Source organism: Camelus dromedarius, chromosome 11 (assembly GCF_036321535.1).
Source record: "Camelus dromedarius isolate mCamDro1 chromosome 11, mCamDro1.pat, whole genome shotgun sequence".
In the NCBI taxonomy this organism is placed as follows: Eukaryota; Metazoa; Chordata; class Mammalia; order Artiodactyla; family Camelidae; genus Camelus; species Camelus dromedarius.
The window spans coordinates 52,432,437-52,554,332 of record NC_087446.1 but is presented as its reverse complement, the minus strand read 5'-3'; the positions used below and the strand labels follow the sequence as shown (position 1 = coordinate 52,554,332).

The 121,896-nt window shown below is 43.1% G+C and overlaps 3 protein-coding genes across 8 annotated transcripts; 2 read left to right on the top strand and 1 right to left on the bottom strand.

Annotated features, from left to right (window-relative positions):
- The first annotated feature begins 3,840 nt into the window (after positions 1 to 3,840).
- On the top strand, positions 3,841 to 31,130 carry ASB8 (ankyrin repeat and SOCS box containing 8). Its single transcript, XM_031462682.2, has 6 exons — positions 3,841 to 3,978; positions 8,135 to 8,239; positions 10,282 to 16,069; positions 25,898 to 25,980; positions 27,028 to 27,151; positions 30,331 to 31,130. The coding sequence occupies exons 2-3, from the start codon at positions 8,189 to 8,191 to the stop codon at positions 10,912 to 10,914; spliced, it is 684 nt and encodes a 227-aa protein (XP_031318542.1). The 5' UTR covers positions 3,841 to 3,978; positions 8,135 to 8,188; the 3' UTR covers positions 10,915 to 16,069; positions 25,898 to 25,980; positions 27,028 to 27,151; positions 30,331 to 31,130.
- On the bottom strand, positions 11,110 to 52,627 carry PFKM (phosphofructokinase, muscle). Of its 3 annotated transcripts, none has more exons than XM_064490920.1 (23): positions 52,529 to 52,627; positions 33,822 to 33,914; positions 27,225 to 27,298; positions 26,305 to 26,382; positions 24,843 to 25,032; positions 24,453 to 24,618; positions 23,675 to 23,719; positions 23,130 to 23,238; positions 22,920 to 23,015; positions 22,586 to 22,678; positions 21,849 to 21,974; positions 20,680 to 20,744; positions 20,153 to 20,216; positions 19,259 to 19,408; positions 18,218 to 18,288; positions 17,775 to 17,862; positions 17,537 to 17,689; positions 16,900 to 17,064; positions 15,845 to 15,906; positions 15,508 to 15,619; positions 14,091 to 14,190; positions 13,909 to 14,014; positions 11,110 to 13,667 (listed from the first exon to the last, which is right to left on the bottom strand). In XM_064490920.1, exons 2-23 carry the CDS (start codon positions 33,904 to 33,906, stop codon positions 13,523 to 13,525), a joined length of 2,343 nt encoding a protein of 780 aa, XP_064346990.1. In that variant the 5' UTR covers positions 33,907 to 33,914; positions 52,529 to 52,627; the 3' UTR covers positions 11,110 to 13,522. The 3 variants fall into 3 exon arrangements, with proteins under 3 accessions (XP_064346990.1, XP_010995758.2, XP_064346991.1); XM_010997456.3 differs by lacking the exon at positions 52,529 to 52,627 and adding an exon at positions 37,045 to 37,112; XM_064490921.1 differs by lacking the exon at positions 52,529 to 52,627 and adding an exon at positions 36,931 to 36,949.
- SENP1 (SUMO specific peptidase 1) lies at positions 51,775 to 98,247 on the top strand. 4 transcript variants are annotated; one of them, XM_031462680.2, is made up of 19 exons: positions 51,775 to 51,921; positions 55,868 to 55,915; positions 57,345 to 57,475; positions 58,560 to 58,644; positions 59,489 to 59,530; positions 63,777 to 63,936; positions 67,682 to 67,853; positions 73,801 to 73,904; positions 73,986 to 74,272; positions 75,786 to 75,840; positions 79,664 to 79,702; positions 81,109 to 81,193; positions 81,421 to 81,576; positions 82,461 to 82,592; positions 92,360 to 92,563; positions 93,446 to 93,525; positions 94,461 to 94,545; positions 95,067 to 95,162; positions 96,098 to 98,247. In XM_031462680.2, exons 2-19 carry the CDS (start codon positions 55,912 to 55,914, stop codon positions 96,158 to 96,160), a joined length of 1,980 nt encoding a protein of 659 aa, XP_031318540.1. In that variant the 5' UTR covers positions 51,775 to 51,921; positions 55,868 to 55,911; the 3' UTR covers positions 96,161 to 98,247. The 4 variants fall into 4 exon arrangements, with proteins under 4 accessions (XP_031318540.1, XP_031318539.1, XP_031318537.1 ...); XM_031462677.2 differs by lacking the exon at positions 51,775 to 51,921 and adding an exon at positions 51,945 to 52,546; XM_031462679.2 differs by lacking the exons at positions 51,775 to 51,921; positions 55,868 to 55,915 and adding an exon at positions 51,944 to 52,546.
- The last annotated feature ends 23,649 nt before the right edge of the window (positions 98,248 to 121,896 follow it).

Here is a 121,896-nt window from a genome sequence, read left to right as displayed (position 1 = left end):
TCTTCTCAACTTACCTCTTCTTCCACTAGCTAGCTGCTAATTGATCTGCTGTGTAAAAGTGGGAGGAGGCAGGACAACTAAGGAGATAGGGCAGTTCTGTTTTGTTAGAACGGGTCGGTACTACCTGGGCCTGGCAGATGGTTAAAGCCGACACTTTTCTTGTAGGTGCTTTTAAAGATTCTTTAGAGATTCCCATCATCAGAGACCTCTCACTTGAATCCCTGACCTAGACAGACACAAGTGGTTGCCTGCAACAACCTCTGTAGGTGCTAGGGTGCCTGCATCCATCTCTAGTTTCTGGTCACTAGGTCCCTCTACATCTCAAGACAAGCCTTTTGAATAGCAACCCCCTGCTGACTGTTCTTTACCCCACATCAGGTCCAGGGAAACATTTGCACATTTGTCATTCTTACCGAATCTGGGTGTGCTGGTGGATCCCAAAGCAGCCACCTCTGTTTTGTAGCCACTGCCCTCTTTAATTTATAGGCAAAAGTCGGTGCAATTGTCTGTGTTTTACAACTATGGCAAACAATTTCTAAGCTCCCTGGTCCCACAAAGCCCCTCTTCAGGCCTGAGGAGAAGGATGTAGGACCAGCACTGCCTCTCCCTCAGGGTGGGAAGGGAGTGGGAACTCAACAACACAAGCACATTTTTCCACAAGAAACCTCTTCACAGACCCATCCTCTCTACACTCTCTTGATCTCACCATGAAGTAGAACTGTTCTTTAACACTGACTTTGCACATAAAAAAATTTGTTGAAATGATGATCTTTAACTGCAATTGACTGTTTGCAAATCTGTCTCCCCACCCCTGATAATAAGGAAATGTGTCTCTCCATCTCTGTCTTCCCTGCACTGCTGAACACAGAGCCTGGAATAAAGTAGGTTCCCAATAAATGTTTGATGAATTTATGAATTAATGGACCTGAAACCTCCTTTGGTTGTGTGGTGGATTCTCAGAGGTGCTACAAAATAATCTGTGTGGATGGGCTATTTAATCACTCCTTGGGAGACTAATCGTAAGATGCTAGGATTTTCCCAGAATTTATATACCTTAGTATTTAGCTACAAAGAAATTTTGAGGGATGAGACAACACAGGAAAAAATTATCTTTTTTAAGGAAGAAATGGATAAATAAACATGAGACAGTTCAAGTTTTTAGAAAACTAATGGGGTGTCAAATCAAACTTCAGAAAAATTCCCCATACCCAAAAAATTCCCCCAAAGCTGTGGGAACTATAAATGTTTGAGTGGTTTGTTTCAAAACCCTAAAGTAGGATGAAACAACAAAGAGACAAAAAATTAAATTTAAAATATTTGGCAAAATGTTAATGTGTTAAGTATAGGTAATAAGTAGTTCATCATGCTATTCTGTCTAGTTTTTTGGTATGCTTGAACATTTTTATAATATAAACAACAAAAAAATTGAAGCTGGAAATCAGCAGTGTCTTTGCTTTGGAAAGGAGGTGCCAGAAAAAGCAAAAATGGGACATAAACTATGTAGACTTTACCATCTTTTCAGTAAGCCTTCATGGGTTCCATTAATATTGTAGTTATTATGATAGCCATAAAGCTGTTCTTATTTGGACTAGGGAGTAAAAATTTTGGAAGCAGGATTTTTTGCTTAGGAATTAGGTAGATTCAGAATTTACAGAAATAAAGGGAAATTCAGAGGTTATTTCAGCCAGTGCTCTCACTTTACAAATAAGAAAACTGATCCCCAAAGAAATGGAATGAAATAACTATCAGTCTTAGAGCTGGGACAAAAACCTAGGTCTTCTGTGCTCTGGTTTCTCCTTCTACTAACCTGCTTGTCACCTGACATTGAACAAGAGCTGCCAAGACATAGAACCTCAGAAAAGGAATGGATGCTACCCTTCAAGTGCAGTATTTTCATTTGCTGGGTCTTTGACTCCATAGTTTCTGCTGTGGACAGGTGGGAACTTCCTTCTTTTGTGCAGTGGATTCTCTGAGACAGAACAGTGGACCCACTGGGGTAGACTTACTAAGATGAAGGCCAGAGAGGCAGTCACCAACCCCTCAGTAGGTCAGCTGTGTGAAGCTTGTGCTCTACTTTGAGAAAACTATGGCTGGTACCAAGCAGAGCAAGACCTTATTGGCTCTAAAGAGAGAGACATAGCAAGACTAGGCCCACAACATCATAGAACAGAATGTATTACCTCTCTGTCTCTTACCGCATTAATTCCCCAGCCAAGTAGGATCCAAGGGGCCAAAGGAGTTCAGGGGAGAATATACCATTGGGCTATTCATGTGAGTCAAACAGTTCTGGACACAGGGATGGGAGTTTGAGAGGTACTGACTGAAATGAAGTTAAAAAACACATGTAAGTGGCTTGATTTTTTTCTATGATCTTTCCTGCTGGTGGCCAAGAAGGATTTAGGTTCACAGAAAGAACTCCCTCCATTTTTGGATCAGTACCAACACAGGTATCTCTTGTCCCTGTGTTTGTAGGTTTAATGTTCTTAGAGTCCTAATACAGATTTCTGCTTTAGAAGCAATGGGCACAGAATCAAGCTGTCTCCATTGACTAAATTTGATCAAATGCCTTAGAGTAGCTTGGGGGTAAGGTGGGGAATTCTAGTTTCCATACAATCTCATTCACATTCCTTCAAACTTACCCAAGTAAATATATGAATTTAAAACAATGTAGTTAATATGTAGCTACAGCTTCAAATCAACTCCCCAGACTCCCTCCCAATCAGAGGCCTGCCTCTAAGCCCCTTTTCCAGAGCTGCCAATGACCAAAACAGCCTTTAATCCAGAGGCTGGAATTGGTGGTTTGCAAGTTGAATGTCGCCATTTTAAAATGTCATTTAAAAAATGATCCTTAAAAACAGATATGGCCAACATTTGTAATTTGTGAGAATTCACTTTTTTGAAATCTGGTTTTCAGCTGCTTTTGAAAAACTGAACAATCTCACCACAGCAGAGTGGTGATAGACTGGGGACACACTCCTGCATGGCAAAAATTCTTGAGTTTGGAACTCACAGGAGGTCCACTGAGCTTTGCCAGTTTGCCACCTCCTCATTGATATGAACTGTCTGGGCCCTGCTTTACTCTCAAACTGGTTAGATTTTGTTGCTTAGATCAAGCTTTGGGCAGTGGACGCTGGGGCACTCTTGGTTAAACTGGCTGCGGGGTAGATCACAGCACTTAACAGCCTGCCGGTGTAGGCGGCTTCACTCTACCTGCACCGCCACATGCTGGCTTCAAAATGTCTACGCTTTGCATGGAAAATTCATTACTCAGAGGCGTCAGCATCTTCCTGGATGAGAAGGGTTAATGTCAGCACGTGCATCTTTTTCAGTCCTCAACATTTGGGCTAGTGTTCCTCTTCAGTATTTCTCTTGGTATAGTTTCCTTTGGGGGAGCGTGAACAAGTTCAGGAGGATTCCGAGGAGCACAGATGCGTTCCAATGTTACGAATAATGCTGTAAGTCTCTTTTATTTGCCAAAGACACTTCTTACTCACAGTTTAGTCTCCTAAACAGCAGAATCAGTGTCGCCAGTTTGGGACTAATGAGGGAATTAGGTGCGCGGGTCCGATTTCAGATGGAGACAGTGGGAGGCAGCGGAAGTACCGCGTGAACTCACTGCACGCCTGGTCCACGCAGGCGCGGCCCCTCGGAGGCAGTCCAGCCGCCCTGACAGGTGAGCTCTGCCCACAGCTGCAGACCCGAGCCCCCGGACTGCGGCCGGAGAGCGCCACATTGCGCCTGCGCACAAAGCCTCCGGCCGCGGCAAGACAGTAACCCGGTAACTAGGTCTGGGTTGGATGGAGGCGGCTTCACAAGCTTGCGCAGGCGCGTCCCGCGTTCGGACACTGGTCGGTGCGCCGGCGCCCATCCTACTCGTTCCTCACATCCTGTAAACAGAGCGGCCCGCCCGAGACAACTTCTGCTTCCGGGTCACGCCTTGACAGCGGCTTTCACCACCCAGGTCAGCCCCGCGGTTCGGTGAGTGTCGCCCCGCTGCAGGAATGTCAGCAGCCAGGTTCCCTGACCCGGGGCACCACGCCCAGTAGCCCTTCCTCCACTCCCCGCTCAGGGTTTGCCAGCCCTCCAGGCTGGGACCTTGTTCCGGGCCTTGGGGAGACTGGGGCGGGGGCTGGTCCATTTCTGGGCCTCCCCGGGCACAGATTACGCGGCGCCGTTTCAATACCGGCCTCGGGAGACCTGCCGGGATTGCTGCGGTCTTTGCAGAGCCCTTGCGGAAAGTGACACCATACGTCCTCGCTTTTCATGCAGTTGCCCTCCGCCCCTTAGACTCGGCAAGATCAAGCTGCTGCGAGCCGTCTCCGCAGGTGGACTGGGCCAGGGTCTCCCCGCCCGAGGGGGCCGAAGCAGGGCCTTAAGCAGCAGGGCTGTTGAATCTCACCTCTCCTACTTGGCTTCTCGCTTCGAAATAAAAAAAAAAACCCTTGGTGTTTTCTCTGGATCCAAAGTGAAAGAAAACGGGAGACGGGGCTTTCTGCTCCAGCAGTGGAAAGGGGCCCCTTGGGGGGTCAAACCATGCACGAGCTGCAGTCCGGAGATAGGTTTCCTTCCTGACAGTGTTGTCAGTGTGCCCCTAAGTTTCACTCTTCAGCAGGAGCTTCAAGAGAGTGGCAGAGGACCACTGGTCATATTAAGAATTAGGAGTTCTTAGCCTAGAGTCCAAGAGCACTCCGAAAGTGATTGCAGGGTTTATTTCTTCAGATTGTCATGGCCGAGAAATGGTTAACGGAACCACTGGTTAACTTCAGTCCACGCCTTCCACTTCGGATGCTCTGTTTTCTGCCCCCGCTGATTCAAATGCATCTATGCCCTTTTTTATATTTTTCCTTGCAACAAAGAAGTATAAGATACAGACCATTGTCTCTGAGGAGTTTCGTGTCTGCTGGAGAGATTAAAACACATGCCAAGGCTAAATTATCTAGGAAAATTCAGAGAGGCATATAAACAAGTGTGTAAGCTTATTCATTCATAATAAAGTAGGGGAGAAGAATATCCAGTTTGAATCATTGATACTTATGAATTGAATATTTTTAATTTGCCGTCTATTAATTAATACTGTATATATTTTAAATAGATAAATTGCTACCGATTAGCAAAATGGAAACTATTAGAGTTTATAGTATATTATATAATGTATAATGAGATTATCCTTCACAAACAGCAAAAACTACATAGTATGAAATGACCAAAATAATTTTAGGATTTTTTCCTTAGTAATCATCATATGCATAACATGTTTAATTACTGCAAATTTTGAATTTTTTTAGGATTCAAAGTAATAGGCTTTACATTGGTTCAACAAATACTCATTGAGAACTTGCCATGTGCCAGGCATTATTAAAAATAACACTATATTTACCCCTGAGGAACTTAAAGTTTCATAAGATCATGAATTCCTAAACAGTTACACCTAGGGAGCTGATGTGGCATACCATATTTTCTCTACAGTTTTTGATATGTACTTTTTCATAGAAATGCTCCACCTTCTTTGCTATAATCTTATATGTTCCCCAGCTGGTATATGGCTCTTATACAGCCAGAGCTTTTATCATAGTTGAATTAAAGTATATTACATATTTTCTTCTTCCAACCCAGAGCTCTCTGTCATGTTGTAGTTTCAGCATATATTTGACCAAGTCTACTTCTCAGTTGTCACAAATGGCCAGTTATTAAAAACTTTAATTCATTTTGCACTCTTAAATCTGCCCATTTTCTCTAACTGCAAGCATACGCCATTGGTGTGAACTTTGAAATTCTTTTCTAATTTTATATAGATGACCCCAGAGAAATTACACTTTGGCATTCCTTCCTTATTTTGGAATATTACCTCAAAAACTTCCCATCTTTTTCTTTGCTGAAGACATTTTGAACTATCTCACAGATGCCTCGTCATTATTAACATAGATGCATTTGTTACATAGCCTTTTCCCTCTCTTCTTACAGGTTAACAATCACTTCCATACCCTTTAGTCAGTCAATCAACAGCCAGTACTTATTAGGTACCTATTTTTTTTAGAGACTCTGTGGTTGGCCTATATGGACAAAATAGTAGAAGACAAGGAGCTTGCCTTCCAAATGATCACAACTTAGATGGAAAAACATAGCTGTGCTGCAAGGCCAAATGTAACAACTAACCTAAAGATAATAAAGATTACATACTTCACAGGAGGTAAAGAATGTTTTGTGGCATCTTTAGCCTTCAGAAATCCCCTTCCTTGCCTAGTCTTTTTTAAACCACACAGAGCTCCATGGGGATCACAGAGCCTCTTGGGGAAATCTTGTGCTAGACTAGGTCAAAAAGAACTGAGGTCCTGAGGGTCAGAACATTTGCATCCAGGTTCACCCATCTCTCTCAGCAGCTATTCTATTTCCTGTGATTAAGAAAAAATGATATTAATGAATCATCGATCTCTTTGAAATCTTGTTTTAGTATTGGGAAGGCCTCAGAGAACTCCTAACCCTAAGGACAGGTATGCTCAGTGATAATTGTGTATGCCTAAAACGTCTTTGTTTCAGGCAGTTTGGAGCATGTGAACGTACTCTGAGCCTTGATGAGTTCCAGTATGTGGTATATTATGCAGAGCATTCAGAGCAAATACTCTCTCTCAGAGCGCTTAATCCGAACAATCGCTGCCATTCGCTCCTTCCCACATGACAATGTAGAGGACCTCATCAGAGGGGTGAGTGTGCTGTGTTGATGTGAGAGTCCTTTGGGAGGTGAAGGGGGAAAGTTCCTGGGGAATCCTAATGGATTACAGATTTGCAGCTCTGGCTCAGCACAAGGTCACAAGGAGTTTTTACCATCTTCTAAAATGTACTAAACCATTAAAATATATTTTCCCTATGTTTTGCTCCTCTTCCTTTCTGCCTTTCACAGTGTGCATATGATATTTTTTTCTTCAAGAAATAGTCCTAGATAACCCTAGTCTCATGTTCTTTGTGAAATCTCTGGATATGGTGCATATGGGATCCAGCAAGCTGGAAGTCTCCTACACAGGTTGTACTAAGGGAGGAAGGAGGCAAGCAAAGCATGAGTGGTTTTCAAATCCTTGTGGTTTATAATAATTACATGGAGTGATAGCATTTGCCTTCTATCTTAGTTTGTAGTTCTGTAGAGAATATCAGCCCCTAAAATGCATGGTAATTTTTGGCTTAAGATAACACCTTAACTGTCTGATATCTAATCACTGCTCTTCCGTAATTCTGTTAAATGACTAGTATCCTAGAAATCTTTGATACCTTTTTCTGTATATTATTCCTGTTGAAGAGAAGTTACAGGGTAGTTTTTTTGATCACTAGAGGATACATTCAGGTAGTTACTTCTGTGCATTCTTTTTAACAATTTTAGAACCCTTGTTATAGCCTGGAGCTCTGTGGTTGCTTCAGTCGTGTGACATAGCTGTGAGAAGAAAAAGTCCTACCGTGTTAGTTTGTTCTCAGCAAAAGTGACTGCTGATCAGAAGACTCAGCAGTAGAAAGTTTGTCACGTTCTAATTCTAGCTCTGCTGCTGAGTCATTCAGTGACTTTGGTCTGACTGTGGTATCTCCATCTCCTTTATCAGATTTGAAATAGAAGCACCAGTGGGAGCTAGGTGGCAGAGAACGCTGATATTAAGAGGCTACTTTGAAGATGTTTATAAACAAAGAGATAACGTTCAGATGACCTTACTTTTAGTGATGGTCATCTGGCAAATGGCAAAAAGAGCATGCCAGTTCTCCTGGCTTCAGTCTGAAGGACTCACTTTCCTGATCTTTTCAGTGCATGGTGGCCAGAGAACAGAGGTTGCTTTTCTGGCTCTCCTGCCTGATGATAGGGTTCCACTGCTCTTATACATGAGGTTGTGTCCAAATGACCATCTGGCAGGCTAGCTTGTGGAGAAACATAATGACTTGATCTAAGGGAATCGAAAGTTCCTTTCACTCATCTTCAGTGTATTCTTTTGGTTTGGATATTGACATTATAATATTATTTAATTCATAGGAATAGAAACTAGGACTGGTAGTATCTTACAGTACACTCAGAGTTAGACCCTTTTCCCCCAGACCTGGTTCTGAGTCTTGCCCTGCATGGTGAGCCAGAGCTGAGCACACTGACTGAAGTTTCCTTCCGCCATAGGGAGCAGATGTGAACTGCACCCACGGCACACTGAAGCCCCTGCACTGCGCCTGCATGGTGTCAGATGCTGACTGCGTGGAGTTACTCCTGGAGAAGGGAGCTGAGGTAATGTTTTTAACACTGTCACATCAACGATTCATTAAAACCTGAGCTTCACATTTTCTTAAAATTTCTTGCCTCTTCTCTCATTTCTTCCCAGCTTCTGGCTCATGGTAACATTGGCATAGCCAATATTAAAGCAAAATGTGATGGTAAGTGTATAAAATCAGCCAAGGGATTTCATTCTTTTTCCTTCCTTTCTTATGCTGTCCATGGCTCCAGGAAGAGGGAGCCCCTTTCTGACTCAGTCCAAACCATTTACGACCTGCTACCAGATGTGCACATCTCTTACCACTGAAACTGGAAAATAGTCATTAGGCACTCTCTTCCTCAGGATTAAGCTACTTGTGCTATTTCTGCCCACTATTTTTTTTCTCTTTTAGCTTATCTTGTTCCTATTTCCTTTCTAATGTATCTTTAACGTAAAAAACAGATTAATTTTTATGGACATGAGCAGGAAGCAACATAGTATAATGAATGATTAAAAGAATGGACTATGGAGCCAGACTTCATGGATTGAATTCCAGTTGTTACTCCCAGCTGTGTGACATTGAACAAGTTGCTTAACCTTTCTTTGCTTCATTTTCCCCTTCTCTAAAATGGGGGTGATACGGTATCTTCTTCCTAAGGTTGTAGAGTGTTTAGAACACTGGCATGTGATAATTACTGAGTGCCTGTTAGATAAATAGATTCTCAGTTTTAACAGTTTTGTTTTGAATCTTCAAGGCGCCTATGCTGAGGCACATGTTTGAGTCAGGCACGCCATGAAGCTGGTGTGCAAGCCCCAAATACACTGGTCAGTAAGCCTGCTCCAGCCCCCAGCATCCTCACCTCCACACAGCCATGCTGTTCTCTACTTGTCAGTATCTATCCCATAATTTTTCGCCCTGAAGTGAAAGCCAGTGATTAGTGTCAGTGAGGACAGTGAAAATATCCTGGGCAAAAAGAAAAAAGAAAAAAGACAGGTTTTAGCTAAATAGAAGGTTGAACTCAGTTTAACATTTTATGAGGGAATATAATATACTATGTATAAACTTGGAATTTGAAGTCTTTGTAGCCTTCAGAAATTAGAGGTGATGCTGATGTTTTTCTTTATAATTTTTTAACATTTTATTTTTATTTATTTATTATTATATTATTATTTTGGTAAGGGGGGAGGTAATTAGGTTTGTTTATTTTTAGAGGAAGTACTGGGGATTGAACCCAGGACCTCATGCATGCTAAGCATGCACTCTACCACATGAGCTAAACCCTCTCCTCTCTTTTTTCTTTTTTAAATTTTATTTTATTTTATAATTTTTTTGGGGGGAGGGTTTACTTATTTATTTGTTTTTAGAGGAAGTACTGGGGATTGAACCCAGGACCTTGTGTATACTAAGTATGCACTCTACCATTTGAGCTATATCCTCCCCTGAGGTGATGCTGATTTTTCCAGCATGGGAGGATCTGTGCTCTTTCTGCCACATGCTTTCCTCTAGGTTCTCCTGTGACACCACAGCGCATGTTTGCAAGGGGTTGACTTGGATTAACAATTTGAGCTTCTCTGTATGGTTAAAGAACTTAGCAGAGCTACCTGGGCAGAACCTTGGCCTCATTATTTTTCAGTCTGGTTGCCATTAGCCACGGGATACAGAGTGAGTCAGGATAAGTAAAATAATCCAAAACTTTTACTCTGGCCAGTGTATTCAAGCTGCTTTCCAATAAATGTCTTTCAAAGTAGTTACAAGGACTTAACTATCTTCTCTTTCTTCTTACTCTGTAGTAGAGATTCTAGTAAATAGCAAATAAGAACATGGATGCAAAAACATCCATTATTCAGGCCAGCTAATCCACGCACATAACATTTGGGGATGGTCCTTTTCCTATTTGCTCCTCAGCTCCTATCATATCTCCATGCTCGTCACCACGACTCCCTGGGAGTTGCTTGTTGACCCTCGTGTTCAGAATGTTAACGTAGCAAAGACAGTGGATAAACACATGCAAGCTTCTTGGCCGGCCTGTCCTCTCAGTTGTTTGTAGACTGTAATGTAGTCCCTCCCTCTTTACAGGTGAATGCCCTGGATGGTTATAACCGGACAGCCCTCCACTATGCAGCTGAGAAGGATGAGGCTTGTGTGGAGGTCCTGTTGGAATACGGTGCAAACCCCAATGCACTGGATGGCAACCGAGACACCCCACTTCACTGGGCAGCCTTCAAGAACAATGCTGAGTGTGTGCGGGCCCTCCTGGAGAGCGGGGCCTCAGTCAATGCCCTGGATTACAACAATGATACCCCACTCAGCTGGGCTGCCATGAAGGGAAATCTTGAGAGCGTCAGCATCCTTCTTGATTATGGTGCAGAAGTCAGAGTCATCAACCTAAAAGGCCAGACACCCATCTCCCGCCTGGTGGCTCTACTAGTCAGGGGACTTGGAACGGAGAAAGAGGACTCTTGCTTTGAGCTCCTCCACAGGGCTGTTGGACACTTTGAATTAAGGAAAAATGGCACCATGCCACGAGAAGTGGCCAAAGACCAGCAGCTGTGTGAAAAACTGACTGTTCTGTGCTCAGCCCCAGGGACTCTAAAAACACTCTCTCGCTATGCAGTGCGCCGGAGCCTGGGACTCCAGTATCTGCCGGATGCAGTGAAGGGCCTGCCACTGCCAGCTTCTCTGAAGGAATACCTGTTACTTGTAGAATAGCCTGGAGGAGACGTTTGCACCATTACATGGGCAACTCTGGGTGAGGTTTTGCCCTGTGAAACTGTCTCTCTTGGAAAACAAGAAAAGCAGTTGTTCCTGTTGTGTGGTTTATATTTCAAGGCAACATGTCACAACAGTAACCTCCACATCACCTCCCTTCCCCAAACCAAGCAACCAAACAAACAAAAAAACCTCTCACTTTTGTTTCTGTTTATTGCTTACTTGGCTTTTTAGATTACACCCTCTAAAAGAAGAGGTCTCCCCAACCCTCCCCTTTAGGGAAAAAGTCAACAGTGCAACTGAATTACTCTAGGAAGACAAAGAATACTTATAGAATGTGTGTTTGGTTTTCCTTTGGGGACATGATTAACATTTCCAAAGACTCCTTCTAGGAACATTTTAGTTGATCTGTGAAGAAGTTTAAGAAAACTCCAGCTAACAACTGAGGCCCAAAGATGAAGAGGCAACAAGCTCAAATGGTGTGCAGGTTCAGAATTGGGCTGGATGATGTCCCTAGAATGCCACATCACGGGGCATTCAGAAGGGACTGGCGCCCTTCCTCACCACTGAAGGGAACGGCAGTCTTTGCCCCTTTTCCATGAGTGTGCTCGAGGTCATAGTAGTTCAGCAGGTTTATTTTAGAAAGATTGTCTTGCTGCTCTCCACGAAGTAGAAGACATAGAAGGTTCTAAGCAGTCCTAAAAACTAGAAGTCCTAAGAACTTTTCTTCTAGTGCAGTTCTTTCTCTTCCTGGAAGCCAGTTTGCTCTACTGGGCTTCGCAGGCATTTCCTGCACTGCAGACAAAGGTGTTCACTCTCGCAGGGGAAGAAAGAGCTGGGCTGGGCTGCCTTTTCTCATGGGTCTTCTTCATTCCCTAGAGGAAGCTCACTCCCTAAGAGCTTGGAGGTTTTTTTTTTTTAGTTGTTTTGGAAACTTTGCTTTTTACTGCTCTCTACAAGATACTGGTGGAGGGGGTGGAGCTGGGGAGTAGGAGAGCACCATAGCCCTTCCTCTGAGAGGCCCACCTACCCAAAAAAGACCTGTTTTAGTGAACAGTACTTAGTCTACAATCTCTTCCTTTTCACGTTGCTAAACTCAATCAAGTTGTTATTGATCTTAGATGACCTTACGCAAATTTGAAAAACTTTTTTTTAACTGATTGGGAACTATGAATAAAAATTAACAGAATCGGCTGACACAGCTAATTTGAAAAAGTATGACGCTTTTGTCCTTTTGCTGTTGGCATTTTTTGCTCACTAAAAAAAAAAGAAATAAACAGTTCTAAAAGCAAGTTTGGCAATTTCTACTCTTCCTACTTTTCTCTAAGTTATTTAATTATCTTGAGCCCCAGTGTCCTCATCTCTGAAATGGGGCTGTAACCACCACCCACATGGGCTGTTTTTTAGAACTTTTTTCAGGGTATAACAGTAATACTTTGCTAGTATTAGGGAACTACTAGAGATAATCCTTTCCTCCACCCCTTGTAAAACCCTGAACCTCCTTCCTGCTTCAGCAAGCAAGTGTGGAAACTGTGTAGGTTGGGAGGAATATGTATGCCTGTGCTGACAGCCAAGGTCAGGTAGCATCCTGTCAATTGGGGACACAGTCTACAGTCCCAATCCTGAAGACCAACTGCATTGCTTGGATACTTGGCTGATGAGGAGGAAGAAGCCGGTGAGACAGAATAGCAAACAAACTGAGCTGAATGAGAACTGACAATTTTCCAAAGCAGTATTTCAATCAACCCACCAAACTAGGTCCAGGACTGGTTGTCTGTTTCCAGGCTTTCAAAATGTACATGTCTCCAAAAAATGGAGTCTGGTTTTCATCCAGAAAGGAGTACAGAGGAAAAGCTGAGAAGGAAGAATCCTGTGTTGTCAGAGGAGAGGAGCAGAGACTGTAGGATGGCTGGGAAAAAGCAACCCTGAATAATGGTTAATGATCAAGAAATGAAACGCAACTTTATGCTTAAGGGAGACTGGAGCGTCCCGCTGATTGCAGAGGATGCAGGAGGGACTAGCTGTGGGATGAGGGTAAGGACCAGTCCACTGTGTTCTCAGACCTTGTGTACAGAGTCAAGAGATGTCCAAGATGAGCGAGAAGTACATGGGCTTGTCACATGGGCTGCATTTTCCCAGGTGTCTGGGCAGAGTCTGGCTTGGGGCTGACAGGAGTGCACTTGTGGAGGTGATAACAGGAGAACCGAAAGCACAGTGACCAATTGGCATTTATTAGTGTAGTTATTGTCACTGTAGTAAAAGTAGTAGAGGAACCAAGACTTTGTTATCACAAAGAAATAAATAAAGCTTATTTTTAGGAAAATTCTAACCGAGTAACTGAAATCTAGCAGTAGCACTAGGGGAGGAGCCCAGCCTTGTGTGACAGATGAAGCTGGGGTAGAAGTCATGATAAATTCTACCTAAAAGGAGCTTCTACTCATTGCCCCCTGCCCCAGCTTCCCGGCCAGAGCTGACCACGGCTGCAGTTACAGAATAAAAGGAAACCTAACGAAAAATGAGCTGAAGCACTTGAGACGATGTGAACTTGGATCTATCGGGGGTGAGCTGACCATGATCAGACCATCTGTTCCCCTCACTGCAAAGAGGTTTAGACGGCAGCTTCTCCAGACCGCTTCCGGCTGATGTGCTCCAGGTGGGCGTGCTCTGAGGTGTCCAAGTCAATCTCATACTTGGCTAGGATTTTGAGGATGGGCCTCAGCTTCAGCCACCATTGTTCCTTGGGGATGCGATGCCTACAGAGGAATGAGGTAAGTGATGATTTAATCTTTAGCACCCCAATCAACATCTGTGAAAGGCTATGGGAAGAAGTTGAACAGAACAGGCTGGATTTGGGGCATGGGCATCAGATCTAAAGTAGGTACAACTATAGGTGTTACTCCTAAGAGAAGAGGACTGAAGACAGTGAACAGGTTGGGAAGAGTAGATCTTGAAACTACCAGGGAAGGAACCACCCCAGGAAGTAGATGTACTCACTCAAAATCTGTCTGTTCCTTCAGCTCAGCCACTGGTTGAAAGATCAGTGCTCTCTTGCGCATCCCCAGAACACAACCTGAGTCTGGAGTATTAGCAAAGATCCGCCCTGCAATAGGGATGGTCAGTCAGCTTCTAAACTGGGAACCAGCTTCTAGGAAGGGGGCCCCTCTCACCCCACCTACCATTACGGTAACTCTCTTTGATCTTCCCAGACATCCAGTTCATAGCCTTTGCACCCATCTTAGTGGCAAAATTCCTGTCAAATGGAGTTGGGCTCCCACCCTGGAAAAAGAATCATAAAAATTATAGAGGTAAGGGCTCCAATGAAGTGGCAAAGACATTGGAATACATGGAGAAAAAGGAAAGAATAGGTCCAGGTTTACAGCCAGAAGCAGGAATCCATAAACCTAACCATGAAAGGAAATCCTGAAACAGGGCCGGGAACCAGGGTGAGCTTTTGGCCATTAATCAGATGTCAGAGTAACTCATTAGTACAAGGGGATGACTGGTCTCGCAGTTGCTTCTTCCAGCCCCACAGCTGCATGATCCTGTTCATTTCCTTCCAGGCTTACTGGCCACTCTATTCCCTGCCCCTCTACAACCTAGCAGCTTTTGTCAGTCACCATCATTGATGACACAAAGCATTCCTTGTGACCCCATCTGGATGCCCTTGGTAGCACCTCATAATATTATAAAACACCTTGCAGATTTTCTTTGAACAAAGCAAAGTAAGTGGGAAAACGGAAAGGGAGGAAAAACAGAAAACAGGTCTTCATACTTTATGCAATAGGACCTCAATCCTGCAGAGGCTGATAAGCTCATTCAAACTGAGATAATGTGAGTTCATTTGTGGGTACAGAAAGGTCAAAAGTAAGTGCTTAAGAGGCATCAGCGGGGAACATTTGGGATAGAGGAGGCCTCAGACCACTAGTATCATCTGTGAGAGAGGCCTACCTAGGGTGGGGACTGAATGTAGGTGGAGAAAGAGATTCCTTCCCCCTTGGAACCCCAGTTAGTGGGGATGGAGCCCAACCCCAGCAAGGTGCCTGTACTCACCCACCACATTCCCTGCGGAAGGCAGCACGGTGTGGCGGGGAAAGCACTGGACTAGGCTTATTCTGGCTTCACTCAAGCTTGATGAGTGGCCCTGAAAAAATTATTTCTCCTCTCTCAGCCTCATTTTCTTCATCTGAAGCAGTAGTTCTCAACTGGAGATGATGTTGCCCCCTGGGGGACATTTGGTAACATCTAGAGACATTTTTTTTTAGTTGTACAACAGGGGAGGGAATGCCATTGGCTTCTAGTGAGTAGAGTCCAAGAATGCTGCTAAGCCATCCTAAAACACACAGAACCACCACAGAGAATTTTCCAGCCCCAAATGGCAATATGCCAAGGTTGAAAAACCCTGCCCTAAAGAAAGAGGATGAAGCTAAGGCCATTTCCAGGGTATAGATGTCTGATTCTGTGACTGTAGAAGACCGCAGGCCCATGCTCTGTGGCGGCACTGATACCCTCAGCAGGCTGGAGGCCAGAGGGACACTCAGTGGCTATTGGGGGTTACGGCTGTCTTGTGATGGGCGTGATGTGTGTACTCCCTACCTGCTGCATGTGGCCAAGCACGTTCTTCCTGCTGTCGAAGATGCCCTTCCCCTCCTCGGAGTACAGGTTGAAGATGAAGTCAGTGGTATAGTTGTCATTGCACTTCTCGTTCCTGCAGGAGAGACCGATGCCTGTGCCGCATGTGTCCCCCTCCCTCCCCCAGCCCTCTGCGGTGGTCAGCTTTGTCCCTCTGGGTTCCGTCTCTTCTCGCAGTCCAGGTTCTCTCCCTTTGTATCCACAGATGCCTCAGGGTGTCCCAACCATGGCTGCAGTCTGACTAGGGCCAAAGCCTGACTATCTCTTCTCTTTACTTGGGAGCAAACCAGGGATGAGGTACCTTAACACCAAGCCCCTCTTCACAGTTGTTTTCATCTTTTGCACCAGATGTTCAACATTTGCCTGAAAATGAAGCAGAAAATCCTAAGCCCAGCTGAGAGTGGATAAGGCTGGGCAGGCACATGGATCCCTTCTTCCCTGCCAGGCCTCTCCAGGAGGGCAGAGGGACGTGGAAGGGGGCTGTTTACAGCCCAGGGCCTGAACTGTGCCTCATCCCTTTAAGAAGGTCAGTGCAGACTGAAATTAAGGGAAGACTCCAGATAAGATGGGAAATGGGAAGAAGGAAGTTTGAGACAGCATGGTACTGTCAGTTTTCAGCCCCTTTCCACCCCCTCCCAATCTCCCTTTCCAGGGGTTTCCAGTTCTCCTCTCAGAGGGCTGATTCTGCTCTCGGTCTTGGTCTCTGAATGGGCTGCTTCTGCATACAGCAGTGATTCACCTGGGAAGAAGCACTCCCTTCATTTGGGCTTTGAGTTGGGGGTGAAGGAGGAAGAGGGTCACCCTCCACTGCGGGCAGGGGTTGGCTGGGTCCTTGGGTTAGGAAGTTCCCTCAGCCTGCAGCCCTCCACGCTGTGGCTCTTTTTTTCTCCAGTGAATGGGGATCTTGGAAAATAAGGATCATAAGGGTATCCCCCTCAAAATTGGAATGAGAAGGGTCTGGTTTGGTAGCTAGGGAAATCTGGAGGGGTGGCGTGACCTCCTCAGTCAATTAAACCACCCACTAAAAGTTTAGAAAGGCTTCATAACCTCTCTGAACCTCTCTCATCTGTAATACAGAGATATCTCCCTTGAATGTCTGTTATGAAAATAAAACACAAAATTGCACATGAAGGGCTTTGCAGCCTGCTGCCCTTCAAACAGGAGCTCCAGTGACAGGAGCTGTGGGCACGTGCAAGAGGTCACACTGGAGAATGCCTGCCCAGTGCTCGTTTTAGGACTCCACAGTCCATTGGCTCCATCCACGTCGTGAGCTCTCACAGCTCAGCTCACTGTGAGGACAGTGGGGCCAGACCAGGGCGGGGAGAGCTCCCTGGCAAGCTCTGGGTGGCTGTCTACCTGCAGGTCTCTAATGGTGAAGGGATCCTCAAAAATATAGGCAGCATCGGCCCCAGCTGCCAGTCCAGCCATGGTGGCCAGGTAGCCACAGTAGCCGCCCATGGTCTCGATGATAAACACCCGGCGCTTGGTGCCTGCTGCTGACTGCTTGATGCGGTCACAGGTCTGCAAAGACAATGGGTCACAGAAGGATAGGGTCAGGGATGTGATTCTTGTCACTGCTCTGGTCCCTAACATCACCCAGCTCTGGAGCGGGGCCCCTGCGCCTCATCAAGCTCTTGCCTTCAGGGATGGCCGGCACCTCCGCCAGCCACAGCAGAACTCCTCTCCTGGGAAGGGGGTTGTCCCTACCCTTTCTGTTGCTTAGAGTAGGAGAATTAGGCTGAATGACCTCAGGAAAAAACATATTTGGCATGCAGAGCACAGATGCATTTCTAGGTTAGAGGACTCACAAGGTGGGGAGAATGGACACTACACGTACAGTTCAGTACAGCCTGTGTAAATGGCAGGGCATGAAGAGGCATTTTTCAAACGCTGCCATTTGGCTGGTACAAAACAAGTGGCTCACTTTCGAGGCCCAGACGCAGTCCAGGGATTATACCCCCAGCCAGAGACTGGGAAGTGGGGTGGCTCTCACCATGCAGATGGTGTTGAGGGCTGTGTCGGCCCCCACGCTGAAGTCTGAGCCAGGCACGTTGTTGGAGACCGTAGCAGGAATGACCACGAATGGGATGCAGAGCTCGTCGTACAGCTTCCTGCCCTCCATCAGCTCCAGGCCCCCCGTGTAAGCCTGCGAAGAAGGGAGCAGAAGGGCAGGAATGAAGACGGGAGAAGGTGCAGGGGGAACGGAAGAAACGGTTGGGAAGGGCACCCACCTCAAAGCCCCCAATGATGACAAGGCCCTGGATGTTAAACTTGGTGATGTTGGCACTGATCTGTTCGAAGCTCTTCTTGGGTAAAGTCCTAGTTGATTGGGGCAGGGAGGGGGTGGGAGGACAGAATTTGGGGAAGAGACAGCAAAATTGAGGGAGAGAAAAGCTAGAGTTAGAAGCCCTTTATTTATAATTTCTTAACTTGCGCCCCCTTCCCTGTTTGACCTCTCACGCCTGCCCAAGGATACACCCTGGGGCTCTAAATTGCCAGAATTGTGTGGATGGGCACATCTGCCCTCACTAAAGCAACTGTGAGCTCAGGGTAGAGGACCCAGATAATAGCACTGGTCCAAGCAGACCTGACTGAGTGAACTGACACCACATTCCAAGGGACACCTTTAGGGGTAGGGGTGACTAGGAGGAGGTGCTCCTGTAATACCACTTACCTTTTAGTCCCAAGTTTAGAACCACCTTGGCCAGTCCAGCCTCCAACGTAGCTCCAGCCAGCTTCCTCGATCTGCAGAGAAAGGTCACACAGGTGGCCCAACACCACTTCTTAAGTCCTGACCTCACTCCGACACCCACCTGCCCCTGGGGGAGGAACACCGGGCATCCGCCGCCCCCCGACCCCTCAACCCTTACTGCTTCCACCCTTACTGCTCATTCACAGATATTAAGCACCTGCTTATGCCAGGCATCGTGCTTAACTTGGGGACAGAGAATTAAATCAGACACATTGTTTGCAAAGGGTTCATTTCAGTGGCTTCTGCCTGTTCCTACTGCCTTGAAGTTAAATACAGTAGCTCCCTTTTATCTGCGATTTCACTTTCTGAGCTTCCAGTTGCCTGTGGTGAACCTCAGTCCAAAAATATTAAATGGAAAATTCCAGAAATAATTCATAAGTTTTAACTGGTGTGCTGTTCTGAGTAGCAAGATGAAATCTTGCACTGTCCTGCTTCATCCCACCCAAGACCTGAATCATCCCTTTGTCCAGCATGTCCACACTGTCCATGCTACCTGCCCGTTAGTATAGAGAAATCACACAGCATACAGCTGACCCTTGAACAACAAGGGGGTGAGGGGCGCCGACTCTCCACACAGTGGAAAATATGCGTGTAACTTTACAGTCAGCTCTCATAGCCACCGTTCCACATCCATGGATTCAACCAACCCAGGTCATATAGTACTGCGGTATGTGCTATTGAAAAAATCTGCATATAAGTGGGCCCATGCAGTTCAAACGCACGTTGTTCAAGGATCAGCTATATATCGGGTTCAGTACTGTCATGGTTTCAGGCATCCACTGGGGATGTGTCCCCCTCAGATCAAGGGGAACTACTGAATCTACTTCTGTTTGAACCCCAACCAGAGAAAAAGATGGGGAGGGGGAAGGCAAGAGAACAGACAGGTCACCCTGATATACTCATCCTCCCCACGACTGCTCCTCAGCCCCAGAGTAAGTGCCCTCTTTCCTTTCATCCCCGTACCTGACCCTTGGCCAGGCCCTCGAAGCCATCATGCACAACCAGCACTCGGTTGCCCTGGATCAGGCCAATTCTCACGGTGGAGCGGACGGCGGCATTCATGCCTGCAGCCGGGGCCCCCACGTTCATCACAGCCACTGTGTGTGAGCCACTCTGGAGAAGGAAGCAGAGGGGGAAAGGGGGAAAGGGGCCGGCAGGGGGAGGGGGACAGGTTAGTGAAGGGAGCTGAGCTCTGAGTTCCTTATGGTCCTGACAGCATACACCCCTCCCCCCCTGCTTGTTCCCTCCCTCACACTAGGAATCAGAAGTCTTTATCACAGATGAATAAATCAAACTGTGGTCCCTGATTCCAGCTATCACTGCACAATGAATAAGAGAACTTCCAGAGCAATGTTTCCCAAAGTGCGATCCTTGGACCGCCTGCATCAGATCCACTCAGGGAGCTTGTTAAACCTGCATATTCCTGGCCCTACCCCAGATCTGGATCCCCTCTGCGGGAGGGGAATATGCATGTTTAATAAGTAGCCCAGATAATTCTAGTATATAATAAATATTAACAACTACGCCAATGGAAGACACTGCCTAAATACATTTAGATGTGATTATTCCAGATTGGCCCAGAGGCAATAATACATAAGCCTTCTTTTCCATTCCTTGCATCTTGTCAGCCCTGAATTGGATGTAGGCCTTTGGTTAGAGACATCCAGGGCACACTAGGAACACGGGGCTTGTATCTGGGGTAGCTGAGAGAAAATTATCTTAGTGGGGACTCAGCACTGAGGATTACAGTGGGCAAAGAAGTTGGCAAGGTATCAGCTGTGTGGGTTGAGGGTAGCACTTCGTAATGGGAGAATGGGAGAGGAAGAGGGACAAGGGGAGAGAGCAACTTGCCAGTACCTTGGACATTGGGGGTCTGACATGAGCCAGAAGCTTGTATACCTCCCAGTTGTTCATGAAGCTCCTATAAAAAGTACCGAGAGAGAAAAAGAGGGAGAGAAGTGTCTTCAGGCCACTCCCCAAGGCCAGCAGCCAAGGGGATCTGGTCTGAAGTTTTGCTCCCAGCGTGAAGTTCCAGAGGGCAAACCTCTAAGGGCGTAACTAGGGCAGAGCAGGGGTCAGGCAGGGCTACAAAGAGGCCACTGACTCACCAAACACTCCCTGAGCATACTTCCCCCCTCGCCTAGAGACACTTAAGATCTAGCTGGGTCCGCACGTAGAGATAACAGACTGTAAAAGAGAGTCCCTGGGATGAACTGAGCCTCCTGGTCACCTCACAACTAATTCTCTTGGGGAAGAAACTATTGCAGAGACGATAAAAGGAGGGAAAAGCAGAGGCTCCTCTTTGGGGTCTGGAGCTACATCAGTTTTTGGCTTTATTGCAGGATCTGATTCTGTAGCTAGCGAGCTCCCAGTCATTTTCTCACCGGCCTCTCAGCTTCATGGCTTCATCGAATCGCCTCTCATTCATGGCCTTGGTCACATCTTTGGTCTGAGGGAGGAGACAGCCAGTCACAACTCCAGGGCAGGGCTCCGTATAGCTGGACTCCCCCCCCACGCTGAGACTCTGCCGTCTCTGGGCTTGTGACTGGATCCTGCCCACCCCATACCCCACCTTTTCTATGCCCCTCAACTTTCATGGAAGGAGAAGTATCTTTGTTTTTCCTTAATTTTCTGAGTAATGAGCAGCAAAAGAAAAGGGCTGATTCAAGCCCTTTTCTATTTATGAGAAGATGGGCAGAGAAGAGGAGCTCACACAGATAAAATAGCACCTTCCTCCATTCCACACCCAGGGCCCAGCCTCAGTGGAGCCTCTAAACTAACGGAAAAATGAAGAGGATCCTGCAGATCACCTGGTTAGAGAGAAAGGCTGATCCCCGCCATGTGCTTCCTGACTACTGAGCCAGTGCTTCAGCTTGGGGCCTCTCAGAGGTACAGTTCCAGGCAAGGCTGGAGTTTGTCTGGGCTCATTAGGGCTCCCGAGTCTGAGAGAGAAGCCACCAGGAGACGGGGATCCAGCCCTAAGGATCAGGCCAGACACTTAGCTCCCAGCCGCAGTGTTTGCTCTGTGGTATCAAAGGAGTGATGCTTCTATAATAAGGGCCACCATTTCCTGAGCACTCAAGCTCTTCCAGGTCCTACATCAGACCACTTACATGGTCAGTCCTTCCAATCACCCTCAAGGTGAGTATTAGTAACCTCATGTTGGTTCAGAGAAATGTGTTCAAGGGACAAATCAGAGTGATATAAACTACCTAGCCAGACCTTACTAATATTCCCCGGCTTTTAATGAGGTTTGGAGAAATACTGCATTTCTCTTGAGGTTGGATATTATGGGATATTGGGTCTTATTACCAAGTAGGATGTAGAGTCTCCCATCTTTAGGAACATTTGACAGGCGGGGAAACTGAGGCTTAGCTAGAGAAGTCACAGCTCCCGTGCAGGGCCCACTTCCCCCCGTGTCTCTTGTTGCACCCCACTGCCTCTCCACCGGCTCACATCCCAGCAGCCTCAGAAGCCACTCTCTTCCCCATCAGCTCAAGCTCAGAGACAGGGCCTTGGGGCTGGTAGGAAGGGGCTTGGGGTCAGTACTCACCACCTGGACACACTCCATGAGGGGCAGGCGCACAGCCTGGTTACCAGAGAGGCTCACCACACAGGCTGGGGTGTCCGGGGTCCCCTCCAAAAGTGCCATCACTGCTTCCACACCCATCCTGCTGCCCTGCGGGGAGCAAAGGCAGTCTGGTTCAAGCCTCTCCATCTAGGCTTGGTCTGGAGAACCTGGACACTCAAGACCCTTTCCAAATCATGAGTTGATTTCCACATTTAAGGACTGCAGCCAAGAACTCACTGGGCTTTACCTCCCTACCCAGATTTCACCTAAAGCTGGATGATTCTTTATCATTTTTCCATCAGAACCCCAAGGATTCTGCCTGGTTCCAGAGAAACACAGCCACTGTAGTAATGAAGGGAATATAACATTCCCTTCTTGAACTGATTAAACAAGGAGGGACGCTGCCTCTCTCTTCCAATGAAAGTAGGATAAGAGGGCACAAATTGAGTGTGTGAGGTTAGATCTTAATAATTTCACTAATGGTCAAAGTTCTAAGATGTTAGACCTTAGAGGAGTATATAGTTTCCTGTCATTTTTTGGAACAAAAGAAAACTCTTGAGAGTATAGGAATGGGTCAAGGGCCACTGGCGTCCAGAGGCTGGTTGGGGGACGGCACAACCAACGGTTTAAACCCCTGTGCTGGGGAAGTGCAGTCCTGCTGGGAAAGGACAGCAAGTTGAGGGTTCTACGGTGTGAGGGCCGCAGAGCCCCTGACCTACCAGGATTCTGTCAAAGGCTGACGGTGTCCCACCTCGCTGCACATGTCCCAAGACAGTGACCCGGGTGTCATATCCCAGACGCTTTACCACCAGCTGAAGGGACCAAGAGAAGGACAGAGAGAGAGAGATACGGAGTCAAGGAGAGGAAACAAGCAGGGACCTAGATAAACCAAGGATAACTTAGCATCTTATCTTGTAATGCCCCCTGGGTGGGAGGAACTCGGAGGCAGGGGAGAGACATGCAGAAGAACCAAAGGGAGACTCAGAATCCCTGGGGAACGGGGCCAGGAGAGGGGTAAGGTGTCAGGGCCTCTCTGGCTCCGTTCATACTAACGTTTTTTATTTCTTCTGACGTGATTGGTTTGCCATTTTTGTCGATCGCACCCTCAGCCACAATGATGATGTTGAGACGAGAACCACGGTTCCTTGTCTGGTGAATAACAAAGTAAAAAATCGTCAGTGTTATAAAATTGATGGACAGGAAAGGGATCATCAATGGGACAGAGTGAGGGATTTTTCAAAGGGCAAAATAAAGAGCCAGTACCTCGCTGAGCCGGCGACAAAGGTGTTCCTCCCAGTCATCATCTGGTGGACACTCGGGAATAAAAACCCAGTCGGCCCCACAGGAGAGAGAGGTGACAAGGGCCAGGTATCTGAGATGAGAGCCAGAAGTATCATGCCAGGAGCTCCACTCCACAAAGAGCCTCACCCATCCCAACAAGCCCACCAGTCCCAGAGCTAGTGAGAGGTCTGAGGCCCCTCCATTTCATTTTTTGTATGAGGGCAAGAGCTCCACTGAGACAGCTTCTCAATGAGATTCTGTTCCCAAAGAGCCCCTTCTATTCATGGCCCCCAACCTCAGAGCCTGCTCTCTCACACTGCATGTGTGCCTGTGCAGGACACTCATGCGCATGTGCATGTGCAGGTGAGTGAGGGAGGTGGGTGGAGACAGGGAAAGGCAGCAACACCGAGATGAGTGCGTACACCTCCAGATCTGCCACCACTGGGAGGCCTCTCTGGACTCTTCAGGAAAGAGGAAAGGGCTATTTCAAGGCCCACAGGATAAATGAGTCAAGACGGGGACCTTACCCACAGTGCCGGCCCATCACTTCTAGCACAAACGTCCTCTGGTGGCTGCAAGAGACAGACAGGTCTTACACAGTTCAAGGGTCCCTATGGCCAGGATCAAGCCCCCACCCACATCTAGACCACGTAACCTCTCTGCGAGATACATTTATGCTGTGGGCCTTCCAGCGGGTTTCCTGGGAGACCAGGAAGACCCAGGGGAAACTTCAGCCACAAGGTGTCCTTCCTAGGCCTGAGCGAACACAGCAGAGAAAGGTATCAGTACTGAAGCTCTGTCCCTGGGAAGGAGGGAGCCCAGGAAAGGAAGGATAGAAGGGAAAAGGAGTGAGGAGAGGCCTTGACTAACCTGGAATCCTCCAGGATCACCCTGCAGGAGACTCACCCTCCCATCCCCCCTTCTCCTGCACTGCCTCCTCTAGCCCCCTCACTCCTGAGCAGTGACGCAACGGCCTCTACAATCTCTGTGACACAGCTGGAAAGATGTGGGGCTCCCTGGGTTTGTCTCAGTCTGGACACTAATCATTTAGGAGACCCCACAGGTATTAAAGACCTTAGAACCACTTGTTTGGACAGTGCGCTGGACAGTGGCAAGAGGCAGATCTTACAGCATTTACAGAGCAGTGCAACGCCAGTGCTCTAGGGGTAATTCTTAAAAAGTGGCCTGGCCCCAGAATTGGTCATTATAGTCACCATGGCTCAAACACTTTAGTCTTTTCCAGTCCCCAGCCCGTTGGCCTGTCCCAGCTGCCATCCTCCTTCGCTGCTCCCTGCAGGCCCTTACCTCTGAGCGGTAGTAGTGATGGCGTCTACGATCTCTATGATCCGGTGCAGGGCAGAGTCAGTGCCAATGGTCATATCGGTGCCACAGAAGTCGTTGTCAATTGAGCCAACCAAGCCCACAATGTTCAGGTAGCTGGATTTCGCAGCCTCCTCTGCTGTGATCTTACCTGACAACGGGAAGCAAAGCAGGAGCCAGTGGGTGAGGCAGCAGGCCTGCCCAAAGAGCAGGAGACGGGAGAGGGAGGGGGCTGCAGCCACTGGTGACTGTAAACAGTGGAAGAAAACGGAGGGCAAAGACTGCCAATTTGTGTCTGGGTGAGTTTTCTACAATGAGGGGAAGGGGTGTGTGTGTGCACATACCCACAAACCACACTGACAAGAAATGTCTCACCTGCTTTCTGGAGGTCATTCAACAAGTCGCTCCACTCAGAGCGGAAGGTGTCGGCCCCAGTGAGGCTACCGTCACCCCCGATGACACACAGGTTGGTAATCCCACGCTTCACCAGGTTGTGGGCAGCTCGGAGCCGTCCCTCTCGCTCCCGAAAGTCCTTGCACCGGGCGCTTCCAATCACTGTGCCTCCCTTTGGGGAAGAGGTGGGAGTCAGCTTCCCAGACGACACAGCCAAATTTGGGCTCAACATGCTAAGATTTCCCCTATTCCAACACTGTCAGGGGCTGACACCACCATGTGGCTCCCTAGGGAGTTCCCAGACATCCTGAGGGGTTGTTGGCCTCTTCTAAAGGAAAAGGGAGATGGTGCTGGCTGAGGTAGCACAGGGTCCTTCCTATATTCTGCTGCACCTCTTAGCAGATGGCTAAGATGGACCCATTTCATTGGAGGCTTTGTCATCAAACTGATTATCCTAAAGAGAACTAGGGAATTCACACATATCTGTAGGCTTTTGAAATAACCTCCATCTTCCCCATCTTAGACGTATAAGAAGAAGTGGCAGTGACTTCAGCAGGGACCAGGCACCGCCAATCCTTTTCTCTTTGCGCCTGGGGAGCTGTGTGCTAGTGGGAGAAGCCACAAGACTCAGGCAGTGACAAGAAAACCAGCTCTGCATATGGAAAGCCTTACATTCCCAGGGGCTTATAGATCCCCAGGAGAGGAAAGTATACCTAGCGTTTTCACAAATCACGTAAACTCCTGGCATCTATGACTTTGGGGTATTGATGGAAAATTCTGGCTCACTGTCAGACCACTTTATAGCAGGCACCATTGCCTGTATAGAGCCTCTGTGAAGCATTGCTCATTAAATTTCTTCCCATGGATATTTTTAGGGGATTGAGGTAAAGAATGCGGATACAAATGTAATGTGTAGGTTTTTCAGTAAATCAGAAAATGGGTATATATTGACTTAGAAAAAGCAAAAACGGCTGTGGAGACAATTGGGATAATCTTAGGTTTTTTTTTAAACTCTCCATTCCTTCCTCCCTTAAAAGGTCTGGTTTCAGGTCACCTCATCGCCATCACATGAGGACTGGCAGACTTCAGCTCTGCTTCTGGCTCTGGCTCCCATCCTCGGGTAAGGTTATTTTCAGGACCTGACCTTCTCCGTGACCTTAGAGCAGGACCTGCTTATGTGCCAGTTCCTCAAGTGCTGCCTATGACCTTTCTCTATAAAGAGCATGCCGTCCTGTGATCATGTCCCCTCCCTCTATCCCGCCCCAGGAAACCAGGGTGATGTTTTCAAATGCAAAGAGTAAAGGGCAAACATGTCTCCTCTCTTGTCACAGAATCTCTTCACATCACACCACATGGCAGCGAATTCGGGAAACTGTGAGCCCAACCCAGAGCAGGGTGAGACAAGGACAGGACAAACATGGGGCAGGAGCCCTCTGGAACATACCAGCTGAAGCATCATTGAAACGCTCTCCCAGGTGGCTTCCCTGATGTTATCTCCACCATCCACCAGGCCTTGATAACCCTGTGGGGTACATTACACTCATTCAGCCTCTGCTAAGCTTCCCCCAAACTCCCAGATTAAGACAGGATCCCTGGAAAGAGGTTCTCTGAGAATCAAGTCACCCATCCAGCCTCCTATGACAGATGCCTGGGTTCTCCTGAGAATAACACAGTCCAAGGAAAGAGATGTCAGCTTTTTTACTCTCTTCTAGATTCTCTCATTCTTGAAATATCAGGAAGCCCTTCCTAATATTTAATCTTAATTCCTCTTATTTTTGGCTCATCCCATTCCCTCCCGGGGGAACAAGATAATAGGTGGTTTTAATAACTAACAATAGAGGAGAAAGAGAAAGGGATGTTAGAGGGAGAAAGGGAAAGAAATGTGACTTGAAAAGAGACTATAAAATTTGAGAGATGATAGGCAGATAGACCTTACAGAAAGAAGAGTGGACAAAGGATGAGAAGAAAAGGAGAGAAGGGAACCAGAGAGGAGTTAGAACCTCAGAAAGTTAAGCAACCTGCAGAAACATGGTGAGACTCTTCCCTCCTAAGGCTCTGTCCCTGGATATACTGAATTTGCTATGAAATACTAACTCATTTCAGCTTCTCCCTCTGTTTTGGGGAAGTGAAGGGAAGACAGAGTTAACTCTTGCTTTAAATTGAACAGGCAACACGAGGAGCCAGTCTGCAGACACCTGGGTCCCACCATCATTATTGGAGCCAGAGTTGGGAGGAGTGACTCATGGAGACAAGAAACCCAGACAAATTAGACACAGCAACGTAACTGGGAGGTAAGGAAAGAGAAAGTGGGGAGCAGGAGCAGAAAACAAGAAAGAATCATGGGGAGCAAAGTAGAGAACCAACCTCATGGACAAAGAAGACACGGGCACCAGTATAGATTCCAACTCGAACCACAGCCCTGACAGCAGCATTCATACCTGCACGGAGGAAAGAGAGAGGTTACTCCTAAGAAAAGTGGACCTGGACTCTAAGATATAAGACAGCTTTCTCTGAATCTAGAATACTCCCCCCATTCAAGTCTTCTGGCCTCCCAGCTAACATTGACATACTGCAAAATTTTGTCTTTCTAAGACCTTTCTTTGCCAGGGCAATCTGGGCAATAATAATCTTGAATGCTTATGAGGGGGTTAGACACTGCCTGACGCTTGTCAAATACCAATGCATTTATTTAAGCCTATCCATATCCTGGAGTTGCCCCCATTTTACATATTTGGAAACTGAGGTTCAAAGAGGTCAAAGTCACAGAGCTAGGACAAGCCCAGCTTTTAATCCAAGTCCTAAAATGTCTAAATCAACACTGCTGACCTCCATGCTAATCCCAATGACTGTACTAGGCTTTTCCCTGCCTTCTGCACTGACTCTAGGCATCCAGCTTGAGTAGGCTTTTCAGGACACAGACGTGACTCTTGGAGGCTCAGGGACCTGGTCAATTGCAATCTGTTCGTAAGAATGTCCATTATTGGCTGGTGCATTCTCCCAGTCTCTGCACACACACAGCTTTTTGTGTCATTGAGTTGGTGTATATTCCAATGTGGCTCACACAGGAGAGATTCTCTGGCTCCCACACCACCAGAAGAGGTTGTGACCAAGTGTACAGGCAGAATTAGTGGAGGCTCTATGCTCTCCTTCTCCTGTGCTGATCTCTGCCTGTGACCCTGTATGTAAGATGTGTAGGAGAACTTAAAAATTATGCTGTCAATTGTTCTGTTTCCACTGGGAGAAACGATCAGGGCTAAAACAGAAGCAGAGCCTTTCCGCCTTCTCCCAAATGAGTACTATCCCTCACCTTGTAGCTACTCAATGATGAGAACTCTCTCCCCAGAATAGGGGGAGGAGCTGACCTGACACAACACACAACACGTGGCGGGGGCTGTGAATGCCTCCACATTAGAAGCAATGCCGCTGAGACTGAGCTCAGCGTAGCTTCATTGGTGAGACTCTCCTGGGTCTTGATCCTGGTAACGCTGTCCTACCTCATAATGTGAGGAGGCGCTCATCGTGTTGCTGAGATGCATCAACTTGTGAACCATTTTAATCACCCTCCCTCGGGTACCCCAGTACACATTTTTGTTTCAGTTTAAAATCTATTCATATGGTCCTTAACCCTGCCTGGAGAAATATCACATACCAGTGAGCACTAGAGAAGCCAGTAATTGGAAAAATCTGCAGTAGCAGACTAAAATCCATCATGAACTACTGCAAAATCCAAAGCTATCTGGAATGCAACAGAATGAAAAAGACCAGAATGTCTGGTTTTGGATTTTGTTGGGATCATAAGGCTAAAAGCTCCAAATGAAATTGAAGGTCCATTCACTTGCTAAACAAATATTTATTGAATACCTATCATGTCCCTGGCACTGGGGATACATCAGGGAATGATGCAGAGACTGGGGATACAAAGATAAAGGACTTGGGAATGGTCCTCTAGACTTGTGAAGAATTATAGGGTGATTCCAGCGTGGGTCCGTGTGGAGGAGATTTGTAAAAGTGCAGTGGGAGTGAGGAGAAGCAGCATCTCGCCATCAGGAGGGGCTCAGGGAAGGTGGTGCAGCATGTGTGCTGAGACCTAAAGGATCATTTCTTTTTGAATCTTTCTGTGAGGTGGATGAATTTGAGGAGAGTGTTGTAGGCAGGAGGAACAGCACAAATAAAGGTGAAGGTCAAGAAATAGCCTTAGGAAATTCAGTGTTGTTGAGAATAAAGTGTACCATGATAGAGAGATGAAGCCTCCAGTGGGCAGGCACCTGTGTGCCCGATGAGGAGGTCTGGTTTTTACTCTGGAGACCAGGGTTTGATTGGGGATCCATGGGTGATGGTTCCAGGAAATCCATGAACCCCATGAACCTGTATGAAAAGCTTTGTGGGCATGGGCAGTTCTTTTGGAAGAAGAGTCACAGCTTTCATTTGATTCTGAAAGGGGTCTGTAAGCTAGGGAAAACAAAAGTTGTAGGCAATGGAGAATCTTGGAAGAATTTTGAGAACAGAGGGATGTGATGAGATCTACGTACCAGAAAGATCACTCTGGCAGCAGCGTGGGAGACAGATGAAAAGAAGTGACAGTAGGGTTAGATGGCTGTCTGGCAGCCTAGACAACAAATGATGAGGGCCTAGACTGGGAGAGTGACATTTGGCACAAAACAGAGATATTGGATAGGAGACACCAAGGAAACAGAAGCAACAGGACTCGCATCTAATTGGCAACATGAGTAGATTTCAAGGTGGTGGAGAGGAGGAAGGAGACACCCTGTGACGGACTTAGGCCACGGGAAAAACTGTGGTGCAGTTAACTGAGCAGAGGCAGGTTTTGATTTGAGAAGGTACAGGTGGGGATGATATATTCATACTCGGATATGCTGAGTTTGAAGTTCTTGTGGGACATCCATGTGGACTTGGAAGAGACTGTCTCAAGAAAATATGTAAAATTAGAAGGGTAAAGGGCAATGAATGGAACGCTGAGGAAAATCAACACTGGAAAAATGGGCAGGGAGAGAGGAGTTCCATGAAGAAAGCTCATACAGAGCAGAAGAAAGGCAAGAGGAGAACTGGGACTTAGCAATGTCTTGGAAGCCAAAGGAGACAGTTTCAAGAAGTGGGAACAGTGCCAAATGCTCCTGATGATTGATCTCAGATGAGGACTGAAAGGTTGGGCTTGTCCACAAGAGGTCACTCGTGAGCACTGATGTCAAGCTTACTCATGACATCACTAAGGCAAAGCCCCATGAAGTCTGGAAGTCTAATTGGAGGAACTGAAGGAATAAAATTTGAAAAATCTGTGAAGGGAGGGGGCTTCTCAGAAGCTTTAGGAAAAGCTTGAATGCATGCGCGCGCGCACACACACACACACCAAAGTCAGAGTCAGCACAAAGCCATCAGTCTAAAAGAAAGATGAATAAAGTCAACTTAATAAGATCAGAACAGATAATGAAACTATTGTTTGTTTATTTTCTAGACTTTCTCAAGGCCTATGGGAGTCTCTTTTGGACACCTGCAGTCCTGGAGTATAAATCTTCAATCTTAAGAAATAAAAAAAATTCTTCTGAAATGTAGAGGTTGGAATGCTGTCTCCTGCTCCTGAGGTAAGTAAGTGTAGGGGAGAAAAGATTTAAGGAAAACAAATGACTTCAAAGATTTTAAGTGTAAAGCAAACAACAGACAGTGGGCAGGGAAAATCCAAATCCATGGGGCAGAAGAAAAACCCCATGACAAAAGAAGATTTTTTTTCTCTTTCCTCCTTCTTACCTTAGCCCTGCCAACCTCCAGAGGTCATCCTTCCTGCCTCTGAACTGGATACCTGAGTGTTTTCCCAGAAATCAAGTTTTAAGACCCCTTCTGTAAGCCTGTACCTGTGTCTCAAACCCCTAGTTCCCTAGAAATCACAGACTGGGCTGTATAGACAGCTTACACTAGAAAGTCCCAGTAATTCTTTGGGCTCTCCTACTTAACATCACTGGCCTATTCTGGCCCCAGGCCAGTCCTGGCCAGGCTCTCCTTGGCTGTTCCATGTTGCCCTAAATAACCCTCTATGAGCAGCTGTCTGACTTATTAGAAGCAAAAAGAAGGATAAGATTACAGGCACCATCCCAGGGGTACTCTGGGTACAGCCAGGAGGAGGGCTCTGGAGAACATCAGAAACACGTACTTTGGAGTCTCCAATTACAGCCTGCTGGGAAGAGGCTTTAAGGAGAACTACAGGTGATGGGTCTCTATAATGTGAGGTAGAAAAAAACTAATAAATGACTTGGTCACTACCTTTTTGCTAAAAAGTTTCTTTCTACCTTAACTGAACTTCAAAGAAAAAAAGGACGCGAGGAGCAAATGTTTGTTAGATGTGAATTACACTTTCTGATGGATAGGTAATTAAAAATTGTAAATCCTAGAACAGCAATCCAGAGAGGGCATAGAATCCTGTTCCTATGAACCTTTAAAAATAGGCTAAACATGCATTGGAATGGACTGCCTGTCTGAAGACAGAGGGATAGAGCAGATAACTGAGGTCTTTTCCAGCAGAATATGCTGATTGCATTAGGCCAAACGCAGCATGGTTGTAAGAGGACTGGGACCGCTTCTGGGCTGGAAAGGGAGTTAGGATTTAGTATCTAGCTCAGGATGTCTGCTTCCTGGTCATTCTCCTACTTCAGGAGGTTATTAGCCTTGCTAAGCCCAGGGAATGACGGAGCTGAGGCCCCTCTGGATTTTATAGAACCCAGGAAGCCCACAGCCTCCAGGGAAACACATTTCTGTGCCCTCTCCCTGGGAGAACTAGGCCCATTAAACCTCTCTGTGCAGGCCACTTCTGTATTTGAGATGCTCTTTCAGCTGGGACCTCTCAGCTCTACTTTGAGTTTTCTGTTTTGCTTCCTTGCCTCCCTAGAATCCCATCCTCTACCACTCCCATCCCCATTGGCATGCCCCTGTGACGTTATGTGCATTTGCAGTGGGATGTTTCCCTGGACACACTGTGCCTGTCTCAGAATCCCATAGGCCTTAGTCCAGTTGGGCCCTCAGAAATGAGCTTATCAATAGCCCCTGCTCCACAGATGACCTTTCCCTTAAAGCAGGTGATGGTCATCTCCGGAATAAGAGGGTCTCTCTGCTCAAGATCAGGAGCTGGAAGGGCTTGGCCACTCTTACACCCAAGTTAAACCCTAGGCCTGTTTTTTCCCACCTCTTTCCCTCTGCAGAAAGCTCTGCTCCTTCATAACTTCAAAACTCTGTGTGCCTCACCTGGACTTTTTTAGCAGGTTCTCACTTCCCCTAATCTGACAACCTAATTCCACAGGCCATCCTACCACGGTTTTAGGCTCAATAGTCAGAGTTCATGTTGAAGAACTCAGTACTGGCGTGGGATTCTTTCCAGGAGAGAAGAGAGAAGCAACAGAAACCAAGTCAGCAGTCTCTATGGCCTCAAGGACGGCTCTGCATTCCTAATCCAGCTACTATTTCTAAACGCAGGTCTCTGCCCTCCTTCCTCAGTTTCCACATTCTAGCATTCTCCTGTTTGTAATGTATCACAATTATAACTCAATAAACATTAGTTTATTTAATATACTTAAATATATTAGTCTAAAATATAAAGTCTAGCTTTACTAATATACTAATAAGGATCACAAGAGCATCTCAACATGTGACTCTTCCACTGATACATCCTTCGTGCCGACCATCCTGCTTGGCACACAACAGATGCTCAACAGTTCATTCTTTATTTAATTAGTAACGCATTTATTGCACCAGGCGCTGTTCTAAGCACTTCACTTGAATGAAGAGTTCAGTTTCTTGAAATCTATCTTCTCCATGAAGTTCTCCCTGGTTAATACAACTAAGGCCTATCATTTCATTATATAAGTGGATTCTACTTGGTTAAGACACACACTTAGTTATTGTTATTTATGTGACTTACATAAGAATTCTAGTAATGTATGACATCCTTCCTCATTAAACTAAAGTTCCCAAAAGAAATCAACCTCTTCACCACACACAAGACAGGGCTCTATATAAAGTGGGTGCTTAACACAAAGTCTAGGAAAGCCTTTAGGGAGAGTGGTGCAGAGAGAAGGGGAGACCAGCTGAAATCCCCTTCTTTCTCTCCTTTTCTCATCACAGTCCCCCTGTCCTAGTATCCCTTTCAAAGAGATTCTGCTTCTCTTCAACATATTACAAATTAGAATATACATCACAGAGGGAAAAAAGTTTAAAAAAAATCCCCTGTCCCCTATCTCCCTCTTCTTCTTCCCATACACCTGGTATTTCTGACTCCCAGATTTCTAGGATTCAACCCAGAGATGGGTTCTCTCTGGCTTTGCTTTCTGCTCCCCGCCCCACCCCTCCGCATGTATATATACTAATTAATGCTGCCATTGCTGTTTGTTCAAGGGATAAAGGAATGGATGGGGAGGAGAGGCCAGAGAAAACAGAGAATGACCCAGAAGAGTGCCTAACAGGAGGAAATATGCTGTGAGAGTGAGGTACCTGACCCTGGTCAGTGCAGGAACTCTGGAGACATCAGAGTTGGCACCTGAAGCCCAGCTAGGGCCCATCAAACACCAATTCCAAATCTCCTTTTCCCATCATTTCCAATGGACTTGAAGTGAATCCACCTACTGCCTTTTCAACAATTTTTAGTCTCTTTCCTTCCAAATGTGCTTGAGAAAACACCAGTCTTCTAGGTACCAAAGTACCAAAATAGTCCCAAATCTTCAGAGAAACTTGGAAAAAAGTTTTAGGAAGATTTGAGTAAATAAAAGTGGAGCAAATGAAATCCAAAAGCATTTGGGGACTTAGACCTAACAGAGATTTTTGGGAAGTCCAAGATTCCAGTGTGACTCTACAGCAGGAAGCTCTTAAGGAGGATAGTTCTGTTGTATAGACTAAGAGAGTCAAGAAATTTAAGGGGGCCGCCCAGCCAGGTTTTTATCTCTCCCCAAGCAGGGCCCTCCTCCTTACCTTGGGCATCACCACCAGAGGTTAACACGGCGATGGCTTTGCCGACCCCCAGGGTTTTGGCTGCATGGTGCTCCTCATGGGTCATGATCCACTCTAGAATTCAAGAGAATGATCAGTTAAGACACAGCTGAATCAAGACGCCACGAGCTCGGGAAATGGCTGTGTTAGACTCGCTAAAGCCACCTCAGTCAGTCTCTCCCACTATACTGAGTCTGGGCTTTCCAGCCTGGGATCTTTGGACTTCTTCCAAAAGAGAGCCACACCCCTGCAAAGGGACAAGCTGAAATGTCACAGTAATCAAGCCCAAGACTGCAAAAGCCCTGGCTAATCCCTTGCACCCCAATTGGAGCCGATTTGGAGAATAAGCTAAGGTTACAGAGAAGGGCGGGTGACTGGTCAGAAATGAGAAAGGAAGGAGAAAAGTTAAAATAGCCTCAAAGATTCCTCCCTTTTAATGAAGGGAAGGGCTGCTGCAGAGGATAGGAATCAGATAAGGTTTGGGGCACTGAGAAGCAGCAAAGTAGAAGCAGAAAAGCAAGGGTAGGTTGGTCTACAGTTAAGATTGGGGTTGGGGGTCATGGAATTGGGCTAAGTTGGAACTGAAGTTGGAGGTTACAAAGGCACGTTGGAGTTTGGGCAAAATAATGGTTCAGGCTCAGGAATGGTTAGGGACTTCTTGTGGCTTTTTCCATCCCTCTCAGGGCCCTGCCTCCTGACATCTCTTGATCCTTTACCTTCAGGCCTTGCCCCTCACACTAAACACTATCGAATGGGAAGAGGAACACAAAAGCACTGCCACACATACACAGATATGCACAGATGACAGGTGAACACCTTCATATTTTTGTCTTTAGGGCTTATCTCTCTCAAAGGAAAACACAAGACATAGTTTTGTATCGATAAAATGCCAGTGGAATCATCAGTCTCCCAGTTATCCACGCTAACCTCTGTTATTTTTAGAATTTATCTCCTTACTCTCAGGATCAAAAAACAGTTACCAAACCCTATTATTCTCCCTTCTTATGATCTTCCCTTATCATTCTCCACTTTCCTGCCCTCACTGCCTCTTTCCACCTGATTTGCTTACTACAATAGCTCGTCTCCCTCTGCTTGTGCATCCCTTCTCCACTCTATTTGAGACACAAAATAAGCCTCCATGGGAAGGTTATGGGCCCCTACGGCCTCAGTGGAGAGAGGATTCATTCACATCCACAGGGGCTGATGACCTTAGAGCACAGCTTTCACGTTTTTGCTGTGAATCCAGGGAAATCAAGATAGCTGCTGATAGAGACATTGGTCATATCAACACACAGATCCACACACATGCCAATAAAACATGTGCAATGACACACTCATGAAGAAAAACATATACAAACACACATGCTATTATTAAGAAACACAGATTCACAGACATACTACATATAATTAGTGCTGACAGACGAAGCCCAAACGTCTTGGGTTGGCATTCAAAACTTCCATGATCTGGTTCTTGCCTAGAGCTTCAACCCTTGCTCCCATAAATTCTCTGCTCCATCATCACCTGAACATTACTTTGCTCCCCACGACTTCTATGCCTGCGCATACTGCATTGCTGGGCCAGAAAGCCATCGTGGCTCTTTCCACAGATCAATATCCTACTCCATCATTTAAGACCAGTCCTAGTCACATCCCTATTAAACCTATTAAGCCTTTACTGATTACCAGAGGTCAAGGAGGGCTTCTTTCTGGACCTCCTCTAATCACATATTGTCTGGAACTGGATCACTCATTTGGCACTTAATTACTACTTTATGTGATATTTTAATTGCTTCTTATATATTGAAAAGAAGGTTGGACTAGATCAGGGGTCAACAAACTACAGCCCATGGGCCAAATCCAACCCTTCTAGTTAATGTTTTTGTATGGCAGCAAACTAAGAAAGATTCTTACATTTTAAATGTCTGAAAAACAGTTTCATGACATGTGAAAACTATATGAAATCCAAATTTCAGTGTCCATAGCACTCACGTTCGTTTGCATATTACCTATGGCTGCTTTTGCGGTGTGACAGCAGAGTAGATTACTGAGACACAGGCTTGATAGCCTGCAAAGCCTGAAATATTTACTGTCTGGCCTTTAACAGAAAAAGTTTGCAGACACCTGGACTAGATGATTGCTAAGGTCATTTCCCGTAACTAGACTGAAACTCCTCCAGGGAGGAAGCATATTCATTTTTTAAACCAAAAAAACTCACGAAGTCTATGCACGTAACAACAGGAGTTCATTAAATTCTCATCGAGAGCATTTGTGAACTGACAACACGAGAGGCACACAAATATAGGAGCACTTTAAATACGCTTGGATACAGATATACCCCCATCTTCCCTCTGCTTCTAACAAATTCAGATACAAATAGGTATTAAGATGCAGATAGTGACAAACAGAATATAAACACACATGGATAGAGATACTCTCTTATTTAACCAGAATGTTCATGGCCAAATATCTGCAGTTCTCAGAAAAGAAAGACTAAATGGTGCAAATAAGAAGGCAAAAATTGGGGAAGGAAAGAACAAAACATATGAGTACTATTGCTGACCCCCTTTCCCCCTGAGTATTTCCTTCTCATTCACTCGGGGAGCTCATCACTGATAGAAATCCATACAGGCATCTTCCACCCCCGGAGGCTTCAGTGAATTCGTCATAACAGGGGGAAGGCTCAGAGTGCTGACCTGCAAAAAACAGCTCAAATTCTTCTGCATCTCTAAAATTGTTATAGAGGCACAGGACACGGCTATGCACGCAGATTTATAAATAAACAGATCCACAGCGACACACACATAGACACAGACATGTTAAACCTATATATAAAATCACGTGTGTGTAGACAAGCACGCGGGAGGGAGAAATACAGGACAGGCAGCATCATAGGTGCACTGATTTGAACTGGATGAGTGCCAGGGTAGGAGTCGGGCAGCCGAGAACGAGGTCCGAGCACCACCCACCCACCCCGGATTCCCAGGGAAAGGGGCAATGCGTGCAAGCCGGGGGAGGCCAGCCAAGGGGCTAGGATTCTTCCCGACTGCCCTACCCATCCCCCCTCTCAGCTCCTGCTCTGATGCTACATCACCTCTTCTTTTCCCTTCTGCTCGTTTCAGTTCTCCCCACCGCCTCCTGCCAGCACGTTTATTCCCACCTCGCTCTCAGCTTTCCCCCTCGCTCTTTACCCAAGGGCCCCTCTTGCCTTTTAGTCTCAGCTCTCCTCCGCCCGGGCTTCCTTGCAGATTGTCCTTGGGGAAAGGGGGAGGGGAGCTTGGCGAACACGGGGAGGAGCCAGGTGGAGGCAACAGGGGAGGGGAAAGAGGAGAGGCTTTCCAACCTCCACTAGCTGATGCTGACCAGGAGGCTCCGCCTCCTCCTGCTGGCTTTTCTCCTCCCCTTCCTCCTCCCCCTAAGAACACAGCTCAAATATGACATCGCCTTAGTTTCTTCACTCCCCAGAAGGTTCTGGGGTTCCCCGCATCTATCTCGGGAGTCGTCAGCTCCTGTATGCAGTGGGAATCAGAAATCCTTCTTGTCTGCAGAGACATTTTTTTCCTAGCCTGGACTGCCTGAGACCCCTTTGCATTCAAACATCCTCAGCAACTAATAAACCTACCCGTCCGGCCCTATCACTCTATGAACATGTATTGGTAGTCTGTGTGCCAGGTTTTGTATTAGGTGCTGAGAGGTGAAAAGATACATGCAACAGAATCCTGTCCTTGAGGAACATTGATCACTGATATTTTCTATAGAGGGACCTCAAAAACTCCTTTTACATTTACATACCTTCCTCAGAGAAAATACAGAAAAGCTAACTAGGAATGAGAGTACCAAGAGGCAATACCCCTGCTGTGATAGCCCCATTCTCAAGCCTGCAGTAGAAGGGGTGCAGGATTCTGATAGTGAAGCAAGCATATCTGGTGGGCCACAAAGCAAACAGAATCCATCCTGGGAACAGTACTGCCAATGCCAAGAGGTGCATCCTTTCCTCAGATCCTCTTAACTCTGCACTGCTCCACCTACGTCTTTGTTTCAGTGCCTCTCCACGGTCATCTCTCATCTCCCTGCTGTTTCTACTGCCCTTCCGCTTGCTTACTTTTGTATCTGTACCTGCACATTCTGCAAACAATAAGAATGCAAGTGACTAGAAGATAAAACCATTGGACTACACAAAATTAACTTCTGTGCTGCAAAACTTGCCATCCAAAAAGTGAAAAGACAACCCATAAAATGGGAGAAAATATTTGCAAATCATATATCTGATAAGGGACCAGGTATCAAGAATACATAAATAACTCTTGCAACTCAATAATAAAAAGATAATAACCCAATTTTAAAAATAGGTGAAAGATATCAATAGATACCTCACCAAAGAAGATATATGGATGCAAATAAGCATATGAAATGATGCTCAACATCATATGTCATTAGGAACTGCAGATTAAAGCAGAGACACCACTACAATCTATTAGAATGAAAAAGAAAAAAAAAAAACTGACACTACCAAATACTGACTGGAATGTGGAGCAACAAGAGCTCCCATTCTTTGTGCAAATGCAAAACAGTACAGTCACTTTAAAAGATAGTTTGGCAGTTTGTTACAAAGCTAAGTATAATATTCCCATATGATCCAGCAACCACACTCCTAAATATCTACCCAAATGAGTTGGAAACTACATCTATACAAAAATCTAAACATGGACGTTTACAGCAGCTTTATTCATAATTGCCAGAAACTGGAAGCAACCAAAATGCCCCTGAAAAGGTGAATGGATAAATAAACTGTGGTACATTCATACAATGGAATATTTCCTCGTTATTCAACAATAGAAATAACCTATCAAGACAAGAAAAGACATGGAGGAACCTTAAATATATATTGCTTAGTGAAGGAAGCCAGTCTGAAAAAACTACATACTGTATGATTCGAACTATATGACATTCTGGAAAAGGTGAAACTATAAAGACAGTGAAAAGATCAGCGGTTGCCAAGGGCTTGGGGTAGAGATGTAGCAATAAATAGGTGGAGCACAAGGGATTTTCAGGGCAATGGAACTATTCTGTATAATACTGAAATGGGGGATATATGATATTATGCATTTGTCAAAAGTTACAGAACTGTACAACACAAAGAGTAAACCCCAATGTAAACTATGGACTTTAGTCAATAATAACATATCAATATTGGTTCATCAATTGTAACAAATGTACCACACAAATGCAAGATGTGAATAATAGGGACACTGAGCAGAAGACAGAGAGTATGTATGGAAACTCTCTGTGCAATCTACTCAATTTGCCTAAAACGTCTCTAGCAAATAAAGTCTACTAATTTCAAAAATACATTCTGTGCAATGAAATACCAAATAAAATTATGATATTATAAAAGAAAAAAAAATGGGCAAGGGTTTGAATAGATATTTATCTAAAGAAAAGATACAAATAAACAATAAGCACATGAAATGATGCTCAACATCACTAACCATTAGAAATATTCCAATCAAAGCCACAATGAGATTCCATTTCACACCTATTAGGGTGGCTAATATCATAAAAGGTGGGGAGGGGAATAACAAGTGTTGGAGAGGATGTGGAGGAACTGGAACCATTGTGTATTGCTGGTGGGAATGTAAAATTGGTGGTCGCCATGTAAACAGTTTGGCAGTTCCTCAAAATGTTAAACATAGAGCTACCATATGACTCAGCAATTCTGTTCCTACATATATACCCAAGGAAAATGAAAACATATGTACACACACACACACAAAAGTACACCAATGTTCATAGCAGCATTATTCATAATAGGCAAAAAGTGGAAACAGGCCAAATGTCCATTAACTGATGAACGGATAAATAAAATGTGGCTTATCCATTCAATAGAGTATTACTTGGCAATAAAAAGATTGAAGTACTGATACATAATTTTATTGATTTCTGCTCTAATCTTATTCTTAACTGATTACTTTAGATTTAATTTGCTCTTCTCTTATAGTTTCCTAAGGTGGAAATTTAGATGATTGATTTAGATCATCTCCTTTCCTAATATATGCATTCAATGCTATTAATTTCCCTCGAAGCACTGCTTTCACTGTACCTGACAAATTTTAACAAGTTATGTTTTTCATTTCATTGAGTTCAAAATATTTTTAAATTTCTCTTGAGAGTCCTTCTTTGACTTAGTGTTATTTAGAAGTATGATGTTTAATCTCCAAGTATTTGGGGATTTTCCAATTATCTTTCTGTTATTGACTTCTAATTCAATTCCATTGTGGTCTTAGAGAGGCCATGGTATGTTTTCTGTTCTTTTAAATTAGTTAAGATGTTTTTTATAGCCTAGAATGTGGCCTATCTTGGTGCCTATGTTATCATGTACGAATGTATGAATGTTTATGTATGTGTGAATCATGTGGTTTTAAATGAGCATTTTATGTGATTCCATTTTCTCTCACTTCTTAGCATATCAGTAAAACTTTGTAACTTTTTTTAGTGGTTGCCCTAGAGTTTGCAATATATATTTGCAAATAATCCAAGTCCCCTTTCAAATAACACTATACCACTTCTCAGGTGGTATGAATATCTATAATAGCAAAATAATCCTAATTCCTTCCTTCCGTCCCTTGTATCATTGCTGGCTTTTATTTCACTTACATATAAACATACATAAGCATATATATACACACATGATATATACATAAGCATACATAATTGAATACATTGTTGCTATTATTTTGAACAAACTGTTATCTGTTCGACCCACTAAGAATAAGAAAAATAAAAGTATTTATTTTATCTTGACTTATTCCTTCTTTGATGCTCTTCTTTACATAGAAGTTTCTGACCTATATTATTTTCCTTCTCTCTAAAGAACTTTTTAACATTTCTTGCAAAGCAGACTGATTTGCAAAAAAAAATTCCCTCAATTTGTGTTCTGGGAAAATCTTTATTTCTCCTTCACTTTTGAAGGATGACTTCTCAGGGTACAGAATTTCAGACTGGTGGTTTTTTTTCTCCCAACTTTTAAACAGTTCACTCCACTCTCTTCTTGCTTGCGTGGTTTCTAAGGAGCAGTCAGATGTAATTCTCATCTTTGTTCCTCTGTGGGCAAGGTGTTTTTCCCCTCCCCTGGCTCCTTTCAGGACTTTTCGTTTATCTTTGATTTTCTGTAATTTGAAATTGATATGTCTAGGTGTGGGATGTTTTGTTTCCGGTTGGCCTTTATCTTGCTTGGTGTTCTCTGAGCTTCCCCAGATCTGTGGTTTGATGTCTGCCATTAATTTGTGGAAATCCTCAGTAATTATTGTTTCAAATATTTATTCTGTTCTTTTCTCTCCTTTTTCTCCTTCTGGTATTCCCATTATGTACATGTTACATCTGTTGCAGTTGTACCACAGTGCTTGGATATTCTGTTGTTGGTTTTTTTTTTTTTCCAGTCTTTGTTTTCTTTGCTTTTCAGTTTTTGAGTATTGTATTAATAAAGCCTCTAGCTCAGAGATTCTTCCTTCAGCTATGTCCAGTGTATTAATAAGCCCATCAAAGGCATTTTTAATTTGTTATAGTGGGGTTTTTTATTTTTAGCATTTCTTTTTGGTTCTTTCTTAGGATTTCCATCTCTTTGCTCATATTGCTTGTCCATTCTTACATGCTATCTATTTTATCCATTAGACTCCTTATCACATTAATCGTAGTGTTTAAAATTCCTGCTCTGATAATTTCAACATCCCTGCCATGTTTGGTTCTGATGTTTGCTCTGTCTTTTCAAATTGTAGGGGGGAGGGTTGCCTTTTTATATGCCTTGTAATTTTTCTTGACAGCCAGACATGATATGCCAGGTAAAAGAAAGTGCTGTAAATAGGACTTTAGTAAAGTGGTGGTGAGGTGTTGGGGGAAGGAAAGCATTTCATAGTCCCATGATTAATTTCAGTCTTTTACTGAGCCTGGACTACATGCCTACTACTATGTCTCTGGACTACAAATTTCACAAGTGTTTGTCCTATTTTTTTCTGCCTTCCCTTGCCCCCACCACCTTAGATGGGACAGGACAGCTAGAGTGGGCTGGAGTTGGGTATTTCCCTTCCTCAGATCAGTTAGACTCTGATAATACCCCAATAAGTTAGGCTCTGGTTAACTAGTTTCCCCTGAAGGTAAGCCTCGTTAAGAAGAACAAAGTACTTTGATTTAGTTCAAAATGGTTCCTCTTCTCCCCTACTGCTGGAAGTCCAAGGGGATTTTTCTCTGATATTCACTATGAGAATCTGATCAAGCTCCCGGAAGTAAATCTCACAATACTGTGGGGGTGCCCCTTTAACTAGGTTCCCCTGTAGTTTTCAACTCCCAGAATTGTCCACACTGAGCCTCCAGCAATTTGTCCATTACAGTTCAGTTTTTCCTGCCCCTTTACTGGTTCCCCAGGAGGTTTCTGTTCATGGGTCGGTCTCTGCTCCAATAAGCTGTGATGAACTGTATTCACCTGCTTGTCCCTCCAGTTTTGGGATCAGCTGTATGCCCTGTGTCCTCCCCTCTCCTATGGATCCAGGAACAGTTGTTGATTTTTCAGTCTTTTTACTTTTACTTGTTGTTAGGATGGAGTGATGACTTCCAAGCTCCTTATATGGGGAACTGGAAGCTGGAAGTCCAAAGTCCAAATCATAATTTTAAGTGAGTGAATTTTATGACATGTAAATTATATCTCAATAAGGATGTTTTTAAAATTTGAAAAGGGAAAAGATAGAAAAGCTTCCCACACATTCTGTAGTTCCTTATTCCATCAATGAATCTAAAGGCTGAAATTTGAAAGTTACCCCTTCCTAAGAAGGGCTAAGAGCTAAATTAGTAAAAAACAAAAACAAAAACAAAAACACAAAATAGAGTAGCTAATGGAAGAAATACATCATATTAAGAAATGGCTGTAAATGTTTTCCTGATAAGAATCTTCAGAAACTTCTGTTCATTATTATTCATACATTCAACAAATATTTATTGAGGACTCATTATGTGCCAGCCACCGTGCCAGGTGCTGAGGTAGACCAAGCTCTCCTGGAGTTTATAACCTAGAAGGACTATCAAAGGTTCATAGGAAGTTTATATTTCACTGGACCTGGGATATAATTGAAGAAATCAATAACCCACTTAACAATTATAATACATCAAGTTCTTATCCATAAATATTAGTTGAGGGTAGATGGAGTTAAAAAATGGGACCTGGTTAGAAAGAATTTGGCAGTGTTTAGTTAGTACTCTTGAGAGAAGCACACCATTGGATACACATATTCCAGTATTAGAGAAATGGATAATATGATGAAACCATGATAGCTCCTTATAAGTGGATTTTCCTTAATTTTAATCCTCAACTACAAGACCATACCTTCACTTTTTTGTAATTTTTTTGTCTATCAAACAACTTTTAAATTTCAAATATAGTTTCCCAGGAACCTTAACAACTTGGAAGGCATACTTTAGCTAGCTATGGATGACTTATGAATCAAAATTTGATTGCATAATTTGATGTCAGACTGATGACAGAAGAGAATGTTTGAGATCTGGGAAGTTCTAGAAAATATGGCATATGTACAATCCTCAGGCCTCTAACTGGGGAGGCTGAGAAGCATCCCTCAGGGCAGGGTATTGGTGCATGAGGCCTACAGGTAAACAGTATGGTGACTAAGGAAGAAGAGAAAGGGGTCTAAACATTGTCATACAAGGTAGGGTGCCTAAGGAGAGTGTCAGGAGTAAAGTGCACAGTTCAGCAGAATTAGGACCAGGAATCACAGTGCAAAGTAGCAAGTTAGACAGTCAAACAAGAGATGGTACCAAAGATTCTTGAGGCAACCAAACTAAGCCAGTAGCTGAATTTGCCCTCATTCCAAGGTTATTTTCATTGCTGGTATGGCTTAATGGGGCTGGAAAAAGGCACCCCGGACCCTTCCTCCAGAGGAGAAAGCTGACATGTCCTGGATTTGCAATGGAAAAGAACCTAGGGCCTCAGATAGGCTACTCAAGGCAGCATATGTCCATTGTAATGACTCAAGAATAGGAATTAGCTAGGGTACTGCTGGAAATCCAGAACTTTGTCAAAAATATAATCAGCTTTCTTCAGTTGTCAGGATTGGGAGCTAGAATTCAGGCTTTAGGGGACTTGGCCAGAAGGCTATGTGGTTAAAGTCCGCTACTCTTTCACTTTGTACTGCCTGGTGGTGGTCTTGTTTTCAGCATCAGGTAAAGCTAGTGTGCATAAAGAAGAGCCACTTTATATGACAGCTCAACTTATATGTCATAACCTGGTACCAAGCAATGAAAGACATATTCATTTTTTTATGAGGGGGTGGTGATTCAGTTTATTCATTTATTTCTATTTGGAGGAGGTACTGGGGATTGAACCCAGGACCTCATGCATGTTAAGCATGTGCTCTACCACTTCAGCTATACCCTCCTCCTGAAAGGCATATTCTTTACATTGATCCTCAGAGTACAGAAGGGCAATTAGAAGGTCCTCTTAGACTTCCCAGAGCTCCCCAGATATCAGACAGCTATTGGGGTGCTGGTGTGAAATCCAGGCAAACATTAGGGGCAAAAAATATAATTGTTATGAAAGGAAGCATGCTGGGGAGAGAAGTAGAAGAAGATGTTTAAAGAGAATTCCGCAGCAGCTAGATAGGTGTTGAGGAAACCAACTGAGGTATTCTAAAATACCTGGTTCATACACTCTGCCCATTAACCCTGTTAAGTAGTGGTAGGTAAATGAAGATACAGAGAGCTTTGGAGAGTATCCTCCAAACCAGGATGAAATTAGACATTACTACCAGGAATCTGAGTAGTTCATAAAGACAGAAGATCTCTTTGACAGTGATTACTAAAGGCTGGTATAAATGAGGGGCAATTAAGAGTATGTTGCATGCCATATTCATGAGTCCACTCACTACCACTAGGATGGTGTCATGATGATGGAATGGGTACAGATCTATATTTAGACCTCTATATTTAGTGAGAAGATAAAGATGATATCGATGATGCTAGTGATGGTGTACCAGGACATTTAGGAGTGAGAATTAGGTATGTCAGTCATACAGGTGTGACTCTAACCCAGGAGAAATGGAAATAGTATACTATAGGTTTCATGTATTCAGTCAACAAATATTGAGCACCTATTACATGTTAGGCACTGTCCTAGACTCCAAGGGGATCCAGGATTGGAAAGAAAAAAAACCTGCCTATCTTCATGGGGCTTATATAATAGTGAGGAAAGCAGACAATGAACTAATTAGGCAAATATTGGTAAATGCTTTGAAGAAAAATAAAGCAAGAGCAGAGTGACAAGGGTGCTATCTAAAGCAGGGTGTTCTGGAAAAACCTTGCTAAGATGGCACTCTAGGAAGCGGTCTGAACAAACAAGAGAGAAAACCATGCTACCGTTGGAAGGGCAGCTTTCAGATGGGGAGAATAACAAATGCAAAGATTCTCAGGCAGGAAGAAGTGAGGCGTGTCATACCAGAGGATCACCAAGATTTCCTCTGGACCAGAATCAGAAGTGTAAATGGGTTACAGTGACTTGGTGGGTTGATGTTGTGAAACATATGCAGCAATTAGGTATGGGCCTCTCTCTGGGTTGAAATAAATATCTATCTGGTCCTCTCACTTCTGTGCAACCTCTGAATCTCATCTGACTAATATGCTATCATTTGTTTTCCTCCAGTAGAATGTAAGCTCACTGAGGACAGACCCTGGGCATGGCCATGAAACCACTGTCTGCACTGGAGAGTCATCGTTAGCTCTAGCTGGGATATGATGACTCCTGGAAACACTGCAGTGCCTCTACTAGCCACTAATATTAAAGTTTCTGACATAGGGCACTGGCTTAGCATCACCTGGATCCCTGTCATAAAAGCAAATTCTTGGGCCCCACCTGGGACCTACTGAATCAGAAACTCTGGGCATGGGGCACAGCAATGTGGTTTAACAAGCCCTCCAGATGATTCTGATGCACAATAAAGTTTGAGAACCATTGTTCTAAATTGTGAAGGTCCAAGAACACCATCACTTGAAGAATAAATCTGCATGTCTCAAAGGCCTGCATGATTCCTATAGAGTCATTCCTGCCAATTAGGATCAACTTCTTAAGAAAGTTGGCTCAGGGAAGAGGTTATAGGTAACAAGTCTACCGCACATTGAATCACTTTCAAGTCTTGGTAAGGGCAGAGGAAAACAAAGTCTTCAGCTGAGGTATGACGCCAAAAGCTTGGACCAGATAAACTTCTTCTCTTCTTAAAGAAGTAAGTTTAGGGGGATATCAGAGCAGAGCAGACAAATAATCATTATACAAGATAATCCTGGGAGTCTTCCACTTCTGATATGCTAACACCTCATCAATGTGAAAGGTCTAGCTGTTTAACAAGTCTCAGAAATATGCCTTTAGGCTCTTAAATACATTTCCCAGGATTAACTGAGAGATAGTTTAATATGGGACCACCCAGAGTCCAAGAGGATAAATAAGATCATCTCTATTAATCAATGGAAGATGAAAAAAGTGTTTCACAGGTCTACTGGTATCCCTGAATATTTGACTGGAAGAAAAGCATCTGTAATCCTATTTTCCCATTCAGTGATCTTTCCAATTCAGTTGACATTATAAAAGCCCTGAGAGATTCAGCTTCATGGAAACTCAAGTTCTCTGGAGCTGGTCCTGGAAGGTTGGGATCAGGAGGTCTATGTTGAATAGTGACTAGGTTGAGATTAAGGCAATCTTGATAGAGGCAGAGCTCCCACTGATTTTCCTTTAGCAATAATACAGGTTCTTGGATCACTATAGCATAGTGTCTATATGTGGGGGATCCTGTCTCTGATGCAAAAAACAAGTATATCTGCTTGGAAGGAACCTGCATTGTGGGAAGCAAGCACCCCTACATAACAGTTGCACTCACAATGTTAGGGTAACTTCTCATCCTGGTCTGCATGAACTACCAAGGTGTGAGTGTACTGTCAAGGGAACAGAAAGGTAGTGGGGGCATGGGCAATGCTGGTGATAGACAGCCTCGATGAAGCAAAGAATATGATAGGAAAGTCTTATGCTTCCTGGGGGTGAGGGGAAGCTGTGACAGATGGGTGTAACACTACTCTCTTGGGATGCTCCCCCCATTAGCTGCCCAATAAGAAGTGGTCCCAGCAGTCACAAGTTACCAAGGCTGTTTGTCCATCAGTGAGCAGGAGAGGTTTATGCACAGGGAAGGCTTTAGGTCCAGTAGGCAGTTGGATCTGCTGGACCAGAGCCTGACCCAGAAAGCTGCCTGCTGCCCTCTAAGCCTTTGTCCTGGAGGTAGCTGTCTCACACTCTCAGCTATCTGGGAATACTAACCACCTTTCTTTGCAAAGGTTAGGGGCCTAGGCAACTGACTCCCTCACTGTGCCCCATTGCAGGACCAAATGACTTTCTATAGGCCAGAAACACACACATACACACACAGCTTGCCTCATTCAGAGCTGTCTCTACTGATGGCCAGTGAGTTGGAGAAATTAGCAGTTTCCCTGCCAGGTGTGAGACTAGAAACAAAATGTATTCCATTTTTCTTGAGGCTGGAGCTCAGCACCTCCATATAGAGGTGCACTTAAAGCAAGGAGCAGAACATCTTGAAGGGAGTCCCCATGAATTTTTCAGGCTGGCAGCAGCAACAGAGGGACATCAGGCCAGGGTTTTGGGGTGTTTTGGCATCAGTAGCTCTGGCTCACCTCTGCCAACCATGCTATTTGATGGCTGACTTCCTCACTCATGCCCTATAGGGCTGCAGTGCCTAGACTGAGGAATGAAGCAAGGCAGTGCCATTATCCATCCCACCAAAGCAGGTAATGATTATTGCCCCTCTAATGTATCCTCAACCCAGAGGCCAAAATGATCTTTTCAAAACACAAATATGATCCTGTCACGCTTCAGTGACCTCCCACAGCTTGGGAACAGTAAGACCAAGAACGCATAGCATGATATGACTGTTCTACTATCTTTATAGTCGGCTCTCCAGGTAGTCCTCCTCCTCCACTCACTCAAGTCACACTGACCTCTGTGCTCCTCCAATGAACCAAATTCCTCCTCATTTCAGAGTCTACTGTCCCCTTTTACAGACCTGGTTAATGCATACTCATCTCTCAGGTCTTCCCGTTTTTTATGCTGTTTTATACTCTGGTTACATGATACTGTTTCCCTTCATTGTACTAGCATTGTTCTAATTCTCTAACCATGTGTGTGACCATGTGATTACATCTTACTCCCACAAGACTATAAACTTCATGACGGCAGGCAATGTACCCATTTTGTTTACTTTATTCCTGGTGCCAAATACAGTGCCTGACATAGTATATGCTCAACAAGTTTTCTTGGAAGGAACAAAAAGAAGGAGAGAAGGAGGGAGGTAGAGAGGGAGAAAGAAAAGGAGGGAGGGAAGAAGGATGTAAGGAAAGAAGGAGGGAATGAAGGAGGGAAGCAAGCAGGGAGAAAGGCAGACAAGGAGGAATGGAGGTCCCAGTGGGGCAAATCGGGAAGATATCTGACTCTCCATCTCTAATGGGAGAGCTAGAAGGGTGAAAAGTAGCTCTTACCTGAAGCCTCAATCCTTAAAGGCAGAAGTTGAACATCAAAATTTTGTCCATGGGATAATGCTGAGTTCAAACCATAGAAGCAGGTCCAAACAGGTCATCAGAGCAAAGCAGGTCTGAGGTGAGTATTAGGTATAGGGCAAAATAAGAATGGGAAAAGCAGGGAAGATGAAGGCAAATAAGAACTAATCTGTACAAATTCAGGGCATTGTAGGACAAGTCCACCAGCTGGGCTTATTTATTTACTTAGCGGCTTTTTATGCGTGGGAAAAGCAAGTCTGACTAAAGGGACATAGACCCCACATAGTTGCCATATATAGATATGTATTGTCCTAAAAGCTTAATAAATTGGGATTCTTGTACATAAACCATTTTCTTGTGGGTCTGGTTAACTCTGGGTACACTAATGAGACTGAACTAAGTTAAGAGTGTATGCCATTTCAAAGTGTAGGACTGGATCTTGGACCATGGTGCCCTGCCTCCATGCTGGAGCTCAGCGAAGCTCTGCCTCACAGTCAGCTGGCCCCTCCCTTCCTACATCCCCAAGACATCCTCTTTTGAATTCAATATCTTTGAACCAAAGTTATCAAGCTCTGTCTCATATTATCTCTCTTTTGATCATCAGCTCCTGGAAAACAGGGAAAGTATCTTAGTTTATTTTCTCATCTCCTACTGAGTCTAGTACAATGACTTCGAATAACAAATGCTCAAAAATTATTGAATAAATATTACTATATATTTTGTAGGTGCTGGAAGTGATTACTCCAGTGAATTTGTTAACTTCTTGAGGAAAACCTTTTTAGACCTAAATTCCTTCTGAAAGCATAAGGAGCTGAACTAAATAATCTCTAAGGCATTTCCAGACTGTAAACTACTGGAACAATGACAAAGTTATGTCACGTATGTAACTGTCTATTATTTCTAGTGTATTATTGGGCACATAGCGGAACTCAATAAATGTTTGCAGTTAAATGACTCCAATACAGATGTATTTAAGTTGAGAAGAAACTCAGAGATGTGTTTCTGAAGTTTCACATAAGTTGCTTAAGAGTTTGACAGTACTTAAAATATATAAAAGAAATTTGTTATTAAATGGATTCTGAAGGTAAGTCTTTTTTTTTTTTTTACAATATTTGCAATTACTTTGTAATATAATAACTTCTTAATTTAATGCATTTTTTAAGTTTCACTTTTTACATATTAAGGTTGCTGATAATAGGAGCCAACTCACTTACTATTGACTAAATCAAGCTGTTCTTCATAGAGGGAACTGTCCCTCTTTCTACAGTCTTACAGATGACTTCTTACTTTCTCTCTCTCTCACACACACACACACACACACAGTTTCTCCTTTGTGTCTTAACTCATATTTACAATTTGGTAGGTCTATCCTAATCTATAATGCTATGCATAAAATTTTCATTTTCTAATACTCCTTTCCACATTCCTCCCTCTTGTTTAACTGCAAGCCTCACCATTTTCAAAAACAGGTATGCCTTCCACGGTGTCTGGATCTTCCACAGAATCTAGACTCTTCAAGGCATCTGTCTCAGATGGTCGCTTTTGCATGAGCATGCTGGAAGCTGAAGCTTCCCCAGCTGAGAAGCAATATATCTTGGTCATCCTCAAGGTGGAATTCAGGGAAAGGAGTGCTCCTTATTCTCTTTCATTTTCCCTATGACTCTCAGCTAGCTGTCCAGGGCCTCCCACACCCTCTCCCCATAAATCCAGTGAAAAATTAGAGAAGTGTTGACTTTTGTCAACAACTGCCTTACCTCAAAAAGGCTCTACTCCTTTGACATAAATGGGGGAAATGCAGAACACGTAACAAGATACTTTGAGGGTGGAAGAGAATAAATCTTGTTCTTCTTTAACCCCCAAGTCTTCCTTATATACCTGGGGCCTGTCCCCACATATCAGTCCAAAATCTCACCTGATACTTGTACAAGGAAAAGACAGGACCCAGTCATAAACATTTTATCACAACAGGGGTGGAATAAGCAAGTTTAGTTGACCCCTAAATGTTGCCTTTACATCATCAAGTCTCATATCCTGCACTGAAACTCCCTGCAAGAGAACCCCTCTGTCACTGGAGTATGATCAGCAGACAATGGTACCTGTTCTCTGAGGAGTCCTGACTAACTGGCGAGACTGAATCACACACATGAAAAATTTCAGATGAAATTCCTTTTCACTCATGGTTGTCTCCTAGAAATAGAGTTTAATTCAAATCAACAGATCTGTGGAATGATTAAGATGGACAAAAGTGACATGAACCAGGTATGTTCAATATTAACGGGCCGTAGGACCTTACAGTATTAAATGTCAACATATGAAGTGATACATATAATCTACTTTTATACATTTGACAGGGCAAGATATCCTGAACTCAGCAAGCATCTCCTTCTCTAGCAGCTGAGAGTAGCTAAAAGGCTGGGGGCCTGCAGAGGCTTCCCTTCTTCAAGTCTGAGCTCAGACTGTGGCTGTCATCTGCGTCTACAGTGCTTACTTAGAATTTCTCTACGACTTCTAGACAGGGCCTGGGTCACGGTACCCATCACGTTGAGTAGCTTGATAAAAAGTCTGAAGGAACACACATTTCTCCTCATTATTTTCTCTTAAAAATTATGGCACAGATTAAAGATTAATCAGTTCAGTACCAGGAACAACACGACGGCCATTTAGATGTCCAGAGGGCAGAATCCTGGGTTGGACCCTGGACAGCTTTCCTCACACATCCTGGAGAAGTGTTTCAAATTCCTCCAAAGTTCTGAAAGTTTCTACATATTTCCAGTCTAACCTAAGCCAACCCCAACATGCTGTTTTTCCCACTTTGCCCCAATGACCAGTGAAGCATGCTGTGGTGCAAAGAGTATTAGGCTGCAAGTTAAGAAACCTGTTTCCTAGTCCCAGATCTGCCATGTACTTTGTAACTCTCGGAAATGACTCCACTTCTCAGACCTATATACTAAATTATCTCCAAAAACCTCTACAAGCACTAACGTTCTGTGATCCTCAATAAAACATGATATAGCCTGAGCTAGATTTAGCTCTCAGGTCTCCGTCAAGGTAGCCAAAGATTCCGGCAGATCCAAGACCACAGCGAAAAGCTTCCATGGAAACGAGAGCGTGGGCAAAAATCGCCGAGCGGAACCAGAAGGCGGCGCGTAATGCGGCCGAGGGAACACAAAAAAGCGAAGGACGATAGGGCACACTAACAGTATTCCAAGAACGAGAACAAGAAAAAGCTCAAACTGAAAGGGGAACAGAGAAATTATGACTACAGCCTTAGATGCTCCCTTAGCTTCTCAGGCCTTGCCACACTGCGCAGGCGTTCCACGGCTCCTCAACTCTGCTCTTTGACCTCCGGCCCCACCCCCCTCCTCTGCCGCCGCCACCGAGCAGCTCTTCCGGTGTTGTGGAGGCGGTTCCGGTTCGCGGCGGTTCCCGGGTTTTGCGTTCCGCGCCCGGCCGGAAACCCCTTCGCATAGCAGCCGGTTCCGGTTCGGTGAGTGGCGGCGGGAAGCTGGGGGAGGGGTGAGGATGGAGGGAGCCTGGGCCGGGAAGCAGCGCGGGCCCGGGCCCCGAAGCCTGGGCTGGGCTGGGCGGAAGCGGGGACGACTGTGGGGACGGCGCTTTTTCCTCTGCCCCGCCCCCTGGGACCCCCTCCCCTCCCCCCTGCTGTCCGCCGGCCGCGATCTGGCGGGTGGCCGTTAGTTAGGTTTCCCGAGGCCGTTCCTACAGGCCTCTTTTTCCCGGGTCGGGGAGAGGCCGTCTCCTTGCGGTTACGGCCGGCTCCATCTCAGCACCGAGCCCTACTTGTGGGGAAAGGGCCGGTTGGGATTTCGGGGCTTTCCCGCCAGAGCGGGGGCTTCTCTCAAGGGAAAGCTGTTTTCACCGGAAAGCTCAGCTTTTCTGTTAATACCTGCTTCACCTCCCGCCTTCCTTGAGACCTGAATGATATTTCTCGACTACTTCTGCGTCTCACGTAAACATTTCTCCAACTCTTTGACTCTGTGGTATCTCCCTGAGATGTGATATCGCTAGTGCCACCACCAGAAAGAAACGTCTGGACCAGGTTATGAAAATCCCCTTAACTGCCACCGCTTGCTTACCTGGCTCATCGCCTCCTGGTAATTCTCTTGAACCGTCTCTTTCTTGGTGTACCCTAACGTGATCTCTCTGGACATATGCCCAGTTTCTCTTGAGCTTGGTGATTTCTGTTTATCGGTGCCTCTGCAGTATTTCCACTATCTTGTTGGCAATAACTTGCTACTTTATCACTTTCAAGTCAGCCTTGTTAAAGTCATTTCACTTCATGTTTGGTACACTTATTATATTTGGGGTGGTGGTGATTCTTGTAAAATTTGTATAAAGCCTTTTATAGGCTGCCAATTATTTGACTTAGAGTCCTTGTTCCAGTTGCATGTTCTGAATGGAGTAGATCGCATCATCTCCTAAATCTTTATTCTTTATAAAGATAATTTGTTTTAAGGACTTGTGTTGAAAGATAGACTACACTGAATTAGAAATTACAGTTAGAGTGAAACCTTAAGCATCTCTTTAAACATGATCCCTTAACCTTTTTCCAATTTAGAGATTCCCTTTTTTTCCTCTAGTTCCATTTTGGAAGCCTCTTGTTTTTATCTTGAGAAACCTCATTCATTTCTACCTAATTTGTATCACTCATCTGATGACTTAAATGTGGAGGGAGCAAATGGATTAAAAAACAGGTTCTTCTACCTCAGGCTAAGGTGATGTAGCTCTTGACTGCTGCTTTGAAAGTCTTTCCTTTTGTTTACCTGACTCCTACATCTCCTACCAATTGCACCAGCTTTATTGTCTTGCTGTAAGTATCTATTAATGATTCTGGTTTCCTCCAGTGGATAGGGAGATTCTCAGCAGCAGGGACCCTTTCTTTTTCATCTTTGTATCTCCTAACCTGTATATTATTGGTGCACAGTAAATGTTTGTGTATGAAACAAGGTGATTCTTTAGTGTTTAAGGTGTTAGACTGTAATTGGAAAGATTCCATGTAAAAATATGTAAAAAAGTGCATAATGATATAGTACAAACTGTTTCATATACATAAGTTTCCAGAGTTCAGAGTAGGATGATTCACATGATCACTTCTACACCCTTCTCATACGATAGATTGTTCTAACTACATCTTGGTTTCTCATAAAGCTAATTGTAAAATGCCTTTCCTCAATATATACTTTCTAATAACTTCACCATAGCACTAAACACTCACTTTTCTGATCACCTCTTTGTATATCTGTAAACTTATAAATGGTTTACCATACTTATTACATTGTGTTACCATCAGGACTTTGCTTTTTTTTTTTTTCTTTAAGATTTCTTATCTTGTGTTCAGCTACTAACCTGACTTCACCTGAACACCTGAGACTACTTACATTCTTTCAGTAAATTAAATGACCAGTGTGAGCTAGGAAATGAGTTACTAGAATACTCTTCTTAAAGGGAAAAAATTCTTATGCTTGCAAGAATTTGGTGGCATCAGAGGTTCCAGGTCCAGCATTTCATATTGAATCTTGGGGTATAAAATAGCCTTTCTCCCACTGTAAATGCAAAGTTGCAAAATGAAAGTGACATGAGCACACTGAAGAAGCTGGATGTATTTGTATTAAAATGTAGATGTGGGGTTTTACTTATTAAAATTATAAAACAGTGTGGATTCCCCAGAATTAGCTAGGGATTACTTTTATCTTGCCAGAGTGTATGTGTGAATCCTTGAAGAAGGGTATGTTAAAGGATATGAATTTTGTGATGTTTGTTGAAAGAGCATTTGCTTGGAAGTGAAGGTGCCTGGATTTTTTTGTCTTCCCTTTGCCCTATCTGTATGATTTCAGGCAAGTCACTTAACATCTCTGGACATAATCTCTAACATTCTTTGATTTCTTGCTTGCTTCCCTCTTCGTATCTACTTCAGCAATGCAAAGAAAGTTAACATGGGATTGTTCTGCTGGGCACCAGACTTTTAAATTGGCATTCTTAATACAACAAAAAAGGCTAGTGATGAATCCTGGCCCATGGACCCCCCCAGAGCTGGGGGAAGCTAGAGGACAGAGGGAGAAGGGAGGCAAAGTGTTCTAGGGACCTTGGAAGTGCTGAAATGATTGGACAATAGAAAATGATCAAATATTTTAAAACTAAGCCTGAAAAAAAAAAAAAAACCAAACTTCCCCACCCAAGCCAAACAGGTGTGCTTTGAAACTTTAAATATGATAAATGTTAAAATTGTGGCTTTGTTTAAAAAAAAAAAGAAAAGACTAGTTATGACAATTATGAAATGGCCTGAAAGAGTGAAATGTGAAAAAGCCGCTGCTAATTTATTGGTTGATAGGATTTTTTTTCCCTTAATGTGGGACCCAGGGAATTTAGCTTTATTAAAAAAGAAAGAAGGGCAAAGAATAACCTGGAGGATTACCAGATAGAAGCCTTTTATTAAGTTGTGTGTTTGAAGCCTAAATCTAAGGCTTAAATTCTTTGGGAATCCTCCCTGGCAAGACTAGTAATCGGGTGATTACTCTGCTTAGTCTGTACCTATGCCAAGAAAAGCTCAAGCTGCCTTCCTTTGTGTATGCACTTTATTATTGGGACCTTGAAGAATTACCTATGATCATCATCCAGTCTCCTCAGAAGATTGAAGTCCTGATAGTACTATGTAATTGATGAAGTGCTCAATCTCTAAAAATATGGCGATAAGATTATGAATATATATATATATATATAGCATCCCTAGTCTCCTCCTCTTGGAAATCTGCCAAGAAGTCTGTTCCAACGGTGCATTTATTAACCTAGTTCCACCAGTTAGGCTTTTAACTTCCTTTTTCTGGGCAAATTAGATACATCAGAAGAGAAAGTAATTTAATCTAGACAAAGGGGCTTTGATTTGGAACAGTTTGATTAATGATTGGGGAGAAAGAACTTAGTACAACTTTGAAGTAGTCCTTGATTGTCCTCAGAAATAAGTAGCTTTATGTTTGGCTGCTGTATAAGATGTATGAAAGAGAAGTCTTTATAGAACTACCACAGATCTGTCACTTGTTTATAAATGCTTTGGCGTGAAGAAATAGAGCAATGGATTGGGAAGAATTTCTAGGTTGTAATTTCAGTGTGGTCACTAACTTATGATCATATGCAAATTAATCTCCAAAGGGTTGGCTCTCTTAACCTGCTTCTTGCTGTAATATTCTGTGATTCTGTGAGTAGTGTGTAATTGCTATTTAGTGTAGCACAGATTGCAGAAATGTTTCGAACTACCTCAGGCTAGTTTTAGATTCCATTCTCTTCCTATCAACTTGACTTGCCATCTTATATTTTTCTCTACTAAGAATACAAGTGTCACATCTGAGTGGCTCCCTGTTCTATAATTATATGAAAGAGATGTTTCAGAAAGTAACACTTCTGTTTTCCGTCTTCTTTTATAGGACTTTGTATCTTTGCTAAAGTCAGTGATGTGAAAAGACCTGACATGGGTAAGACTTAGTATGAAATAGTCATTCAATCCTTTTAGTTACTCTGATTAGTTAATCTGGAGTGAAAGAATAGGTTTTCCTAACATTTTCAATATTTGCATCTTTGTGCTTAATAATTTTAAGGGAGATCTCATCCTAATTTTGTAATACAGTATACATAATACTTTATTAACAATTTTCTTTTGTTTGGGATATTGTGTATAGCATCATTTTAAAGCATTTTATTCATTTTATTGAAAAAGCCAGTAGCAAACATCACTATGTGCCAGGCGCTGCTTTAAGTACTTAAAATACTTTATTTCATTTAATTTTTTAAAACCACCTTACAAGGGTTCCTAATAGGACTTAGTAGGTACTGTTATTATCTCATTATATCAACAAAGAAACTGGCACACAGAACTTAAGAAACTTGCCTGGGTTCACACATTTATAACTGGCAGAGCCAGGATTTAAACTCAGGCAGCCTGGTTCCAGGGTCCTTGTTCTCTCCTACTATGTTATACTGCCTTCTGTATGACGACTAATTTGATTAAGGGCATTTAAAAATTTCATTTAGCTAGTGGCACTGAGAATTAATTGTGACTGGAATATTTTCCATTCATAGAACTTTATATCTGTAAAGGGGATCAATATAAGGTGAAGACTAGTAACCAATTTAGGAACAGGTTGAAAAATCTGTACACATAGATCTTGTAACATCCTATATGCTCCTTCGAAAACCACATTAGTCTTCTGTCTACTGTTTTTTCCTTTTACTTAGTCTCCCTTCTTTGTCCTGGTCATTGTTTCCTTTTTCTCTCATTGCTGATAATCAGTGTAAGTCTTTGAGTTCCCTTACTCTTATTTGTTCCTATTCAGGCTCTTTTATAGTAACAAAGGTCACACAATGGTTGTGAAGTAAGGTTCTACCACGATATTATAGTAATTGAGTTGATATCCTCTTAAGAGACATTGAATAAATTATGCTTTTTGCAGAAAAAAATTTCAGGTGGATTAATTTTTAAAGCACCTTTTGAGTTGAAACGGAGGAAATAAACCAGGGTTAAGAGTGTTTTGAATGGTGAAATTTTTTCCCTTTTTTTTTTTGTATTTGAAATTTTTTCAGCAGTTAAAAAACAGTCAAATTTTTCTTTGGGGAAAGTTTCCTTACTTTTAAAACTTTGAATTAAACTCTTTTTATTTGTACAGGTTTTGAACTATTTAGTAGATAATCTCAGTCAATTTCAAATTAACCAATTTCTGCACATGTTGACTCTTTTTTTGACAATGACATTTTGAAATTACTTGCCAATAGTTAGTTATGGAGGAGAGCTTTCATTTGACTGTAGAGCTGTTTGAGAATCATTTTTATTAGGTGAAAAGGTTGGTTCATAAGAAAGTAGTTATTGAAGAATTACATGATTTGAACTAATCCAGACCCTTTCCCCAGATGATATTGCTGATAGGATGAGGATGGATGCTGGAGAAGTAACTTTGGTGAACCACAACTCCATATTCAAAACCCATCTCCTGTCACAAACAGGTTTTCAAGAGGACCAGCTTTCACTTTCTGACCATCAGGTTAGTAATAATTTTCTTTCCTTAATTAATGAATTATTTTGTCTTACATTTTCACCTGATGTAGTTTAAGTGCCACACTCAAAAGCACAAACATATGTAAACTTTTTAGAATCAGTAATTCTAGTATTTGAAATTCTGTTTGATACATTAAAGTTAAGAATCAGGCTGTTAATGAATTCTTTGAGAACAGTACTTTTTAGAAGACTATTATTCTTCTGAATATTACAATTACTGGTGCACAGATCAGTGCTCTTTTAAACTGATGTCTTAAAATTCTGAGCATTAAACAAGGTGTGGGAGGAGTGTGAAAATATACAGCAGCTCTGAGATTTCTCTGTTCTATGAAGCTTAGTTTGTCAAGGACTGGCAGCAACAGCATCACCTGGGAGCCTGTTAGAAAAGCAGAATCTCAGGCTTTACCCCATACCTACTGAATCAGAATCTATACTTTAAAAAATCTCCAGCTGATCTATATGCACATTAAGGTTTGAGGAATACTGTTAAGAAAACAGTCTTTCTCAGTAGGAAGGCCATGACTAATTTGGATGAGACCATTCTTTGCTGTGTGAATCTATCCCAAATAGCAGAATATTTAGCATCCTTGGACTCTGAGGACTAAATACCAGTATCATCTGCCTCCCATAGTCATTTTGATAACTGATTTTGTATCCACTGGGTTGTGGTACCACACCTGATTAAGAACTATCTCTGGAAAGTTATCAGAAGAATCAAAAAACCAGGTTGATTTTGTCAGCCTGTTTGATGTATGATAAAGCTGGCTTTCAGAGCAGGGTATGTATCTAAATGCATATTACCTTCTAATGAGCATTCTTTGAATGAAGTTGTATAACATAATTTTGCCCATTTCCCTCCTTGAAGCCTTAATCATTCATCAGGTTGTTGATATGTTTTCCTTTCTTATTAGTATGTAGTTTACTTTATTTATAATGTATAAATATAATTAATTATATGAGTTTGAAATATGTCATAATCTTGTATAATCGAATATATTTTCCTAGTATAAATTTTTATTTCATTTTATTGTCAAAAATATGATTTAAGAAATATCTTTTGTTTTGTTTAGATTTTACCTTCCAGGCAAGGGAATTTGGACCGATCTTATACTTGTTCTACAAGAAGTCCAGCTTATAATCCAAATTATTATTCAGGTATGACACATTACTTGGAGTCAGGGCATTTCTACCTTTCAGAGTTCTTCCTAGCAAATTGCTTGTGTTTACGATCTCTAAAAGTGAAAACATGTCAGAAGCAAAATGGTATTTTCTCCACTAAACCATTATTTTAATAAGCTGTGTGTGTGTGTCACTGCTATGGTACTTTACTGATCTAGTCTCAACCAAATATTTTTTAATGAAAAAGATTTTTTTGGAATCCATTCTCCTACTTGTTTATTATGCCTTTGTAATAAAGCAGTACAGCTCTTTTTTTTTTTTTTTTTTAAGAAATGTGTATGTGATATGAAGGATATTTGTTTTGTATTGATTTAAAGCACGGAGCTAGCCTATTTATATTCTGAGTGAAACCATAAATCCTGAAGATTTATTTCTACCCAAGCTGTCCCTCCACTAGGGCAGGAAATGTTTACATGTTTCTGTCTAGCACCTGCCACAGCCATGCTTGCGTATTCAAGGGCTTACCTTTTCAACTTGTGATCCATGACAGAAGTCAGCATTCTCTAGGCTATTCCTAGCCCCTGGCCTGCCTGACTTTTTATCTGCCCCCTTCCTAAGATCTGGATATCCAATGATCTGCCTCTGTCTTGAGGAAACTAAGTTTGTTGTTGGTTAGCCTCCTGGCAGTGTGACCCAGGAAGATTATAGGGGTCTTCCCATGTCTTTTCACTCCTCATGCCTTAATCTTCTCACCTGACCACAAGTATGGGAATATTAGCAATACTATTAAACCTGCCTCAGTGGGGTATTTATAAGGATAAGTTGAGATAATAAATATGAAATGCAAATAATAATTATTGTTGTTATTTGGCTTCCTCAGGATTCTATGTCAGCAAGATGAGATCTCCTCCCCTAAAAAGACGTTAGTATGATGCTCTTTTAGATTTATATTATATTTAAATGTCATTTAGTGGGTGGTACTTTACCCGGGGCACTGGATTTCCTCTCCTGGGGCGGGAAGTGGTCTCCACATAGTATGTGCATAATTTGTATAGAAAAATCAGTTAATTTTTTTAGAAAGTAACTCTGCCATCATTATTGTTGAAAAGGCCTTTCTGATGAGCAGAGAGCTGGAAATTTGGTTTGATAGCTCATTGTTAATTCTAGAGGAAGGACAGTTGAGTGGATAATGAAATCAGATCATTAATATTTTCATTTGAACTTAGGCTGTGTTTGCTTATAATTTTGTATGCTGATCTACCATTGGACAGAATATTTGGTTTTAGTTTAAAATAATTGCTTAATAATGAACAATCATATATAGAAAATTATACTCAAATTGTACTCAAAATCTCCTCGTTAGCTCACTTCTTACTTAACTCTGTGGTCTTTTCGGTCTTTTATCTAAGTATGTATCCATGAACACATTGTATGATTCAGAATATATGATCTTTTTTTAGCCCAGTTTTTTTTTACTTTCTGTTTATATGTTATTCTTCATATTTACCTTTTCCTGTTGATTTTTAATAATCTATGAAATTGATACGCACATTCACAATCCTTTATGTGCAATTCCAAAATCCAGGAGGCTCTGAAAACCAAAAATTTTTTTTGTAATTTATTTGGCATCAAAACCTGACCTGAGCTGGTTTTACTTAGCAAAACCTACATGAACTGACATGAAACTACTTCTGTTCTGTCTTTTATTTATCTCTGTAAATACAGTTATATATTTCACTTAGCTATATCAATATATTTGATTATAGGATGCTGCTTCAGATTGTACTTGGAAGCACTACATGGTGTATACCAGTTTATCTTTATAAAATTCCAAAAATTTTTAATGTAGAAACATAGCTTGATCCAGAGGGCTGTGATTTAGGATATAAGCCCATGCCTTCATTTGCTTCATTTTCTCTATGATTTATGTCCTTTTCACCCCTGCCATTTTCAGCTATTATAAATAACATGACTTAAAAACATTTGTATATATACCTTTTCTCTTTTAAATTTCAGTAGATCCTGGATATTCACAAAGGATATATCTGAGATCATCTCATATCCCTATATTCTTAGCTCTGGTGCTATTTGACCAGATTCCTGGCCTTCTACTCAGTTACATGATTCTTGAGGATTATATTTTTTTTTATGTCCTCATACCATAAGTTGATTGCCATAACAAAATATTACATCAAAATGTTTATCTCTCACTTGAAAACCATTTTTTTTAGGAAAAGAAAAGAATTACTTCATAACAGTTACCTTTATACATGATGATGCCCAGAGAATACTAACAATGAATAATAAAACCATATTGAAATGAGGGTGCTGAACTATTAGATTCATTCTCTAAATTACAGCCTGAAGCAGAGGATTCAGATTTGTGCCTCTGTCAAATTTAATGTAGTCCCTGACAAAACAAACTTATGGCATGTCACAGACCTCCAAGGTTGCTTCCTAACAATCAGAATTTTAAATCTGTGAATGCCAAGGGTCTCTATACTTACTTCTTATAATAAAGACTTTAATTCAAATCTGCTTTTTACTGTGTACTTTTTTTAACTTTGTTCCTTTGCCATACCCATTCCAATTCTTCCAGGTCCTGCAGAATTTTGTCTCTCTCCTATTCTGTCCCAATAATTTCCACTTTGATTTCTGTGGTCAGTCACCTTGAGCCTTACCTCTTGATTGGGCTAGACATAGGTCCCCAGTTTATCTGCCTTAGTCTTCTCATTCTGACTGCATTGGTATTTGTTTCCTGTCTCACCTTGCTGTCCCCTCCTCCACTAAGATGAAAACAAACACAAGAAAGTCCCAAACTTTAGAATCTAAAGGATCTGAAGCATCCCATTTACTGCTTTACTGGATCTGTCTATTTCAAGCTTTTAAAATATTTGCTTCTTGATCCACTCAAGATTAGACTATTGAAACACTGTTTTTTTTTTTTTTTAATGTAGAAAGCAAAGAAAATGCTACACTTTTACTTTAGTAATTTAGTGCTAGTCAGACTTCAAGACCTTTTGATTTTATTAAGAGCACAATTAAAAAAAAATGTTTGAAACCTTAAAGAAAAATAGTTTAAGATGAAAAATGATTTTGCTCATGCTTAGAATCATATCAATGTCTTATCTTTGAAAAATATTAATTAGGTTGCCAAACTGGCATTTAGTAGGTAAGAGGAATGAAAGTATCCTATATTTATAATAACTAAATAAATCTGAACATTAATAGAAGCTGATGGTTACTTTCATAGTAGGTGATTGTCTGACACACTTTTTTTTTTTTTAATATAAAGTTTCATTATGTCCATAAAAGTGTTGCCTGTCCTGGGGGAAAATTTGTAGAGAAAAGTAGAAGAATACCCATCATTCTATCATTGGAACACAACCAAAATTAAATTTTTGGTGTATTTCCCTGTAGTTTTGTGTGTGTGTATATACACATAAAAAGTAATCTTATTTGTGGCATTTGCAACCTGACTTCTTAGTGATGACAGACTACTAGGTTAAACCATCACCAAACAAGAATGTCTGCAGCCCCCTGTTGGTCCCTCTCTAGCTTTGCTCGATCACATGAGCAATAGAGGACTATTCAGTGATTTCATTGAGTGGGGATGGAACCACTTTTTTCTGGTTAAGCAGATTGCCTGATCTTGTGCTTTTCCCTTGAATTTTAAAGCTAAAGCCTCTGTCAGATGCCAGTGCGGAGGCTACTCTGGCTTATCCTTGGTCTCAAATTTCATACCTGTCAGCGTAATCTGCGTTTTTCGTACACTTATTCCTCAAGTAGACGTCTCTAGTTAGATCATTCCCTAATCAAATTTTAGCAAAAGACTGTGAGAGACAAAGATTCTACTGTTACTCCTTTGCGTTAACAGATTAACAATTTTCTGGTCCTTTAATGAAATTCAGTTTCATTAGTCTCATGTCTCCATTCTTATAGTAATAGTAATAGATGTTAAGCATAGGTATTGATTACAAAGGAAAAAGGTTGTAATTCATTATGAAAGTAAGTTTAATAAAACTATTACATTAAGTTCATCCACTGGTGCATCAACTAGTACTAATACCACTCCGACTACTGCTTTTTTCCTATCTCATTTACCCTAAGTTCTCATACTCCTGATCAACTTAAAAAAAACCCATAATATGAAACATATTTTTGTCAGCTGCCTTACTTTCTGGATAGAGTAGCAAAAACTACATTAAATATTTTAAATAATATAAATACATAATGTGTAAAGTTCTCTAGTAAAATGCTTTGAAAGGGGATCTTCAAAATGATGTTGGTATTAGACAAAAATTCAGAAGTAGAGAATTATATTCTCATTTTTCCTCTGGTGCTTCTCAGAGTTCCATAGCCTAACATCTGAAGTTATTTTTAAGGCATTGTTTTAAATTGTCCAATCCTGCTGATAGGGAAAAGAGAGTATAGAAATTATTCTACTCCAAGCCGAAACCTTAGAAGATGTTTATCATCCCAGTTTTTAAGCCACGAATCAGAAAATTCAAATAATCGTTAACCCTCACTTAGTCTGATCGCAGTAGCAAGCATCAGAGTACTGATACGTCTGACAATTACGACATTATGTGACTGAAAGGTTATTATACTAGAACCAGATGCAAATGATGGGTCATTCCTGCCATAAGCCGGCCAGAATAAGCAGCAATTAGGTTATCTCTGCTCTTAGACAGAGCCCCTGAGTCGTGAACATGGTAATTAAAAACAAGAAAGTGACACCAGCTGCTTATTAAGCAATAACTGTTGTTCATTTGAATTACAATTCTCCTTGGCCCTCCACCTGCTTTCTTACTGGTCTGGCCTACCTTCTTTCAGGCCCAGGCCTGGGAGTGCTTGCAAGATATAGTTGGGGTAAAATGTTGACTTTTGGTGGACACCACGGAGTCACATTGATGCAGATAAGGCACATGGCTGTGGCAGGATTCAGCTCCTTCATCAATTTTCAGGTTAGTATGGCTGAATCAATTATAGTTTGTAGAAGTTCCCTTACTGCAGACTTTACTGGCAGTTGAGACTGGGATCGTTCTTCCATGAGAGACATGGTGATATGCCACATTACTTTGGAATACATTGTTGGACATGGTTGCAGTCATACGGAGAACCATTATAGGTATTTGTTTAATTTATTCAAACTTTTATTCTTTTAGACAACCCTTCTTCAGACAGTTTTCTTGGCTCAGGAGACCTAAGAACCTTTGGCCAGAGTGCAAATGGCCAGTGGAGAAATTCCACTCCAGCATCAGGTTCAACTTTACAAAAATCAAGAAACAGCCGAAGTCTTTACCTCGAAACCCGAAAGACCTCAAGGTACGTGTTCTGGCTGCTTAGTTCACAAGCCCTTCCTCCAATATAAGAGAAATGCCTATGAGATAGTTTTTACATTGGCATTTTAAAATAGTAACACCGTTTCGAACTTTAACATAGAACTAAGGACAAATTCATTTTGAACTTTCAACTTTGAATTTATTTGGTGTGAATTTTGGTGGCAACCAAATCTTATCATTAGAGGGAGAGAATTTTGAGGGGAATCTTTGTGGATATGAGTATATTGGGCCCCTTCATGATCAGTAAGGCTATTATAAACCTTAAAGTGAAAGTTGATCAGTTTCTGCAATTTCAGTAGCAAAGAAACCAGCACGTTTTATAGGCTCTCACATAAGCAGAGACCTGACTTAAACCAAAGCAGCCTTATACCTCATGGTCTTAGTCAACTACTTCTGTTAGAAAATAGAGTCACAAAGAACTTTATCCTTTTAGCCCAGCTTATAAATCCTGCCTATTTCCTCACCAAAATTATGCTGCTTATTAAAAGCAGATAAAGTTTGGCTTAGAAACTTTTCCCTCAAGAACTTGATTAGTAAAATATTTCTTTTTAATGTGGTACTTATGACCTCTTAAATATTACTCAGGTGATAGATTTTAGGTATGTGGGATCATTTAATTTCCTACTTAGTCAAAGCTAAGCTTCCTGGTGTTGGTGGAAACCAACAAGCTAGTTTTTATTTTATTTTATGATTATCAGCACATGGACTCTGGAAACACGTGTGAGTAGCCCCCAGGGATTGTCTTCCCCACTTTTTAATATTTTTTAAAATTATGTAAGAATTCATTAATATAGTCATGTTGTAAAAATTCAGACATTGCCAATAAAGCCAAAGATCCTTTGACTATAACCCACAATCTTATTCCCATCCCTTTGGTGTGTTTACTTCCAAATCTTTTCCTATGCTTGTTTCCTTTCCCTCTCTCTTACTCATGTATAGCATGATATATATGCTGTGTAATACTATAAAATGTATAATATTGTTTTATCTTCATTAAAGATATTCTGTATGCATCATTTGACAAGTTGCTTTTTTTACTCAGTAATGCCATACTGTTACTTTTTAAAATAACATTATTACAGAAACAGTACACATGCTTTGTACAAAATTAGAAAATGCAGATGAGCACAAATAAAAAATGAAAACATTATATTCCCACCTGTCAGAGATCATCTCTGTAATTCTTAGTACGTATAGATATTTTTCTGTTTACACATATTTTTTTCCAAAAATTAGTTCATACTGTATGTATTCTTGTAATCTGCTTTTTCAGTCAATCATCTTCTCTTTTTTGTTCAGTAAATTTTATCTTCTACATTAACTAAATTTACTAAAATTTTCATAGTTGACTTAGAAGTGTCTGCTACAGCTTGTTTGTCTGAACCAGTATCTAGTCTAGGATTGCATCTGGTAGTAGTCATCCCTAAGTCTCTTAGAGTCTAGAACAGCCCCCCTTTTTTATGACATGACTTTTTTCTGCATAGCGTTCTACCTTTTGGACCTAACAGATTGCTTCCTCATGGTATCATTTTGTCCTCTACCCTCTATATTTTTTATAAACTAGATTTTTTACTTGACTAAAAGCTGGTGCTGTGTTACATCACATTAGAAAACCTAAAATATCTGGTTCTTATCATTAGTGATGCAGGATTGACCTCTTGATTAGGATGATAATAGTCTGGTCCTTAATTGTACAGTTAAGTTTCTTCCCTGTGACTAGAATGTAATCTAAATGATGTTACTTTGTCATTATGTGAACCACCAGTTTCACATCAGCTTAAGAATTACTAGTATCAATTGATAATCCTTACCTGATAATTTTTAATTGAGATATAATTGACCTAAAACGTTTTATTAATTTCAGGTTTGTAGCATAATGATGCAATATTTGTATATATTGTAAAATGATCACTATAATAAGTTTAGTTAACATCTACCACCATACATAGTTACAAAAAATTTTTTTTCTTGCGATGAGAACTTTTAAGATCTACTCTCTTACCAGCTTTCAAATATGAAATACAGTATTATTAACTATGGTCACCATGCTGTGTATTACGTTCTGATGACTTATTCTATTACTGGAAGTTTGTACCTTTTGACCCCCTTTGACTTGATAATAATTTTATTAGAGTTAACGAAATAGTATTTTGCTAATTTTATCATTTGTTTCACTTATTAATTGGCACTCTACTGTAAAGGAGACTTTATCCTTATTAGTTGGGGCTATTTGGTTACCCTGAAATATATTTCCTACTGGGAAAGCAGGATATGTGAATAGATCTTTCTTTTTCATTGCCAATTTTCAAAGTAAGTTTTTTAAAAATAGGCACTTCATGTACTTCAGATGAATTTGTTTTTTTCTTAGTGTCATTATGGATTCAGTGTGTCTCAATCTCCTACAATCATTATTATTTTAATGCTTACATTCTCACAACTTTGGCCAGTGGGAGCTCCTTCAGGCTTACATCTGTGTCTGACTCAACCTTATTAATTGTTGGTAACACCCTTGCATTCTGGCATTGCAAGATGCCCTCATACTGTGTCTTTAGAAAAAGAACTTTTGCATTAAACACACATGCGCACACACCCTAGGAAGCATAAATATAAAAGACAAAAGACACTGAGGAGCTTATTATATCTTTACCAAATAAATTATATTGCTCTTGCCGTCTTTTCCTAGCTGCATCTACCTATTCTAAGAAAAGAAGCCTGTTTCTGAAATTCTGAGTTCTTGCTCCTTTCCCCACTCTAACACACACAGAAATCATTAGAGTTTGAAGAGTTAGAGTATAGAGTATATGTACTTTTTAATTTTCTTTAGACCTAGTCTGATTTCATTTGGCTTCAGACCACATGTACTGATTTAAAGAGTTGATTTTATCAAATTCAGCTTAGTCAGCTATGTATCTTTATTCTTCATCCTCAGCTGAAAGAAAGAAAATTAATTCTGGACACAAGTGCCTATGCCAATGATAAATGAAAAAGAGCATGTAGAGAAAAAAATCTTTGAATTACTAACCTAGCCTTAGAGATAAAACTGGGCTTTGAATTCACAAAGATATTTTCTTGCCGATTTTCCCCATTATGTGAGGTACAGTGGTATAAAGAAACCAAACTAAATTCTCCTTCAGAAGAGGTAAATAGTGAGGCCAGAAGGAGCATTCACAGACAGTGATGCAGCCTAATAAAAAGCCTTGTGGTTGTTTTCAGTGAAGGATGGGAGCCCTCTGTTGGTCTTTCAGGTAACTCTAACATTCAGTTGAAAAGGTAATTGAGAGGCTTCAGCTTTATCCATCTTTGCATATTTAATCTTAAAATAATTCCCTCCAAAAGGCTGGGGGAGGGAGCTGTAGGGTATGAATAGAAAGTGTGTGCATATTAGCATATCTAGAACCCAGGTTTTCTGAAGAGGTCTAATCTGATATGCTTTCTGTCACACCTCATAGGTCTGTTGTTCCTGACAAAAGGAACTTACAGATTACAAAGCTAAGAAATACAATTTTAGGTGTTAAATAATTATATAGTTTGGTAGTTTAAGACCTCCTAAGTGGCAGAACCCGATGCAGCAACTCAGTATCATTTCTTGTGTATTTCTCTCATAGGGTACATCTAGCGTTCTGCCTGTTAATTTTTTGTTTTTGTTATTTCTTGAACGTGAAAATAATCACTAGATTAGATTTTCTTACTTAATGTTCTTGTTTTTTCTTACAAATTCTTTTTTTTAGTGGATTATCAAACACTTTTATGGGAAAGTCAAACCATCACTGCCATGTATCTGCATATGAAAAATCTTTTCCTATTAAACCTGTTCCAAGTCCATCTTGGAGTGGTTCATGTCGTCGAAATCTTTTGAGCCCCAAGAAAACTCAGAGGCGACATGTTAGCACAGCAGAAGAGGTAAGGAAAACCTGCAGTAAAAGCTACTAAAAGTTAGCCTCTTTCCCTGCATTCAGCCATTTGTTCCCTCTGACTTAGTTGTTTATTAACCATTCCATTTACTTAATCCTTTCTGCATCTTTTCTTTCTTAGTTACTCTTTTTGAGTACTGTTGACTGCTCTGAAGAAATTAAGGGGATATTTTAGCAGGACTTCAGAATTTTTCTTACCATCTTCTATTCCTGTTGGACAGCAGACTTAATCTTCAGTATTGTCTGAATGATTTCTCATACATCAAACTATCTCTCTTCTCTTTTGGAACCTTCCTAAAACTGATTTCATGTAGCAAAACTGTTAACCTTGCTAAATTTGATAAAATACTTGTCCTTACTTCTTACTAGGACAGTTTTTCTTCAATATAAAAGAAAAATCAAGAGCCAGCTAAATAATTTACATCCTTTCATTGTAAGACCTTTGAGATCATAGATTTTCTCCAAAAGAAAGATAGTATGTTGCCGCTGTGTTGTTATATTCATTCAGTAAATGTAAAGGGAAAAATCAATTCTGTAAATACGACATAGCATATTATTTATATAATAGAAAATGTGCTTATACCTGTTCAAGTAAATATTATGCATCCAGTCAGCATTAGACTTGTTGCTGTGGAGATACAAATGAACAATAATGACCTCATGTTTATATAACAGTAGAGCTTCCATTGTTCTTTCCACATGATTTATTATTTTGAATTCTTTTAACTCTGTGAAATAGGTAGAGATGATGTAATAATCATATTTTACAAAGCTGTAAAGTAAAGGTCAGCAGTTACACAACTAATAAATGGCCAGCCTGCAGCCCAGTTCTTCTAAAGGAGTCTAGTGTAGGATGCTTTCTGTTAATACAATGTGGTGATGTGGTTCCTGCCCATTGGAGCTTATAGATTGTGGAGTCAAGAAAACAGCATTATGTGTTAGATAATTATGTAATTATGTTAATGAAGATCTCTTAGGTGGCAGAACTTGATTATTTGTGACATGGCCAGGAAAGATGCTGTACTTTTCTGGTTTTAAATTTGTATTAAATCTAAATATTCAAGCAGAGAGTGGCAGAACTGGTAGATCATATTTAGCAGGGGGAAACAATAGACAAGAAACTGGCAACAGTTGCTTTTGGTGAGAAGAGCTAAGCAACAGTTTATGAAAGGGAGATTTATTTTTCACTGTACCTTTTGTAACATTGGATTTGGTACCATGTATGTATCAGTTATTACATAAATACTTTTTTTAAAGTGCTGGAGTGGTGGGGGTTGTGCTTCTGCTGGGACCTAGGCAGCCTATGGGGTATGGGCAGACTAGTGGGGAAGGAGACAGTAACAGCATGGCAGTTGGACACAGGCCTCCCAAACCCTTCTCTGTCTCATGTGGCTGCTGCTGGGATCCCCAGAATGCTTTAGACTGTTCATTGTAAGCCCAGCATTCACCCACCAGCCAACGAGTCCTTGGGACCACTGAGCCCCTCCTCCTTGCACCTCCACTTCCAGCCTGAGAACTTGGGCTGACTGAATACATTTATCCTTCCAATCCACCTTCCAGGCCACAGGCTGGGTCAATGGAGGGTGTGAAGCTAGAGCTCTGTTTCCTTCCACAGTGTCGAGATGATGCCAAGGATTGAACCTATCCTGTGGAACAAGAGATGCAGGAAATTTTGCCTTACTTGTTTTTAGGTCTATAATCTGCTGTGTGTAAGCAAGTCACCTGTAGTATAGAAACATGGAATAACCCATATTTTATGACTAAGACTCATATAAGACAAAATATTGGGCCATACTTTATTAAAATGAAACTTTCAACAGATTATTTAGATGTTTAGTCTTGGATATTACAGATAATCCAGATGAAAATCTAATATGCCCCCCCCACCCCCAGGACTAAAGAATTTATTGATGGGAGCTTATAAACTAGAGGAAAATTATTTTCCATGGAAACATTGGGACCTCCAAGGGAGATGCTGTTGCTTATGTTAAGGAAGAAAATTGTGTATTTATCTTATTTCTGGAGTTGTCTAGCACCTTCAGGAATGTGAAGCCATCTACAAGATTAACTTGATGTAACTACTGTACTGTTCAGTCATACAGCAAGGGTGTGAAGGGAATACAAGAAGAATTTGGAAGCATGCAGGTGGTGGCCGTACAACCATGACTTGGCTGATGGCTGATTCAAGGGCAACATTAAAGAACTATACTAGCTAATAGAGTAACCAGTAGTCACATGTGTTATTTAAATTAATTCAAATAAAATAAAATAAAAATATAGTTTCTTAGTCACTCTAACCACATTTCAAGTACTCATTAGCCACGATGAGTAGTGGCTACCATATTGGGCAGTGCAGATGTGGAACATTTCCATTAACACAGAAGATTCTGTTAGCACTGTTACAGAGGATGTGTCGTTGGGGAAGGAAAATCTACTAGGGACAATAAAAACGTGAAATGGTGAAAACACAAGTAGTGTCTCTTCAGTTATATGTTGCTTCCAGACATGCTTCTCTGCAACATATTGAGTGACATTTTAAGATGTTGGACTTCCTCATAGATGACACTGATGTTTTTATTCTTTAAAAAAAAAAAACATTTTTTTTATAGTTTTGTTATAAACTAAGAATTTTGAACTTAAAAACAGAAAATTGTTGAATTATGCATTTTTTGTATGTGAAATTTATTTATATGATATAAAGTTAATACCTTAAACAAAAAGTGGGGGGATTTATGAAGTTATTTGGGTAACTTATAACAAGGAATTAGTGGTTTGCTAAAATTTAATTTGTATTCTCCATTTAATTTTTATAATTCTACAATTCAGTTTTATGATGGAGCCTCTTACAGAAGTATCTAAATGCAAGAATCTGCCGTATTTTTCTCTTAATAGAATTGAGCATCTTAATTATCCTTTTACTTATTAAACTTTCTTTGGTCCTTTGTTAGGTTTAAAATGTAACGTTAGCCAACTTCCTTTACTTTAACATTTTATCCAGTTATTGCTTCCTTTCCTCTTAGTTTCCTAATTTGCTCACTGAATAGAAAATTGTTTAATAAATAATACACAGAGAAAGATGTTTGTTTATAGTGCCAAGTGCTCCAGAAAAGGATTGTGTGTGACGTTCCAAGTGACTTCCCTCTTTGCCTTTTCTTTCGGTAAAGCAAAATGTTATATGTTCTTTTGAGAGTTGCCTAGACTATCTTTTCTTTGTCTGAAATGGTTCTAAATAAAGTGTAACATACACCGTGTTTTTTGTTTTTAACGAAGCCTAAAACAGAAAAGTACCTTGCATCATTAAAAAAAAAAAAAGATAAATTCTTGTAACTTCCAAATTAACATGTAAAACAATGGAAGTTCTTAACCATGTCTCTGTAATTTCTTTTTTAAACCATTTATTAGTTTAAACTGAAAGTATGGGGCTGGAAGAGACCTCAGATAATTATTTGGAATATGGAACATTTATTTCTGTTCATTTTATGTTGTTTAATGACTGTGAGACTGTTCAGGCTCAAATAGAAGCTCTTCTTTGAAGATGTATTTACTGGGGAAAATGATCTGTGGGGGACTTATATGTGCATTAAGTTGATTCTTTTTTTTTTTAAATCAACTCTTTACATTGAATTAATCTAGACTTCTCATAATTTGCATTAACTGAGTCACTGAATGGCACCTTGGTTCTTCATGTTTTATTTATAAATATAAAAATTTATTCCAAGAAAACATTCTGCTATGTAATGTGAAGGAGAAGGGAAATGTTTCTAACTTTTTATTTTTGAAGTTTTTAGGGTACCAGAACAAAGTATCTCACTGTTCTGTTCTTGGTGCTCTCTCGAGGTCTTTGAATGATGGGGATATTTCTTTACCTTCTCTTGTGCAGAGTAACCTCTTACACCAGTTTATCTGCTTAACTCTCCTCCCTATGATAATGATAACACAGTCAAAGCTTTTTAAAATGTAGTTTGATGGGATGGTGGAAATGAAGTAAAATGACTGATTAGGAGTTAATTTCCGTGACTCAGGTGTTGTATTCCACTCATGATTTCTCTTCCCTCCCGCCTTTCTGCCACCCCTGAAAACGACATACTGTTGACCCTACTGAATTGTGGATTAGGTTATTTGGTATAGTGGGAAAGTGGAGTTAAGGTTTACAGTGAAGGGTGTTCTAGTCATTAAAGGGCCAGATAACACAGATTTCCTGTATATAGGTCACCGTGGAGTTGGCAAAGATCTCTCTTACAATCTGATAAACAGTAATGATGTTTCATCTTTAGATTACCTACTTGAAGAATTTTCATAATAGCAAATTTAGGTTTTAATAAAGAGGCATGTGTTTCAATTATGGTTTTTAATGCTGTAGACAATCTCTTTACAAACACTAAAAGAAGACCACCATCATCTGAATATAGTATTAATGTCTAAAAGATAAAATAATAGTGTTTCTTTTCTTCATACAGAACATTGCTAATTTGTTTGTTTGTTTGTTTTTTCTCTTGGGTCTGTTTTGCCACCAAATGCTCAACTAGTTCTGTTTTCCCTTCACTCAACTGTTCAAATTTAAGCATGGCTCTTTCTCATAAGGAGTTGCCATGCTTCACAGTGCAGTCAGTCACATTATACTGATGATGTAATTGAAATTTACTATGTGGCCAAAAAAAAAAAAAAGATTCAAGAAGAAAATATTTAGTGTCTTAGTGCCTCTTTATCTTTGCATAGACAATTGCTTAATTCACTGTGCTTTTAAAACACATTTGTAACTGAAAAAAATGCTTATGTGCATATTGAAATGTCACAGCGTGGGATGTTGCTAGCCCCGGCACAAAGTATTAAAATTATTTTGTGAAGATTGGTGTTGTATTAAATTGTATATAAGATTTTTAAAAATTCTGGGGCATGTTCTTTAGTGAATGCAGCCCCTTGCTTCAGGTAATCTGTGTAGGGTAGGTGCCTTACCATGGTTGTAGCTATGTACTCTGGTTCTGTGCTAAGTGACCTCATTTCTTACTACTCTTCTCCTGATTCACACTGACCTTACTTTTCCTTAAACACATCAAGCACATTCCTGTCTCAGGGCCTTTGCATTTGCTCTGCCTCTGCCTGAATACTCTTTTTATAAATTGCTATGACTGACTTTTTCCTTTAATTTTAGGTTCCCATTGAGATACCACCTTTTTAGAGAGATCTTACCTGTTCCTGCTCTTCTCCCTCCCATCACTTTCTGTTCTTGTACTTTTAATTTTCTTCATACTATTTAACTAGTTAACTAGTTTTGTGTTTGTGAATTATTTAGCTGTAATGTAAGCTCCACAGGGGCACGAACTTTATTGTATTCAGTGCGGTATTTCTAGTGACTAGAGCATAGTAGGTGTATAAGTCAGTAAGTGTATGAATGTTGTGAAATATGTGCTTTTCCCTAAATTCAGTATTGGGATTAAGGGGAGAAAAGTAAGTAAATATTGGCAATGAAAACCATTTCTGGAAAATACTTATACTCTTAAAAATTGAATAGAATAGGAAACTTTAGCAAGATGTTCCACTCTGATGTTGACTGTTCTGGTTACTTCCTTGTGATTTTTCTAACAGTTATGAGGAGCCAAGGGATTTGTTGGTATCCTATGTAGAAGTCCTCAAATGTTTTCTTTCTGGGTCTCAGAAGTGATTTCCTACTGGCCTTTTGGTTTCATATCCTACAGTTTCTCTGTGGTATTATTTACGCATATGCCCCATAATTTTCCAAAATATACTGCCTGGTATTTACTTCATTCAACTCCTCTTATATATACTTTATAATTTTCTAGAATATTATTAATGAACATAATTCTTAATTAGCATGAGGACTCTGTCAGAGCTTTGACAGAGCTTCTGGGAGTCTAGATGCTACTTTGAGAAATATTTGCCTTATTGAATGTGTTTAAGATTTTTTTTTTCTTTTATAGACAGTTCAAGAAGAAGAACGAGAAATTTACAGACAGCTGCTACAGGTGGTCACAGGGAAACAGTTTTCCGTAGCCAAACCTACCACACATTTTCCTTTACACCTGTGAGTCACAGAACCATATTTCAAATGAATTTAATTCTACATTTTGTTATTTGGTTTGAAATTATATTCTTCTTTTGCTAGGTCTCGATGTCTTAGTTCCAGTAAGAATACTTTGAAAGACCCACTGTTTAAAAATGGAAACTCTTGTGCAGCTCAGATCATTGGCTCTGACACTTCGTCATCTGGATCCGCCAGCATTTTAACTGCCCCGGAACAACTGTCCCACAGCGTGTGTTCCTTATTGTCTTATACCCCAGATGTTGTTGCATTTGGATCCAAAGATTCTGATCCTCTCCATCAACCCCAGCATCACCACTCTCTTCCACCTCAACCGGATAACATACCAGCTTCAAATACACAATCTGAAGGTAAACATGGTATTGGGTTACTGTATTTTCAATCCTAATAGCCGGCTAACTGTTTATTGGGTCTATGTGAATTACAGGCAAGGTAGTAATACACATGTAACTTAATTAAAATGTAAGATATAAGATACCTTAAATACATTTAATTCAGTTAGCCATGCCATGAATAAACTGAACATATAAGTAACTTCTTTCTTACATGGTGATGCAAATTATTTCATATAGTATTTTATTTAAAAGATTAACTTCCTGAGCAATCTTGTGTCAGAATATGTTAAGCCCAATTACTTAAGTTCTTTCTTTACTTTTAGTACTTTACAATGAAAACTAAGTACTCTGAAGTTCTAGGAATTTTGAAACATCAATTAAGAATTGATGTAAAAATTCTTAAGCAGGTAGTGCTTATAAAACCTACATAGTAGGTTTATGCATTTTAGAATGGTTGTCAGCAAATTTTGGAAACAAAAGAGTTTTCTCCTTAACTCTCAGCTAACTGAAATAATCTCTTAGCATTGCAGTTAGTTAGAAGTTTTGCAGTGATAATTTTTTTGTTTGCTTATTAGTTTCCCCCTTCTTTAGGTATGTGTTATGTGTGTGTTTTTGGTATATATTTAGGTATGTAACTTAAAACAAGTTTTATGTGAAGTGGTTAGACATTAGGGGTCTTTTGCCAAATCAGTCTCTAAGGCTCTCCCCTCCTTCCTCAGTTCATTTAATTTTTTAAAAAATCTATTCCTCACTTTCTTAAAATTCTCACTTGGATATTAAAATTGTTGGTGACGTCATTGTGTAGCTACACATATTTGTGAAAACTTATATTAAATTTTTTGAGGTGATTTACCGAGAACTATTATTAGAAGCCTTTGATTTCAGAAACATTCACTGGGTGGCAGATGCTTAGACACAACTAAACTAGAACAAACTGAACTGTTTCTTGTACCAGTTAGTACTCTAAATGAGGTTCTGATCATAGTGCTTTGGAAGGACATGATTCCTGCCTTAATAACACAGAAAATAAATGCTAGGATGATTGGATTTGTACTCTTTAGACTCTGCTGCTTCTCAGAAAGCTGTTGCTCTCTTTCTTTCTGACTTCCCTCCTGTTATTTGCCCCTTCCTCCTTTCCCTTCCCCTTCCCTTTTCACCTCATTCAGTCTCATGGCAGTTCATAAACTAAAGACTTCTGAGAAATCTTGGCGTGTTCTTGTTTCCCGGGAACAGGGAGAGGAAGCCCAGTGAGCAAGCACAGCCCAGGGGGGTTGCTGAAGGGCATGCACACTTGTGTTTTAGAGTGAGTCCCTTACTTGGGAGGCGTGCTCTGCACTAAGCCCTGTTTATGGCTCAGTGAAAATGGACCTGCCTCTCTTTCTCTTGCATCTTACCTTTACCCTTATGCTGTGTTATTTTTATGGAAACAGACTATAACAAAGTATGGGAACTTAAACTACAGACATCTAGAAAGTACAGAATGTGGAATTTTGTTAATAACGATATGCTCTTGTGTTTCTTTGTTTAGGATCAGACTCTGTGATTTTACTCAAAGTGAAAGATTCTCAGACTCCAGCTCCCAGGTAAACTTTGGTTAAAGGACATTCTTAACATGTTGTTTTCCCTGTCTCTAATCAGTTTCTTCACTGAGAGTTACAAAACTTAGATCTCTCTCCTATGTTGTCTGAATTATTTCAGTGACTTCCTAATTGATCTTTTTCCCTCCAGCTTCCATTTTGTTCTTCATTCCATTTTCCACCGTGTTCTCTAATCCATTTTTTACCTTATTCTTTAGTCTGTCTTCCATTATGCAGAGTGATCTTTCTAAAATGTATATCTAATCATTCACTAACCTCCCTCAAGGGTGGCTCATCAGACATAGAATCAAGTCCAGACTCCTAGTGTGGTATACAGTACCTTCCTCCACAAGACTTGCTTCCTGTCACACGTTCCTCCCTCTAACAAGTATTTATTGATAGCCTACTGGGTGCCAGGTGCTGTACAGACATTGGGGATAGCAGCAGTGAACAAAATGAAGTTCCTGCTCACAGAGAGTTTACATTCTAATTGTAAGGAGTGTAAGGGGAGGGATGGGGGACAAATAATGAATAAATAAGCACGCCTGGTGGTGATAAGTGCTGTGAAGAAAAGTAAATATGGTAGTATATAGACTGGGGTTTGGGGGTGCTGTTTATCTAGGATGATCATGGCAACTCTCTGATAGGTGACATTTGAGGAAACGCACAGTGGAGGTGAGAGAAGGAGCCATATGTAAAGGGTGGATTCTTTCATGTGATTATCATATGTGGACTTACAAGATGATAGGCATTGTCTTACCTTCACATTCAGTGTTCTGCCTGGTAGGTTCCCCCACCCCATCTCAACCTGTCTATCTGGCAGTAGTCTTTTTCACATCTTTTAGTCTCATTTCAGATGTGGTCTTCTCTATGAAACTTGACCCCTCTGAGAGGTATCAAGAACTTCTTCCTCTGTAACCCAATAGGTTACTACTTAGATTGCTATGTCTTTGCTATATCTGGCCTTACCAATTCAGTTGCTAGAATAATAATAGTATCAGTTTTCCAATGAGAAGATTAGGGATAATAAAATGATTTTCTCATCTCAGATCCCCTACTTCTTTGCAGCTCCCCTATATGTTTTAAACTTCAGGTATTTTTTTAAAAAAATTCTCTATTTGTTATAGTTTCCCAAGAAGACTTTACAGTTTAGATACTTTATTTTTCATACTTTTTTGGGGGGGAAGTTAGACGTGGGTTCTAATCTTGCCTTTTCCAGGCATCATGTAACTTTGGACAAGTTACTCTTCTGAGCTTCAGTTTCCTTATTAATAAAATGCAAGTATTAATGCCTTACTATTGAATTATCATGAGGATTAACTTATAGATAAAACACTTACATGTTACACGTATGCACAAGAATAGATGTTCTTTCTTGGGAAAAGTTGATTTCACGTAATGGGTGCTCTCGGTTCTTCAGCTGTTCTTTACGAAGTGTGCCTTTCCTTTATGGAGGGTTTCTTCTAGTGATGACTGAAGAGTGAGATGGATGAGAAATAGTCTTGGGTAAGACTCACTGGATAATGCTGTTTATCAAAGTTAGAGCCTGCTCTCCCAAGGCTTTGTTGATGAGCTCTTTATTCTTAATTGCCCACCCCTGCCTCTGAGTTAAGTTTCAGCAATGAAGATCTGCCCTTATTTCCCTGAATATGCCATGCTTTTTATGCCTCTGTGCCATTATACATTCTGATCCTTCTGCCTGGAATTCGCTTTACCTCCTTGTCCACTTGTTATACTCTTATTTTCCTTTTCAGAGTCTGACAGGTGTTATTTCTTCCTCAGGATATTTCTCTGGCTTCTCCAGGCAGTGCTAGTCCTTCCCTCCAGCACTTCTATCTCTGTACCTTGTTTGTTACTGATACCTTTGCACTTATCACCTGGAGCCAGTCATAGTGCCTGACACATTATGAGTACTTAGTAAATAAATCTTTATTAAATAAATGAATTTCCTAGAATGCCGGAAATCCTCTCTTGAGTAGCCCAAATACTTATCATATCCGTTTTGGTTTAATGCTTTGATTTATTAAAAGACACTTTACAATAACAGAAAGACATTGTCTTTGGAATTGGACAGAAATAGTTTCTAGTCCTCACTCTTCCAAGACAAATTATTCTTTTGAACCCAGTTTCCTTTTCCGTACAGTGTAAGGAATATTTCCTTATTACACATTATATTGAGGTTTAATTAATATGAGGATTATCATGAGGCTTAACTAATATATAAAACCCCTAAAACAGTTTTATACATAAAGCAATAAGTAGATAACTCAGTAAATAGCTGTAATTATTATTATTACTGTGTGCTTCAGTTATTATGAGAAATAATGCATAATCTCTTTGAAAAAGGATTTTGCCTTTTCCTCTGTATTTTGCTTTTCAACACCAAAAGATACGTTGATTCATTGAAGAGAAGTGCTTCTCCCTTACATTATTTATTTTCTCAATAAATACTGCGTGCCTCTTACATGTCAGCACTATTCTTGGTGCAGAGGATACAGTAGTAAATACAAAAGACAAAAATTCCTATCCTCAGCAAGTTTGTATTCTAATAAGAGAAGCAGACAAATTTGAATAGCATGATCCAATACCATGAAATTCTGGGTGATTCTTGTCACTTTGTTATATTGTGTAATAAGTGTGTTTTCACATTCATTTGTTTTTAGTTTTGCACACTAAGTAGTAGCCCCTCACAGTGCTTCCACTGATCTCTGTGACTTTCTTTCTTGGCTGTAGGATCAGTTGTTCACTGCATTAAGGAATAGGCCACCTCCTGTGTGTTCTACCTTTATTAACCTCAATGACAGTGGGGAGGTAATTTCATCACCAAACCCCAGAACTAAGGATGATTGGGAACGCTAATTCTCAGAAGTTAGGCTAGGGAGCAAGGGATAATCTCTGAGCCTGTGTTCTTGCCTTTACTAGAGAAGACTGTAGAAATTTAAGAACTACAGGGGACACTGATCTCCATACTTAAAAATCCAGAAACTATGGCCCATGGAAAAGGAAGTGACTTGCTCATGGTCACAGAGCTTAACAAGGGTGGCTGCAGGAGATCCCCGCCTCTTAACTTCCAATCTGATGCTCTGTTTACTTGTTCTGCATCTCTGAAAATTTCCTTCAGAAAAGTGTTCACTCTTCTTTCATTTGGTTCTGTGAGAACTCCTTCAGTTAGGGGCTGGCAAGGAGATAAGGAAGTTTGAGAAGAGTAAAAGGCTCTGGAACAGACAACATGCCTGTGACTCTGCTACGCGTTATTCACCTGGTTGTCGGCAAGAGCTGCATGCAGAACTGGTCTTCCATCTGCGGATGGAGTGTATTGCTGATTATCCACTTTGGTTCATTGGCTCATTAGCTGTCTGATATGGATTATTCTGTGGGCAGGGATTTTTAGTATCTACTATGATTTGGTTGAATATTGGTTAAGTAGACCAACAAGAAGTCCAAGAATCGATAAGATTTTATTAAATCATTAATAAATCTGTCAGTCTGAGCCATTTAGGAAGAGGAATGTTCTAGCTTAATATATTACCTTGACAAGTGATGTACTCTTTCACATCATGTTGGCCTCTCTTGCAAGTAAGGAGCTATGCTAAACTTAATTTCTCTGTTGAATGTTGGGCCATCTTTTTAACTATATGTGTGCAGGTGACTCATATTCGTATTCCTTTAGTTCTCAGATAAAATAGTTTTATGTAATTTAGGCCGTCTTATTATATACTTGTAAAGCATTCTTGTAAACTATTTAAATGATTGGTTTTCTTGGTGAAAATATTTGATTTTCTTTTAAATCTCCTGCTGATTTGTCACATTTTTCTTTTCCCACCCATAGTCCTACTTTTTTCCAGGCAGAGCTGTGGATCAAAGAATTGTAAGTTACTATTTTTGGTATCATTTTTTTTTCCTTCTCCATCACTTTCTTTTCAGTTAAAAGAACTCAGTTAGCCAATCACCCTACCTATTTTCAGTTAGTAAAATTTCCCTATTTATAAAGTAACTTTTTAAGTTACTGGGTTTTAAAAGTTCTTTTGGGGTTGGGACATTTCTATGTTCAGGTTTATTAAATCTATAACAATTGTTGAAGCTAAATTGAATTGGAAAAATATTTCAAAGTTAGCTGTTACATAGAAAGAAAAATAAATGTCCTTATTTTTGCATTGATAAAACTAATTTATTGAATGATTTGTATTTCTGGAGTTTGCAAAATTACTGGAAGTTTAGTCTCTAGTTTCAAGGACTCACTTTTGAGTTATCCAAACCATAGCCTTGTTGATTTTTTTTTTAAAGAAAAAAACCCGTATTTCTTCTTTGGGATCATAAATACAATATTTGAACTAAAACGTCAGTGGTATCTTGTATTATTTTCTTCTTTGGGATTCAGTCTCATTTTGGGGTTTCCAGATGGAAGTTTCACTTTCTCCATAATCTTAGCAGCCTGTTTTTAAAAAGGGCTACGCATTTATGAATATACATAAAAGTCACTTGTTCACATTTAGGAACAAACTAGTAATTTTCATCATTTCAAAATAAAATAGTAGGAATATTTCAGTAACACTGTGAGGTTTCACTGTGTTTTAAAGTAAGTGTAGTACATCACTAGTACCAAGTATATTTTTTCTGCAAAGAAATATATTTGTTTTCAAAGTAATGTATTAATTCAACAGACACATGGTGAACACCTATGTGAACTAAAACTGTGGGTGATGTTGTAGAAGTGAATAGGACACAGTCTCTAATTTCAAAATGTTCACATATGAGGTATACACAAGTAAGTGCTTTTAAAAATCCAGGAGATGATATATACTAAAGTGAACAAGTAAACAAATAAGCAAACAAACAGAAGAGATGTGAATAGAGTATAGAATACTATACTAATTGGGTGGATGGCAAGACTGCCTGTTGGAGAGATTAAGGAATAAAGACTTGGTGTGTTGTCACATACATTGTGCTGGTTATTCTCTGCCAGGATTTGAGCTGGGCTTGGAAGATTATACAGGCAAGTTGTAGTTTGTTCATTTTAATTTTCAAAGAAATGCCACAACCCCACCCTGAAACCATAAGCTAGTTTTAATTCTATCTGTGAAAATGCTCAATTTTAATTAAATTCATTTTAAAAGCATGAAATAAATTAGTAAAGTGAGTGTAATGATAAATTAGTATAAGGATTTTAGACTTTCTATATGAGAGTTTTATGTTTAATGCTCATTGTGCATCAGCAGTGTTCCTAATGCTAAGTAAGTGGTCAGCATTTGTGTCACATTCCTTTTCATTTCCTAGAACTAGTGTTTATGATTCTCGAGCACGGGAAAGATTGCGCCACATTGAAGAGCAGAAAGCACTGGCATTACAGCTTCAAAACCAGGTAAAAAAAACTTTGAGATAATAAATGAATAGCACATCCAAATCAAAACTAATTTGGAAGGTTACCTGGATTGGGGATCCAGGCTGTTGTAATTGCAAGGTTATGTGGTAGCACAGCAGTGTATGGTACATGGTGTGTGTCCTTGGCTTTCCAGGTAGTACCACTCCGTGTACATAGACAAATAGCAGATTTCTTTATTCCACTTATTTTGAAGTTCTGTCTTTCAGAGATTACAGGAACGGGAACATTCAATACATGATTCAGTGGAACTGCATCTTCGTGTACCTCTTGAAAAGGAGATCCCTGTCACAATTGCCCAAGAAACAGGGAAAAAAGGTCATAAATTAACTGATAGTGAGGATGAATTTCCTGAAATCACAGAGGTAAATTATATACTATAAATTCCTGTACTCAAAAGTGCTGTGTTTAGAGAGAATGCTTTGGACAAATTTCAAACATAAAAGTAATAGAACATCTGGTGTTTAAATTATATTGCATACTCCTGCTTTATTGGGTATTACATGCAATCTTAGCTTTATTTTTAAAGGATTATTGAAAATTGAGGAAAAAATTATGGGGGCTTTTACAACTTCAGTGGAAAAGCATTTAATAAATTTGTGTTTCATTTCATGTGCATTATTAATTCACATGTACAGTACTTTGACATCAGATAGTAAGCTGAGCTTTATCATTTTTTAAGTTAATAAAAATAGTATAAAAATTTGGAAAATATGTAAAAGTCTGCATACATTTTAAAATAATCTGTTCCTTAATTCATTCTTCTGTTTGAAAAGCTATCATATAGCTAGTGAGTATAACACATCTATTAGAGTCGTGCTAAATTCCATATTTTTACTTTACAAAAATAAAACAAATTTTTCTAGGAAAATGTGTCTAAAAGATTACTTTTGCCTTTACTCCATTATTATCTTTGAGAAAGATTCTATTTCTCAGGAAGTTGTTTGACCAAAGACATAAAATATAATGAGGTCTTCTCATGGACTTAGAAAATTTGAAAGCAGGTTATTTCAGACTTTAGGAATAATATGAAACAAGGGTCTGAAATGTGCTGAAAAAGAGAAGGGTGGACAAGATAGGCTGGAAGGAAGTAATCAGGGAGATTACTGGAAGGAACAGAAACTAGAATGTTAGAATTAAGTAGTCAATTAGTGATTAAATAAAGTCTGGGGATTGCACAGGGCTTGGTGAGAAATTGGTATGTCTGAAGCCATTTATGCTTGCTCTGTGACACTTCTTGGTTCCCTAGGAAATGGAGAAAGAAATAAAGAATGTATTTCGTAATGGGAATCAGGATGAAGTTCTGAGTGAAGCATTCCGTTTGACCATTACACGCAAAGATATTCAAACTCTAAACCATCTGAACTGGCTCAATGATGAGGTAATCTCACACCTGTTTTTATATTCAAATAGTGACTGAACATCAAATGGAAACTAATGGCATCATATCACTGTTTCTCAGAGTGTGGTCCTTGAATGACCTGCTTCAGAATCAGCTCTCACAGGCCTCTCCATTCTCTTGAATAAGTATGAGGCAGTGTGGTAGAGATAAATTCACTTTAAACAAACATCTCAGGTGATTATTTATGTACCTTAGTGTCTGAGAACTGCTGATTTACCTTATTATGTATTGAAGATTTGGACACTGAGGGAAAGGACATTCATTCATTGGTATTCTCATGCTCTTTAAGGCACCTGCCCTGCAGTCCACATCTTTTGAGCAAATATTTAATAGCTGACCATGTTGCAGCATGAAGGAATACTTTGGGATTTCCGTATAGGAATCCATTTCTACTACCCTTTCTATCTCTACTTAGGTCACTTAGGCTGTGAGTGATAAGCTTTCTAAAATAGCCCAACTTTATATGCGGTATTTTTTTAAACTGACACTGAAGTTAAAAATTTGATGTATTGATTTAAAAAAAGTTATGGCCCTCAGCTTCTGAGAGTTCTGATTACTTTAAGTAAATTAGTTACATTAGAATCTTTAAACTGATCTGTCCCATTCCTAAACCTGTAGGAACCTATCTTATTTCAGAAGGATATTTTCGCAGCGAAAGAAGAGAACTGGGTTAGGGTTTTCCCTTATGTACCTGCCTCCTTTCTTAGGCCCACTAGGAGCATCCTTGCTTGACATCTGGGGTGTACTCAAGCTTCATAGCTAAGGAGAATTTTTAAATACTCGATAGTAAGCACTAGAGATTCTAGATACCTGTATCCTGATCTTACGTGTTTAAGACTTTTCCAGATAACAATATTGGCTAACATCTGTTGGGCATTTACCTCATGTTAGGCACTATTCTAAATGTTTCTTGTGTTCTGCTCATGTCAGAGTCACCACAGCCCTTGGAGGTGGATACTATAGTTTTAACATCTCCATTTGATAGATGAAGAAACAAAGCACAGAAAGATAAAGAAACATGCAAAGTTACATGGCTAGTAAGTAGCAGAGCCAGAATTCAGACCCAAGCATTGGGTCTTATTTATTATATTATGCTACCTCAGAATCTTACATGTTTTAGGATTAAATGTATAGAATTTAAGAGCCACATGTCATGTCTAGCAGGTTGATTTTCTGTGGGGCCAGCTGGACTAGCCCCATTCTCTTTGCCACTGGTGAGTTTATAAGATATAAATTTAAGAAGTTCATCACTCACTGACTAGTATCTTCATAAGGAAGATATGGTTTGATACTGTCTTTAGGGGAAACAGCCCTTGCTTCTTGTGGCTCAGATTAGTGATATTAGAACACTGGATGAAATAACAGAGGGGAAAAAAAGAGCTCACTAAGTCAAAAGGCAAAATGAAAATCAAGAACACTTAAAAGTATCCACCAATTAAGCATTTTTGATTTGGAGACACTAATCTATGGTCTCTTGGCATATTTTGCCTGCCACTGCCAAATGGGAAGGAGCCAGTTATTCTATAGGGATTGTAGTTGTAAATTATGCAAAACCTTCTAGGGGGCAGCAGTGAGTAGGATATGAGCTGAGTTCTTGCTATATACTGTGGCATTTACCTCAGTGAGCTCCCTTACAGAGGCTGCATTCATCAGGACATAGTTTTCATTCCCTGGGCCTGTCAGAGGCTGGATTTTTAGCAAGCGAAGTTAATGGAAATTACATTATTTAGAAGAGACAAGGGGAAGGAATGATTCCTTGTCTACTTTATCTCTACCACACCTACCTGTAACTTTTGTAAGGAGTATGTCTTCTGAGTTCAGAATAATGTTAACATAGAATGCAGGTGCCAGTTCACTTGTCCATAATGATAATGAGAACTCTTTTAATAACTACTCTAATAACTATTTAAAAAGCACTCTTTTCAAAGTACCACATTTCTCAGGCTTTGAAAGTTATTGCCCTTGAGAAGCTAATAACATTCTATGGGGAATTAGTAGCTATCCTTAAGTATTCATACTCATTTTAAAGTACTTAATTCTATTTATTTTTTCTTTTTTTTTCTTAGGTTTGTTTATTTATGTATTTTTTAACTGGAGGTTCTGGGGATTGAACCCAGGACCTTTTGCATGCTAGGCAGGCACTCTACCATTGAGCTATCCCCTCCCCTTACTTAATTCTGTTTCCCAATTGTGAACTCTCAGTCTTTTGTAAGTAATTTGCCCTCTCTTCAGTCCTATTCTTCCTAGCTTCAAATAGATATTTTCATTCACAACCGTTTCTTTTTCTGTCTCCTGTCAGTCTCCTTTTATAGGCTACATTAAAACTTTTCCACATTATTTCTACCACTGTATAGACAAGGAATGTTAAGTTCCTAGAAGTGAAAAGGATCCGGTTTAGTTTATAAGGAAAAAAATCCAGAAGTTCTGTATTTGGGTATGTACAGAAAGCCATGAGGCTACCCTATCTCTGGCCTCTTTCCTAAAAGGGCAGTAGGCTGTAGTGCCTGTTCATACAGTAGGCTTTCCAACATGTTTTCAAGAATGGATTTATGTATAGGTGAATAGTTAAATTCTGCATAGCTTCAAAGGGCTAATGATTGATAGGATTAGCACTTTACCTCACTATAAGAAAATGAAACTTCTCAAAACTGGGATGTGGGAGCGGCTGCCTTGTAAAGAATACAGAATGAGGCGGGAAAGCTGATAACATCAGGGATGTTATAGGTGGGAATTTCTTTACCAGGTCTGGTGATTAGTTATTAATAGAAATCTCTAATTAAGGATTTCAGAGGGCAGAGTAAAGAGAGGGGGAATTAGTTGCAAAAGTAGATTGAAACTCACAATTAAGAAACAAAAGAAAATATTTTTAAAAGGATGTCAATACTAGAAAGTATTTACTATTTCCTGGAGATTGAGTTGAATAACTTCTGGAATCCAGCTTTAGGATTTTAGGTTAATGATCCTGAGGAGAGGACTTTGGGCTTTGTGTTTCTCTTTATGGCCTAATGATTCTGCTTCTTAGAGGGCCTAAAAATTGTTTTATAAAGTATCAGATAAATTTATAAATACATGGAAATTATTTAGGCATGTAAATAAATGAATCTGACTTCTGCTTTTGGTCATGATAGAATAAACTGGATCAGATTTACTCCTTCAACTTAACTAAAATCTAGATATACATGAAGCAACAATTTTCAGGCATTGGATAATAGTGATTCCTCACAGGAGGGAAAAGAAAAGTATGAGCCTATGATTTTCCCAGCTTACTAGGGTGATATGTTGAGGGTAAAGAGCTGGTAAAACCTGGCAGTGCCTGGCAGTCTTGGAGATTGGAGGAGACAGCGTTCAGAGTTCAGGGAGGCCAAAGTAGCTACGGTTTGTGAGGTAAATCCTGAAGGGGAGGTTCCTGCACAAAGGGAAAGCTCCAGAGATGTGCAGAGGGCCCCCTGCAAATCTTTGGCTGAGTACTGATCTGTACATATATGGGAAGGAACCACCCAGAGGCTGGGGAAAGAACCACCAGAAAGAAGGAATCAGAGCAAGCCTGAGAGCTAACACAGGTGCCAAGAATTGTTCGTGTCCCAACCAGCTAGAGTAGAAAAGCCTTGGGGTGTTGAATAGAGTCCTCAGTAGGCCATTGCCTCAGGAATGGAGCCAAACTGGCCCTAGAATAAGGCTGCTGTGGACCCATGGTAACAAGCTTAAATATGAGTCTTAAAAGCTTGAAACTGATCTAAGTAACTATATTACAGAACAAAGCCCAACAATATTTAAAGGAATACAGCAAATTCTAGTAACAACAAAACCCAACAACAATGTGAAATTCACAATTTCTAGCATCCATTTAAAAATTCCTGGGCATGCAAAGTGACAGGAACATATAACAAGGGAAAAAAAAAAAAAAAACAACAATCACTATGGAAACACTCAGAAGAGACAAAATGACAGAATTAGCCAACAAAGATATTAAAACATAAACATATTCTATATGTTCAGGAAAGTAGAGGAAAATGGACATTATGAGGAAAGAAATGGCAGATATAAAGAAAAGATCCAAATTGAACTTCTAGAGATGAAAAATACAGTATCTGAAATAAAAAATACATGAGATCCGATTAATAGTAGATCAGACTCAGTGGAAGGAAAAATTAGTGAACATGAGGATACAGCAATAGGACCCATCCAAATGAAACAGGAAAAAGATGGCTAGAGCTTCAGTGAGCTCTGGGACAGTGTCAGGCAGTCTAAGCACGTAATTGGAGTCCCAGGAGGAAAGGTGGGGTGTCGGTGGTATTAGGAAAAATGTTTAAAGAAATAATGGTTAAAGATTTTCCAAATTTGGGAACATTATACTGACAGAGCTAAGAAATTCAGCATACCCCAAGTAGAAGAAACAACCTACTGAAATGTATAATAATCAAATTGCTGAAAAACATTGATAAAGAGAAAAATAATAAAAGCAGAGGAAAAGGAACACCTTATATACAGAGGAACGAAGATCTGTCAGAAACCATGAAGGCCAGAATACAATGTAGCTACATCTTTTAAAGTACTACGGGGGAAAAAAAAAGTTGTCAACCTAAATTCTATATCAACAAATATATCTTCAAAAACTAAGGCTAACTGTGCTTCAATTTAAAAAAAGGGAAAAATAAACTAAGGCTATACTTTTTTAGGCAAATACTGAGAGAATTCATCATGGGCAGACCTATATGATAAATATTAAAGGATTTTTTTCAGGTAGAAGAAAAATATAAGGTGAAAGTTTGAATCTACACATAGGAATGAAGAGCAGGGGAAATGCTCTCATTTTTTAATATCTCTGAAAGACAGTTAAAGACAGTTGACTAGTTAAAGCAAAAATAAAACAACATACTGTGGGATTTATAACATGTTGAAGTAAAATGTATGACAGTCATAACACAAAGGAGGGGGGAAGCGGAAGCACGTTCTTGTCTAAGATGCTTGCACAGTACATGAAGTGGTATAATGTTATGTGAAGAGAAACTATGGCACATTAAAGACATGTATTATACCTCCTAGAGCAACCAGTTAAAAATAAAAACAAAAAAACAAAGAGGCATAGTTAATAAGCCAGTAATGGAGAGAAAATAGAATTAAAAAATGCTCAACCCAAAGAAAGGCAGGAAAAGAAGAGGGATACAAAGAACAGATGGGGCAAATAGAAAAAAAAAAAAAAAAGGCAACATGGTAGATTTAACCCAGCCATCTCAATAATCATATTAAATGTAGATAATCTAACCTATCATGCCCAATAGAAATATAATGTGAGCCACGTATGTAATTTTAAGTTTTCTAGTAGTCACATTAAAAATTAAAGGGTAAAATTAATTTTTATAGTATGTTTTATTTAACCCAATATATACAAAATGTTATTTTGGCATGTAATAAGTATTAAAATATTATTAATGATCTATTTTAACTTCTCTTTAAAATATATGCATTTTACACTTATAACACAATTTGTATTAGTTGTATTTCTAGTGCTCAACAGTCACATTTGGCCAGTGGCTACCATATTGGACAGTGTAAGTTAAACATCCCGTTAAAAGGCAGAGATTGGCAGATAAGTTTAAAAAAATCTGTCTACAAGAAACCTATTTTAAATGTGAATACAGGTAGATTAAAAATAAAAGGATAGAAAAAATATACCATGCAAATACTAAATAAAAGACAGATTAAGTAACAGTATTAATACCGCACCAAGTAGATTTAAGAGCAAGAAATATTACCAGTGATAGACATTTCATGGTGTTAAAGGGGTAGGTGAACCAAGAGGATTAACAGCCTAGATATGTGCACACCTAATACCAGGACTTCAAAATACATGAAGCGAAACCTGAAAAATCTGGAAGGGAAAACAGATCTATAACTACTGTTGGAGATTTCAGCACCTCTCTCTCAATAATTAATTGTTTTCAAGGAGAAGTTAAATCAAAGTGTTTCTCAGTGAGAGAGGAAACAGCTTAACAAAACCTTAAATCCAACTAGACAAACCTAGCACAGGGAATCAGTTTTCCTTTCAAAATAAGAACGGGTTGGGGAGGGAATTAGACAAAATGAGATAAATTAGTTAAGTGAATATGATGGGTCTGCCGTATGCTGTGTACTCTTACATGTGGAATAAAATGATCAGAATGGAAGTTATAGTGTTTCTAACATGACTCATTGGAAGATTCCACATCATTATAGTTTACCTCTTTAAAGTGTTTCTTACTGGCACTAGTCCTTTTGATAAACCAGGGATTTATGTGGAGGTCACAGGGAGAAAAGTAATTACAGTTGTCATGATTCTGTAAAAGTAGGTTTTGCCTGCCTGTCTTTCTCTAAAACTTTGGCATTAATTCTAATAATTTGTTACTTGAATTTGCTTGTGAGAAAAATCCTGGGCACAGTGATGGGTGAAGTAACATAGTTTATCTGAAGTCGGTCTTCTTGGTTTCTTTAATATTATTAGATGAGGTCTTAGAAGTGAGTGACCTTTTGACTCATAATATTCAGGTGCTGTTGCTTGGTTAGTCTTTTGGGTTTTGTGGTTGATAAAGAGAGATCAAATTTAGAAATCAGAATGAGGATGTAGAGGGGAAAATTAAGAGAAGAAAAGTAGGAAAAACAGCTTTTTTCCCCTAAAACTTGTCTTGGTCTCTGCTCAGGAGCAGTCATGCTCAGGACTTTTAGAACATTTTTCTCCTAAGCCAGTTACAAGGGTTCAGAATGTGAAGTTGGGGAGGGTTAAAAGTCAGGACTTTACTGTTAGTGAAATGATTTACTTCTAAACGCACGAGAAAACATAGTTTGGCTGGTTTACTGCATGAGAAGGAAGATTCAAATAGCAATAGTCATTTATATCATTGTGGTAACATACAGGAAAAGGATTGAGTCCTTAGTTTGAAAACATTGTGGGCTTTTCTTTTAAAGAGAAGCTTTTTTCAGCTTCGGCCTGGCAGCTCTTCAAATAAAATCACAAAGGAACAAGACACTATAAACAACCATTCCACCCCCAAACAGGGCTGCATAGACAAGCAGGCGCTCATGGCCAAGGCTGTGAAGGCAGCAGGAAGGGCAGCTCCTTAGGCACCGGGAGCCGCGGTGAGCAGAGGCAAGCATGGGCCCCAGCAGGAGCGATGAGTGCAAGGCAAGCAGTGGGCACAGAGCTGCTTTACTACTCTTAGCCCCTCCTCCAAAGGGGGTTCAAGGTTCTCTGGCGCTAAGAGTCCTGTGTGCAGAAAGGCTCTCACCACGCAAGGGGAGGGACCCTTGTCTTCACAGAATGCAAGCAAATGTCCTGACTGTCACTGCTTCTCTTTCAGCTTGAGCACTGAGATCCCATCTCTCATTTCTTTCTTTCTTTTTTTTTTTTCATCTTTAGCCCTCCTCTGTGAAATGATGTGTAGGCTTCTTTTTGTTCTCCTAACTCCTAGCTTTTTTTTTTTTTTTTTTTTTTTTTGGTGTGATTGTGTCTTGGCTAAACTATGGCACTTTCCCTCCTTTGGACAGAGTAATAGCTGAAAAACTGAGGAGGGAAATTTGGATTTAGATTCTGCCTCAGATGTCAGATTACACATCCTCAGCTAATGGGAGGGAACATTGAGGCCACCGAGCTCCCACCTACTGTGATACAAGGAAAGTGAAAAAGAACCCAGATCTCTCCCTAGAGCTAGTTAGTAAGCTGACTTTGGAGGAAGCCATTTATTTCCCTCTCAGTGGAAAGACCTTGGCTGGAGGCAGAACTAAAGCAATGGAAGAGGGATTCTCAGTGTGGTGTCCTGACCACTAGGTCTCTGTTCCTGTTCAGCTGGGTTGGTCTTCAGCTTTGTAGTCCACTCTCTCAAAATAATAAAATAAGAAACCAAACAACAGAGGCTGAGTAGGTCCGGCTAAACTTAGTTGGTATTTGGAACTCTTTCCTCCTGGAAAGTAGGATAGCCCGGTGTAGCACGATACTCACTTAGCTCATGCTTTTTACTTCAAGGTGATGATCCCAAAGGTGATAGAGCCCCTGATGGGCACCTGCAGGAGCTAGATCTCCATAGCTTTCACGTGCCTGGCTGTCCTTACCTCTCTGCAGTTCCTTCCACCTCCACCCTAAGTCCTTTTTGCCTGTCGTAATATACAACTTGTCTGCCCCATGAAGGGTTTGGCGTATGGTGACTGACAGCTTGTCTGCCTGTTCCCTTCACTGCTCGGATTAAAGGGTTTTGCCTCATAATGTGGCTAATATTACGGGATAGAGTCCCAGAGGAACCAGTCCCTTCTTGCTGATTTTCTCTCACTGCAGAATGTAGTTTATAGCCTAGAAATCTGTCCTTCTGGGCAGATGCTCCTGCATCCCTGGCTGCCTTCACAAGTCTAGAAGCATCCTTTAGCACCATTATTCTTGGTAGCAGTTAGATTGAAAACTGGGATTTGAGATAATTCTAATTGTGTCTTGATTGATCATCACTCGTCCCTATTGGGCATCACACGAGGCAGAGGATTAGCCACAGCCTGAGCCCTCTGGGCCTGTTACTCAGCCTTCAGAGATGCAGGCAGAACAGTGTCTTTCTTTAGCCCTCGCTTTCCCCGCCGCCACCTTCACAGCTCTGCCTCATGGTGAGCGTGGTTTCCCTGCAGCTGCCTAGGCAGCCTCATCTGTAGGCCCTTTCTCTAGTCTAGACCATGCTCCGGTGTGTTCCTGGCCGTGTTCCCTGCCGCCTGCCCAGCATGTAGTTGCCTACTGTTGAGCAGTAGCTCACTGCTCTGGCATCCTAGTGTGTAAATATTTGTCAAAGGACGGGGGCGTTTTCCCAGTCCCCAAAAAGCATTCTGAAAAATGTGCCTGTTTTCTTAGTCATATTTCCAAGCTGTGGATCAGTTAGCCCATTCATTCCTTGCAGTTGACACACACTGGCCTGACCTCAGCTGGCCACATAAAGTAAGTATGCAGTAACTTCCGGCACAGTAACTTTCAAGCTTTAGTACCAAGGAGTCCTGGACCTAAAGGAATGATGGACGACAGTCACTATTAGAGAACACATAGTTTCATTAACATGTCTCCCGTATTAAGCATTTGAATTTCTTTCACTTATACTTGATATTGAAGGCATAAATGGAACTGACAAAAATGAGAAAGCTAAGCATATAGATTCTGGGGGAGAGCTTTACTGTTCATGTTTGTGATTTTGCTTTCAGGTCTCATCGTCTGCCTCTGTAAAGGAGACATTGCTGAGCTACAATCAGTTTAGAGATGTGTTTCCATTATGGATGATGGTTTATCTTGTCACTCAGTTCTACCTGAGACTGAAACAGTTTGCTTCTGCTAGGTGACTTGTTAGGCTGAAAATGCATTCTTTAGTCATGAAGAAGAGTTCTCTATCTTTGTGCAAAATCAATAGACCTACCTAGAAGGACTGAACTGCTGATCTTAGCTTTATTAACACTAGACTCTGAGCTCAGGATTTATTTAAATTTCTTACAGTCCCAGTAGATTAAAGGGACTGCTAATGTGCCCTATTAAACTGCTTGTACTCCTGCCTTTCCCTTTCTCCGAATGTCACCTTGTAGCACCCCTTCCTCCTCAGTCTCCAGTTTTTTAACCTAATCTTCAGTCTTCTGCAGGTCTGGCCAACTTCTGCCTGTATGAATCCTGAACCATGTATATATAAGTACCCACACTTCCTTCATCCAACACAACTATTTTGAAAGGCCAGAGTATCTATTTTAATACATGTACTTTCTTCCCATAGATCATCAATTTCTACATGAATATGCTGATGGAGCGAAGTAAAGAGAAGGGGTTACCAAGTGTGCACGCATTTAATACCTTTTTTTTCACTAAGTTAAAAACTGCTGGTTATCAAGCAGTGAAACGTTGGACGAAGAAAGTGGATGTATTTTCTGTTGACATTCTTTTGGTGCCCATTCACCTAGGAGTGCACTGGTGTCTTGCTGTGAGTACCTCTTTTATGTTTGATAAAATTTAAAAGAAATCTATGTAATTGTTGAGCACACAGACAGTAGTGAATATTATTTCTGCATTTTCACTAGGTGACTGAGAGAAAGAGTAGCATTTAGTTGTCTAAAAATTGGATAGATCAGTGAATTCCCTGTCAAGAGTGGGAGATACTTAGACTTTGAAGAAAGTTGTGGAATTTCCTTTTCTGGAAATATTTTAAAAGGGAGTTATAAGTCAAAGCAGCCTCAGGGCAAAGCATGAGGAGAAAAAGTGACTTCTTAATGATGCTGCCAGCTCATATTCTGCGACTGTCATTTTCTGCGACTGTCATTTTCTGCCTAATCTTGATTTGCCTTCCATAGTTGGTAATTTAATATTTTTTGACTATGAGAACATGGATACATTAGCTTAATATATTAATAATAGTATAAGTGTTGTTCCATAATTTGTTTTGAATTACATTTGAAAAGCTTTATAAAGCCAAAATAAAATTCTCCAGGTAAAGAAACCAAACCCAGAATCTTTTACCATCTTTCTAAAGTTTTGTGGAAATGATTTCACTCAGCTTACATTCTCTCAAGAGCATGTTGTGTCTTCAGCGTTGCCCACACTGCAGATGGAGGCCCTGAATTCTGGGAAAAGGTTTCAGGGCAGTGACTGGGGCCAGCAGTCAATCAGCCTCCTTTATAGTTCTAAGTAAATAATCCCCCTGTTCTTCTTTCCCCTGCTGATGAAGCATGGTATAATCCAGAGTTCCCATCACACACGTCATGATTTCACAGGAAATCTGGCAGAGGGTTCCAAGTTCCAGGGGAGGGAAAGCTGAGAAACCAGTTTTCTTCACTTCATAAACACAGATTTTTTTTTTTATTTCCAGGTTGTGGACTTTAGAAAGAAGAATATTACCTATTACGACTCTATGGGTGGGATAAATAATGAAGCCTGCAGGATCCTCTTGTAAGTAGGGAGTTGGGAAGAGAAGAGTTCGGTGTTGGGTATATGCTGTGCTTTTACAGCTACTGAACTCAGTTCTCTGATACTTTCAGTGGAGTGATTAATAAAGGAAAGCTTTATATTGAGTAAGAATGGATATTTTCCATCCAAGTAAGTAAAGTTTAATAATAATATAATAATACCAAAAATATGCCCTAATGGGGGTAATTACTGTCTCGGTGCACCAAGGTCTAGAGTGGGTATATACATAGAGATGTGGGTATTTACATAGAGATACGGAAACTACTTAGAAATCATCTACTCCAACCTCCTAATTTTTCAGATGAAGAAATCAAGACCCACAGAGGTGACTCTGATTTGCTCAGCTTCTACTAGCTAGTGGCTCAACTGGGAACCAGAATGCAAATGTCTTTATATCCCATGTGTTGCTCTTTCTGAAATGTACACTCCTCACTGTACCACTCTAGTGGCCAGGAGGAGGTAGGTTCCAGAAAGGTGAGCAGTTTGCACGTAAGAAGAGTGCTCTGTATGAGGTGAGCACTCAACAAATTGTTGATTTGGATTGAATTTTCACACAGGAGAATCGAGACTATAAATAAATAAATACTTTGATATTGCTAGAGAAACATTTTTCTTCCATTAGGTTGAGTTCTAAAGGACCATATAAACGAAGGGAAAGAATCAAAACTCATTCCTCAGGAGGGACAGTAGGTAGAAGGAGCCCAGGTATCAGAGACAGAGGTCATGTTTCTCTTGGATTGACAGGGCGGGTGTGAACTGTGGAGGTTCCAAAGGAAGCCTGGCAGTCCAAAGATCCCCTGCCCAGCAGTATATACTGTTTTTCTTATAAGTGCAGTAAGGATTGTCAGCCCCATTCTTTGAGCGCAGCTGTCATTAGTGCTGCCCAAGCTCATCTCATTCTTTCCCAATACCTTCAGGCAATACCTAAAGCAAGAAAGCATTGACAAGAAAAGGAAAGAGTTTGACACCAATGGCTGGCAGCTCTTCAGCAAGAAAAGCCAGGTACATTTCATCCTGATTGGGGGGGATGTCCTGAAATGAGGATATTTGGAAAGAAAAGGCTGTTACTCCTACCCCAGGGACCTTCTGTCTCAGTGTCCAGCCTGACCTCAGCTTGGTTGTTTGGTTCCATGGGGAAGACAGAGTAAGCTGTCTGTGGGAAAACTAGGGGTGCATTTCTTATGAAGAACTAGGTTTTCTAAATGCCAAGCTGTTTTGCTAAGCTTTTCATTTCTGTGGGAAATGTTTGCAGATTGGCTCTTGTAGGAGGGACCAGTTTTTGCACCCTGGGCTGTCATGGAAGTCTCAGACAGTCTGCTGAATGATTAATATGAAGTACACAGGCCTGACTGAGATGCTGTATTTTTCCCTCTGAGCCCTCTGTTGTTCTGAGATGGGCACCAGGGTCGTCCTTCAAAATTCAAGGAGACCTATAAAATGTGTATCCTTTGGTTCTTACTTATAATCTAATAAAGAAGGAAGCTTAGAAAGATGTCACCTTTTTGTTGTTTTTGGCCTTTCAGGAAATTCCACAGCAGATGAATGGAAGTGACTGTGGCATGTTTGCCTGCAAATATGCTGACTGCATTACCAAAGACAGACCAATCAACTTCACACAGGTGAGCCCTCAGGAAGGAGCTCTGTGAGCACCCTGACTCCAGGCTGCCCGCCTGGATGTCTTTCTCTCCACTTGCTCCGCTTAGGAGGCCTGCTTTAGCCTGTGGCTCGTAACTCGGGTGGTTACTGCCTGTGCCACGTCACAAGAAAGGAGGAGAGTGGTGGGCCACGCCCTGTGTTACCGTACCTCACATACTGTAGTCCAGGAATCCTGGGCAACAGCAGAGCCTTCTCTACTCATCTCCCTCGCCTACCTCAAATCCTGTAAGAAGCAAACTGGGCCAGAACAAGTTTGCTTCAGTTTCCCTTTATTTGGATAGCGGTTGAATTTTGGAACAGGCCACACCTTAATTTCCTGGTGTAATTTCTTGTGCTGCCCTCCTCCCCTGCCCCTCACTTCTCATTGTGATTGTTTATTTCTGTCCACATGATCCTTCAGAGACCAAAGTGGATTAAGACCAGAGATTATGGTTTATTCTGTGTCCTCCACTTAACCCTTTACTTCTGTTTAAGTGAATGGCTTTATCAGATTTTTCCCCCATAGCCTTTGGGTGGAGCTGATTCTTGCGGTTTCCATCACTCTTCCCATAAAAAGTGAGTTTTTTATTTTCAGGCCTCAGATCTCATATCCTCTTAAAAGTTCAGCATAGAGGACTTGATAGACACCATTCTCAAAATTCTTGAAGACATCTGGGTATAGCCTGGAGACTCCTGGTGATGCCCAATAAAACTTCTAAGGTTACAGCAATGGAAAAGAGCAGTAGAGATAGGAATAGAAAAAAGCAACAGAAAGAAAAAATCACTTGTAATCAAGAATGAGCAACTTGAAAGGTTAGAAATTCAGCTGAGACTATTTTAGTTAAAAACCTCAAGAAGGAAAGGAATGTTGGGTCTGCATACAAGAAATGAAAGTAAGGCTGTCTCTGTGTTCCTCCAGCAACACATGCCGTACTTCCGGAAGCGGATGGTCTGGGAGATCCTCCACCGAAAGCTCTTGTGAAGACCGTCTCATCAGCAGACATGGACCTTGTGGGGGACTAGCTCTTTGTTGTCTACAGCTGGAGACCTTGGAAACAGCTGCTCCCAACCCTCTGTTCTTGTTAAGTCCTTGATCCTGGACCAGGCCCTGGAGAGATGCATTCACAAGCACATCTGCCTTTCCTTTTGTATCTCAGATACTATTTTTGCAAAGAAACTTTGGTGCTGTGAAAGGGGTGAGGGACATCCCGAAGCTGAAGAGAGAGACTGCTTTTCACTTCTTCAGTTCTGCCATCTTGTTTTCAAAGGGCTCCAGCCTCTCTCAGTCCCTAGTTAGGGGCCTGAGAGAAGCTTGGAAAGACTCTTGGTTTCATATAAACTCTTGTTGTTAGGCCTTACTAAGAGGTAGGGAAGGATGTGGGCAAAAAGGTAGGGATGAAAACCACCAGCATATACACGCACACATACATACACACAAGATTTTCAAGATGTGTCATCAGGAAAGTGACTGTAAACTGGACTTTGGGGCACCTGCATAAGTCCCTCCCCTAGGACTTTCCTATTTATATGCCCCTTTGTGAAATCCGTCTGCTTCTGTGCAAGGCTGTTCTATCATCTGTAGCTTCGTCCTCTCCTGAGGCACAACACATGAGCCCTAGGTGGATCCCGAAGTGCCAGGCAGTCCTTTCCTTAAAAGCAGAGGTTTGCATGTGCTCACGCACATGGCGGGGAAGACCCACCCAGGGAGCGGTTGAGTGGAGCAACAAGGCACCGCTTCTGCTGCTGCCTGCTTCTGACCAAGAAGAAGAAGGACCTCAGTCTTGAGCATAAAATTCCAGCATTGGATGAATGCAGGTCTAGTTTGGTCTGTGGCTAGCTAGTCTAAATATGTTTCTAACCACAGAAAATTTAATATATATATATATATTTCACAGGGATATGTTTTTGTTTTTTTTTTAAAGGCTGAATGTGTTCACCATTTTAGCCTGTAGATTTATTACCATTTTCCAAATTTAGCTCTAGCACGCACAGTCCCCAGCCTCTATGTGTAGGGTGTTTGTGGACTTCCTAACAGAATATTTTGAGGCCTGGATAAATTTTGGCTTAGGGGTAGAGGTTATAGAGGGAGGCAAGATTTTCAACTGGAAAACGGGTGGAATTTGGACTGATCAACTTGAGTTTGAAAAACTGCTACTCCTTTTGTTCTTCGTAGAATCTCCCCAACCCTCTGAGCGTTCCTCAGGCTAGATAGTGAAATGATCCAATGCCAGTGTCATTTTCTACTTAAGTTCCAAAATAGGAACGTTTTATACTTTTTTCTGTATTGTAATAGGTAGTTTTGTATAAAATCTTTTTCCTCTTCCCTTGTACCTCATCCTTTCCAACATTGTGCTTTCTCCCTGGGCTTATTTGAAAATTTTACTCTGTTTTATACCAAGCTTGTTTAGTACATTTTTCTATGTGTTACCACAGGTTACAATTTGAAAAGAAAACTATTTTTTTTAAATATTCCATTGTTAACTGAATGTTACTGTATCCACTCCAGCAACCAGATGTCCTACCTTTTTCATACTGCCTGCCTTTGGGGGAAGACCATCTTTTCTTTTCTTTGTTTTCTTTCTTTCCTTTCCTTTTCTTTTTTTTTTTCCCCCCTTCTTTCTTTCTTTCTTGCTTTTTTTCCTTTACTTTTTTTTTTTTTTTTTTGGTGTTTTCTATAGGAAATAAATAGCTTTCTATATATGAGTTGCTGGGACTTTTCACATTCTCTTCTGGAAAGCTGTGGCATGCAGGCTCATTGTGAGACTCCTGAACATTTATTCTTGGTACTTAATGTGTTTAAGTGACAACTTGAAAGGTGGCAATATGGTATAGATTTGGACCATGAATCAAAAGACCTGAGTTTTTTCAGGCTCTCTTGCTATTGTCTGGGGGGACTCAGAACATAATGGTTCTCTGTATTTATTGTTTGTGCGTTTAGATGACATCTGTCTTACCTTCCTCACAGACTTTTTGTACAGACCAAAGCAACAAATATTTATTGCCATGTATAGCAGAAAATGAAACATGCAACAAAAGCACTTTGAAAAATATACAAGGAATTGTTAAGCCTGTCTGAACTTGGCCCCCCTTTCTGACCAGTGCAGTTTCCTACAAGGTGAAGTTACTGATCCTGAGACTACCCTGCATGGATGGGCCAAGCTGAGACATGGGTTGTGGTCCAGGGTGGGAACCAGACTCATATCGTGGGGGCTGTTCTTCCCAGAGAGCTGCCCAACAGGAGCAGGACTGGTATCTGGAAACTTCCTTCATTTAGAAGTGGGTCTCGATGATTGGGGGGTGGGGGGAGTAAGACATTCCCGTGTTCCACGGCCAAGGGCATGTCACCGAAACCTCGTTTAACCTGCTTCACACGGAAGCTTACTGCTTTCCTTTTCTCCGATGTCCCCTCCCCTGTGCTCAGAGCTCATGATTACCTACCTCCCTCGAAAAAGGAGCATTTGATGGTTGATAAGCTCTAGATGCCAAATACAGAGACTTCAACAGAAACCATAGTCCCAGTAATCCCTCCTGGACCCCGTACAGAGGAAGTTAGGCCATGCCACCCATCTGAGAGTACACGGTTCACGGCACAGAGGCTAATTCCATCTCATTTTTCGCCTGGGACCCACTGTTGCTCCCAGGAGCCCTGTTTAGGGTTGAATGTAAAAGTACTTTTCCCTCATCTGGCCTGGAGACTTTGTAAATAGACTCCTCTTTACATGAGGGGATTCCTACTTCTCTGTGGTATTTACGTCTCTTCTTTAGCCCCTGTAAGTGTGCTAACATCTAACGCTAGCTGCAAGTTTTAGTGTTTCTGGGTAGTCACAGGTGACCTGGAAAAGCACTGCCAGCAACCATATTCCATAGTCTGTCCATCACCACCTGGCTTTACGTGGCCCATAAAAGGCTCCAGTGGGTAGAGAGGGAGGGTTCACTTAAGAGCCCCAGTGTTTTTAATGTTTCAGCCCCTGGTCCTCCTGTGCCATCCCTCCGGCTCTCAAATATGTCTTGTCCCCGAGTAAGAGAGATGACTGACACTTGGGCTTTGTCATCTCCTGCTCCACCTGGATGGGCCAAGGTGAGGTGCAGTATGATGTCTTCATCCTGGGAGTTCACACATCCAAGAGAGTCAGAAAAAGGCGCATAGGACAGCAGGCCCTGTGGTTGACTCAGGCTACATACTGAGCTCCCAGGAAAGTGGCCCTATTTCCCTGCCAAGGAGCACACTGTCCACAGCTTCAAATTCATCCTAAAATTTGGGAAGGGACAAGTAAGGCTCAGCCCAGCATCTCCCCTTATAGCCCAAGGCCTTATTTCACCTACATTGAATCCTAACATCTCTGCCTTTTAAGAGCCCATAGGTCCCATTCCCAGTTTTGGAGGTGGGGAGGGACATACCATAAGGGTAAGTGGGGTCATGCTGGTCACCACTGGCACACGCATCCCCTGTGGGAGAGAAAAGAGAAACTAGGAGACTCTGAGCTACAAGATATACCTTGAGGAAGCGTTAATGCAGGCTGCCTCTCTGGCCTGTCAGGGAGAGGGTGGGGGTAATTCCAGCTGGGAGTGGTTGGACCAGATGTCCAGGGTCTTGTCAGGTCTAAGATTCTGCAGTGTTACTGAGGGCCATCGTGCTGCTTGGAATAGAAATCGGTCAAGGTAGAGATTCAAAGTCAAATTTAAGGCCAGTGTTAATTAACACTGGCTTGATCTTAGAGTTAAGGCCCAGGTCAGTTTTTCCTAATGGAACAGACCATAGTTGCTGACTTCTGCATTCTAAGCTGAGGAGTCACCATCAACTGCTTGACTTGTGGAGGTTGTCCTTCCATCCTTCACAGAACTTGGGTGCTGGGAAGGGGGAGTGTGTGGAGAGAGGAGTGCAAGGAGCCCGGGGTTTTCAGTTTGCTGGGCACCCCTCATCCGATGATTCTTATTCCTTTCACAAATAACACAGAACACACACCCCCTAAGTCTCACCTCCTTGAAGCCTTCCCTATCACATTATCGTAAAATCTCTTATCTGGACATCTGCAGCCCTTAGAATCAGAAAATAATAGAACTCCACATGGCATATGTATCATAATCTGTCCCTCACACCAGGAATGGACCAAGACCTATGTTGCCACTGAGGGCAGGTGAGTAGTTTGGTGCTTTTTTTCCCCAAGCCAGGAGTGCCAGCTGCTTCTCTCTGGCCTGCTGGGGAGGAGGAGGGGTAACTGATGTGAACATTTATTTAGAGAGCCAATGTTGCAGGGGTTGGGGGAAGAAGGTCCACTCACAGCAGCCTGCAGTGAGGCTGCAGCCCCTTCGTGGCCCCACACCTAAAGCCCCAGCCTGCACTCAACAAAAACCCCTTCCTCTGCAGCCCAGCATGTCCTCCAGGGCTCTTCAGTCTCTATCCCAATGAGCTAATCAAGGTATGTTTTTCCAAACCACACATCTTTCTGTGATGTACAGTTGTGTACATCTTTTTTATTTCCAGTGAAATTGTACATCCCTTACAGATTGTGGCTCCCTTCTGTCTGCCTTGTCCTTTAAATGGACTTTCACATGCTGCCTGTGTCTTGTCTGTTGGCCAGAGCTAAGTCCCTGGAGGGCATTCGCCTCATCTAATATTTCTGGGGAGCCCCTTAAGTTAGGTGTTTAATAAGCCTGTGTTTAAGCACTGGGCTTGGGGGCCCTGGAGGGTAGAGTAAAGAGATAGTGTGACCAAGGAAATAAAAGCCACCCATTCTCAAGGACCTTAGAGTTTAACTAATTTAAGAAGCTAGGCAGATACCAAGCAATGGACATTATCAAGAAGGTAGACTCAGGCCTGTGGTCCAGTTTGAAGCTGGGTGTGGATGATGGAGGCGCAGAGGTGGAGATGTCAGGGATGATGTTGCCTTCATCTGACCACGTGTGACTCTCTCCCTGGTGTTTAAAGGTTGATTTATTTAAAATAAATTCTGTGGATTTTGCTTTCTTGCTTTGACTGGAAACTCCCTGGTAAAAAGGACTTGATGGTGTTTGTCCCTCTGACTGTCTCTCTGTCTCTTTGACTGTTTGCTCTGTCTCTGTCTGTGTCTATGTCTCCTGATCCAAGCTGGACCAGTGATTAGATCCTCAGTGTGGTCTGGATTCCTGTGTCCACCCCTTAACCAGGAGTCTGAATACTGTTCATTCATTCATTTCATTCCACATACCTGGAATTGAAGCCTGAAACACAAATAACATGCAAATCCGTGGCTCTCTGGCACTTTTTAAGACCAGACCATGTCTCTGGAGCCGGCCAGAGAAACCTCCAGAGCCAAACACACCAGTCGGGACTTCCAAGCCACTCTGCTAACAGCATCCCTTGTCTCCTAGCCTCTCGCACACCCCTTTCTCCTCAATCTAACCTCAAGGGAGTGATCCCACTGCTCTACCTGTAAAGCTCACACTCCAAAGAATCAAACAAGAGAGCACCAACTTCTGGAAAATCTTCCACTATACTGGTGACATAGTTTTATCTGTGCTGAGTTAGAAGAACCCCTTGTAGTCTCCAGGACATGCTTGTGTGCTAACGTTTCTCTCACATGGTTAAGATTTTTAGCCATTTGAACATGATTGGAGTGAAGAGGGAAATCTTCAAGCTGCTCTTATTTTCTGATTCCCCAGTGTGGTTAAAGACAGCTGACCATTGCCTGGGTCTGCATGTCTGTCCACAGGTGCGGAAAAGACTCCCTCAAAGTGGGGTCCTGATTGTGAGTCAGACTCAGCCTCTGCCCGCAGCCCACTGGGTTGGTCTTGGGCACTGCAGAAAGTTACAAAGGGAAGAGGGTGGGGTTCATGTTCCTTAAGGAACTCGTGTTCCAGATGCTCTTCTGAACCCCAGGAAAAGATGTGTTGCTTCTTTGTATCCCTGTGCCCCATTTCCCATCAGCCCATCCCTGGCCAACTCTGCCTACAGGGGCCCGTGAGGCCCTGCAGGGGTGGCTCACCGTCTCTCTGACAGCGTCCCCACCGCTCGGCCTGGGCTCCTGCTCTCGGCCGGCAGCACAGGCCTCCTTGGTGTCTGACAAACCAATCTTGCTTCTGCCTCATGGCCGTTCCACCTGCTGCTTCCTATGTCTGTAGGGCTTTTCCCCAGATGTTGTCCTGACTCACTCCCTCACTTCCTTCGTCATCCCCACGTCCCAGTTCTCATGGTCTCTAACTCCCTTCGTGTTTTCCCCATATCATTTCATATTTGACTATATTATTTACTCATCTGTCTCTCACTAACATGTCTATTCTGTTCTTGCTGCGTCCCAGGTGCCTAAAAGAGTTGAAGGAGAGAATTGCTAAAGGAGTGAACAGCATCTCTGAGCAGTGCTTCCCTCCCGTGTTGACAGCCTCCACCCTACTCAAGGCCTCACTCACTTCCTCGTGTCGGGTCACAGTGCCTCCTCCCCCAGGGTCTCTGGCTTTAAATTCATCATCCACTTAGCACTTAGAGCTATCTTCTTCCAATAATAATGAGTGACCATTTATTGAGGCCCTGGCCCCAGCCTTATGTATCAAATCTTTGCATGCATTATCTCATTTAATCCTCCCAAGTGTATGATGTAGGTACTACTGTCCCCATTTCTCAGACGAGAAAACAAGGCACATGGAGATTGAATAACTGACCCAAAGTCTCACCACGGATTGTCAGGGATAGAAATAGGAACTCCAAGCCACGGGTGTGTGTCTCTGAAGCCCACAGCCTGCCACTTCACACAGCCAGCACTGCTCTGTCTCAGCAGGGAAAACACCTGACCTAGACATTGTGGGGCTCCACCAGCGTGAAGCCAAAAAGAGCCTCCCATGAGGTCGGCAAGGGCCAGCCCGCCCCCTTTTCTCTCGTGAGCAGGGTTGAGGCCCTTGCTTGTCTCTTCACCTTAATTTGGAAGGTCAAGGAGAATGGCAGGGTCTCCCTCCTTTTGGAGTCACTTCCTCTTGGCTTGTCTAGAAAGGGGTACTAAGGAATTCCCTCCCTCCTCCTTTGAGAGCCCTTCCTCCAACTACTCTTTTTCTTTTGCTTCCTCTCTTGTCCCCAACCCTAGGTCACCCATATTAGCAACAATTTTCCTTTGAGGCCTCTGGTTCTAACCCCAAAAGGGGAAGGGCTAAGGAAAGGAATGGGGTGAGGAGGGAGACATGAAGCAGACCCGGCGCATCCCCACAGGGTCTGGGGAATTGGGGGTGTGCGTGGAGGGACATTTCGAGAACTTGGGGTGCTCCAGGGTGCTCCATTTCATCTTTTCCTTTCTGTCTGTGTCTCAGGCTCTGTCCCCTCGGTATGGGGTTTCTTCTGCCATTCTGTTCTGACTGGTTTGAGAATCTCAGGAATGCAGAGCCCGGTGCCCTCCTGCTCCCCCTCCCACCTCCGGACACAGAGCCCCTGCAGAGGCCGCCAGGGAGGGGCCCTGCTCCCTTAACTGGAGGAGAAAGGCAACACACTCTCAACCCTCCCTGCCACCCTCTGTCTCCGATTTTTTCCCCAAAATCAGCCTGCCACCTTCAGCTTCCTCTTAAACAGACGGCCTTTCCCACTCTCACCCTCGCCAGGGCCTCTCTTGATGGTAATTACTCCTAATTGTTTTCCCTTGGCTCAGGAGGCCTTGCCTGGCCTGAGCCAACAGTTCTCCTGTGTCTGCTCAGAAAATGGGCTCAGCACAGGCCAGAAGCAGGCCCCCTCGGGCCTCAAAACCCGGGCTTTCTAGGTCTAATGCAGAAGGCAGCTTCGACCATGGATAAATTTGAAGGGAAGGCCCCCACTTGGACTCTCCCAAGGCAAAGTGCGGCAAAGAATAGTGATTAAATTTCAGGAGCGCGTCCCAGCAGCAAGGCCCCCTGAGGAGCTCCGAGCACTTCCTTCCCTGAAGATCTCAGCACCAGAGAAGGTCTGGTTTGGAGACAGGACCCCTGGATGGGGGTCTCCGAGTCCCACAGCTGTGGCCTTGGTGGTGTGAAGCTGCCTATCTCATCAATCAAGCCCCCTTCCTGCCAGAAGATCAGCCGCCCCCTCCTAAACCCTCAGCCCCAAACACCATCCTTGTGCCCCAGCCAGTGAGGTGAGGAGGACTTTTGCTGGAGCTTGAGATCATCGCAGCCACTCCTGTACGCACACGTGCATGCGTGTGCACACGGCAGCTTTGTGTTCCTCCCTCCTGGTGCCCCCAGCCTCCGGATCAGCACCATGGTAACCAGTGGTGGGGCTGGAGGAGGAGGATGAGGGAGGGGGACCCTGGGTAGTGCAGGTGAGTGAAAAGAGTTTGGATGGGGCTGGAGGTGACACTGTCCCTCTTCCTTCAACAGGGCTGCTGACCCTGATTCATTCTACCCACAGAGGAAGGTCCTCAGTGGTCCAGAGCTCTTGAGAGTTCTATATACCCTTGGAAAAGGATTTGGGGATGTTATCTAGAGAGAAGATGACATAGAAATATTTTATTCATTCATTCATTCAATAAATACTAAGTGCCCACTATGTCACGCCCCAGTTTTAGGTACTGGAATTGCTCTCCATCTCCTGGTCCAAGCACGTAACACTTTGCTCTAGCCCCAGACTAACGCATTTTGTCTCCAGCGTCCTATTCCGTGGCACCCCCATCAGCCTGAGCCGCTTCCCTTCCCACCCACCTCCTCCCTGCTCAGAGCTACCCTGCCCCGCTGCAGGACACCTTTTCCAATGGGCAGAGAAGCCTGAAGGAAAACATGAGGATGGAGAAAAGGCCGGTTTCACCCAACCCCAGACTCCCAGGGGAGGCTCAAAGACCTACTGCAAAGGGCCCAGGAGAAGAGATTTCCTTTAAACTCAGGGATAAGTTGGATGCACCTGCTAGGCCTCGGTTTCCCCTTCCTTCTTTCCCATGTTTGGACCAAGAAATCAGATTAGGTTTATCAGAATGTCTACTTGAGTCTTTATTTACCCTTCCACTCATTCCCATCTACCCATCTGCTTATCCATCCATCCATCCATCATCCATTCAACCATTATTATTCTTTTAGGACCTACTCTGTGCCCAGCACTGGGGAACGGGATGAATATGGTGTGGTCATTGGTGTCTGTGGGCCTATTTTCTGGTCCCCAGGGTGTCTCTCTCAGCCTCAGCTACCTCCTCAGAGCCCAGATCGTCCTTCTCCCCCCACATAAGAGGCCAGACTCCTACTGAGGAGGTCTCCCAATGGGTAACTAGAAGTTCTGAACCAGAGGCCATTGGGAATCAGGGCCGGTGAGGGGAATGGAGGCCAGGCTAGTGGTTGGAGGGATGAGGGAGGCACCCAGCCAGGCCAACGAGCCCATCACTGTGGTTTGGCTCTTTCGGTGAAAAAATAGCAAGTGTGGACAAGTGTCTCCCTGTGTCCTGAGCTCTGAGTTGCTCCCAGACAGGAGTCACTCCATTAAACAAACCACAGCCAAGGGCAACAGGGGCCCAGAGAGGATCAGAAGTGGGAGCAGGAACATGGGGATCAGGACAGGACTCCGGCTAAGCCGTTCCATCACAGGCATAATGGTGCAAGTGAGGCCTGCTGGCCGGGCTGGAAGTATGAGCGCCCATCGCGGAAGCTGCAGGTGAGGCAGGGGAAAGAGAAGCTGCACCCAGACTCAAAGGCAAGAGGACAGACACACACAGGACAAAACTGAAACAGCCGCAGAAGCAAATAGGGCCAGCTCTCTAGAATCTGTTTTGGGATATTAGCCAAAGATTCTTCCCTCAAAATACCCAGATGGGTAACAGGAGGTTGGCAATAGGGTTGAAAGAGGTTATGATGGCACCAGAGCGCATGCGTGCTCTTTTATTATATGAATTTGGGTTGGTGTAAGTTTCTTCTTTTTGTGTCTTCTACTTCATTCTAAAATCAGAAGGACTCAGTGGCTGGGGCTTCTCCAGGTCTCTCCTCCCCTTTCCACATGTGGCCGTGGGTGAGTTAACGGGACCTGCACACACAGAGGCTCACACAGCCTTGAAGACAGAGGTCCATTCATCCCAGGACACTGTGGCACCTCTCTCCCAGGCTGGCCTGCGGTCCTGGTCCTGCAGCTCCACATGCGCGAGAGAGAGACGTGCGCCTTTGCACACGCTGCCTCGCCCCTGAGCACACGCACAAAGCCACCCTCAGGGCCGGTTAACCCTTCACCATCACGTGCACGGGGCTCCCGGCTCCTCGCCTGGGCTCTGGCTTTGTCTTCCTCCATCCCTTTTACCGAAGCCTGTGCCCACCTGAGTTACCCTCAGGATCCCCAGGGAGCCCCCCATGGGCCTGAAGAGCCCCTGTGTACCCAGGAGGGGAAGTGAACACAGTCTAAGCCAAAGACCTGCACAGAGGCCTTATTGCCACAGAGGAAGGGAGAGGACTGTTAAAGTCTAGGTTCACGTCACAGCTGTGCCTCCTGCAAGCTGCGGGTCCTCAGACAAGTCATTTAACCTCTCTGGGCTTCCGTCTCTGAACGGTGAGCTGAATAGAGGTAAACCTGAGGTCCATAGATAAACCTACTGAAATTGTAGCAAAACATGTAGAATTCTATCTTTTGCTGGAAAAAGGTTTCATAAGTTTAGCCAGCTTCTCACAGGGCCCTTGAACTCCCTCAAAACCTAAGAACCAGTGAATTTCTCGAACACCCAGAACTCTACGGCTATGAGTTATGTGCTTTGTAAGTGATGCAAACGTGGCCATTGAGTCCACTCAATCATCTAAGGTCAGTGGCAAACTCACCTGGCACCTAGTGCCTGAAGTTCTCCCACATGACCCCAATTCCTGTACCCCCCAGCTTGGGGAACTGTACAACCAACATATACCCAGGAAGAGTCCAGCTCAGGCTCAGGCTGAGGTGCTCTCATCTGATGGACCCATTTGCTGGGATGGGGTCAGACAGGTCAAGCTGCAGGGCCAAGCCCAGTAGGTGTGAAGGGCCAAGAGAGAATGGAGGACGAGGTGGATATTAGGAATAATAACTATGGTACTGATGTCTACTGAGTGCTTTCTATGTGCCAGGCATGGTGGAACCAACCATTGCCATTGTTCCCATTTTACAGGTGAGGAAACTGAGGCTCAGGGAGATTGTCAGTTTCCTGGGATCACTTGACCAGTAAGTCACTGAAAGCAGGCCTGTCTGACTCCAAAGTCTTGACACTTAAAAGAGAAGGACATTGAGGGGATGAGCCCATCCCTGGTGACATTTTAGGTGAACTGGGCACAGCACTGCAGCATTTGGGGTGCAAACCTGCTTAAGGAGTCACCTTCTGGAGAGAAGGGCCAGAGCCAGAAGGCTGCCTGAGCCAGTCCTTGGGTGTGTGAGGCTGCAAGAAGGCTGGGCCAAAGGCACTGGCTCTTCAGACTTTCGCCAAGGCCTGGCTCAAAGGCCTCTTTGTTCACTGCTCTGACTTCTACAGGGTCCTCCATCTCCATCCTCAGGGACCTTGGGCAGCTTCACCAACGTACGGGGGTCTCCAGTGCATCCCACCCTCAGCCAGGGAATAGTCCGCCCCCATTGTGCCACAGGGCCCCTAAGAGGGTGGATGGGGCGGGACTGCTAGGGAGATGGGGTGGTCAGGAGAGAAACAGGGCAGAGGGGCCGTACACCCACTGCTCCCCAAACAAACACGTTTTACTTCTTTTGAGGCAGAGAATCAAAGACGTATTAGCTGTCTATTTTTATATTACTTAAAAGAGTTTTGCAAATTCTTATTAATTTGCTGTTATTAAAGGGCTCAGAATTCCCCCAAACACTTAATACTGCTCCCCTATCCTCTTCTCCCTGTAATCCTTCCTGTTGCCCCCTTCAGCCTCTGCAATAACAAAAAGAGAAGGGAAGATGGGAGAATATGCCAGTTGGATTCTTGACAGATTTCCCAGAACTTAATTCCAGCCTCTTCATCCCCAGACTGGCGTCTAAAAGGAACCAGAGATTGTAGGAAGGAGCTCTAGCCCCAAGGAGTTCTGGAGGATGAGGTCCACTCCCCTAGGGATGGGAGTCAGGGACTCGCCAGCTCCTCTCCTGGTCCCTTACTGTACATTCCTAAGACTCCATTCTTCTCCCACTTCTGCCTTGGCCCTTCTGGATTCCTGAGGGTAGAGATGGTAGTCATGGTTGAATTTCCCAAGCCTGGGAAGAACATGACTTACAGCTCTGCAGGAGCCTTCATTTCTATGGTCTCATTTCCTTGCCCCCTTTGCCAGGGAGGGCACGAGGCTGTTCCCAGACAGGCTTTGCTCCTCCTGCTTACCTGGCTCCTTCCCTCACAGAGCACCTCCTTCAGGCACCCCTGGTCTCAGCTTAGCCATCATCTCCTGCTCTGGCACAGGCATCTTCCTGCCCTGACAGCCTGGCCCAATTTCACAGACAATTCTAGAGATTTCCTTTTAATGCAGAGCAGTGTGTGGCCTGGGCGACTAGGGACTTGTGACGGTGGGACATCCTCTGGCCTGGTGCTCCAAAGGCAGGCTAGAAGGTGCTTGGGACACCAGTAGGGCAGGGTCACTAAATAAAAAATTAATCATTTAATTTCTGATTTTTTATTTTTTTTAAGCATAAAGTAGTCATGAGGGTAAAGAGCCAAACTTTAATGGACTTCTTTACACTCAGTTAGAATTGCTTCCGTTTTGAATATCAACATTTTCAAAGCTGCCACTTGCGAAGGTTTTAATCCAGCACCAAGAGATCTGCCCTGTCCCTAAGCAAGAGGAAGAGCAGCCTGGGAAAGCCAGCCCTCTGTGGCCCCCAAAAATGGGGACAGAGGGATGGCAGTGTGCCAGAGAAAGGAGCATGGGATTTGGGGCCAAGGGGCTCAGGGTCAGGTTCCATCATGTGCTGTTTGAGGGACCTTCAGCTTACCCTCTTTGAGCCTGCACTCTCTCCTCTCTGGATGGGCATGGTATTATCTGACTCTACTTCAGTGGATTGTAGAAGGTCAAATCGGATGGCAGATGTTCAAGCATGTTGAAAATAGTCACTATATCAATATCAGTCATCATTGGAGCCAAGGGTGGAGGGAATGTTCCAGAGAGACCATCAGAAGCTTTATGGGGGCATCTGGTCCACCTCTGGGCCTCTAGTCCAACCCAAAGACACTCAGGGAAGGAGAACCCAGGTCTTCTTGGTCTAATTCTGGCCTCACCGCTTTGTGGTCTCTCTATTGCTGAAACAAACATATGTGCACAAGTTTAATTCAAGGCAGATTTCTAAAAAGACTCCCTTTGCTAATTACGAACACAACCCCACCACGCCTCGAGGGGAAGTAGAACCCGCTTTAAGGAGCCCTGTCCAGGTAGGGCTTCTTGGTCCCTGTGGTGTTGGTGGGGACTGTCAGCTCCAAGTGCACCGTCTTCCTTCCGGCCAGGGCAGAATGCAGCCCCGTGTGCTGTTTCTAAAGTTTGAGCACATTGTCAGAGCCCACTAGTTGAAAATTGGCTCTCCTTGGATGGCCCTCAAGCACTACATTTTTTTCAGCAACTCTCACCAGACCCACAGATGAATTTATCTTCCCTGCGTGCGCCGCTCGGCTGTTTCTGTTTCAGGGAACCGCTAGCTCAATGAACCCCACTGTTCTACCGAGCTGGCCGAACAGCCGTGTCTCTGTTCTCCCAGCCAGATCCTGGGGCCTGGAGTCCTGCCTCCGGGAATTCCAGAACTTAAGAATGTTAGAGCTGGAAGACACCTCAGCCCTCACCTAGTCCTGCCCCAACCTCTGTACCAATGGGGTAACTGAGGCCCAGGGCGGGGAAGGCTTTAAGGAGTACAGAACATCAGCCTTTCCTGTAAGCTCAGGGGCTGCCTCGCGCAGATGCCACGTGCTGCTGGGTGGCTGGCCTCTGGGCCATGGAGGCTCGGGCTCTCCCAGGCAGCCCACGCCATGGCTGGCACAATAGGAACGTTCTTCCTAGTACTAGGCTAAACCTGACCTCCTGCCTCCCTCTGTGGCTCAACTTTCTGTGCAGTCTCCATGGAGACAGAATTCATCCTCAAAGGGAGTGGAGCAGACCGTCCGGGTCTTTTCCAGGCAGCCTCTTCCCACCAGATTGGGCAGAAAGCCTAGCATCCTCATCACTGGCATTTGGATTCAAATCATACTCTATTGCTTGAGAGCCATGTGATGGTGAGCATGTTAACCTCCATCCTCTCACCTATAAAAACAGAGATCTTAGTAGTTTCCACCTCCAAAGGCTGTTGTGAAGATGCAATGAGATAACATGAACAGTGATTAAGCACAGAGCAGGCACATGGTCAGAATGCAACCAACACGGTTCTGTTGATGCGGTTGGAAGAGTGTCGGCTCTGGGTTTGTAATGCTCTCGTTTAAGTCCCAGCACCTTCACTTGTGTATATTACTTGACTTTGGACAAGTTACTTAACTTCCCTGGGCCTCATATTCTGCATCAGTCTGAATACTTGCAAGTTACAAAAAAAAAATCCAACTCAACTATCTTAAACAATAATGGCCTTCATTAATTCACATAACTGAAAATCGTACGGTCATGAGGGGTTCAGGAATAGTCTGATCAGGGCTTCAGCTTCTTCGTGATTCTCTTGGCTTTGCTTTCCTGACAGTTGGTTCATCCTCAGTGTGGCTCACCTATGATCCTAAGGTGGCTACCAGCAGTTCCAGGCCTCACACCTGCACATATCACAGTCTAACACAAAAAGGAGACATCTTTTCTTTCCTCATCATTATCATGTTTTGCCCTACACTTTTATTTGGGCCAACCTGAAGGAGCCCTCTGGCACAGGTGATAAGATTACCCTGATTGGCTCAGATCTACCAGGTTCTACCCTTGGAACTAGGCCTGGTGTTGACCCTACCAAACTGCAAGTCTGCTCCACAGTGGGGGTGGGGGGTGAGGCATGCTGGGGGAGTAACCCCATGTCCTCTTCAGAGGCCTGTGTAAGGGCTAGAGGAGATTATGCAGGCAGCGAGTTCAGAGCAGCACCTGACGCACAGTGAGTGCCGACCATCTTTTCTGAACTATTACTGTTATTAGCACCCTGGGCACATGCCATGAAACAGTTTTCAGATGCACAGCTGAGGGCCAGTTTGGGCACAGACCCAGCGGCATCCCCAAGCCTACTTCTCTCTATTTCACGGCAGCCATGTGGCCGCTGCCCTACTCTCCCTGCAGTGTCAACAGCCTGCTTTCCATTGTGGCTTCTGTAGCTCCCTAGCCCTCTCCTAGCTTTCGTGGGCAGCTGTGCTATGCAGCTCTTTGTTCCCAAAGTAGAGCTTCCTTTATAGTCCTTCCACGTTTTCATTTCCAACGAAACTCTCTCCAAAAGTTGCTTTAACGCATCCTGGACCCCAGCTCCTTTCTCCCTTTTGATCTGGGTGACTCAGAGCACACCAGCTCCAAGTCCCAGGGAGATAATATGTCTCCTCTGCTGGCCTCAGAGATTATCCCAGAAGAGAGGAACCTTCCCTGCCAGACAAAAATTTCAAGGTGTCTTCAATGGCATGTGTCCTACCAACTTCTGATTCTGAGTGGATCAGTCCCAAGTTTTGGTGATGAAAAACTATGGGAGGTTTCTCTCAGCAAAGGACTTCATGAACATGGTTAAAATTGAAAACCCTTCTCCAAATGGCTGCTGCTGGGGTTCCTCTTTGACCTTCTTGCTGCAGCAGAGAGAGCCTCTCCTGCAGCTTTAGGGGTCATGAGTGGTCTGGTTCCTAAGATTCTGGTGGCTTCTAGGTTCACACCAACCCATTGCCAGTGCCTGGAGAAGTGTCCCAGTGGGTCATCCCCTCTGGTGGTCTTGCTGGTGCTGTACAACTTGGCGAGTCCATCTGGAGACCCTTCTGTGGATCCGCCCAGTGGACCTGGGAGGTGGGGGGAAACTAATTATTATTCTAGTTTACAGATGTGAGGATCAAGCTGGAAGACCACCCAGCTAAAAAGTCAGAGAGCTGGGACTTGAATCTAGGCCTCCTGAATCCAATGCCAGGGCTCTTTTACTCCTGTAGATTCATGTCTTGCGCTTGGACCCGGCTCTTGGGAAGGAACCTCTGAGAAACTTGAATGAGGCTTGTCTGCACGCCTAGCCCAGCCGGAGCCAGAGCAGAAGCCGGCCGTGCAGCTAAGCAGTAATGGGCCCTAGCGCCCAGCTCTGCACCTGCCTGTCCTCCCTGCTAGTTGGGTGGCGGGTAGGAGGCACACACAGGTCCCAGGAACTGGACCAAGTCCTCAGCAGCATCCTTGAATGCGGCCGCCGTCTCTTCTGATCCCTTGAGCTCTGCATCTCTCTGGGTGAACGTTGCTCACTGTTGTCTTTCTCTTTTGACTTCACTCTCCTCCCCATGTCTCTCCTCTCTACTGGACTTGATTTTCTTCTTTGTTTCTTGATATCCAGCATATCTCTGTTGGCTTTCATCTCTGGTTGCTTTCTTCTTTGTCCCCTCTCTTTCTCTCCCTTCTTCTGCAGAACTTCCTGGGTTAAGCAGGCAAGGAGATGCTTCAGCAGTGCTAGGGGAGGGAGGCTGCTGAGCTGCCTTCCCCTCCCCCTCCTCCCTCCTCTCCCCCCCCCGCCCCCTCCTCCCACCCCCCATGCCCTCCTTGGGCAGCCGCCCATCCGCCCTGCACCCCTCTCACTTGGGCCCTGGCCCTCGTCACCTTAGCCAGCTCCTCCTTGAGGCGGGGGTTGAGACGACGGTACAGGGAGGCTGTCAGAGCCACTTCTCTGGATACAAAAGCCTCTTTCTCCCCCTCGGAGATGAGGTTTCCAGGCAGGTTATTTTTATAGTAGGGCTCAGGCAGGATCCTTCAGAGAAAATAAACAAAGTCACACACACCAGTGCTTCACACCCCTCAGCCCCTTCCCTGGAGAGGGGCCCAGCCTGGCTGTGCCGACACAGGGACGCCCACCGCCCCAGAGAGGTGGCAGAAGCTCTGCCTGGATGGAGAGAGGGTGGGAGGTCCATGCTGGGGGAGGGGTCCTGCGAGGGAGACAAAGGTCCTCTGCGGCTGGTCCCTGAGGGACCAGGAAGGGGGTCTGGGAGGAGAGGGTTGAAACCCTGGGGCCCTGTCTCACCATGTGGGCCAGGGTCTCAGGCTCTGCATCTACAGGGGAGAGTCGGATTCAAATTCAGATTTAACCCAGCTTTTCTAAATGAGCTTTCATGTACATTTCATTTACTCCTTGTCATTGTATCCAGTAGAATTCAGTTGGGCAAATTGCTATTTTTGTATCCACTGCTATGCACCCTGTGTCAGCTGCTGGAGAGACAAGACCACACAAGACACACAGAGGGCTGTCCTCAGAGCTCTCTCCTTAACAGTGGTGGCTGTGATGGCCCTACCAAAGCCTGGGGTAAGTACGCCACACTCACTCTGCAGATGAGAAAACCAAGGCTCAGATGAGGGCAAGTGGCTTGTCCAAGGGAAGCCTGGGCCTTGGAAGTCAAGGGCATCAGGGATCTCTCAGGGCAGGTTTCTGCTAAGAGGACGAGGAGGGCAAGAAGCCTGAGCAGAGATGGGGATAAGGTACTGTTCCACATCCAGTTTTCCTGGGGTCCCTGATCCCCACCACTCTAGACCGAGGCAGGGCATGCACAGTTCCCAACACTTGAGGGCAGGCAGGCGGGCAGCCTTGTCTAACAGATCCAGAGAAAGGAAGGCCTTTCATAACTAGGTTCCCTGTAGTCTCCTCAAAGCTCCTTTATGAGGACACCTCAGGTTAAAAAGGCTTCGTAAATCATGCACATTCCACGTTGGGCAGGACAGAAATACACAGCCCGAGCATCCCTGCCCAGCGAAGCAAACAGCTCATGACAGCGGCCGCTGTCCTCACCCTCCTGCCACAGAGCCTGCCCCCGCGACAAGGGGCAGCCCTCTCCCCCGCCTTCCCCGGGAACAGAGAATTCCAAATCCCAGCGTTCACACGAATGACCCTTCAGGAGGAGCGAGTTTCAGTGCTGCCTCAGTCACAGTACTCATTCAGCCTTTTCATGACTAACTGTGGAGTGAAGGAATGTGTCCCTGGTGCAGAAGTTTCAAGTATTAGGAGGTAGAGTTCCAGTGAGTTCCTGAAGGGCCGGAGGAGCCCCACATAACACATTCTGGTATCCGTCCTCCCTTATCTCTGCAATGGAGCTAATAGGACGCAGGTGGTGGCGATACTAAGAGCTTCTAGATACGCAGTGTTCAGCACCGCGCCTGCGCAGTGCGCACGCAGGACGCAGGAGGTGGGTGCCTGGGGCCCAGGCTAGATTCATCAGATGGTTGTTGAACTTGTGATGAGAAGGTGCCGGCGCCGGGCACTGGGGATTCAGTGTCCCCTGAGGCCCGGCCTCCATCCTCCAGGCGTTCACGCAATGGAGGCTGCTCAGACCTCGCCTCTGGGACTCCCAGGATCAGGCAAGAGGGGCTGGCGGCCCTCCCAGGGCCCAGGGCCTTCCCTTCCTGGCTTGAGCTCAGGGCATCCCCTTTAAACCCCCTAGTTCGCTCTCCACCCCTCTCCCCGGTGGCAGTTTTTTTATTTTTGTTCGACTAGGGGCTGACCTCAGTACGGTTTAATGGCCTTTTCCTCCTGCGGCCCCTCTCATCTGACACCTGGAATGCCGCTCCGAGCTGCCTTGAGCCTTTCTGTCCCTGCTAATGAGGTTTTCTAACAAAGCCATGTGTCACTGGAGTCTGCTCACAGAGGGACCGCTGGACAGCCGCCTGGGGACCCAGGCTCTGTGGGAGGAAGGGGATGGGGGGAGGGCTGAGGGAACACAGCATTTCTTTCAGAAAAGTCTGAGGGCTGGGTGGGGGAGGGAAGGCAGGCTGCTACCTCCAGGCCTACTCCAGGGTGGCCCTGGAGCAGGGCAGGAAAATTCGTCCTAACCCCTGGGCTCTGGAGCTGTCTCTGCAGACAACCTGAGCAAGGGCTGAGGGCACAGACCAAGGAGCAGGGAGTGCACCTGTAGGGCTCCCAGCACAGGGCCTGGCAGGAGGAACCTCTCTCCCCTGTCCACGCAGGTGGGCTTCAGAGATGGCCTTGCGTGTGCCCAGGCGCCATCCTGTCTCCACCCATCTGCTCTGGGGAAGCTTCACGTGACACCTGCACTGGCCTCGCGGGCTCCTGGGAACACTCCGGCTATTCCGCCACATTTGAAGGATAAGAGGTAGGTAGTTCCACAAAGAGCCATGGAGACTAAAGATAACTCAGTCCAGAGAAGAGAAGGCTATGAGATGGCCCGGGAAAAACGCTCTTCCAGGCTCCAGAGGGTCCTTAGACCCAGGAAGGGAACCTGGCTCTCAGACTCCACGGAGCCTACCATCCAGAGACTGTATGTAGAAAACACATCCCAGCACAGCCATGATCAGTCAACAAATATCTATCAAACATCTAGTCCCTGGAAAAGGAGTGCCCAGGGGCTACTCTTGGCAAGAACTAAACCTCAAATCAAGGAAGGTGCAGACACCACAGTTTACTTGCCGTTACTGTGTATTGGGTGCTATGCCAGGAGCATCTCATTCACTTCTCCCAACAAACCTGGGAGGAGGTAGATGTTGCTGTCATTACCGACTTATTAGAGATGAATGGCAGTTGAGGAACAGAGAGGTTTAGTATCTGGCTCAAGGACACACAGCTAGTAAGCAGTAGTGCCAGGATCAGAACTCAAAGTCTGCCCATACGCATTATGCTGTACTAGCTGTCCCACCACAGAGAGGGGAGGTTTGGGGCCTGGGAGAAGGCTGAGGAGGAGCAGGACACCTCAGTGGATCAGTATGAGCAGAGGGGAGGCCAAAGCAGGAGACCAGCTGTCTGGCATTGAGTACACTGAGCCTGGGGCAGAGACTGGAAAGATGGATTAAGGGCCTCGAGTACCAGGCTGAGGAGTTGGCTTCTATCCTGCAGGCGATGGGGACTGACGGGGCTTCTGAGCAGTTTGAGTGAGACATGGTCAGAGTAGCATTTGAGGACAGCAGGTCAGGCCAGGTGCAGACCACAGGGGACAGACAGAACCACGATCCAGGGAGCTGCGACATGTGCCTGGAGCTCTTTGCACATGGGGCAGTCCCTCTCTCAGCCCAGCCCAGGGTAGGATCCTCCTGTTTAGATCAAAACCTTGTCCATCAAACTGCCACGTCCAGGAAGCTTTAGGTGAGGGTTGGGATCAAGCGGGCAGTGTTCCCAGATTGTTTTGTCTGATGTAACGGCCACCTGGACTACTGTTGACTTAATCATTTCCTAAAGTCAACTCTCTCTCTCTCTTTTGCTTTACTCAAACTCACTTGAACAGAAAACTCTCTTTCATGAGATTCTACCTTTTCCTCCAATGCACACTAAAATAAATACATTACAAAAATCTACAGCTATTTTTAAAATGTATAACTATTAAAACGAAACACGTTTACCCATGTTCCACCTAAAATCACCCCCGGGACCTCTGCACTTAGGAAATACTGGTGACCGTCCCCTTGCCACTCCACTTGGGGTGACCTCATTCAAAGATTTCACATTTGGAAAAAGCAAGTCAGAAATCACTCAGAGCCAAGGGAGGGGAGGAGACCAGGCCTGGGGTGGGGGTGGGGCTCTGTAAACCAGGCCCAGCAGGGGATGCTGGTGGGTGTGAGACTGCGGGGCTGGGGGCAGTGGAGCGAGCTGGAGCTGCCCAGAGAAGTGAATGAGGCCTTGTTGAGAGCCCTGGCAGCCAGGCAATGTGCAGAGGCTGTGCTGCAAATGTAAAGTTTCCAATAACTTTTACGGATGGTTTCTTAATAAACATTTGAGCCATCTGTCTGGAGTGGGACATGTGCTGTCCCAGATGCCCGGAGATGGCGCTGGTGAGGGGCTGCTGTCCGCAGCATCCGGCCCCTGCACCCCTCCAAGGATGTCCCCCTCTCCCCGCCCTTGTTCTCTTTTCTCCTAATTAGAATAGTTTTCATTTGCTGAGCGCTGGCCGAGCCCAGCACCGTCCATTTTGCTGTGCATTTTGTCTTCTTTAATCCTCACAGCTGCTTTATAAGGCAGGTGTGAGGATCGTGCCACTTTTACATGTCAGGGAGCACGGAAACCCATCAGGTGGCAGAGCTGTGAAGTGGCAGAGCCCGGTGAGCCCTTTGGGGCCAGATCTGTGTGACCCCAAAGCCCACGCTCTGAGCCACCTGCACCCTGGTAACTTCTGCTCTTACTCTTCCCCGCCCACGTCAGCACCCGCCTTCCCTTTCCTCCTCTACGTCTCCTTTCAGAGCCAGTCTCCGTGGTGCCCCTCCTCTCAGACAGCACTAGGGAAATGCCTCCTCCCTGGGTCACCCGCGTGAGAACTGGCACCGCTCATGAACACAGCAGGCCGGTCCGTAGGTCAGTTGGCCTTTCCGTGACGGGCTGATTAATCTAGTGCTGAGAAACCGTCTTAGCCATTGAAAGTTACTTGGATTGTTGGCTCTGGCTTCAAATAAGGATAAATAAACTTCAGCCGAAAAGGAAATGGTTTCTGGGGTCTTCCTCTGAGTCTGGTACACCTAAGCCAACCAAGTGCTAGTCGGAAGGCAGGAACTTCTTATAAGCACCTTCCAGCGGTGTCCCTTGCTTTGTTTCACTGACTTGTCACAAGACCACATGAAGTGATAACACTTTACAAAAATCGCAGATGTTCAATGGCCTTGTTGGGTCTATCCAAAGATAGAATGTTACAGAAGAGGAAAACATCTCAAGAAGAAAGGTTCTCAGATGTCCAGAGGCAGAAGCGCTGGCCGTGAGGCATTCCTTTAGCCTGAGTAAACCCTCATCAATCAGCATGCTGCATCTAGTCCACTAAAACTAGCCAAACTGACTTTAACTCTGTGTGTCTTGGGTCTGGAGCTTTTATAGGGCCCGTTTGAACTGCAAATATATAGTTTTCCAAAACCCCCATCATCCAGCTGGTAGTTATAACCCATGAATAGGAGGTACTCTGATTCTCAGTGCAGAGAAAGGTCAATTTAGGTTATTCAAAACCCTGGATCGACTGAAGCATATATGTTTGCACACAAACGCTGCCTTATGACCTCTCTTATTTTGTGTTTGCATGCAGATTATTAGCTCCTTCAGGGAAGAGACCAGGGGCCAGGATGGAGACCAGGGCAGAGAGGGTCTCAGGACCCATGGGATGCCGTGTCCACGCTTCATGCTCTGATTTAGCATCTGGCTTGCAAGGCTGTGGGCCTGTGGGATTGGAGCACCCACGTTTGTTCTCCTCTAACACAATCAAGAAAGATGAAAGAGAGAAAGATTATGTGTTAGCTATGGAATCGTCACAGCTGACGCGCCCAAGCACCGGCCACCCACGTGGTGAGGGCGAAGACCTGGCCGGGAGGCGGGCCCGAGAACTGGTCCAGCTCCTCCCTTTGCCCCATCTGCGAAGGCTGCTCAGGGGGAAGAAACGTGGTCCCCAGCTCTGGACAGCTTCACTGCAGGACAGAGAGGGCTTGTTACAAGCAGTTCCTCGGAGTTGAAATTCCACTTCAGGTCTCAGCACCTAAAGTCATTTTTCTTCCTTATTTATGTTTCCTGTGGAAAGTCTGAAGAAAAACCCATGGAGCATCTTTTGAGTTTGCATTTGGAAGGGAGAAAATATGCTCCCTCTCTGCTGGGCAAACACAGCAAACATTGGTGCTTTCACGACTCAGACACAAGCTGGTTTTCAAAGCCTCCCGCTTGGCGGCCCCATGGAGCTCGTTGGAGGGGTGAGGGGTGCAGCACCTGGGCAGAGGAGGTTTGCTTTGGGAGCAGAGCTTGGAATTTGTGAATTTGCTATTCCAAGAACATCCAAATGGAGCAGCCGAGGCCCATTTCTGCACAAACTCACTCAGGCAACAGGGGCTCCATGTGCCTGGGATAAGGCTGGAGGGCCTCGGGCCTCGGATGGCCGGCTCCCTGCCCTGAGGAAGCCTGTGCTGGGATGCTGGAGGCTTAGCAAGAGGATGCAGATGAACAGAGATGGCCTCAGGGACTCTGCTCCCTGGCTTGGGTGATGCTGAGGGTAGAGGGTGGAGGTGAGAGGGAAAGGGATGTGCTTCTGCACCCACAGATGTTTCCAGGCTTCCAGATGCTAATCAGGGAAACCACTGGGCAGAAGTTGTTCCTGTAAAGCTGGAACTGGGAGAAGGCAGTTACACAGTGTGGGCTGTCTGGTTCTTTCCATTTGGTCTGTAGCAAGATCTTTCCTTTCCTTCCTCCCTCCCTCCCTTCTTTCCTTCCTTCCTTTCTTCCTTCCTTCCTTCCTTCCTCCCGCCCTCCTTCCTTCCTTCTCACCCAGCGACAGCACTAACAATTATCAACTCCTGGCCAATCTTTCATCTCTAACTACACCTACCCCACCCACTCCAAGCCCTTCAACCAGAACATTTTGAAGCAAATTCCAAACATCATCTTCTCCACAGATACCTAGTTTTGGGGGGGGGGTGTTATTTGTTTGTTTTGTTTTGTTTTGCTTGTTTGGTTTTTAAAGTATTGGACTCTGAACACCAAGGACCCCTCCTACCTACGTATACATTTTGCAAATCACTGCAGGGATTCAGGGGACCTCTGAAGCACATTCAAAGGTCTTACATTTAAAACCTCTGTTATAGACAATAGTCTGTATCTCCAAAGGAGAACTTTCCTTTTGATACCTTGGAACTTTCAGCTGTTCCTTCTTTCTTGTTTTACTTGCAGTAGCTGCTTATTGAGTGCACAGGACCGCGCTGGGTGATTGTCAGGGGAGGGGAAAGGAGCCAGAGGCAGGCGGCTGTCATCCCTCATCCCCGAGGTTTCAGTCCAGTTTGGGAGCAGTGGGAAGGAGCCCTCAGGCTGAGGGAGCAAGAACCCAGCCTGGAGAAGAGGAGGAAACTCTTCCACATAATCTCTCCTGGGGGTTGTTTATTGACCGGCATTAGTTAGGCCTCTTAGTGGCTGTTAATGTGTTTGCTTGGGGTCTATAGTAAAGTCTCTAACATAAGGACCAGCTCAGTTTACACTCTACCGTCAAGTACTGGGCTTGGGGTGCAGGGAGCCTGTGAGGGAAGCAAGGCAATGATCAAAGCGCGCTTCAAGGCCTCCCCGGGCTCCTGAGATTGGAAGGGCAACACCGGAGTGAGGGTCAGCCTAGTGCACTGGGAGAGGGGCTTCCCTCCAGGCTGGACAAGTGGTCAGGTTTTTTAATGAGGAAATGAACTTTTTTGTTCTCCTTTTTGTTTTCTTTTGAGAGGGGGTATGGGAGCAAAGCCATTTTTGATGCAAAGTTCTTTGGAGAGAGCTTAGACATTTTCTGACCTTAACAGCCGAGCCTTTTGCTATTCCCACCCCATCCCACCCCAGTGTCTGCAAACCCAGAGACCTGCAGTCAAGTCCAAGTGGCACCTAAAGAGGAAGAGAGTGCTGGTACTCAGTACCTCGGCCAGTGGGGCAGCAGGGGGAAGAGCTGAGGTGGGCACAGACAGGCCCTGGAGAGATTTCTAAATAAATGTTCTGGAACAATGGGGTAGATGCTTACAGGGATAAACAAACAAACAAACAAACAAAACACGTCAGATTCACACCCCACACCTTAAAAATGAAATAAATTGCGTGTGGATCAAAAATTTTAATGTAAAAATTAAACTCTAAAAGAACTCAAAGAAACCATGAGAAAAAAATTTAAATCTGTAAATTAAGCCAGAAGTCAAAAAATAAAATAATGATAAATTTGACCATAAAAAATAAAAATTTTTGCATGGCAAAAACCAAAAAAAATCACCATATGCGAAAACCAAAAAAATCAGCATAGGCAAAAACCAAAAAAATCTGCATAGGCAAAAACCAAAAAAAATCACCACAGGGAAAGTCAGACAAAATGTCAAACCATGAAGAAGTACTTGCAACTATCACTACAACGTTATTTCAGCAAAAGACTAGGCGTAGTCCCAATGTCCATCAAAAAGGAACTGGTTAAATAAATCGTGGTATATCCACACAATAGAACCCTGAGCAGCCATTAAATAATGAGAATGCTTTTAATGTGCTGATATGGAATCATCTCCAAGATACAAAGAATGAAGTTGCACGTAGACCAATGTGTGGAGCATGTTACCATACGAGCTAAGAGAGAGGAGGGATGATATTTACCATTTGTAAAGGGAGGGGAACACAGTTGCTTAGCTATGCCTGCAATCTCTCTGGAAAGATACCTGAGAACTAGTCACATTGGTCCCCGCTGGGAGGGGAAGAAGGCGGCTGGGAGGGAGACTTCACTTTTTGCATCCTTGGAACTTTGAATGATGTGAATGAATTAGCTAGTAAAAATAATATTAAAGTTATGATTATTTTCTATTAAAAAGGACAAGAAAAGAAAAAAGGGGGAGAAATGACACAAGAATGGAAGAAGAGAAAGACCAAATGTACTTTTATTTCTTCATAGCCGATGCAAAGCTCGGGTCATGGTAAGATGGTGCCCCACCCACCACCCTCTCCTTCTTCACTGGCTATCCCAGCAGCCATGCTCACAGAGCATTTTAGGGAACAGTTGTCCTGTAAAAGCTCACCACCAAACCACGATTTTCACAAATTTGAGTTTCTAAGCCTTTGCTTTGAGCCGGGCACCGTGGATGTTATGGCTGGGATAAGCAGCCCTGATTCTGGGCAGGGAACGTGTACTCTGAGAAAACTGTGCGTTACATGATTGTGCAATGGAGCACCCTGGAGAAAAAAAAGAGGGGCTTATCCCCAGCCAAAACGTTAGAGGGGAGAGAGAAAGAGAGACTGAGAGAGGCAAGGAGAGAGGAGGGAAAGAGAGAAACAAAAGGAAGCAACTGAGTGTCCAT

Coding starts and splice junctions, on each gene's coding strand:
- ASB8 (XM_031462682.2), top strand. CDS start 8,189: ATGGTGTCAGATGCTGACTGCGTGGAGTTACTCCTGGAGAAGGGAGCT. Junction 8,240..10,281: donor TCCTGGAGAAGGGAGCTGAG/GTAATGTTTTTA, acceptor CCCTCTTTACAG/GTGAATGCCCTGGATGGTTA.
- SENP1 (XM_031462677.2), top strand. CDS start 52,495: ATGAAAATCCCCTTAACTGCCACCGCTTGCTTACCTGGCTCATCGCCT. Junction 58,645..59,488: donor TAATCCAAATTATTATTCAG/GTATGACACATT, acceptor TGGCTTCCTCAG/GATTCTATGTCAGCAAGATG. Junction 95,163..96,097: donor GACCAATCAACTTCACACAG/GTGAGCCCTCAG, acceptor GTGTTCCTCCAG/CAACACATGCCGTACTTCCG.
- PFKM (XM_064490920.1), bottom strand. CDS start 33,906: ATGACCCATGAGGAGCACCATGCAGCCAAAACCCTGGGGGTCGGCAAA. Junction 23,239..23,674: donor GTGATGGGCCGGCACTGTGG/GTAAGGTCCCCG, acceptor CTCTCATCTCAG/ATACCTGGCCCTTGTCACCT. Junction 17,863..18,217: donor TCTAAACTTGGGACTAAAAG/GTAAGTGGTATT, acceptor CCAATCAACTAG/GACTTTACCCAAGAAGAGCT.